Consider the following 144,179-nt stretch of genomic DNA (forward strand, 5'->3'; position numbering starts at 1 on the left):
TGTCTGGTATAACACAGCCAAGTGTAGTCAATAATATTGTAACAACTTGGTACAGTGACAGATGGTCATTAGACTTATTGTGGTGACCATCTCATAATACAAATTAAAATAGAATCACCATGTTTTATGCCTGAACCTAATACAATATTGTGTTCCAATTATTCTCTTTCAATTGAAAAAAAATGATGATACATATATTAGAAATCCAGTAGATAATTTAAATTCACATTTATTATCTATATTAAACATAAATTCAATTTTGTCCTCTACACATTAAAAAAATGGATGGGATCTGATATTAGTATAGCTTCTCCAGTTTCCTTATGGTCGCTGTTTGCATGACATATCTTTTCCTGTCCTTTTACTTTACATCTATTTGTACATTATTAAATCTAAAATGTGTCTCCTATAGACAGCATATTGTTGGATCTTATTTTTTATTTTTATTTTTTTAAAGATTTTATTTATTTATTTATTTATTTAACAGACAGAGATCACAAATAGGCAGAGAAGCAGGCAGATAGAGAGGAGGAAGCAGGCTCCCCACTGAGCAGAGAGCCCGATGCAGGGCTCGATCCCAGGACCCCAGGATCATGACCTGAGCCAAAGGCAGAGGCTTTGGCTGAGCCACCCAGGCGCCCCTGGATCTTGTTTTTTAATTTGGTCTGGTGACCTCTGCCTTTTGATTAGATTGTTTAATCCATTCATATTATTATTATAGTTGTATTTGCCATTTTACTAGTGTTCTAATTATCTCATGTCTTTTTTGTTCCTCTATTTCTCCCAGACTGCTTTCTTTTACATTGTGAATATTTTCTAGTATGAAATTTAAATACCTCCTTGAATGATTTTTTAAAATTGTTTTTTAAAAAGATTTTAATTATTTATTTTGAGAGAGAGAGAGAGAGAGACCAAGCAGGGGGAGGGGCAAAGAGAGAAAGGGAAAGGCAGGGGGATGAAGAGGGACAAACAGATTCCCCACTGAGCAGGGAGCCAGACATGAGGCTTGGTCCCAGGACCCTGAGATCTTGACCTGAGCTGAAGTCAGATACTTAACTGACTGAGCCACCTAGGCGCCCCTTACTATTTTTAAGTTATTTTCTTAGTGGTTGCTCTAGGCTAAGCCATAGACAGCTTGCCATACTGTCCTCCTGTTCTATCCAGGTAAGCTGTCCCCAGGAGAGGTCCTGGGCAGAGTGTGTGGGCAGGCAAGTTACCGAGGGAAGGATAGCCTTGGACAAGGGATGCCGCCTGCAGGACTGAGGCACTGAGATGGCCACACGGTGGCCCTAGTGAGCAATACAGAGGCTGCAGCTTTGACAGAGCACTTGGTGGGGGCTGCACAGGCCTTGGGATCAACTCGGATTTTATGAGTCAGATGTTCAGGCCCAGGAAACACGTGTCCTAGGGTCTGGGCACAGCCCATTGGTAGCCCTGTGGTCAGGCTCCCCTGGCAACTGCCCTCGCTGTTCCTTGTTGGACCTTGAATACACCCCAGTCTAACCCTTGAGCTGGTCCACATTCCCTTCTATCCCCAGGAACGAACAGGCTGTGAGGGCAGGGCTCAGTGGAAATGGTAGCTATCCTCTGCCCTTTCCCTAGAGTATCCTAAAATCCAAAGCCTGAGCAGAGCCAGGCTGGAGGGCAGACCCGGGGAGGACGCCTGGAGTGGGGGATCTGACTGCGAGGAAGTGTGAGCCGCCGACAGCTGCTGAAGGCTGCTGCCTTTCTGGTTCACCCAGCAGCCCTGCTGAGAGAGCAAAGCATGCCTGTCAGCACATCTGGAAATCTCTGGGAATAGACTTGGGATCAGAGAGCACATGGAACGCAGGACAAGGTGAAGACCAGGGTCACCCTCACACCAGGGATCGGCTCACTCACTGGGGCTAGGGCTCCCCGCCCCCACTCCCACATCTGTGGGGACCCAAACCTAGGGCTTTGGAGGTCAGAATTCAGCTCCTGTCTGGGGCAGGGCAAAGCTGAAGCATAATGAGGAGTGTTCTGCCCTTGAACCCCCATCCCAGGCCCCCCGTCCCTCATCCCAGGTGACTCCCAGTATCAGGATTCACTGCCTTTCCAGCTCCAGTCCAAGGTAGAAGTGGGGGACATAATGGCTGAGGACCCCAGGAGAGACTTATCAGAAGGGGTCCTACTGTAGGCCCCCCTGCAGTCCCCCCTAACCCTCACCCCCCACCCCAGCACTGGTTCTTGGACCCCAGAGACTGAACCCTCATGAGGTTAACCCTATGAGATTTGGGGCTCCCCACCTCTCTGCCTCTGCACCCTTGGACCCACACAATAGCCTTCACCAAATGCCCACCCCAAGTGAAAGAGGTGCAGGGTGTGTGTCTAGGACACAGAATGCACACATACAAGTGTGCGCCTGCCCAGCACAGGGCCAGGCCCCTCCAGAAGGGGAGTCTCCCTCACCCCATCAGTGGCCTCCAGCCCTACCTCCCAGGGTTCTCAGAGAACATTCGAGGTCCCAAGGCCAAGCTCGGCTCCTCCCACCAGGTTTGCACTGGGGAGCATGGTAGCTGCTGTGCAGGGGTGAATACAGCAGCATGGTAGCTGCTGTGCAGGGGTGAATAATCAGGGTGACAGGTCCTTCAGTCTCCACCCTGCAGTCCCTCCCCTCCCCTGCAGCAGCCACACCTAACTGAGCCCTGAAGCCAGCCCTGAGGGACCCAGATGGAGGTGAAATTTGGGGGTAGGGGTGGGGAGTTGAGTGGTAAGGGAGGTAAGGGGAAGGGGTTGGGAGTAGGGGCTGGGCAGCCCCATGATATGTGCTTCCAGTGAGAGGGAGGAGCCAGGCCTCACCAGCAGGACACTGTAGGGCTCCTTCGTGCCTAATGGCACCTGTGACCTTGCCATGGCCTCTGTTTCTCTAGCTCAGGGTCCTTTCTAGGCCTCGAAGTGGCTCCTTAGGAAACATTCCTTCAAGGTCTAGATGGTGAAATCCAGCTGAAATCCTGGAGAAAATGATCTACCTTCTTCTCAGTGGCCAGTAGGAACCAGCCTCTTCCCATTCTGTCATTCTTCCGTTCTCAAATTCGTCATTCATTCATTGACTCACCTGTTCATTCAGGAGCTCCCATCCCAGAGGGGAGCTGGGATGCTTGCCTTTTGCCCCGGGGGAGAAGGCTGGGTTGACTGTGGGAGCCAGGGTGTGCCCCTACTCCCCCATCAGATCCCTCTCTTCCTGGTTTCTCTCTGCTTGCCACCCCTCCCCTTCCAACCTCCGCTTTCCTCCCTGCTGCAAAGAGGCTCACTTTCTCAGCCTGCGAGCCTCCGGCTCCCTCCCTTGGCCTCTGGATTCTGGGGGAATTTGGCTAATGGGAGGCATGGACAAGAGACGGGGCAGGGATAAGGAACAGACTGTGCCCCTCACCTTGCAATGGTCACAGGTCCTGGATAATTGCTCCCCCTTGATGCTAGGCCTTGGGTGCCTGGACACTCCCCTCCTGGCTTTTGTGACGCTGTTCACGCCTCTGTGAATTTGCTTGCCTTTGATGGTGCCTGTGCCCTGCCAGGACCCTGACGTGTACACCTGTCACCTGGAGCCACTCTTTGGGGGAGGGGGGGAAGGCAGGGACAGTGGGGAAGCCTGATAGAAGTCAGAAAATGGCCAGCCTCCTGAGAGCTGAGAGGAGGTCCGGAGAAGGGCAGCAAGGCCCCCAAGGCGGTGGGCTGGAGGGAGGGAGAAACAGAGAGCATGGGGGCAGGTGCCGCCCTGCCTCTCTGTGAAGGATGTGTTCCTTCTCTTTGCTTTGCTTTTTGTAGTTACTTAGAATTTTTAAAATAATTTTTTATTTTTTTTAGATTATTTATTTATTTATTTGACAGACAGAGACCACAAGTAGGCAGAGAGGCAGGCAGAGAGAGAGGGGGAGGCAGGCTCCCTGCCGAGCAGAGAGCCCGATGCGGGGCTCGATCCCAGGACCCCTGGGATCATGACCTGAGCCAAAGGCAGAGGCTTTAACCCACTGAGCCACCCAGGCGCCCCTTTATTTTTTTTTTATTAACATATAAGTATTATTAGCTGCAGGGGTACAGGTCTGTGAATTGCCAGGTTTACACACTTCACAGCACTCACCATAGCACGTACCTTCCCCATAACCCACCACCCTTTCCCTACCCCCTGACCCCCGTTACTTAGAATTTTTGTTAGATTTATTTAACAAGTTTTCTAAGACCTATTTATCAGACATTGGTCTTTTGCTTACCTAAAAAAAAAAATTAAAAACTCAATAAATATGTTAAGCTATCACCCAAACTTCTTGACATTTAGTATTTGGCTCTTCTGAATCACTTTTTTTTTTTTTTAAGATTTTATTTATTTATTTGACAGACAGAGATCACAAGTAGGCAGAGAGGCAGGCAGAGAGAGGAGGAAGCAGGCTCCCTGCTGAGCAGAGAGCCTGATGTGGGGCTCGATCCCAGGACCCTGGGATCATGACCTGAGATGAAGGCAGACACTTAGGGACTGAGCCACCCAGGCGCCCTGATCCTACAGTTTTAAAGATTCATTTATGTATTTGAGAGAGAGAAAGAGTAGAAGCAGGGGTGCAAAGGGAGAGAGAGAACCTCAAGCAGGCTCTGTGCTGAGCGGGGAGCCCAAAGCCAGCCTCGATCTTATGACCCTGAGATCGCGACCTGAGCCGAAACCAGGAGTCTGAAAGCGCTCAACCAACTACACCACCCAAGCACCCCTGATCCTACAGTTTCTCATGGACTGTCCCTGAGGGAGAGGGTGAGGCAGCTGGAGAGCGGGCAGCCTCTCTCAGAGGCACCTTTTCTACACAGACGCCAAACAGGCTGGGGCCCGAGCACCAGGAAGGAGGCCCCCCGCTGGGACTCCTATCTTCCCCCTCACCTCGCATCTGGCAGCAGCGGAGGGAAGGACTTGGGGGAAGGTGAGGGCGTTGTGGCCTAGGATGGGGGCAGCCCGGGAGCTCTGGGCGGCCCGGGGTGCAGGGATCTGAGTGCCTCCCCTGCTCTGCCAGCCCCCACCCACCCTGGAACTCCGAGAGAACAGGTGGTTACAGTGGAACAGCCACCCGGAACTGACAAACCGAGGACTTGCTCCATGGAGTCACTGCAGGGTACACTTCCATGATGATCATTGCTTCGGCTGTGCACCAGTCTCTGGGCTAGACCTCATCTTCACCCCGAACAACAGTGTTTTGCTGCTGCCAGGTTAGTACTGACCCTGTTTTATCAGCGAGGACACAGAGTCGGAGAGGCTGCTCCCCAGGTCACACCGCCAGGACCTGGACCCAGGTCTGTCCCACTCCAGAGTGATGAGGTGTCACTCACGGTTTAGTCTAGTGGCTGTGTGCCTTCGGGTGAACTACCCAGCCTTTCTGAGTTTCAGGGTCTTCATCTATAAAACAAAGGCAACGTATACTCCTGCCTTCTAGGGCTGTCGTGAAAGTCAATAGTGACCCCGGCATTTGGCACAGAGTAGGTTACGCATTAAATATTATTAGAGGTTGAGTTGTGTTCCCTCAAATTCATATGTTGAAGTCCTAACCCCTAGTACCTCAGAGTGTTGCCTTATTTGGACATAGGATCATAGCAGATGTAATTTTTTTTTTTAAAGATTTTATTTATTTATTTGACAGAGAGAGAGAGAGGGAACACAAGCAGGGGGAGTGGGAAAAGGAGAAGCAGGTACAGGCTTCCTGCCAAGTGGGTTGCCTGATGTGGGGCTTGATCCTAGGACTCCAGGATCATAACCTGACCCAAAGGCAGACGGTTAACCAGCCAAGCCACCCAGGTGCCCCTGGGTGACTTTAAGTTAAGTCGAAGTCATTGGTGTGGGCTCTAGTCCAATATGTCCGATGTCCTCACAAAAAAGAGGAAATCTGGGCGCAGAGATACAGCGCAGGGAAAGTCCCATGTGAGGACCAAGGCAGAGATCAGGGTGGTGCTTGTATAAGCCAAGGATAACAGCAAGACTACAGAGAAGTAAGCAGAGTAACTTGTTCAAGTTCACCAAGTTAGCAAGTTCCTCAGCTTGCTTCTTTGTAAAGGGGGATACTGATAGCATCCACTTTGTGTTGCTAATCGAGGCAATTAAATACAGTAACATACGAAAAGTGCTTAGTAGTGTCTAGTAGGTGTTAAGGACTCATTAGTATTATCTGCTTGTCTTTGCTCCTCAAGTCAGCCAAGTCTGGGGCCTGCCCCCTCCCCAGCACATCCATTTCCATCATGGCCTTGAACCAGCACACCCCCTCGGCCATGAGCTGCCCCCGGGGCCTGTGGTGACCACTCCTGGCTCTTCTCCATAGCTCGGGGTAGGCCATCCTCTGCAAGGCACTGGCTGCCCTCCTCTTTCCCTCCCCTGAAACCCAGGCCCCGATTGAACACACTTGCTCTCCAGATGGCCAGTTCCGGGGGGGACTCAGGATCCCTGGGCTCACTGTCCTCTTGCCCAGTTCTAGGCACTCTGTGACCTGCTACTGCAAAGCAAAGCCTTTTTGGTGAGTTGGGGCGGGGGGTTGGCCCCCTGTGAGCCCCTTCCTGCCTAAGCAGGTACCTCTTTTGTCTTCCTGTTCTCATGATGGGCCTCAGATCAGCTGTGAAGCCATGTCAGCCTCCCTGCAGCTTTCGAAGTGCTGCCCCCAGAAAGAGGGAGGAGGACAGGCTGAGAGAAACAGGATATACATGGCCTGAGCTGGCCCAGATCTGTGGAGACACCTGGATCCCGCAAGCCCACCAGCACCCCTATAGCTCTAGTTGGCCCAGCACGGGGACTTGGGTGGCCATCGGGGTTCCCTCTGGCTCCTGGCTTGGAGGGCTGTGAACTAGTGGGGTTCTACAGCACTGGCTTGGTAAGAACCAGCCCCCAGACTCCCCTCCAGAGAGGCCTGGCAGCCAGCCTCCTCCTCTCCAGAGTAGAGTGAGCTCCCCAGGGCCCTTCAGGCACTAGAGCAATCTTGCTTTCTTGACTTTCCACCCCTGGCATCAGAAACTACCAGAGCAGTAGAGCAGACTGAGGGACACCCCACCTAGTGCCCCACAAAGGCCTGACCTCCCCATCCCCCGGAATTGTAGCCCAGGAGGACCTGGCTGGCAGGAACCCAGCACCAGTTCCCACAGCTCTGTTTGGCTTCCAAGAGCACGCACTCGTCCCTCCACCTTAAGCAGGAAATGCTCAGCCCACAACCACAACCCCCGCCCAGCCTGCCCCTGAGAAGGCCGAAGAGAAGACAGCCACCTTCCATGGTGAAGTGCTGAGAGGCCGTGTAGGGGGAAGGTCTTGCCCCTGTGCCCCTAGAGCTTCAGCCGCTCTAGGCCAGAGAGAGCCTCTCATCTGAATTCCCAGAACCACCCCTGCACCCTCTGTCATCTGCCCACCACCCTGAGGTCCTGATGTGAGCTGAGGAGTGCCCCCATGCTTTTGGGCTGACCCTGACCTCCTGGACAGAACTGACTCCTCCCTCGTGTCTCCTCCCAAAGGACATCAGTCCCGCCCCAGGCAGGATCCCAAGCCCTGGCTTCAAGGGCCAGGGGCTTCAGATGGATCTGGCTGGTAAGCCCACTGGAGCCTGACTGTCGAGCCTCCTGCACCCCAGCCAATGATAGGTGGGCCTCCTGCTCCTGGATGGGAACCCTGTCCCCAGTGGGGACACCTACAGACTCTGGGCATCAACCAGGTTTGTCTGGGACAAGAGAGGACACTGAGGTCCACAACTCAGTCCTGTGGGGCCGAGTGGCCTCTGTCCCCATAAGGCAGCTGTTCACAGTGCAGGAGCCTAGAAGGCTCGAGTTGCCTCCTCTTTCTTTTCCTTCTTACCCAGGTGCCTCATGCTCTTCAGAGAGGGGGGAAGAATGGGAGTCCTCATCCCTTCTCTGACAGGGCCCAGTTGTGGGGACGGAAGTGGTTTGAGTGAAATGCTGATTTCAGCAGATTTCCTGAGCGCTTGAATCATGGCCGGCAGGGGTGGGGGGGGTGGTATCAGGATGTCTGGGTGAGGCATCCTGGCAGTCTAGAAGGAAGATGTGAGCGAGGGAGGGGTCAGCAGAAGGACCAAGGATGAGGGCATGGAGAGGCAGGGCAGCTCTGATGGCGGGGTGGGGTGGGGGTGGGGGTAGGGGGCTGGGGAGTGGCAGGAGACAACACTAAGGCACTGAGCTGAATGAACTAGGAGAGTCGCCACCACCTTTATTTGAAGAACTGATGAGAGGGGCGTCTAGGCGGCTCAGTCGGTTAAGCGTCTGATTCCTGATCTGGGCTCAGGTCATGATCTCAGGGTAATGAGATAGAGCCCCGAGTCAGGCTGGCATGGAGCCTGCTTAAGAGTCTCTCTTGTTAGGGCGCCTGGGTGGCTCAATGGGTTAAAGCCTCTGCCTTTGGCTTGGGTTGTGATCCCAGGGTCCTGGGATGGAGCCCCGCATGGGGCTCTCTGCTCAGCAGGGAGCCTGCTTCCTCCTCTCTCTCTCTCTGCCTACCTCTCTGCCTGCTTGTGATCCCTATCTGTCAAAAAAATAAAATAAAATCTAAAAAAAAAAAGAGTCTCTTTGTCAGCTCCCTCTGCCCCTCCCCTCTCTCGCCCTCTCTTAAAATAAATAAATAATGAGTGAGCAGTTGAGAAATCCAGACACTAGGGCTACCCTGGGATCTGAGAGTTTATTCAAGAAAGAGATGTGGAAACTGGAGTTTCTGAGCTATTCCTGGGAGCTCCAGAGCCTGCTTGCACCGTTGGACCGAGGTCCAGAGCAGAGTCCATGGAAGAGGGGCAGAAGCCAGGTTGCCAGGGGTTGGGGCGAGGGAAAGTGCTGAGCACAAAGGAAAAGGGAAGTAGCCTCTGTTCTTAGAAGGGCCAAGGGAGCAGAGAGCCAGGACCTGGGATGGTGACAGCACAGCTCCTGAGACCTCAGGCCGTAGGAGGAGAAGAGACCAGCAGATTGCGGGGGTACGTGGGGACGTGAGGTCTAGGGGTGTGCGTGTGACAGTGCTAGCCCAGTGGGGGACTTGCAGGCCATGCCCTGGAAAGTTCTGAGGGGGTGACAGTTGGTAAGAAATGGGGAGGCCTTCCCAGGATGGCCTTCCTGGGAATGGCTCAGAATAAGGCTACCACATGCATGTTTACAGGAGCCAAGAGTGGCTCAGCCTGAACAGTGACCCGCAGGGACCCTTCATTTTGTGATGTAAGCACTTTCACTCTCCCTCCACAGAATGGAAGCTCCAGGAGGGCAGGGGGCTTGTCCACTGTTTTGTGCTGGCCTGTGGAAGCACTGGGCACTCACTGAATTCAGGCCTCAAAGCTGACCTGTGACAGAGATGTTATCCTCATTTCACAGCTGGGAAATGGGGGCTCCAAGAGTCTGTGGTTAGCTCCAGGTCACATAATGCCTCAGTGGCTGAACCAGGGACTGCCTCAGGCCTGTTCGACTCCAGGGCCTGATGTCTAGTCAACATGTTTCCAGAAACAGGGGGTACCCGTGAGACAGGTGAGCCTGGGGGAGTCCCAGGGCTGAGGCTGAGGGGGTGGGTCTCTTGGAGGGGAGGTAAAGGCAGCCGTCCTTCGCATAGGCCTGCACTGAAAGGGGCAGGTCCAGAGTTGGGGGGAGGGTGGTTCTTGTCCTACTGTGCCTTGCACCTCTGTCCTCTGTCCCTACCAGTCACACTAGGCTTCTTTCAGTTCCCTTTGGTAACATGGCTCCCCCCACCCACACACCCATGCTCCCTGGCCTCTACCGGAATCGGGCCTCTCACTGCACCCTCAATCCGCCACCCCATTCAGGGGAAGTGGGGGCAGGGGCTGGCTCACTGTTGGGAGTGAGGGGCCTGGACACATATCTAGGGCTGTGGAGGCAAAGTCTCCCTGTTCCCATGTGGCCAGGGCCTGCTGGGGGTGTGGGGGTGGGGCTGGGGGGCCAGGAGTGATTGCGTGGTCTTGGGGTAGCCTCACTTCTCTTTTGCTTTTGCTTCACCACAGACAGCATGGGGAGGCAAGGGGACCCTTCTGTTTTGGAAGAACCTGAAGGATGAGCTCTGCCCCTGCCCCTTCCTCCCTAGGCCAGGTCTCTGGCCCAGAGTGGTTCTTGGTTGAGGTTCCCTTGGTCCCAAGGCAAGACTCCAGGGGAGCAGAGCTCCTTCATAACCCCTGTCACTGGGGCCTCATACCAAGGCTGTGAGTTCAGTAACCTCTTCTCCCCTTCACAGACAGAGAATGAGACTCATAGGACCTGCCTGAGGTCACTTAGCACCAGAGATGGATGCCTGCTCAAGTGTGGTGAGCTTCCTCAACCACAGCCCCTGCACACTTCCTTAACGAAGTTTAGAGTCTCTAAGAGTAGGGACCTCCCCTGAGCAAAAGGGACAGTGCGTAGGGGGCAGGGGGCAGCATCCTAGAATCTCATGGTCCCTCAGACTGTGTGTAGGACATCTGACAATAAAGTAAGTCTCTTGGTGGCTATTTCTCCAGATATATTTTCTGGATCGACATAGAATATTTTTTCTATTGAGCGTAACTGATCTCCAGTGGAAAAGGGTTCCCATTTTGTGGCCACTTTCTATTTAATGGCAGTTTCATTTTTACAGAAGAAACATACAAAACAATCTACCTGTCCACGTTTTTCCCATCCACGCTTTAAATTTTCAAAAACACGAGAGAGCAAAATACTCAGCAGATACAAATAATAAAATACTTACACATAATTATATTTCCAATTTATTTTAGGGCTGGGGGTTGGGGGAGAGGGAGAGAGATGCAGAAAAGATGAAAAAAAGACACCACACAGTAAGTAATGATACAGATTTGAAGATACAGAAGATTTGAAGATACAGATTTGAAGAACAACCCAGGCATTCCTAGAGGGAAAAGGAGAGGAGGGAAAGGTCAAAGTTTTGATTCATCAGCTAATACTGGATTTGGGGAAAACATAGGAACCTCTGAACTTTAAGGGCAAATAATACTATCAAAAATGTATATATTTTGGGGCACCTGGGTGACTCAGTGGGTTAAAGCCTCTGCCTTCAGCTCAGGTCATGATCCCAGGGTCCTGGGATCGAGCCCCGCATCGGGCTCTCTGCTCCGTGGAAAGCCTGCTTCCTCCTCTCTCTCTCTCTCTGCCTGCCTCTCTGCCTACTTGTGATATCTCTCTCTGTCAAATAAATAAATAAAATCTTTAAAAAGAAATGTATATATTTTGGGGCACCTGGGTGGCTCAGTGGGTTAAAGCCTCTGCCTTGGGCTCAGGTCATGATCCCAGGGTTTTGGGATGGAGCCCACATCAGGCTCTCTGCTCGGCAGGGAGCCTGCTTCCTCCTCTCTCTGCCTGACTCTCTGCCTACTTGTAATCTCTCTCTGTCAAATAAATACATAAATAAATCTTAAAAAAAATGTATATATTTTAGTTGCTATCTAAAATTTAATCAAAAAAATAAAAAAAATAAAAATATTTTTAATAAAAATTACTATAGGGGCACCTAGGTAGGCTCAGTCAGTTAAGCATCCGCCCTTGGCTCAGGTCATGATCCCAGGGTTCTAGGATCGAGCCCCACATCGGGCTTCCTGCTCAGCGGGGAGCCCGTTTCTCCCTCTCACTGTCTACTGCTCTGCCTTCTTGTGCTCTCTGTCAAATAAATAAATAAAATCTTTTTGAAAAATAAAAATTACTATAGAAAACAATGAAAAGACAAAAAATAGTCCCTGAGTAAGCTGATTCCAATAGGGATCAGACATTAAAATAAAAATTTCATAAGTGAAGCCAGTAAGGATGAGCTTGGGAGCTCAGAAACCCGACCAAGGAGCGGAAGTCGAGGTAGGCTTTCCAAAGAGATGATGCTGAAACAAAATTCCGAGAGCAGTCATTATCAAGCAGAGAAGGCTTTCAGGAGGAAGAACAGGACATATGAAGGTTCAGTTGGTGAGACCCATTTATGGAACCGGAAAACGTTCAGGACAGCACGTAGACAGTCAAAGTAGGGCTAAGTGTGACCCTCAGGACGAGAGACCACGCACTCACCCCGAGAGGTCCCTAAGGCGACCAGAGAGGGAGAGTTGCGGCAGGCAGGTGCGAAGGTTGAGACTTAGAAATGGACAGAGTGTCTTGAGGAGCCCTGTCTGCAAGCACGTGGAGGAGGAGGTGCGCCGACCGGGAGGCCCGCGGCTTGGCCCGGGTGAGACCCCCAAAGGAGCGCGGGCGGGCGGGGCGAGGTCCCGCGAGCTGTCATTCGGCCCTGCGGCGCGCTCCTTTGCACTCTGTTGACGGTCTGTGTTTGCCGGGATCTTGAGCTCCCGAAGGGCGAAGGGCGCGGGCTGGGGAAGTTCCCGAGCCCCGCGGTGCACTTGGGCATCATGAGGAGGGGGTCTGGGGTTGGTAAATGACTGTCTCGCAGTTCCCGATTGCGGAAGGAGCCCAGTAGTCTGCCTGGCGTCTCCTTGGGGAGGCCTTGGGCTCAGGGGAGTCCGGCCGAGCCCGATGCTCAGGGGCCCTCCGTCGCTCGTCAGCCCGGTGGGGGGCGGGGGCAGGGTGGTCCCGAGGGGCAGGGCGGGGCGCTGCGGGCGCTCCCAGGCTAGGCGGCCGCGGCCCAGGGGCGGGGGCGGGTGATGCGGAAGTGCCAGGCGGGCGCAGCTGGGGAGAGCGCAGCTCGGCCCAGCTGCCGGGCCCGTGGTCCCGGGCGCAGCCACGCGGGCGCACGTAGACAGGTAGGTCCCGACCGCCAGCGCTCCTCTCCGCGCCCTCCCGGCACTTGCAGGCGGCGAGCGGGGGACTGGGGCAGGGCGGGAGCGTGGGAGGGGTCGGCGTCCGGCTCCGCCAGGTGGTGGAGCTCCGGAGGGGTGTTGGGGTGAGGGTGGGGGTTGCGCCTACTGCAGGGCGCGCCCCTCGGGTCTGGCGGCCTCCAAGGTGCTTCTTACGTCCGGATCAGCGCGGGATGAGCCGCACCCGCAGCCTCCGTCCCGCAGGCGCCGGGAGAGCCCGGAGGCCGGGGCGGCGGAGGGGTCACCAATGCAGGGGCGTCAGCTCCGCTCTTCTGTCCTTACCTCCGCAAGGATGGAGAGCGCCAGGGCGCCCCACGGCGGTCTGGCTTGGGTCTTAGAGGGGCGAGCCCCTAGTCCCCCTTTCGGCGCGCTTTGCAGCCACCCTGTCGATTAAGAGGATGAGGCTTCAGGGACGCGTCTTCCCAGGACCTCAAGGCCAATGGCAGGAACTCGGGCAGAGTGTGTAGGAAGATGGTGTCGGGTAGGGGCGCCGTCTTTTTACTCGCGACGGACAAGAGGCTCTGACTCTCCTAGCGGAGAAGCCTGGGGAGACTTCGTGGACGAGTTTCCTTACGCCCTTCCCTCGAACTTAGGAACAAAACAAGTAAGAGTCTGAAACTAGAGGGAAAGTGAGTTGGCTGGGGACGCGACGCGGGTAGAAGGTGTTCCCCACCTCCTCCCCGCAATGCGTAGGGGTCTCTAGGCGGTCGGGGGAGGGGGCACGAAAGGATGGGGAAGAGACTGGGAGAGCCATGGGCTGGAGGAGGGCTCCCGAGGCAGAACCCGACCCCGAGCCCGCGCCCAGAGCGAGGATAAGTGTCCGCGACCTGCCAGGACGCAGGCGGGACCGATGGAGGAGGCTAGAGGTGCAGCGGGGGCCAGAGGTAGAGTCCCCGCCTTCCCTGGAGCTATCCGGTCGGGCGTGGAGACTCCTGTCAAGTCTACGGTGGCACCGGGAATCCACTCTTTTGTACCTAAAGGCCTTGCTTTGGGGTTTCCCCCTGCACGTCGGCCTTCCCCTGCAGGAAGCCAAGAGAGGCATCTGCTGCCTCAGAGCCTCGGCTTGGCTCGGGATGTGTCAACCCACCCTGAGGGTGTGGGGTTAGGGTCATACCAGGTGCAGCGAACCCTTTGCCTTCTCCCGAGTTCAGTGTGGGGTCTCCGGGGAGACAGTGTGATTCAGATAAACTCCACAGGTGGCAAGGGCTTGAAACTCTTCCCATGAGGGGGCTGCCCAGCTTCCTCCTAGGTCCCAGACCCTGGTCACCACGATGTTGCAGGTTCCTCGGGTGGTTGGCTCCTGGAATTTTAGGGCTCTGTAGTGAATTGTGTGGGGCTTCCCCACCTCAGCAGGAGTTCCTGAGCTGCTCCTCTAGATGCTTCACTTTTATACAATTCACCCATAAAGGCTTCCTCAGATCCTCAAAAGCCTCAACTCTTCTCTTCATTTTTTAAAAAAGATTTTATTTATTTATCTGACACACACACACAGAGAGAGAGAGAGAGAGCGCACACATACAAGCAGGGGAGCAGCAGGCAGAGGGAGAGGGAGAAGCAGGCTCCCCACTGAGCAGAGAGCCCCATATGGGGCTCAATCCCAGGACTCCGGAATCATGACCTGAGCCACCGGCAGACGCTCAACCCAGACGCTCAGCCAACCGCTCAGCCAACCACCGACTGAACCACCCAGGCGCCCCTCCTTCCCTCATTTCCATGGAAACTGATGCCGGTTTTTCTGGCTTTCCTCACTCTCCAGGGCACAAACCCTAGGTCTGGGGGCTGCAGAAATGTCACCCCAAGTCTCCAGACCTCTGAGAAGGCAGAACTGGCCGGGCCTGCAGTCTATTGAAAAACCAAGTCCTCACAACAAGGGGAGGAGGGGGTGAAACATGGGCCTTCTGAGCTGGTGCCGTATCTTCCAAGGTCCCCTGGGAGTGCAGGTGACTGTTTTACCTGGAGGCAACGCAGGGATGGGGCGCACAAGGGTTGAAATTTAGAACTCTTGGCCTTAGGATAGTCTGAGATCTAAGTCCACCTCTAGGCAGGAGGCAGCCTGTTTGGGAAATACTGAGCCTGATCCTGGTGCACCTGAGGCTGAAGACCTTTCTTTGGCCTGTCCGACACCCTCCCTTGGCCCTGGCCAGACTTGTTACGACAGCCTCTTCTCCATACCCCGCTCCTTAGCTGCCCAGAGCGATTGTACCCTACTGACATGAGTAATTTCAAAATCTTTGTCTTGAACAGCCCCACTGGGCCAGGCTAGGCAGCAGAACTCACCCTGACTTCCTCCTTGCCCTGGCAGAGGAGGAAGCCCTCTCTGGTCTCCCAGTTCCCACCACCCCAGGCACAGCTGTGGGCCTGACCATGTGGAAGGCTGGCCGTCAGGGTAGCTTACCTTCTGCTTAGGGTCGAGAGAGCTTTCCTCTCACTTAGCCACAATTGGCAGCTACTGATGACTATCACTGGTCTGTTCTAGGACCAAGGCCTCTGGGCAGAGGGCACAGGTGGGAACTATAAATAGCACTGTGGTGGGTGAGGCTCTAACCCAGTGCTGTGAACCGCACCAAACGTATAATGACCCTCAGCAAGGCTTGGGGATTGGGGAATGAGCTACAGGGTAAGGGATTGAGAATTTGGTCTTGGGGACCCCAATGTCAATTTTTCCATGTATCTTCCCTCCCCCAGTTCACAGTGAGTCAGATTTCCGCGTTGTCTTGTCTGGCCACTTTCATTTCCCCTGGGACTGGGTGGAGGTTGGTTCAGAAAGGGGAACTGAGCCACCAGTCTTATGAGGCCTGGGGACAGGGCTGGGGGCTCTCCCACTCTCCCTGTTCTAGCCCAGAGCTGGGCACTGCTCTGAGGAGAGGTCTGCGGATGGAGACGTCTTCGCAGCGGGAAGGTAGCACTTAGCGACTCCAGCCCCAAAAGGTACTGGGCAAGGAATTTCTGGGGAACTGAGCTCCAAGCAAGCCTGGAATGATAGGGTCCACACCTGAGAAATCGTCTTGTTCCAATCTCCCACCTAAAGTGGGCCAGGAAGTCCCCCTGGGCTTGAGTACCCCCAGAAACCGGTTGCTCCCAGGCCTACCCTAGTAGTTCCATGGCTTTAGCTGTTATAAAGTTCTTTTTCAATCTGGGTGTAGTCTGCCCCGGTGGAGGCTGTCCAGATGTTGACTCAAAGCCTAGTCCTTTTGTCCCATGCTGGAACCACAAATGTTACGGAGAGCTCTGGTCCCTATCCACCAACCCAGAGGCCCCATTTCTTTCAGCCATTCCTTCCGTGACAGGCCCAACCCACTGTAGATCCCTGCCTGTGTCACAGCCCCAGCGGCCTTCCTCTGACCTCTGGTCTCACCCCACTCTGAGTCAGAGGAGGATCCCAGAGACAGCATGGCTGGTGGTGGGGAGAAACAGCTGGAGGACAGAATCTTCCGGCATCTGGGGCATATCAGTTAGCTGGTATTTCTCAAGTCCCACTTAAGGCCCCTATCCTGGTGACAGGAGGTAGACCGAGGGGGCTAATGGGATTTCTCTCAAGACGTCCAGATGTGGGGAAGCTTCAGTCCTGGGGGAAACTGAGGAGGAAAGGAAGCTCTGAGGAACAGGTGTGGGAACCCTCTCTTCATTCCCACACTATGACTTACTCTTTGGCCAGGTTTCCTAGAAGGTGTCAGAGCGAGGGAATTCTCAGGACAAAGAGAGGAAGGGCAGAAGGGAAGGGAGGGAGGCAGGGTGGGCAGGAGGAAAGCTGAGAAAAGAGGTGGAATAGGCTGCACTGGTTTGCTCCACCCGAAGCAAGGGGGCTGGCTTTTGGTCCCTGCATGTCAGTCATTCGTCAGCTGTGGGCGACCTAGCCCTGGAGCAGCTCCGTACCTTTGTGGCTTTCCAGCCTCACAGCAGCTGGGAAGTCGATGCCCCACCTGGTACAGCATGTCTGGGGTGGGGGAAGCACGCACAGCATCCCCTCTCTCTGTAACCCCCTTCTCCCCTCCCACCCTCAAACACAAAGCACAGACACAGTGACCCTATGACAAAGAGATCAATGGTTGGAAAAAGGAATTGGCTGGGAGCATCCGGGCAGATGGGAGACACTCGCCCCCAGTGCTGGGAGAAAGAGAAAAGCCATACTATCCCTGGCTTGAACCCCAGTGTACTCCAGCACCCCATCTTTCTGCTGATGGGAGCGTCTATCTGCAAGTCTTCTGATGACTAATGACCCCCTCTTTCTCCCACAGACCCCTTTGCCATGAACCAGCCTGCCTCCAGGGCCCCCCCTCCGCCCCGCCGCGTGCGACTCAAGCCGTGGCTGGTGGCTCAGGTGAACAGCTGCCAGTACCCAGGGCTGCAGTGGGTCAACGGGGAAAGGAAATTCTTCTGCATCCCGTGGCGCCACGCCACGCGGCATGGCCCCAGCCAGGACGGAGACAATACCATCTTCAAGGTAAGCTCCGGGTGGGGGTGACTGCCTGGACTTCCGGGGCACCCTCGCCCTTGAAGAGGATCCCCATACATCTCACACTGACACCTCTCCTGGCCGCCTGGCCGTAGGTGACCCCAGGCTCGGACCCGGAGATGTGTCTTTTTTAACCTACCCCCAGCTGTGTCTTTTTTAACTTCTTTCCCAGAGCAACATGGGCATGGAAAGGTCCCCCCAGGAGACCTTCCGCCTCCTCCCTTTTCTTGTCTCATTCTTACCACCCGAGAGCACGGGTGCAGTGTGCGTGTTTGGTGCGTGTTGGATCTAAATGGAAACCACAGATTGCCCCCGTGATGGGAACACGAGGAACTAACTGCATTTGCACTTTTCTGTATGTGCGTCGATGCGTGTTGGATCTAAATGGAAACCACAGATTGCCCCCGTGATGGGAACACGAGGAACTAACTGCATTTGCACTTTTCTGTATGTGCGTCGATAAAATTAAAACATGAAATCGTTGTTTTGCATCCTGCATTTTCCAGCCAACATCAGAACCAGCTTTCCTCTGCCGCGAAGGTCACGTCACTTTCAGCAACTGCTGGAGGGGTCAGCAGTTGAGTTATCCAAACCTGGCATTTGGACCCTTCCTGTTCCTTCTGGTGTCCCGGCGTCCCTGTACCCTCCTCTAAACCCTTGTCCATTGTGGATCTCACGTGATTTTCTTTGGTGGTAGTTCCTGGTATTCAACATTGCTGGGTCAAAGAGAATCCTTATTGTTTTTTTAAGATTTTGATATGCTTTCCTTTGTTTTGGCAGGCTGATATTTACCCTTTGAAGGTTCTTTTCAAATCTCTCTTATTTTTGAATAGGTACCGCAATTCAAAATTTAAAAAGTGTAATATGGTTTGCAGCAAAGAAAAATCTCCCTCCCACCCCAAAAAAGTCTCCAGCCACCCCCTCCCTCCCCAGAGGCAATTAGTATTGTCCTTTTCTAGTTCATCCTTCCTGAGAGATTTTTGTGCATACACGCAAATAGGTACCTATCTTCCCCCCTGCCACCGCTTTTCACAAAATCATAGATGTAGATGTACCTTTCTGCATCTCCTATTTCTTGAAGATTACAAGATGTCAGGATATCGAAAACATCTTCCTTTTTTTTTTTTTTTCTTGCTGCCCAGTATTCCATTCTAAGGATTGGCTGTAATTTAACCAGTTCCCATGGATGGACATTTGTTTGAGGTCTTCTGTTTTTACAAACAGTGCTGCAGTGAGAAACCTCGTAGGTGCAGAATTTTGTGTGGTTGCTTCTGTATCCCGATGATAAATTCCTAGAGGTCGAATTGCTAGGTTAAGGGGAAGAAATATTTGTAATCCTGCTATCTGCCAACTTACCCCCAAAATAATACCAACAGCTAAGGTGTATGGAGCCCATCCGAAATGCAGGCACAGTTCTGGAAGCTCTGTGGGCCCTGGAGTCTTCACTACCACCCTGTGAGGTGGGCACTGTGATGGGGATGTTATGGCAAAAAGAGGCAAAGTGACGTGCCCCTGGCACACAGCTGGTGGTTGGCTGCTTCCAGATTCAAACCCAACCCCCCTGCAGATCCCATGCTCTTATGCACCATGTGACACTGTCCTCCTTAGAGACTACCTATATCTACCCTGGCAGGAGCAGTGAAGGAAATGCCTTTCAAAGCCCTTAGGTACTTTCCTTTGTCGGAGTCCTGAGGGCGAGGAAGGACAGGAGTCCTATCTCCCACCTGGCAGAGGGAGACTCAGGTCAGGTTCCGTGTATCCCTGAAGTTCCCACCACTCAGCAGGGACTCCCATGAGCCAGGAGGGGCTGGGGCTTTGCCGAGGACAGAGGTTCTCTGTGGTTGCCTATCTTTTTTTCCTGCCTCAGGCCTGGGCCAAGGAGACAGGCAAGTACACAGAGGGCGTGGATGAGGCAGACCCGGCTAAGTGGAAGGCCAACCTGCGCTGTGCCCTTAACAAGAGCCGTGACTTCCGCCTCATCTACGACGGACCCCGGGACATGCCGCCTCAGCCCTACAAGATCTACGAGGTCTGCTCTAATGGCTCTGCTCCTGCAGGTATCAGGCCTGGCCCTGTGCGGGCTCCCTAGGAGGCGGTTAAGGAAGGCCCAGGGCCCCTCCAGGATGCAGTGGTGAGGGACATGCTTCGAAGTCGTGACACCCCAGGTTCCTGGGAGTGGCCTGTGATGGACCCTGTGGTGGGGCCCTGAATGACTTGGCACAGACAGGGCTTTGTGTCTGTCTTCCTCAGCTTGCCCCTGTTCTTGGCTCTTGGTTCCATAGCGTGTAGGTCTAGTGACCTGAGGAGTTGAGTGCCATGGGGTCAGGGAGGTCCCTAGCGATTTCTGGTGGCTGTGTGGCCTTTCACCTCACTGTCCTACGGAGCCCTGGTGGCCTTCCTTCTCCTCCCCCACTGACTCCCTTGCTTTGTGTCCTCTCCCTGCCCTGCAGAGTCACAGCCCAGTGAAGACTACACTTTTGGTGCGGGAGAGGAGGAGGAGGTGGAGGAAGAGGAAAATGCGAGCTCAGGACCGTTCTTGGCGGCATCCGCCTGTGCAGATGTGGTGGGTCTTGTTAGGGCCTTTCGACTGTCCTGCTCTGCTTTTGGGTTAAGCGGTCCCTTTCCTCTAGGGCTCTGCTGCCCTTTTTATAGCTCTTCCCTTGGGTTTGTTCTTGGGGTTTTGTTGGTACAGAGCATGCCCACATGTTGTCTGGCACACCCTCCTGGGGCTGAATAGGCACTACTACCTGTAGAAGGCGCATGAGGACACCATGGCGCTGAGAGTTCACAGAGCTGCCTGGGGCTGCAGAGCTGGGGCCAAAGGCAGGGTCAGGCCTTGCAGAGCTGAACACTGGGGAATTGCATGTGTGGTTCTTGTGGGTTATTTCCTTAGCATCTGATCAACTCATTAACCTGTCCTCCCTTCTCTCTTTCTGTGGCCTATTCCCTTCTCCTTTGCCTGGGTCTTCCCTTCAGCTCCAGAGGATGTTACCAAACCTGAGCATCACAGGTGGGGCCGGGAGAGGGGTGTGGTTGGGGGCCCAGTATAAGGAGAAGCTGCAGGTCCCCTCAGTTCCTGGGAGGGGGCTGAAGGGAGGCTGCAGGGTGGGTGCCCAGGGTTGAGAGTAGGTGGGCCTGGGAGGAACGTTCTCAGAAGTGGCATTAAAATTCTGCCTGCCCCCACCCTCTGTAGAAGCCGTGCAACCTGGCCCCCCCGTGGCACCCTATTCTTTACCCAAAGAGGAGGTCAAGTGGCCACCTGCTCTCCAGCCACCTGTGGTGCTGGGCCCTCCTGCACCGAACCCCAGCCTCCTGGGCCCCACCCCTGGCAACCCTGCTGGCTTTGGGGAACTTCTCCCTGAGGTCCTCCCAAGCCTGCAGCCTGGGCCCCTTGCTGCTGGCCTGTCCTCCACGGGTGAACAACAGCTCCTGCCTGACCTGCTGATCAGCCCCCACATGCTGCCTCGTAAGGACCCTCAGGAGGGCTGGGCCTGGTAAAGTGGGCCTGGGGGGTTTGTTTGCAAGAAGGGTAGTAAAGGGCGAAGATGCTCAAGCCAGGCCCTCCCTGGGTGGTCGGGGGGAAGGAAGTGGGAGAGCCGACTAGATGGGCTGGCTGCTGCTGAGCAGAGGACAGAGTTAAGTCAGGGGCTGCAGAACAAGGAGGCGTGGGGCTCACAGACTGGCGGGGCCTGCCCTCTGCCCCACAGTGACTGACCTGGAGATCAAGTTCCAGTACCGGGGGCGACCACCCCGGGCCCTCACCATCAGCAACCCACAGGGCTGCCGACTCTTCTACAGTCAGCTGGAGGCTACCCAGGAGCAGGTAGAGCTCTTCGGCCCCGTGAGCCTAGAGCAAGTACGCTTCCCCAGCCCTGAGGACATCCCCAGCGACAAGCAGCGCTTCTACACAAACCAGCTGCTGGACGTCCTCGACCGCGGGCTCATACTCCAGCTGCAAGGCCAAGATCTGTATGCCATCCGCCTGTGCCAGTGCAAGGTGTTCTGGAGCGGGCCCTGCGCCTCGGCCCACAGCTCACACCCCAACCCCATCCAGCGGGAGGTCAAAACCAAGCTCTTCAGCCTGGAGCGTTTTCTCAATGGTGAGAAATTGCGTCGTATTCCTCGTGGCTTTCTCTTGTGCAGGTGCATGGTTCTAGCCTCTAAGGCTCTTGATCTTGCTGTAGAGCTCATCCTGTTCCAAAAGGGCCAGACTAACACCCCGCCGCCCTTTGAGATCTTCTTCTGCTTTGGGGAGGAGTGGCCTGACCGCAAACCCCGGGAGAAGAAGCTCATCACCGTACAGGTAGACCACCATTTCCTCTCTCAAGCTTGAATATTGGGGGAATCCTGGGGCTCAGCCCTTGCCCTAGGGTGGATGGAGGCTTAGGGCTCCCTGAGCAGTGTGGACTTGGCAGCCAGAGATAATCAAAGCCTGGAACTGCCCTTTATTATGAAGTAGAAATTGGTGCCCCTTCTTCCTGGTGGATGAAGTCCACCTGCCCCTTGGTGGATGCCTTGGGAACAACTGGATTTGATAGTCCGGCCATGGTTCTCCCTATTCCTCTTTGCCCCCCAGGTGGTGCCTGTAGCAGCCCGGCTGTTGCTGGAGATGTTCTCAGGGGAGCTTTCTTGGTCAGCTGATAGTATCCGCCTACAGATCTCAAACCCAGACCTCAAAGACCACATGGTGGAGCAGTTCAAGGAGCTCCATCACATCTGGCTGTCCCAGCAGCAGCTGCAGCCAGTGGCCCAGGCCCCTCCAGGGGCAGGCCTCAGTGCTAGCCAGGGGGCCTGGCCTATGCACCCAGCTGGCATGCAACAATGAGACTGCAGACAGGGACTGGCGCAGGCTTCCCAGGTGGCTGTGTGGGCTCATGTGAAGGTATGATGGGCCCTGTGGGCACTTGACCGGCTGCAGGGCCCTCTACCTGGGTCTCTGGAAAGGGATTTGCACCAAGGAGAGGGAAGAGAGGTCCAAGCTCCAGGCTCTCTCCCATAGCACCTGAGGGAAGCTGGAAGCCAGTTTTGCTTTGAGGGCTATCTTCCTCTATGTGCCTCTCCTCTGCTCCCCCTGGAGGAACTGAGCTCTTAGCCCCAGTGAGCAGAGAAGTTAACTCCACCAACCCTGGGGGCCTAGTTGAGAGGGAATTGTCCCATAGTGGCCCACTCTTGTGGTTGCCCCCAATTCCTCAGGCAAAAAGAGACAAGTACAGTGGACCATGCCCCTTCACTAGGACATGGGTCTAACCCGATGTTGGGGTCCCCTAGGTTGAGCCTCACTTCTTCACATTTCCCTCCGAGAAAGGCACTTGGGTATCATACCAGATCCTTAAGGCCAGCAGCTACCTCCTCCTTGAGAGTCTAAGAACACAGGCAGAAGTAGAATTTTATGTATTTTTCAATTAATAAATATGAGAAACAGATTCAGGTACTTTTTCCAGTACCAGTTGTTTCCATGCTGTTTTACCAGACCTTATTTCTGGTATTTGCTGGCCCTGTTTCCCCTACCACCTACCCTCCATCTCCAGGGCCACAATAGGAGGAGGGCCTGCCTTTACAGGCTGATGAGTCAGTGGGGCTCCATAAGCAGTCCGTTGACTGGCTTTGCTTTCTAGGAGGAAGCTAGCTGAAGTAAGGGCGTGGGTCTTTAATTGTGTGCAGTCTAAAATCCTGTCTAGATCAAATTCTGAGTACAACTGATGTTATGCAGAAACGTTTGTTTCATTGATTCCAAATACTATACAGAGCTCCGCAGTCGAGCTTATTAGCTCAAAACCCAATACTGTAGCATACTGTGTGACCCTATTTATATAAAACTAAAAAGAATGCAGACTAATCTACAGTGACAGAAAGCAGATTAGTGGCTACTGGAGGATGGTAGGAGGCATGAGGAAACTTTTGGGAGTAAAGGTATGTTCACTATCTTGATTGTGTTCATGGTTTCATGGGTGTATCCTATGTCAAAGCTTATCAACTACTGAACTGAAATCCATGCACCTTATTCTATGTCAATGATACTGCAATACAGGTTTCTTTTTTTCGAAGACCAAATTCTGCACTCAGTGGGTTAGGAATCAGTCTAGTTGGGCGGCTGTTGAGAAAGAATACATGCAGCACGTTTCTGTTTCACATGCTCAGGGACCCATGGAAGCTATATGGAAGGATAAAATGTAGCATGAGGAGTTTTAGGGTGAACTAAAATAAAAGATGCAGAAAGAGCCGCTCCCCCGAAATATGAAGGGCCCGTGGCATCAAGGGCAGGGCCCACCGTCTAAACTCCATCTGCAGCTGTCTCCCGGGTAAGGGCTGAGACTGCTCGCTCACGTTGGCTAGCCACCGTTTCAGAGCTCTGAGGCAGTGAAAGGAAGGAGAAACAAACACTGATTAAATTTTAAAAATTTATTGTTTTCTTTTCTTTCCTTTTTTTTTTTTTTTTTTTTTTTGTTGTTGTTGTTGTTGCTGTTGATTTGTTCTTGAGATGGCTACAACACCAGACAGAACAGTGCCCTCAAATCTAATGCCTGTGCAGGGCTGCAACTCCATTAAAACAGTACGATCTGGTTTGGGCTTCCCTCCCCCACCTCACTCCCCCAACGAAGTCAAATAATTTCCACATTTTTTTTAGTAAAATACAGTTAGCCCTGTAAACACTTTCCCCCATAATCCCCTCTTTTTTGTCTTCTCTCATTTCTGTGGGTGAAAAATTAACTAAAAAACACAAAAATCTTTTAAAAAAACCCTAAAACTTAGAATATACATTTATATCCCACTCACCCTAATTTTGGCTCTTCTCTCCAAGGCTGATGATAACCCAATGTGGACTGGAAATGGACTGAGAGACTGGATAGGGTCAGGGCTGGAATATACATGAATTTTGGCCCTGGCAGGTCCCAGTATTACTGATGTGACCATGATATAAAACGAACAGGCTCCTCCTTGTCGGAACAACTGTAGAGGTGGGAAAAATGTTGGGAGAGTGGGAGAAATTTCTACTCACTTTTGTGAAAAGAGGAGGGGAAAGGGAAGAAGGGAGGGTGGGAGAGAAAAAGAGGAAAAAATAACAGAACACCTTAAGAGATGATCCTGACCCTTTTCTTCCAATTGCAGCTATTTCATCTGAATTCCCATTTTCTCTAAGTAAACAGTTTGTTTCACAAAAATTTGTACTTTTATTTCATGTGCACATGCGTGTTAGCATGTGTGGGTATGTGTGTGTGTGTGTGCATGTCACTGCTACCAAGTGAACGTTTCAGTTCTGGTTTTAGTTTAGTTTTCCTTTTTTTCCTTTTATTTCTTTAAAATTATTTTTCCTTTGAAACAAGTTCACCAGGAAACCAGCTCCCCTCCCACCACGTCGGATAGGCCGCAGCCATCTTTTTTTTAAACCGCGCTGATTTTCCCTCACACCCCCAAACAGGAACTCCTCAGGATGGCCTCGGAAGGCTAGAGTCTCTCCCTGTCTGGCGGGACGCCGTGGTGGCGGTGAAGGCCCCTCTGCCACAGTGGAGGTTTCTGATTGTGGGACACAGTCTGGTTTTTGTTTTCTTCCTGTCTTCTAATTAAAAAAGACATTCCTAACAAAAGAGAGAAGACAGTCAATAACTATGCTTCAGGAGATAGTAAATTTCAAAGTCAAGGTAGAAGTTTTCTTATCTGCTCAGGTACCTCATTCGGTCCTCTGCTGTAAGAACTCAGCAAAAAAAAAGTGGGAGTATTTACTTGTGAATCAAGAGCGCTACGGCTCTAACGATATTGCCTGCAGTCCTTCTCTGAGTGTGCTGAGGAAACTAGGGTAATATGCTGGGGGTTAAGAGTATGCCAGCAGGTCCCCAAACCAACCAGAAAATCTCTACTTCAGTCCGTTTAAATACTGCGGTTTCAGGCAAGTTTTCTGAAGGAAGACTTTGCCTATCATCTAAAGTTTAGAAATCACTGATTTAGTCTGTATGAAAGGGTACCACGTGAAAGTATGAAATAGAGTAGTTAAAAGGACGGACTCTAGCACCAGAATACCTGTGTGTGAATTGTGGCCTATCAATTACTGACTGTATATTAAGCAAATCGTTTAACATCCTGGAACCTCTATTGCCCTACACCATGGAACTAATAATGGTAATAATGCAGAGGACCACCTGAGGATTATCTTAGTTCATACAGGCAAGTACTTAGAACAGTACCTGACACAGTTAGGGCTCCATAAATGTTAGCTCTGAGTCTCCATAGCTGTCCACCAATAAGCCCGTGTGTACCAATGATACCTATTACCGATGCTGCAAAACTCAAGAATCCCAGGGGCGCCTGGGTGGCTCGTTAAAGCCTCTGCCTTCAGCTCGGGTCAGGATCCCAGGGTCCTGGGATCAAGCCCCATGTCGGGCTTTCTGCTCAGCGGGGAGCCTGCTTTCCTCCTCTCTCTCTGCCTGCCTCTCTGCCTACTTGTGATCTCTGTCAAATAAATAAATAAAATCTTTAAAAAAAAAAAACAAAAAACTCAAGAATCCCAAATGGTATCACTACTCACTAAAGAAGAAAATTTAGAAATAATTTCTGGTGTGAGTGACACACTGCTGAAGAGGGGCCTTCATCCACTAATACATTAAATGACAGAAGCTACCAGTGAGGAGCTACAGATTGAGAACTGCCTCGTGGGAGAATAAATTCCGCCCAAGACCTCTAAAGGGGGTGCAGGTGCTTAAGAAAGCTGCCTTTCTTCTCTCAGTCAAGAAACTGGCACCCACATCCTACTACCCAGTTCTTCCTGTCCTCAGCTAAGATTCCTGCTTTGCTGCAGAACAAGGAGTCAGGAAGCACATGGAGAAAAACTGGTGATCAGGAGCCTTTCCTCTACCTCCTGCCTTGGGCAGAACCTGGCATTTCAGTGCTCTGATAGTAAAAGTGTTCAGAATAATCATCTTTGCTCATTAAATCTGAAAGGTCAGTTTTAGAATACTGTCACTGTATGGTCTGCTTTAGGTCAGCATTGTTTTCGCCAAAGTAGCCAGGTTAAAAAATACTTGTTTATTTACATACACACTTACCATCCTAAAGTGTAAGTAAGGGGATACAAGGAGGAATTTTTTTTTTTTGAGATCTCCTACAATAACTTTTCTACAGGGGTGAAGATGGTATCTAGATGCAGCTAACAATCATCTGGCTGCCTGGGCCCAAGCAAACCAGGGTCCTGCATTTCTTAATCTGAACAGCACTGTTTAACTGTTAAGTCTTTCCCAAACAAGCTATAGTACAAGTCCCATGATGGGCATTAAAACCTATGTCATCCCCAAGCGCTCTGAACAGCCAGGGAAAAAGCCAAGAACTGTAACCACTCACCTGGGTGACAGGCACAGTGCAGGAGTGTGAGCTATCGAAACAACCTGGTGAAGTCTCTCAAGGCCCAGCAAACTTGTTTACATTCCTCAGCACTAGAAAAAAAAAGGTAGGTTGGCCCCTGATGAGAAAGATACAATACGGTGAAAACAACCACAACACTGAGATCCACTGAGAATTATCCTAGCTCTGCTTGAAGCTCTCTCCATTGTCTCGACTGTTTCTGATCTTTCTGTAACTAAAAGGCAAATATTAACTACTGCATATGAGAATAATTATAAGCTGTATGGTCTCTAAAGAGTAGCTGTGGAGAAAAGCTGCTTGGGTTTGAATCTTGGCTCTACCACTCTTGGGCAAGTTACCAACCTGCTTTTGTTGCCGCATCTGTTTACCTACCTTACAGTGTTTGGAAGATTAAGTCAGTTCAACACTTCATTGGGAGTCCCTGACACAAACACAAGAAAGCCAGAAGGCCCAAATAAAAAAAGCAAGCATATTCTACCTAAGGCTGATAACTTTAACTCTATGAGCTGAGCTAACTTAAGTACCCTGGTTCCTCATTCTCTTCCAAAGGCAGATTTTGTTGACCAAGCCCATTTCGGCAACTAAGTCTCTATCTGTCATCCATATTCTTGTTGGAAAGGCTGCTCAGGGTTTCCTCCTGTGGGAGGTGAATGGAGAGGAGGGAGGAAAGGGTTAAGGCATGTAGAAAGGAGGGAGGAAGCAGGACTTGGTCCTCAGGTAAGCACTGAAATGGGATTTAAATAGCCCAATATTCACCTGACCCTATTTTTTCAAAAGCCTCCTTTGTCCGAAACTGTCACCGAGAAGCCAGCTGATGCCCACTTCGTTCTTTTGTGTCAGTCTTCAGAGCAGGTTTTGGTAACTGAACATGAAGCTAAGCTAAAAACAGAAGAGGAAGAACTTCCGAATATGCCCATTCTTCAGTGGCCCTGTCTCTGGCTCAGAAAAATTCAGGGACCACAGCCTATTACCTAATATTCAATGTTAGAAGAAAGAGCTTTCTCCTTCTCATAATGTTAAACACCAGGGGAGGGAACTGCCAACACTGGTTCCACAGAAAAGTAGGTGAAAGGAGAGCTCTCTCTGTAGTGCCTACATCTAGATTTCCCTACCTATTACAAGGTCTGGAAAAATCATTAAGAACCTTGAATCAGACCCCAGGATTTGATTCAATAGAGAATCCCAGAAAATTTCTCCAGTCTCTCTCCATCCTAAAAATGTAATAAAAATGATAAAGTCTCCTGGTTTTATTGAAATTCTGCCACTTCTGAATTTAATGTGCTTCAATACAACCAATACCTTCCCTCAGTCTATTTCCAAATCAATACTGACTATTAAGGAGGCAGTTGAGGGGGCGAGCACAGATCACTCATGCTTCCAATGTCACAAAGGAAGAAGATATTATTATCCAAGAGAAGCCACCATGTGGCATGTTATCATAAGGAACTACAACAGTAAGAAATAGTTAAACGTGAGGTAACAATGAAGACTTAACTCCATTCTTCACCTCTCTTGTGACACAGGAGAAAAAGTGCTGAAATCAGAATGCAGGTAGAGAGAACTATGTGAGCCAGGGTGAAAGAGCAGTAGGCTGGTATCCTGAGTCAGCTCAGCTCTGTTCCAGTCCTGTCAGCAACTACTCTGGTGTCCAGAGCCTCAGCCAAATGTTTAATGTGTCCTTCACTAGGCCCAAAGAAATGGATTAAAAAAAACCCCAAAACCAAACAACTATTTTCTGTTTTCCGCCTCAGTCCTTCTGGCATTTATTTCCCATTTCATCTCACTGCATTCGCTGGGGCGCATGGGTGGCTCAGTTGGTTGGGCGTCTCTGCCTTCGCCTCAGGTCATGATTCCAGAGTCCTGGGATGGAGCCCCTCATCGGGAATCCCTGCTCAGCAGGGAGTCTGTTTCTCCCTCTCTCCCCTGCTCACACTCTATTCTCTTGCAATCTCTCTCAAATAAATAAAATCTTAAAAAAAAAAAAAAAGTTCTAAAAAGAAAGAAAAAGAAAATGGCCACTATTTTTCTAGATTCTATTTTCTGGCTTCTAGTCCCACAACCCCGATCCTTTTGCCATACTTCTGAATACATTATGGTGACCATCTCAAGCCCCATAATCCTAATGGTGTGCTGAGAAATACAGCCCTTCTCACCTGATGTTCATGGATATTGCAGAGTAACCAAGCTCTAACTAATGACATGAGCAAGAAGACACCCCAACCTGGCTTCTAACTCTAGAGTCAATGCTTCCTTTATTCAACGTCTTCTGACGTTGAGATTCTCACGCTGCTGTTAAGAATCCAAGAATAAATATCAACACAGAGAAATGGGAAATGATGGCAGGATTTCTTCCAATCATAATTAGTAGTGTTTGGAGAGCAAGAATGATGTTTCAGAATGAAAAACCTCAGCTTTCTTCAAGTTGACCAACGAAAAATGTTAGGGAATTAATTACCAGCACCATTTGAAAAACAGGCTTGGACTTGCTGAAATGAAACTGAACCAGTTTGCCCTCCCTGTTAGAATGGCAAACAAAGCAGCACGTTGAGACAGGAATTACAGGACCTTACAACCAAAAGGGAGACTGAGTCATGCATGGAACAGAAGGTTCAAGAGCAAAACTTGTACTAGAGAAAGAGAATTACTACAAGATTGAGGTGAGCAATCTCAAAGCTTTTCTCTAGTACCTCGACATTACCTCTTCTGTTCATTTCCCAGCACCATGTCATCACAGCCTACTATAGGAGGAGCTGCAAAACTTGTTCCACAGTGGGAGATCAAGTAGGCCAGGTTGCCGGTGCACCTTATTTCCCAATATCACAGGGCAAAGATCACAGGAATTTTTTTTGTAGCCTTGCGTTATTTGGGTTCCTTTCCGTGCCACTTAATTTTCCTTAAATGGGGGAATATCCATGACTTTCCATACTTATTCTACAGTTCTACCTATCATAGTCAGTTCAGATAAGGGAATACAGGTTTGGTGGATACTTATTCTAGAATGTGTGGGTGGTTGCCTTAGAGCTGGCAGGAGACATGCTCCAGCTAGCTTTGCAAATGCATTAACAACATTCCAGCAGGTTCTTTTCCAAGGAGAAAGTTAACATTCACTGATCACCTACTACATACCAAATCTTTAGATTTCCACTTGATATCTCATAATAACCCCTTATGAGTAAGACAGGTAGTACTAACCCTATTTTATAGATGAATAGGCCAAGGTTCAGCAAGTAGCAAGATTCATGCCAATATCTCTGACGCTAAACCTAGTTCTTTGAGGGTTCTCTCCAGGCTTCCATTTGCTTTAAGGAAATTACAGCCAATATGATCCTGCCCAATACTAGATGGAAAAGAACAGAACCGAAGCAGAAAGAAGCTACTACACTCTTTTCCCAGAGACTGCTTAGAGGTAGAATACTACTACTGGGAAGATTCACCGTAAAAAAAAAAGTAAAATAATTTTGTAAAGTCATCCCACTCAATATACACCTACCTAGAGAAGGGGAAATTCCCTTCTAGCAAAATATATCATGCAAGTAGTCACATGCCATTTTTTTGGTCATGCATGTCACTTGATCTATGGCCAAAAATCAGTTCCTTCTGGGACATGAAGTTAAGCCACTTTTAGTAAGCTACAAAATAACAGCACTCATAGGTTTGGAATTTTAACAAATTCTTTAGCAAAATTATTGAAGAGACTCTGGGAGATGAGAAAATAAGCCATTTTGGAAAGTAAGATTAAGAAATTAAGACTCAGAAAAGACGATCAGTTATTGAACCACCACCTACAATCTGTCCCCCCGCCTTTTGCCCTTTTACTTTTTTAAAGATTTTATTTATTTGAGAGAGAGGGCATGTGTGAGAGAGAAAAAGAGAAAGAGCACACACGTGCACAACCAGGGGGAGGGGCCGAGGACAAGGGACAAGCAGTCTCCCCACTGAGCATGAAGCTGAGGAGACTGGGAGATCATGACCTGAGCTGAAGTCAGATGCTTAATGGACTGAGCCACTCAGGCATCTCTCTCCTTTTTTTAAAAACTAGGTCTGGTTTTAATTATAAATGTATACCACACGCTTAGGAAAAAAATGAAAATACTATAGAAAGTTATGAAATAAAAACTGAAAGTCCCATCCTGGTCCCAGTTGTCTTCAGAAATTTACTATGCATATATATAACAAATATAATAAAACAGCTTTTAAAAGTGCAAGCTGGTTCATTTACAACAGCATCAAAAAGAATGTAACACTGAAAGAAATGAAAGACACCAAAAAAAAACAAAGACCTCTCCTGTTCATGGACTGAAGACTTAATTTTGTTAGGACATCAATACTACTCAATAGATACAATGTAATTGCTATCAAAAATCCTGTTATTTTTTGTGAAAATAGGAAAATATATCCTAAAATTCATATGGAATCTCAAAAGACCCCAAATATTCCAAATAACCTTAGACAAGAACAAAGCTGGGGGTCTCACATTTCCCAATTTCAAAATTATTACAAAGCCATGGTAATCAAAACAGTATGGTACTGACATAAAGACAGACATGGAGATCAATGGAATAGAACAAAGGGCCCCAAAATCAATCCCTCATATATATGGTAAAATGATTTTTTTTTTTTTAAGATTTTATTTATTTGACAGAGAGAGGTCACAAGTAAGCAGGCAGACCAAGAGGGGGAAGCAGGCTCCCTGCAGAGCAGAGAGCCCGATGTGGGCCTCGATCACAGGACCCCGAGATCATGACCTGAGCCGAAGGCAGAGGCCTAACCCACTGAGCCACCCAGGGGTCCAGTAAAATGATTTTTTTTTTTTTTAAGATTTTATTTATTTGTCAGAGAGAGAGCGGGAGAGAGAGCAAGCAGAGGCAGACAGAATGGCAGGCAGAGGCAGAGGGAGAAGCAGGCTCCCTGCCGAGCAAGGAGCCCGATGTGGGACTCGATCCCAGGACACTGGGATCATGACTTGAGCAGAAGGCAGCTGCTTAACCAATTGAGCCACCCAGGCGTCCCCCAGTAAAATGATTTTTAGTAAGGGTGCCAAGACCATTCAGTGGGGAAAAGAACACTACTGGGAATTCTTTTCAATCCAAAGGAACTGAAAACAAGGTCCTTTTTTTTTTAAAGGTGGGGAAGGGCAGAGAGGAGAATCTTAAGGAGTCTCCATGCCCAGCAGAGCCAGCCCAACGCTGGGCTTGATCTCACAACCCTGAGATCATGACCTGAGTAGAAATCAAATGCTGGGACACCTGACTGAGCCACATAGGCACCCTGAATGCAGGGTCCTGAAGAGATATTTGTATACCCATGTTCACAGCAGCATTACTTACAACAGTCAAGAGGTAGAAGCAATCCAAATGTCCACCAATAGATGAATGAATAAATAAAATGTGGTACATACATAAAGTGGAATGTTATTCAGCCTTAAAAAGGAAAGAAATTCTGACACACACTACAGCACAGATGAACCTTGAGAACATTACAGAGTCACAAAAGGTTAAACACCGTATGATTTCACTCATAAATGGAAAGTAGAGTATGACTGCTGGGGAATGGGAGAAGGGGGAGTTGCTGTTTTATGGGTATAGTTTCAGTTTTGTAAGATGAAAAAAATTCTGGAAATTCACTGCACAACAGTGTGAATATACTTAACACTACTGAACAGTATACTTGAGAATAGTTAAAAATTCTATGTGTATTTTATCACAGTAAGAAAGTTAAAAAAATTATCAGGACAAGTTGGGTTATCTGATACTGTTATTTTTTCCATTTATAATACACCTTACACATATTTCTGTATCATGACACTTATATTCTTGCTCCTTCTCTTCCAGTGCCTACTCATTTAGTTATACTCTGTTAATTATTTAACCATTTTCTATTAATGAGCAATTAGAGTATTTCCAGTGTTTTTCACTATTACCAAACTTCACTCAACATTCATTCTTGGACCTGTAAGTCATTCCACTACTATATGAATATAAGCCAATGCCTAAAATTTAGGCAAAATTCTAGAGATTCTAGATATATATAATGGTATATGAGGGCAAGGTAGCAGTTACAAAACACACTTTAACTTACTACCATTAACACTTAATAGCCATAAAAATCTCATAACCTTTGAGTCAGTGATTGCATTTTAAGGAAAACAGTCAAAAGAAGGAAAAGGCTAGAGTTTTAATATTATCCATAATACTAAAAAAATAACTGAAATGTCTACTAATAGAAGCACTGTATGGAAATTAAGCAACACCTTTTTGGTTATAAAGCAGTAATTAGGAAGACTATGTAGCTACACTTAAAATGGTAACTATGTTCACAATAAAAAATATACTAATGTATACTTAACATTTTAACTAAGCTGTGAACAAGCAGCTTCATGGACTCAATGCATCTCAGAGAGATATTTTGTTTGGCCTGCATGAAATTAAACTTCAGTATCTTTAGGCACAGTGAAAATTTTCCAATTCACTGCAGTTTACATCATCTATGTTTTACAACTAATGCTTCACCTACTCACATCTGCGTTCCTGACCCCTGAATACAGAAGAGAACAGAAGACTTCAGAAAGATAAAGACAGATCCTGTGAAGAGTAGCAGGCTGATGAATGCATTTTTCTTTTGGAAGAAATAACGCTTCCACTTACCCATTAAGACCTTATACCAGTTAATAAATTTGCACAGTAAAACTGATGTACACCTACACAGCATGGTGGTATTTCCCCTCAGATTGGTTTCTAACATCAAGTTACGCAATTCAATGCTAAACAGACAAACTGTGAATTAATGAAGGCATACAAGACACATACTCCTGGGTAAATTTGGTATTAGAAACGAAGATATATTTTTTCTGCACACCCATTTCTGTTTATATTAAAAAAAAGCAACAAAACCAGAAAAGTCCCCCATCACTCACCTAGTGACTTGTTTGTGGAAATCTGTGAGTTGTTTGTGTGTCACTGTGACTGCTCCCACGGTTGTCTCCTTTGGCAAACCTTTCAAGGAGTTCTCTAACCATCGACAGAAAGTCTGTGCAGAGAAACAGTAAGAGTTTTGAGAGGAGGCAGGACTTATTCAACTGGACCCTACAAGTAATAACAAAACCTACAGGCTTTTCTTAGCACTATCAGCTCTTCTAGACTTGGAAGTAAGTAAAGGAATTAACAAAAGCACTTCTGTCTTTAGGCCTTCCAACTCTCTGGGGTTTGGAACAGTCTACAAAGGTAAAACCTAGACTTCCCATCAAAGGTGTGGCAGGCATCATTTCAGCAAGCCCTTCTCTACCTTAGAAGTGAAGTCTCTTCTGGGTGATACTATTGCTCTGTTTCTGTCATTAAACTTCCGTAATACTTCAAAAATTAAACAGCTGCCAGAAAACTCTATAGAGTGTACAGATCAAAGGCAACCTAGAGCAAAAGTTTAGTACCACAAAGAATAAGAACAAAAAGTATAGTTAAGTAAACTTGTCAAAGAATATATATAAAAATATATAGTATGAATCGAGGATCAAAAGGATTTTAAGGTCAACTCTCAGTAGAATATTCATATCCAGTCAGCTCCTTTGTGATGCCTGCCTGTTCTCTGGGTCAGAAAATTTTGTTGCTCACTCTGGTTTGCTATTTAATAAAATACTATTGGGGCGCCTGGGTGGCTCAGTGGGTTCAGCTGCTGCCTTCGGCTGGGGTCATGATCTCACGGTCCTGGGATCAAGCCCCGAACTGGGCTCTCTGCTCACTGTTTCTCTTTCTCATGCTCCCTCTGTGCTCTTCCACTCGCTCTCAAAAAAATAAATTTTAAACATCTTTCTAAAAAAATAAATAAAAGAATACTATTGGGGTGCCTGGATGGCTCAGTGGGTTGAGCATCCCACTCTTGCTTTCGGTTCAGGTCATGATCTGATGGGTTGTAGGATCCAATGCTCAACAGGGTGTCTGCTTGGGATTCTCTTTTTCTCCCTCTGCCCCTCCCCCAACTTGCATACTCTTTCTCTCAAATAAATCCTTTTTAAAAATGTTGTAAAAGAATATTATTTACATCTAAGCATAGTCTCTCTATGCCTTTTAAATGCACAAAAACTGTCTATCCCTCCTTCCCCCTTCCTTCCTCTCCAAACTAAAAATCAAATCTAGAAACTTCCTCTGGCTTATTTTCAGTTGAACCCTTCCTTCTTTGAGCTAGCTCTAATTTTCCATGCCTTTCTTAAGTAGGGTGTACACTTTGGTTGTAGTTTTCAGCAATAAAATAACCTTTACAACTAAATTGTTTTACATTATATATTCCATTATGTTAATTTAAGTAACAAACTGGAGCAAAAGTAAATATTACATTATAAATGCTTAAGAAGTACTGCATAATTCTCCAAATGTTGCCCCCCAGGGAAGACAACACTCTACTAAGACAAACAAGGAGGGGCAAGAGATTCAGGAAGAACCCTTACTTGATACAAGTTTTGGCATCCAAAATAGCCTGTGAGTTAACTATAATGTAGCCCCAAACAAGAACATTAAGAAATGAAACTAAAAAGTAAAATTAATCAGCTAGCACACAAAGAATCTCAGAAATCTGGTTGAAAACATGAATAAATTTGCCACAGATGGGTATCCAACAAAGAAGTAAGGGTTTATTTATTTATTTACTTTTAAGATTTTATTTATTTGACAGACAGAGATCACAAGTAGGCAGAGAGGCAGGCAGAGAGAGGAGGAAGCAGGCTCCCCGCTGAGCAGAGAGCCTGATGCAGGGCTCAATCCCAGGTCCCTGGGATCATGACCTGAGCTGAAGGCAGAGGCTTTAACCCACTGAGCCAGCCAGGTGCCCCAGAAGTAAGGGTTTAAATAGTATATTCGAGTCATGTGACAAAGCTGATATGCCATCTTCTATTGAAAAAATCCCTGTGTTCACTTTTGAAAATGGCATGATTAAGAAAGTGCTCAAGAATGCAAATTTTCTTTTAGCCTTCTCTCCCTAGAATTTCAATCAGTTTACAGGGTATGGACAACCCGTATTTATTTAAGTTCCTCCACAAAAATTCAGTTGTAAGCTGATGTTCATAGAAAACAATCACTTTAAACTGCTTGACACCCATTCTGTGGGTATCTATCTATATAGTAAACAATTAGAAGCCCATGGATACCTGGTTTCCGTTCCTGCCTCAACTTGCTGTTCTAATTTTCTTCCTCTGTTACCACTTAACCTTATGTTTACAAATTAAGAATATTTTTTATTTTTTTAAAGTTTTTTTCTTTTAATCCACTTATTTGAGAAAGACAGAGAGGAAGAGAACAAGCAGAAGGAAGGTCAGAGGGAGAGAGAGAAGCAGACACCCCCTGCTGAGAAGGGAGCTCCACATGGGGCTTGATCCCAGTACCCAGAGGATCATAACCTGAGGATAGCTGCTTAACCGACTAAGTCACCCAGGTGCACCAAGAATGTTTTATAAAATTAAATTTACATAAGTTTTCTGCCACCTGGGAACCAAGTATGCTTGTAAAAAATAACAGTACAGAAATTTTATTTCTCAGGTAAAGGACTTCTTTTTTTTTTTTTTTTTTTAATTTATTTATTTGACAGACAGAGATCACAAGTAGGCAGAGAGGCAGGCAGATAGACAGATGGGGAAGCAGGCTCTCCACCGAGTAGAGAGCCCAACGCAGGGCTCGATCCCAGGACCCTGGGATCATGACCTGAGCAGAAGGCAGAGGGCTTAACCCACCAGTGCCACCCAGAAACCCCAGGTCAAGGACTTTTGTAATCAAACTTGTTGGCGCTCAGGGGTTCACTGAGTACTTTCTTTAGAAAAACACAAAAATACAGCCATATTAGACTGAAACAAGAACATGCTGAACAACTAGGGAACTGCAGGTACTATTCATTCCTGAAGCACTGAGCTTACATGGAAGAACTGCAGAGCTACCTGACGAAACCAAAGATCACACAGGAGCCTCACGAGTTTGATATAGAAGAAATAGGGGTACCTGGTGGCACAGTCAGTTAAATGTCCAACTCTTGGTTGGGCTCAGGTTGTGAGGCTGAACCATGTTGGGCTCTGCACTTGGCCCAGAGTCTCAGATTCTTTCTCCCTCTTCCTCTGCCCTTCCTATTCATGCCCCCTCTCTCTCAAATAAATAATATCTTAAAAAACAACAACAACAACAATTAAAAGTTCATGCGGCTGTTCTGGAAGATAAAACTAAAGAAAATGCAGAAATTTATCAAGCATCTGCCCTGCACGTGACCACCTTTCATTTCAGCCAAAGATCAAGTAAAAGCATATGCTCACTAAAACAATATAAACTAATCACTGAATCTTGGAGATAACACACAAATCCAAGGAAGAACTTTTGGCTCAGTACACCAGAATCTAACACTAGAAGTGTACTCTGCTTTGTGAAACTACTGAAGTTGAGGCTAACAACTGTCATCAATGATACAAAGCAAGAGACAACATTAAGATATATATGGACTTAAAATTTACAATAAACTTGTACATCTGGATTTTTCTGTGGTTCTGGAAGATAGCTTACTTTAACTAGAACCAACTGTGCACTTTTCTTAACTGCTTTTGTATTAATATTAAAAACTATAAATCCGGGACGCCTGGGTGGCTCAGTTGGTTGGACGACTGCCTTCGGCTCAGGGCGTGATCCTGGAGTCCCGGGATCGAGTCCCACATCAGGCTCCCAGCTCCATGGGGAGTCTGCTTCGCTCTCTGACCTTCTCCTCGCTCGTGCTCTCTCTCACTGTCTCTCTCTCAAATAAATAAAAAAAACAAAAAAAAACAAAACTATAAATCCTATTTAAAAAATAATGTATAAGCTATATATACTTTACCACTATGCTCAAAACTTCCACGCAGTACACATAACCTCATTTATGATCATGGCCCAGTACTGAAATTACTTGGACATTACTGGATAGCCTAAAAAAACCTTCCATGCTCAGGTGATAAATGACCTGGATCAAGAACTGAAACAAGATGCAAATTAATCCAAAGGAGAAATCCAAGTGTATATTGTGAGCCGATTTTCTGCTTCTTTATCCCCAAATGCTCTGGTGTGACTTATTACCAAGGAAAACCATACAATGTTATCTAAGGAGCTTGGAGTGAATTCCCTTCTTGAATAACCTGTACCACTATGTAACTGATATATGGGCATCTCTTACAAATGAACAACAAGTTACTCACTGGTCAGCCACACAGCTGAATTCCATGCTTAGTATTCAATAATATAAACTCTATGACAGTGACACCAACATGCTTTTAAAAACCTAATAATGCATTACCGGCCTTCTAGAGGCCCCTTCATCTAATAATTAAACTTAGCAATATGCCTAGATTAGGTACCATGGAGATACAACAGAGGTGGTTTCAAAGTTATAGTCTGCCTCCAGGAACCAAAGTTTAAGGACTGTGAGAATGGATTCTTCATGAAAACAATCTTACCGGTCTGTCAACCTGCATGATCTCCCAGAGGACTTCAGCCACATCTGGTAGGGTATAGGGAGGGAGACAAAAGCAGCATGTGTGAAGCAACTGGCTTACAAGTTGCTGTCCAAGCTGGTTCATCACCTGTCCAATAAGTTCTTTCCGTAATTCAAAGTCTTCTTCATGCTGTAAGGAAACGAGCAAAAGGTGAATTCTAATTTCAACTCTCCACTCTAGTAATTCCTCCTTCCTGGAAAAAGAAGTATATACAATACATAATAGCAAGATTTAAAGACTCCACTAAAATGTTAAGGAAGAAAATATTAAAAGTTTAGTATCAAGGAAATGGGCATGGATTTCAGCTGAGATTAACCTTAACCTTTAGAATAGAGAGCAGAAAAGAAACAATGACTAAAGGTTACAGGTAGCAGTTTTAATTATTTTTCATAGAAAAATGTGTTCCTATTTCCTTTTTTAAAACCAAGTGAATAAATAAGAACTTCTATCAGATACCTAATCTTTTCTATCAAAAAAAAAAAAAAAACCAACAAAAAACCCTTATTTTCTTCTTGGCACAGAATATACATTGATACTTCTTGAATATACACTAGAATATAAATATATTTCTAATATCTTGGAAAAAAATAACTTTTTATAAACTGCTTTTCACATCTAGTTTCCTTCTTTCTCCTTTATGACCAAACTTCTTAAATAATTAGCTCATTAACACAGTTGCTTTTTTCTTCACCATTCTCTATTAACCTTAAATAAACTCTATTCCACATTTAGCCAAATCTACCTTTGAAAACTTTGTGGGGCATCTGGGTGGCTCAGTGGGTTAACCCTCTGCCTTCCACTCAGGTCATGTTCTCAGGGTCCTGGATTGAACCCCACATCGGGCTCTCTGATCAGCAGGGAGCCTACCTCCCATCATCCCCTCACCTGCTTCTCTGCCTACCTGTGATCTCTGTCAAATAAATAAATAGAATCTTTTAAAAAAAGAAAGAAAGAGAACTTTGTGAGCCATTTTACTACTCCAGCCAACTAGGTCTCTTAATTGTCTAACATACTTAGTACTATCCTTTCTCTATGATTTATGCCCCAGTTAAGACTGTCCTCCCCTCTCTAATCCATCCAAATTCTACCTATATCGATGGGCCTGGTGAAGTCCATCTTCTTCCAGAAATTAATCCCAACCCACTTCTGACCAAGGAGCTTTCTCTCCTCTGATCTCATAGCAGCCGACTTTTATCACTCACTGGCAATCAAATACTGCCTTCTTATTGTTACTTAAATCTTTTTATCTCTGTTTATCTGTTCTACTAAATCCTGGATGATAAGGGAGCAGAAATACTTTCAGACTGTTTCATATAGCTTTTTGCACTCAGTAGAGGCTCTCTGAAATCTAATAGTTAATGTTTTGGTTAGTGAATGGTATGTACCTACCAATATAGATCAATTAAGGAGAATCTGGTTTTCCCCTAAGAAATGAGGAAGAGATATAAAAAGGTGATAAGGGGGGGCGCCTGGGTGGCTCAGGGGGTTAAGCCGCTGCCCCCTGCTCAGGTCATGATCTCAGGGTCCTGGGATCGAGTCCCACATCAGGCTCTCAGCTCAGCAGGGAGCCTGCTTCCCTCTCCATCTCTCTCTGCCTGCCTCTCTGCCTACTTGTGATCTCTGTCAAATAAATAAATAAAAGCTTAAAAAAAAAAAAAGGTGATAAGGTACAAAGTAGAAAGGTACAGTGTTTATACTTACATCATTGGCTACCCCTGTATGGATAAGGTCTCGCAGGAACCTCATGACACTGCAATTGGCATCCCGGTGGTCCAGGGTAGTAGAGGCAATGGCCCACTGCAAGATAGGGATGACCACTTGGCTCCTCAGCAAGGTGACAGGGCTGCGCTGAATAAACCTAGTGTTTTGGAAAGACAGGCTAGGTATAAATGAAAGGATTAGGCTCCAAAGCAGCCAGAGTAAAAGGCAAAACAATGGATGGAGACAAAAAGATCAGTGGTTGCTAGAGGTTAGAAGGTGAGGGACAGCTGAACAGGTGGAATACATTGATTTTTAGGGTATTAAACTATTCCGTATGATATTATAATGGTAGATACATGCATTATACATCTGTCCAAATCCACAGAAGGTACACCACCAAGAGTGAATCCCACTCTTGTGTAAACTCTAATGTAAACTATGGATTTTGGATGATAATAACATGTTAATACAGGTTCATCAATTCCAAAAACCAGACTACTCTGGTGGGGGATGTAAATAGTGAGGGAGGCCATGGGGTTGTGGGGGGTAGAGCAGGGGTATATAGGAACTCTCTAAACTTTCCACTCAATACCCTACAAGGTTACAGACCCTTTAACATACATGGAGACTCTCCACAAAAAAGACACAGCATTTTCCAAATTTACTTCATAATGCTTATCTAGCAAGAGCATCTCAGGGATGTTTTTCAAGTAACACACACTGGGTAAACAGGGACTGGAGTCTACCCAAGGTTCTCTCGTATCGACAACAACAATAACAACAACAAAGGTGTTTCTAACATGTCCAAAAATTAACCAAAAAAGCATTCAATATTCAATCCTGAAATAGTTAATACTACTTTGCATTTATAAGTGATAAAATATATAGTAAATGTGTATTTACATATAATAATCTATTTTTCATAATTTTTAAATGCTTTTATGTTCACTAACTGATTTGGTTCAAATTCCTTAGCTAGGGACTAAAGAAGGAATCCAAAGGTTTGGCAATAATATAGTCAGTGTTACTGGTAAAAGGAAATTTAAGTAAAAATTGGGGTGGAAAGCTAGGGGTAGAACCAGGAAGTACAGAACAAGATAACTTCTAAGGCATCTTAAAATCCTAAGAATTTTTTACTCTGAGATATGATTATATCTAAAGGATGCCAAGTTTCCTAAATGAAAAAGCTGAAGTGAAACATGTCATCAGAGCAGCCCAGAAACATAAAACTACAGGGGATTCTACAGATTTTCTAATCACATGTTTTTACCAAGTTGGTTTTAACGGTCTTGCGCATGTTCCCTCCTTTGTGACAGAAACCCAGCCCAGCTGCTTTACCCTGCTTCCATCAAACTCCTCTTCCTCACTGACTGGGATATTCCATTCACGATTTAACTATGGGCTATGAGAACCATTAACCTACCTATACTCCACTAGCCTCATTTTACAGAGAAACAGTCAAGCATTATAAGACAAGATGAAGCAGTGATGGGGAAAAGCAATAAAAGAAAGAGTTGCTCTTCAGAAGGACTGACCTGGTGGCCAGCCTGAACAGGTCATCCACAGTGTCGGGGTGATTCTGAAGCCCATTCTGCTGTTCCAGCAGCTGAAAGGTAGGGATGCACAGTGCCTAAAACAGAATGGTGATTTTAAATAAATACTATATACTAAATCCAACAGCATTCAGACTTGCTAAATATCACAACATATACAAAGGTACAAAATAGGGGAAGTACAGATGGGAAAATAAAAAAACTATGATGAGAATCAGATCAAGAAAAGGAAGAGAGAAATCTTTCTCAACTGATAACAGTTTTCACATATGAAGTCCACAGTTCAGAAAGGGTTGAGGGTATAAATTTTAGTTGATGAAACTGGACAGATGTTATCTCAAAGTTTCAGAAGTTCCTGCAGGGGCCTTGGTGGCTCAGTTAAGCCAACTCTTGATTTTGGCTCAGGTCATGATCTGAGGGTCATGAGAGTGAGCCCTGTGTCAGGCTCCATGCTAGGTGTGGCCCTGAATTCAGATTCTCTCTCTTTGTTTTCCCACGCTCACTACCCCCTAACCCTACCTTGCTCTCTATCTCTGTCTCTCTCTCTCTTTCTCACAAAAGTTGTAGAAGTTTCTGAAAGTAAAGACTGCTTGTGTACTAGATATGGTCAAGTCCACTGAAGGAGTAAATGAAGGATATTTTTTTGAGATTTTAAAATAATAGTATGTTGATTTTATTTTATTTCTGAGAGTGTGAAGATGGGCAAAGGGAAGAGAATCTTAATCAGACTCCATGCCCAGTGTGGGGCCTGATGTGGGACTTGATCTCACAACCCTGAGATCATGACCTGAGCCAAAATCAAGAGTTGGACACTAAACTGAGTAAGCCACTCAGGTGCCCCATGAAATGTCGGTTTTAAAGGGTAAGACATCTTGTGAAAAGGAGAATGATAAGCTCCCTAATATATTTTCTTCCTTATGACTAGAAGGGAAAAAAAGGAGTGTATCAAGGACCTTTTCCAATGCCTGCTATTTACCCTAAGACCAACCCTGCTAATAACTGAGCTAGTACACTGGTTATTCCAGGCAAGAAACAAAAAAAGAATTATCCTTGAGGTTAGAGATCTTTTGTTTTACATCCATTTGTTCCCTTCTCCACCTCTCAAAAAACCATCATCATCTCTAGAGAGCATAAATTTGGCAGTAATAGCTGTAATGATCTTTATAGTCCTATGGTCAATCTCTTTCACATACTCCCATGCATGTCTGTCCAGGGAACACCTGGCAAGTTTCTACCTCGCTGTTATTAGTAAATCAACATGCCTGGAGGACAAACATAGAGAAGAGAATTCAAGACATGGTGAAGAACAAACTGCTCAGGCCTTTAGTCCCTCCAAGAAACTTCCCAGGGAAAACAAACCTGGAGCATGTCTAGGAGTCCCTGCCGACAGCCCTCTTCCATGCCATATTCATCCACAAGGATACTGCCAAGGTACAGGAAACAGGAATGCTGATGTACGTGGTACACATTCACCATCTGCCAAGGGAGAAACCAGTTGTTCAATTCTTTACCCTCCCAAAAGTTATCAACTTAGGAAACTGTCTAGAGGAAGAAATTCAGACAGACTGATTTCTTCTCTTTAAGACAACATAGTAAAGCTTGTTGGCAACATTTTTTGAAACACAGGGCTCAATTCTTCAGTAATTTTCAAGTACTCTCTTTAGAGTCCTTTCAAGCCTTTGATCTTTTACCTTCCCAAAACAATGCTGTAATAGCTACATAATATTTCAAGCTGGAAGCCATGAGTTTGCTATCATCCAGGCTATTTGCAGATTCATAGCATAAATCCCAATACCTAAAGGTTGTTCTTATTTGCATTCAAGATTAACTCTTAAAAAAAATAAAAAGGCCTATAAAGCTACAGCAGGGCTAAAAATACCAAATACCCTTATCCTGAAAGAGGCAGTGAAAGCACTGTTTGAATTCTGAGATGCTTCTAAACTCCCCTAGTTAAACGTTTTAGTAAAAAAACAGTGTCTCTTATCAAGACACCCAGATCTACTCATGGAATAAAAATGTTAATATACATATTTGAATTAAATGATTTGTTTAGGATTTTTTTCCCTATTCTCCTCCAAAATGTGTACATTCATCTGCTTAAAATGCCATCACAACACACATATTTTTTTAATGCAGGGCTTGAACTCATGACCCTGAGAGCAAGACCTGAGCTGAAATCAAGAATTGGATGCTTAACTGAGTGTACTGGTTTTATTATATAAATTCAACTTAATGAGTGTGGGTGGGGGCTGAAAGACAAAGTGACTGACTCTTATTACTAACACCTACCATGGAATGGGCATGTGATGAGAGCTATGAATCTATTCGGTGTTGTACACTCAAAACTATATGCTCTACTTAATGCATGATTTAAGTCAGGAGCTGGTAAACATTTTCTTAAAGGGTCAGATAGTAAAAATTTTAGTCTTTGCTGGTCATATGATTTAGCTATTCAACTTTGCCACCACAGCACAAATGACCAATACAAAATATATACATGAATAAGTATGGCAACCTTTTAGTAAAACTACATTTTACAAAACCAGGTAATAGGCCCATTGGTTCTAATTTGCTGACTTCTGATTTGTGGATTTTAATAAATACTTACCATTTTTTCACATTTACTGACTTTAGAACACGTTTCCTATACAAGGTACTCGATTGGGTTGGTCACTACTTAATTAGCAGGATTAAAAAAAAATTGAAGTCATGAGTGTATCCTCGAATAGCAAAGGGACATTATATCAAATTATGTTTGACCTAGACTGTATTACACTGAAGGGGACACATAACCAAAGATGTAAACATATGCAGTACAAACATATGGTGTCCTCAGGGTACAGAAAAGGTAAACTTTATTCAAATCTATAATATAAAGGATATAGGGCTGTGCATACGCCAACTGATACTGCATTAGCAAGACTCTACTTGGGGGGTGCGTGCTTCCTTAAGAATGAGGCGCCCCGGACAGAGAGGCAGGGCAGGGTCACACCTCCGGGGGCAGTCATCACCAACTTTGCTCTCCATCCTCAGGAGTGGAATTGTAAATAAATGCTGGCCTCTGCCCGCTGCTGTCTGTTCTCACACTGGCTGTTCTGGTCTCTCTGACCACTCTGCACAGAGTGAGCCCAAGTTCTGCTTCACACACAGCTGCTGCTCTCCCCTGCTCTCCCCACTGGCTCAGCTACCCTGCCTCCCACCAGCCACCAAGGAACCAATGCCTCCAAGACCAGCCTCCGCCTGATCCTTCCCAGAGGCAGAGTTGCCAGGAAGGAGCTAAAACTGGCAAGAATAAAGGCGTCATGAAAAGATGCGCCTGATCCATAAAGAGATACTGATCCAAATCCTATATACTATGTAAATGGACACAGTTTCCAATGAGGGGACGACTTATTTTCATCATCATTTTTAATTTTTCTTTTTTTTAAATATATTTTTTAAGATTTTTATTTAATTATTTGATATATATATAGAGAGAGAGCAGGTGTAGGAGCAGAGGGAGAAGCTGGCTCCCAGGTGAGCAGGGAGCCCAATATGGGGCTCATCCCAGGACCCCAAGATCAAGACCCGAGCTGAAGGCAGACATATAATAGACTGAAACACCCAGGTGCCCCTTTATTTTCTAATGGATTTATGATTTTGAATTTTTCTTGTTTGAAAGACAGAATTTTGATTATATCAGGCTGAGTTCAGCCTGTAAAAAGGATGTTAAGATGTGGATAAAATATGCAAATGAAGAGAAATATATTATACAAATTCCATTTTTAAAAAAGTGTGTGGGGTGCCTGGGTGGCTCAGTGGGTTAAAGCCTCTGCCTTCAGCTCAGGTCATGATACCAGGGTCCTGGGATTGAGCCCCGCATCAGGCTCTCTGCTCGGCAGGGGGCATACCTCCCACCCTCTCTGCCTACTTGTGATCTCTGTCAAATAAATAAGTAACATCTTTAAAGAAAAAAAAAAAGCGTGGAGAGGGGGTTAACGCTTGGGTGGCTTAGTCGGTTAAGCATATACCTTCGGCTCAGGTCATGATTCCAGGGTCCTGGGATCAAGTCCCACATTGGGCTCCTTGCTCAGCAGAGTGTCTGCTTCTCTCTCTGTCTGCCATTCCCCACTCTCTCTCTCACAATTCAAAAAAACAAAAACAAAAATCTGTCTGGCTCAGTCAGTGGGCCATATAACTCTCAATCTCAGGTTCGTGAGCTTGAGCCCCACACTGGGTGTAGAGGTTACTTAAAAAAAAAAAAAGAAAAAGAAAAAAGAATGAGGCACCTAGGGTGCAGAATTTAAGAGGGCACTCACCATCAGGCTCAGATCCTTGGAGGGTTTGCCTCCTTAGAATCTGTACCATGGATTCACTGTTCTGGTAGACAAAGGTCATTTTAGGCTTTTGGGTGTGGCCCAGCCTGGAGCTGTGCATTTCCCTCAGTGCATGGAAGCAAAATTTTAAAAGGCACTTACAACAAGTCCTACAAATGCCAAGACTTACATTTCACCTTGCCTCAATCTAGTTCTGGCTTTGCTGTAAGGTTAACATCAAATTGCTTTAGTGATCCAAGTCACTAGTTATAGGCATCTCATATAGAATAGTTCTTGATGTGAGTATGTCCTTAGAGAACCTCATACAGTGAGTCACACCATCATAATTATGTATCAATCTTGGTGATTATAAAAGAATCAAATCAAAAATTTCTTGTCAAATAATAGACTTATGTTACCAACTGTGACTGAGATAGAAAAAAATTCCCTTGGGCCAAGCAACAGCAAAATTTGACATGACACATTTTAAAAAGAAAAATTAATATAGAAATGCTCAGCGTTGGTATATGAGAGCTGGGCATTAAAGTCATTCTCTTAATTTTACAGTGAGATATGTTACTATTTAGACTATCACAAAACAGATTATAGGCAGTTTCCTTCAGAGACAACACACCATAGGCACTACTTATCTCTTTCAAATATTTTGGAGTTTGTATTTAATAAATACAAAAGGGTTTCATTTCATCAGCAAAGTTTTTGTTCTAAAGAATCCTATTTCAGGGATGCCTGGGTGGTTTAGTAAGTCAAATGTCTGCCTTCAGCTCAGGTCATGATCTGAGTCCTGGGATCCAGCTATGAGTTGGGCGCCCTGCTCAGTGGGGAGTCTGCTTCTCCCTCTTCCTCTTCCCGCTGGTCAGGATCTCCCCCTTCCTCTCTCTCCCAAATAAATAAAATCTTAAAAAAATAAATAAAGACTCTTAACTTCAAATTCTGTACACTTCACATTTTCCCTCAAAGGAAGAACTTACCTGTGTAACCAGTGGCTGCAGCAGGGCTGCAGATCCTTTGCCTACACAGCGAACAGCAAAGCGGAGGCATCTGCAACAACGCTCCACAATCCGATTATCAGCCCGGTGTTTATTTAGAGTCTCAGATAAAACTGGCCATATCTGAATCAAAAGTCAAAGAGCACAAGAAAGAAAACAATGAACAACTAAGAGCTGAAAAAAATGCTCCCAAGTTGGTAACATCTGATTTGGTTTTCAAATACTTTGGAAAAAGCTTTCTTTAGAGAAAAACATGTAACGTGAACCTGGTGTGCATAAATGCACGCATGCGTGAGCATGTGAGTGTGTAGAGTTTCAATACGCTATTCAATTCTAAAACACAACCACTTCTTAAGAAAAGTACAGTGACAGGGCACCTGGGTGGCTCAGTGGGTTAAAGCCTCTGCCTTCGGCTCAGGTCATGATCCCAGGGTCCTGGAATCGAGCCCCATATCAGGCTCTCTGCTTGGCAGAGAGCCTGATTCCTCCTCTCTCTGCCTGCTTCTCTGCCTACTTGTGATCTCTCTCGGTCAAATAAATAAATAAAATCTTAAAAAAAAAAAAATGCAGTGACTCTTTAGAACTGGAAGAAGAGCATGTCTAACTTCACTAAAAAATAAACTCTGCAATTCCTGATTTAGGATGAAAATAATTAGTATGATTTATAGAGGAATAGATATTTAAAGACAGTTCTGAGCTGGAATACTCTGAACAAAAGGGCATAGCTAATGAAATGGCATTATTTCTGTCAAACACTTAAGGTACTTGGTGTTTTCCCCCCCGAAGTCTGAAAAGCACTTCTCAAAACATGCCTTTTGATCCTCATATTACCCTCAGTGAAAAAAGGAGAAGTGTGTTTCCAACGGGGAAACAAAAGCCATGAGGGATAAATAGCTTTGTCAAAAAAAATTTTGCTTGCAATGTCCGCAACAGCCAAACTAAGGAAAGAACCTAGTTGTCCATCAATAGATAAATGGATAAGGATGTGGTGTGTATATATACAATGGAATACTATGCAGCCATCAAAAGAAATGAAATCTTGCCATTTCCAATGAAGTGGATGGAACTAGAGGGTATTATGCTGAGCGACATAAGTCAATCAGAGAAAGACAATTATCATATGATCTCCCTGATATGAGGAATTTGAGAGGCAAAGTGGGGAGTTTGAGGGGCAGGGAAGGAAAAACTGAAACAAGATGGGATAGGGAGGGAGACAAACCATAAAAGGCTCTTAATCTCACAAAACAAACAGAGGGTTGCCGGGGGAAGGGGGGTATGGAGAGGGTGGTTGGGTTATATGGACACTGGGGACGGTATGTGCTTGGTGAGTGCTGTGAAGTGTGTAAGCCCAACAATTCACAGACCTGTACCCCTGGGGCAAATAATACATTACATGTTAATTAAAAAAAAGATATGCATAAAAAAATTTTGCTAGTATTAATCAGGCCTCCTAACAACTCCACATTGTTGTGGAGAGTAACACATAGTTAATTGTTGGAGTTAACACATAGTTAATTGTGATTAACACATAGTTAATCACTCTCTACTTCTCTGGACTTTGAGTGCATTTCCCCACAGGATGTTTTCTTATCCAATCTGAGGTTAAAAAATATTTATTTGAATGGTTCTATTCTAGTCACTGAAATTTAAACTGTATCAAGGAACTGAATCTTCCTATAAACCTAGAAGACAATACCTTCACACTTTAGTTACCCACAGCCTTGTAAGGAAACAAGGAAGCCTTGTTCCACAGGCATCCATTAAGCACTTACTTCCTGTATGACTTTTTGGCACGGATGAGTTTGTCCATTTTCCACAATGGGATTGGTGTGTCTGGGAAAGGCAACAACCAAAAACAGTAAAAGAGCAATTTAAATGAAGAGCCATAGCCCCAAATCCTGCTAGCTTACATATTAACATTGTCACCACATAAAGAGTACCAAAATAATAAAGTTATTTACAACTCAACACTTTTCCTTCTATTCCAGTCAAACAAACAAAAGCACATAATTTAAAACATCCCCTTCACAGGCGCCTGGGTGGCTCAGTGGGTTGAGCCTCTGCCTTGGGCTCAGGTCATGATCTCAGGGTCCTAGGATCCAGTGGCAGACTCTGCTCAACAGGGGGCCTGCTTCCTCCATCCCCCTCTGCCTGCCTCTCTGCCTACTTGTGATCTCTTTGTCAAATAAATAAATAAAATCTTAAGAAAAAAAAAAAAAACCCTCACCCTTTTTTTGCCACCTTTAAGCCACTTCCACCAGAGCATGAGAACTCAATCTAACTCTGGCTTACATAGGCTGTGGAGCACTATAATTATTTTTTTCATTTCCTTCTCTTTAAAAACCAGAATATGGGGGCGCCTGGGTGGCTCAGTGGGTTAAGCCGCTGCCTTCAGCTCAGGTCATGATCCCAGGGTCCTGGGCTAAAGCCCCACATTGGGCTCTCTGCTCAGCGGGGAACCTGCTTCCTACTTCCTCTCTCTCTGCCTGCCTCTCTGCCTACCTGTGATCTCTGTCAAATAAATAAATAAAATCTTTAAAAAAAATAAAAAATAAAAACCAGAATATGTAAACTCTTCCAAATTAATAAAAAAAATTAATTAAAAACCAGGTTATCTAAATCCACTATAATAAACTAAATACTGCTCTACTCTCAGCATTAAAAGGCAAAAGTTTCAGGAATTCTACTTTACCCAAGATGTTTCTCATGGTTCTAGTCTGAATCCAATGATATATAATATGGGCCCACTCACAATATATCAAATCCAATTAGCTGCCTTGTTCTAGAATCTGCTAATTTGAAAGAAAGCAGGAAAAAAAATCCTGTATGATTACCAACCTTTTTAAAGGAAATAATTCTTTAATTTCAATAAGCTCAACAGCAATTTAATAAAAATCTCATTTTCTTTTACACAACTACTCTGATAATCCAGTTCCATCTCTGGGTCTGACAAATTATAAATGATATAATTCAGTAAGGATTCACTCTTTCAACATTGTCATACAAATGCTTTTTTAATCATGAGGCTCCCCTTGATTTCAAAGAAGGGTTAATTTCACTTGATCTTCATTATTTTTTTGCATCCTTATAAGACACAGCAATAGTTCTGAAAGTGTGAGCCTTGGAATAGCAAGCAGCAGCAATAGCAACACCTGGGAACTTACTAGGAATGTAAATTCTTGGGTCCTACCCAAAATCCAATTGAATCCAAGCCCTCCAGGTAGCTGTGGTGCATGTTAAATTTAGTCTGATAATCACCAATCTAGATACCAAAAAACTTAATTACATTTTAGAAAATCTTTTGACAAAGGTCTACCAAGAACATATTCTTAGAATTTGTCTTTGCTCCAAAATTTCAAGTAATGGGCTTACCAGTCTCCTAACAGAAGAGATTATAGGAGGTACCTGGAAGTTTTGTGAAAAACACTTGCTTTCTTTAATACATAATGGTCTTATTTGAGCTGTTAACCCAAGGCAGGCAAGCAGTCTCCCTTCTTACCTAAATATTACTGCAAGGCGATCTAAGAACACAGTGGGATCTGAGGATATACCATTGCTGGGCTCCTGAGACAACAGCTGATGAGACAGAGAGGTGTCAATACTGTGTTGTTACACATACATACCTACAGCAAACACTGCAGATATGCACCCTTATACATCAACCTCCCTCCCAATCTCTGCTTATTTCCCTATAAGAGATTCCCAATAGTTACTCAAATGGTGCAAACTTTTAAATTCATATTGTCATATTACTTTCCTTCATCTTACTGCATCATGGCTAAGACTACATAATAAAACACTTTTATTACATTATCACTGTGGAGTGGAAAACAGTATTATTTAATGTTTTCCCATTTACGTTCATAATGACCAAGACATTATATACATTGTATGTTACAGTACAGACAATAGGTAACATTATTATATAATCTGTATCTTTATTTCACTTTCTATTAGGACACTTTTTTCCTTTCTTTTTTTATTACACTTTAAAATGACTAAGGCTTCACAATGTATTTTAAGAGAGATAGCAAGTTGCTTCTTATTCTTTCCTAAAATTTCTTAAATGCTCCTACCAGCATATGATTAGAGATAAACTTTAGAATCATTATGTTGAGTTCTCCTATTACTGCACTATAAATTTAACTTGAGAAGAGCTGACATCTTTACAATATTCTTGAAAGAAATATGGTAGATTATGGTTTTGATTCTTAACTTGAATGCTATTTTCCCCATTATATCTTCTAAATTCTATTACTGATAGTGAAAATCTACTGATTTTAGAATACTTATTCCTTGTATGCAGCTCCTTTGATAGACTGATTAATTTTAATAACTTTTTAGTTCATTCTCTTGGCTTTTGTAAGTAGATAAAGGATCACTTGTATATTCTGTCCTTTCCTTTCTAACATGTAAACATCATAAATATGTACTAAAACCTCTTCTGTAACTGGACTCACCTTCTTCAATGCCATAACCTGAACAGAACATAGTTCACTAAGGCATTCAGTAATCTTATCCAAAGGTAACCTGGCTAGGACAAGCGCTGTCCCTGCAAGACAAAGAAAAATACAAGTAAAATAAACGCTAAACTGAGGTAATTCATTGGTCTCCATCATTTGACTAACAGAAAAGGTTGGCTGGTTTCATTCTTTTAAAAAGCTCAACACTGCTTCTTTAGTTAAAGTATTTTGTTATTTAGGCTGGTTTCTCTTTATTTGGCTTAGACAACAAAGTGACCTTCACACTAACATTTATAACTGAAGTTAATATTAAATTCTCTCTCCTCAGCATCTATGGGTTTCAAGATGTTTAAATAAAACTCTTTTAATTCTTCAAGTACTTAAGAAAAAAAAATCTCCTTTACAAAGCCAATGCCAAAGCTATTTTTATATAGCATAGCATAATCGTTCTCAAACTTCCCAGAGGTTTAAGAAGAGCCTTTACTTTTGATAAGTACCACAGGCAATTCTTACCATCAAAGAGGTTTGAGAAATAGACACATTATTATTATTATTATTATTATTATTTTTTGTAAGAATGGGCTGAAATTGGGGCACCTGGGGGGCTCAGTGGGTTAAGCCTCTGCCTTCAGCTCAGGTCACGATCCCAGGGTCCTGGGATGGAGCCCTGCATTGGGCTCTCTGCTTGGCAGGGGGCCTGCTTCTCCCTACCCCTCTGCTGCTTCTCTGCCTATTTGTGATCTCTCTCTGTCAAATAAATAAATAAAACCTGTTTTTTAAAAAGGTAGACAAAAAAAGAAAGAGAGAAAGAAAGAGAGAAATGGGCTGAAATTAGAGATCGGATTCTAGTTATACCATAACAGAATCTATCAGCCAGGCAAGGTATTATCTCTGGGCCTCAGTTTCTTTATCTGTAAAATGAGGGCTTTGAACAGAAGAATAAGTTAAGTTTGCCTTTTATTTTTTAAATAGTTGCAAAAGCCTCCACCACCTCTTTTTTTTATTAAATAAAAACCTTGGAACTCCAATAAAATAGGTAAAAAAAAAATGTAGCTAGTTTAAAGTGGGAATAGAAGGTCCAGACCCTTCTCATTCAGCCTTCCTCTTGTCATAATTCCCACTGAAGTCTGAAGCATCTCCCCCAGATCCAAAGGATTACATATTAGCCTAGGTCCTTCCCAAGGTAAAGAAAAAAAATTCCATGACTGGTTTTTCTCATCTTCCATATTTCATTCAACAGAATGGTAATCAATCCATAAGTCTTCAAATATGAATTAAAAAACTAAATGATTTCGGGGCACCTGGGTGGCTCAGTGGGTTAAAGCCTCTGCCTTCGGCTCAGGTCATGATCCCAGGATCCTGGGATCGAGCCCCGCGTCAAACTCTCCGCTCGGCAGAGAGCCTGCTTCCTTCTCTCTCTCTCTCTCTGCCTGCCTCTCTGCCTACTTGTGATCTCTGTCTGTCAAATAAATAAAATCTTTAAAAAAAAATTTAAAAAAACAAAACAAAACAAAAAAAACCTAAATGATTTCTCCTGGTAGTCTATAAGCCATGGATGAGTTAGACTTATTTAAAACTATAGGGGAGAATCTAACTTAAATACGCTTTTTCTTTTTTTTAAGATTTTATTTATTTATTTGACAGAGATCACAAGTAGGCAGAGAGGCAGGCAGAGAAAGAGGGGGAAGCAGGCTCTCCACCGAGCAGAGAACCTGATGTGGGCTCAATCCCAGGACCCTGGGATCACGACCTGAGCGGAAGGCAGAGGCTTTAACCCACTGAGCCACCCAAGCGCCCCACGCTTTTTCTTTTTAATTTATTTCTACAGAAAAGAATGTTACTGAACTTTTTTTTTTTTTTTTTAAGTTGTATATATGGGGCACCTGGGTGGCTCAGTCAGTTAAGAGGCTTACCCTAGATTTTGGCTCAGGTCACGCTCTCAGGGCTGTGGGATGGGGCTCCAAGTCAGGCTCCCCACTCAGTGAGCAGTCTGCTTGGAATTCTCTTTCCCTCTCCCTGTTCACGTGCACTCTCGTTCTCTCAAAATACATTTTTTTAAAGATTTTATTTATTTATTCGACACATACAGAGAGAGGTGTGAAAGAGAGAGCACAAGCAGGGGACAGAGGAAAGGGGTGAAGAAGGTTCCCTGCTGAGTAGGGAGCCCACTGTGGGGTTCAATCCCAGGACCCTGGGATCATGACCCGAGCCAAAGGCAGATGCTTAACCAACTAAGCCACTCAGGCACCCCATAGTTGTATCTTTTTTTACCCCATAGTTGTATCTTTAAAAAAATTTTTTTTTTAAATAAAAAGTTTTCTTTATTGAGAAGGTATCACTGATAAATGAGATGCCATCTAACTACAGGTTAGATGTCACTTTAGTATCAAGGTTAAATTTCACTAGAAAATTACAAGATAGCAGAAAAAGCACTAGCAGTAGCTCTATAGTAGGAATATTTGACTCTGATTCAATGTCTTATTATCTATGCCTATGAATGGAAACAATAAAAACCCATGCTACAAAAAGAAAATCTGTCTTGGAAAATGCAAATACACTAGCTGGAAAGGAACTTCATCATAGATATAGGAAAGAACAGTTCCCACACGAGAGGTCATTCAATCTAGCCAAGACTAACTTGTTTGCTACTCACAGAGGCTTAAATGATGCCACAAGGGTTGTATTACCCAGTCTTTTATTTGATATATCCTCAAACCCCTCTAACTGCCAGCTGTAAAGATTTCACTACCTCACAGGGCACCTCAATCTATTTTCAGAGTTTAGTAAGAAAGTGTTTTCTTTCTAAAGCCCATACATGTGAACAACTGACTACTACTCCTAAATCTATTCCTTCTTTTATAGCATAATCTTTCAAATATTTAAAAATAGCCATCATGCTTAAAGTCTCTTCTTTTTCCTAGTCCTAGTATCTCTAGTTCTTTGAACTTCATCACCACTCTCGCTACTTGCCTCTGAATAGGCAATCACTGAGCGTAAAGCTGATTCATAATGGTTAAATAAGACTAAGACACCAAGTTTCTATGGACAGGACTGATCCACACGAACTACCTTTAAATTTCCACCTACTGCTTTGGTATGGCAATACTATTTAGTCTCCTTTTTTATTCTTCCCCCAACTCTAAAAGAACTGTATTTAGTTCAAATGTGTCCTCACCACCCCAAAATTTAGGTCTATGCTATACACACTGTAAGCAGGTTGAAGTAGTTATACAGCCTTAAAGTATTCTAAGAAAAGAGTACATGTATATATCAACACCCTCCCCTGAGTGGAACGGTCAACTTTCTCCATCACTAAGTATACTGCAACTGAAAAACTGGGATCTGATTAGTATAAGATAACCCCCCAGAAGGGCTTAGAGATGTTCTTGGTTAATATCTGAAGTAAATACCTTTTAGCAAGCCCACAGCAGCTTCTGGAGACAACATGAAGGAATCAAGGGAACGGGCAATCTCCAGGAGTCCATTAAAGTGCTGAGCCATGTGGTCTCGGCAGACAGAGCAAATGTTATGAATGGCTTTGGCTGCAGCAGAAGCCAGAGGCTTTTCACACAGGCCCTTCATCAAATAGCCCAACACAGGGTCTAAGGAGAGACACCACACAGTAGAGATTACAGGTCTAAAACTCAAGGAAAACTTGTAGTTCCGTATAACAGAGGTTTATATTCCTGCCCCCACCCCGCTTTTAAGCAAAAGAACCATTTAAAAAAACGAAATGTGTTCAAACCCCAATACATAAAACATAAAAAAGGAGCTGATCTCACTGACATAGTGTCAGGGAGCCCTGAGTCCTATCTATTCACCTTCTATTTCTTTCCTCATGGCTAGGCCTTCACACAGCACAGTTTGAAAACCATGGGTGGATAAGGCCATCCATGTATTAAGAGTAAGGTAATATTAAGAAAGAATATAAAGCTCAGAGAGCTACCATTATTTATACTCAGAGATGAGTCACTATGTAAAAAACAGCCTATGTTAATCAGGACGACAGTTATCTAAGTGGACACTTTTATACTTGCTTCTTTATAGTTAGAAAAGGCCTTAAAAACATGCAGATTGAGCTTTAGTACTTCTGGAAAAACTATGCTTTACTTTTGTAGCAAGAATAACTGTTCCAAAGAAAATGATCTTAAAGGTGAATTTCTATAAAGTACATTCTTCTTATCTTTTACCTTACTTTATAAAAATCAGAATAATTTTCTATGGAAAAATCACATATGATTAAGGAACACTTTGAAAGTACATCAGAATAATCTCATACCAAACCAGAAAAGAAGGAATCAAAAGAATAATGTTGTAACATTAAAACGTTATCTCCATTTCCCATCTAATGACGAATATAATGCCCCAATCAGCATGAACCTCTGGTCCCCTCCACAAAAAGCAGTCTAAAACTTTAAAGCTTAGGAATCAGAAAAACTAAGTATAGAGTATAGGGAACTATAATGCTGTAAGCTTCTGTGATTCTCAAATGGGATATCCATTGTTTTAACTATTCTAAAGTAAGTACAAACATGGAGCAATTTGTCTTACTGCTGACGCACGTATTTAAATGAGATACTGCACGGTGGTACTGAGTGATAAGGTTTAACAAACAAACCCACTTTAGTTTCTTGTAGAAGAAACATTCAGAAAATAAAGTCAAATGCCGAGACAGATCACAGAAGTGAAGAATCTAAGAATTAGGAAACAGGTATTCTGAGAAAAATTTTCAATGGTATGTTGAACTTGAAAGTGTCTCAGCTATAATGTGAACATGTCTATCATACGCTCTATACACAGAAATAAGAAAAAAGAAACATCACTTTTTAAGCAACAGTTTTAAAACAATAAAAAAGATCATATGTAAGATAAAATCAAGCTGAAAATGGGTAATAGATGTATAATCCAGTAATTTCACTATTGGGTATTTAATCAAAAGAATACAAAAACACAAATTCAAAAAGATATATGTACCCCTATGTTTAATGCAGCATTATTTACAATAGCCAAATTACAGAAGCAACCCAACTGTCCACTGAAAGATGCATGGATAAAGAAGAGATATAAACACACGTTCATATACATGTGTGTGTGACACACAGATATATTAGTCATAAAAAAGAATGAAATCTTGCCATCTGCAACAACATGGATGGATCTAGAGAATATAATACTAAGTGAAGTAAGTCAGAGAAAGAGAAATACCATATGATTTCCAAAACAAAGGAAAAAAAAATTCTTAACTACAGATGATGATAACTGATGGTTATCAGAGGTGGGGTGGATGGAGGGGATGGGTGAGATAGGTGAAGGGGATTAAGAATACACTTATCTTGATGAGCACCAAGTAATGCACAGAACTGTTTAATCACTATATTGTACACCTGAAACTAATACAGCACTTGCGCTAACTATACTGGAATTAAAAAAAAAAAAAAAGATGGTAACATAAGCATAGAAATACATCAAACAATATGACAGACACAAGTTTGGGGGGTTTCTTAAAATTCTTAGAACCTATCAGTCCTGAGTATCAGGGAGGCTTAATACCTTAGATAAATTATTATTATTATTATTATTAATACCTTAGTTATTAGTTATTAATACCTTAGTACCTTAGATAAATTATTTACTCTCTTTGCATTTATCTGCAAAATGAGAGAGATAAAAGAAATGATTTCTACCCTTACTTTTGATTCTAAAGTTACTTTGTATAATCTTTAGTTATTTTTTCAAGCCAATAAGGGCATCTAGAGTTGAGACAATTCAACATTCCTTTCATTTTAATTTGTACTTATTTTGTCTCAAATGATAATCTTGGTTTTTAAAAGAGTATTTAATGCTGAAAAATACTTTGCTTTAGCCTATTAATAGCATCTAAGTTAGAACTACAGGGAGTCTGATTAGTTCAAGCATGTGCCAAAGACTAACAGAAAAATTCATCCCGAAGCAGACTACTAGAAGCAAACTGTTTCCCTTTCTAGAGATCTAATCTTTAAAGATCCTTCTTTCAAGAGATGACCAGTTTACAAATGTGTCAACTAAGCAACAGCTCATAATACAGTATTTACTCTGTCTAGAAACATTCTACCTATCAATAAAAATAAAGAACAAAAGAACAAGAGCGAAAGTAAGAAAGAAGAAGAAAATCAGAAAAATCACTCTCAGTAGCTGCGAAGAGTGAGTTCACACATACCAAGGAACTGAGGATTTCGATCAACCACTTCGCTCATCTCTCCAACCAATTCAATGCTGGTGTATCGCACTGCTGTATGTACAGTCTCTGGAAGGCGGACGACTCCTTCTAGGACCTCCACCAGTGTTGGATTATTCTCCCTAAGTACAAAGGTAAGTACTCACAGTTACTGATTTCAGAGGTTAGATTCTGGCCTAATAACAGGCTGTAAAAAGACAAATCATTGCTAAAGGGCTTTTTTCTAAACACATAACCATTTGGATGAAAGTGCTTAACACTTGGTATGAAAGTTTTTTAAATCCTCAAAAAAAGGCAAAAAGATAGAAACAGCAGATACTGTTTCACGAGAAGCATACTGCTCCTTAATCTTCTAAATGCCAATAAAGTATCTAAAGAAACATCCTGCTATCAGATTATGTTCTTCAAATTGGAGAGGCAGGCATTTACTGTGGATGCATGTCTTCTTTTAAAGAATCCATTTTAGTTATTCTTATATCTGCAGTACCTAGAACAGTGCCTGGCACATAGTGGGCACTCAATAAATATTGCTGCATGGCTAAATGAATGAATGAATAATTCTCACAGACCACTTGCTATTAGTTCTTCTCCAAAATATTTCTTATAGCTGGATACTGGAAATTTTAAGCACAGGTAAGTACGGGTGGGCCAGCTCCCTAACTAAAGGAACAAGAATACAAGCTGCAAGAACAGGAAAAGGTGACCTGACTTGGAACATGAGGGAAAATTAAAGTTAACCAAATACTCTCCATGGCTCCAAGAATTTCTTTTTCCCCTTTTCTTGTCTTTTTTCCACTCCCCAAGAATATTGGCTGAAATTCTTTATGCCCCCATAGTGGTAGGCTATAATACAGAAACAAAAGATGTTTAAAATCCAAATAATGTCCTGGATTAGAGCAAAAGCACTCCATGCTGATGAACTAAGTCTAAGTCCTTCATATACACTAAAAAAATTGTAATCATGCAGTTGGCTTCAAATGTGGATTAAAAAAAAAAACACAATGTAAAATCTTCTCTCATTTATGTATTATGTTTCCTGAGAGCACTAAGCTAATTTTTGAGACTCTCTACCCATCCTTTTTCACACCAACACATATCAGAATAGAAGTGATTTCAATAATCCTCAGACTATCACTGAAGGTTCCAAAAGATACCAAAATGAATGTAATAGCAAATAATATGGTATGTAATTCAGGATCAATACATCTTTTTTTTTTTTTAATTTATTTTTTAAAGATTTTTTTTCTAAAGATTTATTTATATGAGAGAGAGAGAGAGAATGAGAGAGCAAGAGAGAAGGGGAGGGTTAGAAGGAGAAGTAGACTCCCCACTGAGCAGGAAGCCTGATGCAGACTCGGTCCCCGGACTCCAGGATGATGACGTGGGCCAAAGGCAGTTGCTTAACCAACTAAGCCACCCAGGCATCCCACCCAGGACCAGTACATCTTAATAGAGAAAAGCAAACTTAGTCTATTCTCCTTGAACATTTACTGGATTAGAAACAATGTAAGATTTCACTGACTCAAGTCTAAAAGGCAGCTAAGTAAGAACCTCTATACTTTTCATAAATATATGCCTTAACCATCTCTCTAACCAAGGCTTGGAATAGGGCGCAGTTGCAGGTGTCTGATCACAATACAAGAAAACCTGATAGATACTATCATCAATTTATAAACTCACAGCACAAAGTAAATTCTGTTTTTAGGAATTCATATTAAAATCATAAATAAAATTTCTATGCTACTCAATTAGAAATCAAATTCTGGTAAAAAAAAAAAAATCAAATTCTAGTAACTTAAAGATTTCCATGGCAATAACAAAAATAGTAATTGCTCCTTAGATTTTGCTACACTTTTAAGGTGAAATGGTACCTATCTTGCCTTTCTAAAACTCACAAATGATTCTCTAAGGCAGACAAAATGGAGAACAATATGATGAAATATTTGTGAGGATAACTTACCCAAGGTCCAAAAGCAGATGAGAGCTACTCAGTGCCTATTCAACTGCTTTTAAGCAAGCACCAACAATTTAACAGCCTAACAATTTTTTTATTATATCAACTTTCACAAGGGAGCCTCAGCTGGAAAAATAAATCAGCATTATCTTCCTAACATCAAGAACAAAATAATTTTAACTCTAGGATATGTGATTATGAGTATCAGCAATGCATGCTACTCTGGAATACACTCTACAAGTCAGACGACTAGGCAGTATTATAGAAGTTCTAAGTGTTTCCAAACATATAGCACAGGAGAAAAATGGTGTAATTTTCCTTCCTTTGATATTCAGAGTTCCCACAAAAGACTTATTAGACACTCACGGATCAACACTCTTTGCTATAGCAGCCATGATAAAGAGAACCGCTTCTGTCACCTCCCAGGGTGGGTTGCCTTCTTTCAGAGTAGAATATAACTAGAGAAGAAGAGGTGGATTATGGATCCATTAAAAGGAAAACAGAATAGAATTCCAAAACAAACAAAACAAAAAATCCTTTTAGTTAAAATAAATCCAGCCCCTCATTTCTAAATCTAAGTATCTCTCAGAGCCAGGGGAGAAAATTAACTCCTTTTTCACATCTTCACTAACTAAAAGTAACTGCTATTTTAATATCTGAAATAAAACCAGTTAGATTCCCCAAGAATGTATCAAAATTATCATCTGCCCCAACAAAATGAGTATTATGGAAACGCAAACATATTACATGAGTGTCTTCTTATGATCCCTACAATAACTGATAAATACATAAATACACTTAAAATGAAATACAATATAAATTTATTATATATGTATTGATTTTAACACTTCTACTGTTTTAAAGACTTATCCGCATCAACACTAATAGTACAGATTAAATTCTTAAAAAGCAGCTATTTAGAATACCATATCCAAGCAAGGAGAGGAAAAAAAGGAGACCAAGCAGAATACTCAAAGATGTTCTAGTCCAGAAATTTCCCAGGATATATCCATCTGATTGGGTGTTAGTCTAAGTAAGATTTCTGTAGTCAAATAACAAACACTGCTAAGTAAGATAAAATTAAGTAATTCTCTTGTAGGACTTTACCGAGCCTTTAACACTGTTTAAGTCATTTCCCAATGTTAATTGAGGATTCTACCCTGATGAATATCTCCTATGACTGGTGTTCCACAGAATACATCTTACACAACACCGACAATTTAAGTAAATTTGTAAACTGAGATTTGAAGAACAAGTAACTTGCTCAAAGCCACATAGCGAATGACAAAGAGCTGAAATGTGAACACAGGTCATCTGCCTGTGATCTGGTGATCTCACTGAATCTGCTTTCTAAGAATCTCCGACCCCTGGTAATTAGATCAATAAACACACTTTGTTTAATATAAAGAAAAACAGATATAATTTAATGAAGACTTTCCAAATCAAATTATACCCCCAAATATACAAAATGGCTGGGTTACCAAAAAAATAAAATAAAGGTTAGTTCGATATTGCTGATAAAGTATCAAAACTACTATATTTCAGAGCTTAGAGTGTGATCCAGGAATATGAGAACTGCCTAAAATTATGCTAACGTTAAGTGATGTGGAATGGTGATGATTGCAACCTTATGAGGTAAAATATTACTCACTGTCAGGAAAATCACAGGACTATGAATCTTCTACTCTAGTATAGTCACCTCTGGGATGAAACTGCACAGGAATCTAACCATAAGTGTGGGCAAAGGAAATGCCAAATAACTAAGAGAGTTGCCAGGATTCGGTACATAATTAATAAAGCAGAAAAACTTGCCTATTTTTCCTGGCTAGGTCCAAGTTCCCTATAAATACCTTGGGGTCTTAAGGTTTATCTATGATTTTCCACTCTGACTGGACAAGCAGAACAGCTTTCAACAGCAAGAATCATAGGAGTAAACCATAACTGAACCATCCAGAGACTGCATTTGGCTTGCTTGTTAAGATAATAAATAAACCAAACTACTATATGCCAGGCAGTGTGCTAGGCACCTGCATATCTACTCTCCCACTAAGCCATTAAAATTTAAGAAAAAGATGGAATATTTATAGGAGACACCAAAGTGAACAAAACTCAAGTGATAAGTAAAACTGGTAAAAATCTCCAAATGGACTTACCTGAGCAAAACACTCCATAGACCCAATCAAGAAAATCAAGTCTTTCACCAGATCTGAGACCCTCATCCGAAACTCTCCGAAGTCATCAGTCTCCTCAGGAACCCCCTCCTGAAATTTCAAGTCAAATAACATTTCTTTTAAACTTATCATAAGGCTTTAACAGACCTCTATAAAAACAAGAATAAAGAAAAAGCCATTAAACAGTTCAGTCCCAATGAACAAGAGATAAGTTGCCTAAACAAAGGTTATTTTAATATACAAGGTCTCTTAAACTTTTAGGTAAGTCAAGTCAATACAACCTAACCTCTATCTTTACTATGAGAAACTGTTCTTCCTTTTCCCCCATATTTCCAAGCCACACATTGCTCTGTTGTTGAAAAATTTGAGTGGTCAGAGTGGGAAATAACCTGGAAGAGGTGATAATTTAAGAGTATGTAAGTTTATCTTATTTTCAGTACTGAATATGTCCTTGAAGCTTCATGGTTCAACATTTACCAGAATCAGTCATTTCCACAACAACTAGATACAGAATAGAATTTTAGACTTTTAAAAAGAATATTATATGGGTAGACAGATATATCAAAAACACATAAGTATAGAAAAATATTAACAGTACAACGTAGGTATAGGGATACAGACAGTCAATATAAAATTTCACCTTTGTCAAATATTTGAAATTTTTCATTAAAAAAATACAGAGGTTGGGGTGCCTGGGTGGCTCAGTGGGTTAAGCCTCTGCCTCGGGCACAGGTCATGATCTCAGGGTCCTGGTATCAAGCCCTCCATCAGGCTCTCTGCTCAGCAGGGAGACTGCTTCCCCTTCTCTCTCTCTGTCTCTCTGCCTACTTGTGATCTCTGTCAAATAAATAAATAAATAAAATCTTAAAAAAAAAAAAAAGGAAATAGATCATTTACATTTCACGCTTTCAATTGGGAGATGGTTAAGGGCATGTATAAAAAACTTTATCCATGACTATCTGGAAAACAGCCCTAATACTACTGAGAACTGCTGATCTAGTCCAAACTCCTTGTTTTAAGATGAAGATATTAAAAGTCAAAGAATGAGAAGGAAATGATGGCTATCCTGAGATAGGGAATTATAAAGTACCCCATAAGGACACCTGGGTGGCTCAGTCATCAAGTATCTACCTCCAGCTCAGGATCCTAGGGTCAGGATCAGGATCCTGGGATGGATCCTGGGATCGAGCCCTGCACTGGGCTCCCTGCCCAGTGGGAAGCCTGCTTCTCCCTCTCCCACTCCCCATGTTTGTGTTCCCTCTCTCACTCTCTTTATGTCAAATAAATAAAATCTTTAAAAAAACATACAAAAATAAAGCACCCCACATATTACAAAGCACTCATATATCCACAAGTATAAGGAACTGCCACAAGGGAAAGGGTGCCAGGGAACTAGCAAAAGAAGAATGGGATCCAGCCAAGTACAGCCAACTGAAACCAGAGACCCTGCTTTTATTTACCTATCAGGCTTCCATGTAAGATGTAGATGAAGATAGAACTCCTCAGTTAAATAACAAAAAAATAAAGGATGAAAACCCCTACACTAGACCATCACTAAGATTCTTTGAAGATGCAAAATACCATGACTCAACAATGTTAACGTTAAACTGAAGAGAACAGAAACAGTTATATAGTTTTCACATCAGATCTAATTGTGAGCAATGAGAAAAAACTCCAAGTCTTGAGTTAGAAGAATTAGAACTAACCAACCAATCAAAAGGATGCTGTAAGATTTAAGAGACTAAGCAAAGTACGAAAGTTAAAGAGTTTTCTAATCGACTATTTTATGGTATTTCTAGTATGTATTCTTCCAAGCTAGTAGATGATTTCTCTATATTCTTTTTTAAAGTTGGTTCTTTTTTTTTTTTTTAAAGATTTTATTTATTTATTTATTTGACACAGAGAGAGAAAAAAATTGCTAAATTTTTTTCATTTAGCAAATAGCTAAATGCTATTTCAACAGTCATCATTTTGCATAATGGTCCATCAAGCTGCAACATCCTAATTTATGTAACTCTTCTTATATTGTTGTACATGAGTTTACCCTTTTTTTACTTTACAGATAATGCTTTATACCTAAAAGAACTATTTTTTTCTCTTCAGCAGAATTACTTAAGGTGAATTTCAAGGAAAGAACTTACTTCTTTCTATATAAGCCTTATACTCACTCTTCATTACACTGGTGTTGATTTCTTTAGTGTACGCTACAGAGTGACAGAAAACCTGCAAATTCCATTAGCTTTATTTTCTTATCTTTTTAGTTCATTTTTAAATTGGGACTGAAAAGAGAAGGAAATTAAGATCTGAAGAAGTGGAGAAAGGAACTTACATGGTCTGGTTCTAGCTGGCAGTGCCGAGCCAAGGCGTGAAGCAGCCTCTGAATGTAAGCTTTGAAGATTCCATGAATAACTTCATCATTAGTTTTGTACAAATGCTCCCCGAGTCGGTACCAAAAGTTAAAGGAAATTTCGACTACCTGTCAAATTGAAAAAGAGAAAAGGAAAAGAAAGTTGATTTTTGATTCAAAAAAGGAATGACATATGAAGACAGTTTTATTAGTAGAACCATACAGGAAAGAAGATATAATCTAAAATAATACAAGGAGAACCAGTTAAGAAGCCACCTGTTCTCTAGCAGATTTATTACTATCCTACCCAACTATCTTCCCATGATAGGCCCCAAACTCCATTTACGATAACTGGGAGTACAGTCTTTAGCTGATAACTTCTCCAGCAGCAGAAAGGATTCTGAATTTAGAGAAAGAGATACAGAAATGGGAAGTCTCTTTTAAATATTTTTTTCTCAAATCAAAAATCATTTCAGGGGCGCCTGGATGGCTCAGTGGGTTAAGCCTCTGCCTTCAGCTCAGGTCATGATCTCAGGGTCCTGGGATTGAGCCCGGCATCAGGCTCTCTGCTCGGCAGGGAGCCTGCTTCCCCCTCTCTCTCTGCCTGCTTCTCTGCCTACTCGTGATCTCTCTCTGTGTCAAATAAATAAATAAAATCTTAAAAAAAAAATCATATTCATGTTTGAGATTAAAACACCTCTTGACAGGGGCGCCTGGGTGGCTGAGTCAGTTAAGGGGCTGCCTTCGGCTCAGGTCCTAATCCCAGGGTCCTAAGATAGAGCCCCACATGGGGCTCCCTGCTCAGCTGAATGTCCACTTGTTCCTTTGCCCAACTCCATGCTTGTGTTTGAGCTCTGAGATAAATCTTTCTTAAAAAAAGAAGAAAAAGAAAAAATACCTCACTTCTTGACAGACAAACCATCTGCAAATCCCTGAACATACCAACCTTGTGTCATTTTTACTCACCTGCTTTCCTGAGTGGGACTGAAAAGGTACAAAAAGTCTGGAACTTTATCCACAGCTTATCTTACTTATTGCACTATTTAAAGGAGTGATAATCATTACACAGTGAACACTGGGAATGCTACTCCCAGAAATGTTTTGTGTTTCATCCAAATTTAGATACCCTCATGAGATCAAGTCAAACAAATAAACATTATTTGAATGTTTATTATTTGAATAAGAGCAAAAGAGGTACAGGGCTGTGCTCCTCCCTAATAAGAGAGGCCCTATCATCCTTTTCCCATCAAAGATCCAAAACAGACCTATTTAAAATAATACCCAATTTGGGAGTTCTTTCTCACTTCTTATACTATTAAGAGGAGGTAAAACTTCTTGAATACACAAGAGTTTAAAAAATCTAGCCAACTTTTTAAAGAGGTAGGGTATTGTAGAGATTTTGGAAAAGAGTAGACTTTTAAATCCTTTCAATCCCTTTCTCATTCCCACTCACAATTTGGAGAAAAAATTCTGGGTATTAGGACTGGTACAGTTAAGATTTTATTGGTTTTGTTTTGTTTTTAGCTACAACTACAAAGTTCTAAAAAGAATAACTGGACCTAGAGAGGGGGCTCAGTTAAAAGGTAGAAAGCTTTCTTCCTAATAGGTTCCCTGAGGTGCCTATAGCAGTCAGCCCAGCTAACTAGGTAAGAAAATAGAGAATAGAAATTTTTTTTAGAATTAGAATATTTAGAAAATAGAAAAGATTCTATGGAATAGAAAAACCCAAACATAATTTAGAAAGAAAAAACTCTAATACAGAGGAAACCATCACGTCACACTAATTAAATATAAGACTACAGTCTCCCACAAATAAAAAGCTATGACACAAGGTGTCAAAGGGATGTAGGTAATACGCAACATACAACTTAGAGAAAAATGGGTTTAGCATAATATAAACACTACCTCGTATTGAGGATGTCCTGCACAAATAAGCAGCAGTTCCAGAGTTCGTAGGTCGCCAAGACCTTGGCCTGGAGTACAAACAATTTTTTCAAGAAAAGTTTCACACAGTTCAGTGAAAATACGGCAGTAATTCAGAACTCTGCAGATGAAAGAGTAATGAGAGTACCGAGTCAGAAATCTGTATATGTACATACTCACAGACATACTTAAATAAATAAAAGGATCCTCAGCCTAAGGGACATGTAGTGATTACTAGCTCTGCTGTATCAGAATCTCCCTAACAGCCACTTTTTCTTATCATATATTTTTATACATATAAGCAAATGACTCATAAGTCAGTTCAAATTCTCAATTACTAAAACATATGAATAAAATCCTTATCAAATTACACTTGATACTCCGAAGTTCATCCCTAATTCTTAGAGCCTTTTTCTTTGTGAGTGGAAAAAATTACTACTTTCTATGATTTCAACCTCTCCCGCATCCATTTTCCACTTCAGGTTCAGTCAAGAACAGAGCATCTTTAGGATATGGTGTCTGTATTTACCCAGAGTCATTAAAAAATCATGAAGGATGGAATCCAGGGCTACTGCCTTAAATAATCACTCACTTGTCTAAATCTTCACGTGCCACAGCCATGTGATAAGCAGTCTCCAATGTTAGGACTCCTTGAAAAAGCTGCATGGCTAATGGCAAGTTAGTCTCCACATTCTCAATGGCATAGAGAGCTGAGCACACACAATCTGAAGCAGCTTCGTGTAGGTTGGATGAGGTCTTATCCTGTTGCTGGGAAATGGCAGGAACAGGGAAATAAGATGAATGGTCATTAAGCTGTAAACCAAGTGCTAGCAAAACAATTATAGCCTGTTTCTGAACATGTACTTTAAATGCATGAAGCCTGAAAGGTCATGTCCTTCACCAAGATAATATTCATCAGTCTTCCTGTCTATTTCCCTATATGCCAAAAAAAAAATCAGCCTTTTTGTACCCCATTCAGTCACATGACTTCTAAAATTCCATGGTGGGTCCCCCCACACACACCAGCCCCTCCAAATGTAATGCAATGTGTTCCCTACCCTGTTTTGGTCTGTGAAAATCTTTCCCATCCTTTTTTGATATTCAAGTACTATTTAAAATGAAAGGGTCTGGGCTGTTTGGGTGGCTCAGTTGGTTAGGCGCCCGACTCTTGGTTTCACCTCATGTCATGATCTCATGGCTTGTGGGACTGAGCCCCACGTTTGCTTCCAAACTCAGCGCCAAGTCTCCCTGGGATTCTTTCCCACTCCCTCCCCCTCTGATTCCCCCCTCCCTGGCACACATCCTCGTTCCCTGAAATAAATTAATAAATATTTTTTTAAAAAATAAAATAAAATCAAAGGGTCCTACAAGTCTCAAATACCCACACCTACCTAACATATCATCATATTTCAGAATACCAAGGTTCAAAAGAGATTCTTAAAGCTTCTGGGAATGAGAGAAGGTAACTTTGAAAGGAGCAAATCAGTTATTTAGATTCTCATTAGCAATGATGCCTGCCAGTATATGAGAGAGAAAGACCTTGGAAATCTTGATTGAACCTAGAACTCTATACCTAGTTAAACCGCCAGTTAAGAATAAAAGCAAAATATAAATATTTCTCAGGAATACAAAAACTCGAAGTTTATTTCCCACATATCTTCCTGAGGAAGGTATCTGAGGACACTCAAAAAACAGTTAATCCAATCCAGAAGCACAGTAAAGAGAAGTTTCAGAACGACAGCTGGAAAGTAGATCTCAAGAACAATTGGGACAAATCGGAGTAGAGTTCAAACAGTGAGACCTTCAGGGTTTCTATTTAGAAGAGTACAGTTGAGAGAATGGATAAATTTAGTGAAGGCATTTTAGTCTTCTATGAATAATAAAAAACAAGGATATTTAGAATCGTGGGGAAGGAGCGATACAAGCAATACAAGGATAAATGCAAATTATTCATTAGATTATTCTTAGGTTGACAGCTGGATTCAAAAATACTTATTATTATTACTCTGTTTTAAAAGTTAAGTAAATGTCCATATTTATTTTTTCTTTTTTTTTTTTAAGATTTTATTTATTTATTTGACAGACAGAGATCACAAGTAGGCAGAGACGCAGGCAGAGAGACAGGAGGAAGCAGGCTCCCCGCTGAGCAGAGAGCCTGATGTGGGGCTCCATCCCAGAAGCCTGGGATCATGACCTGAGCCAAAGGCAGAGGCTTTAACCCACTGAGCCACCCAGGCGCCCCTCCATATTTATTCTTTTGTATATATATCCAGCATTACATTTGTAAAAGCTTTAAAAAAAAAAACAAACTATGGGAGAAAAGGCTATATATCTGTAATTGAGATGTGGTCCAAATATAAAGCAAGCTAAAATATGGCATGATTTTGAATCACTGAATGCATGTAAGAATGAGAATATATTTGACTCTGACTCTAAAACCACACTTCTATTAGTGGCAGAGGAGTCCTGACACTGGATCAGTGGAGAAAATAATATAATCCTGTCGCACTAGTTTGCTTGTTCCTTATCCTTATCCTTAATTCCCAGAAGTAACCACTGCATTGAGTTTGACGTGTATTCTAAGCTGCCCTCCCTTCATATGTAATCAATCATATTCATAAATTTTTAAAAAGTTTTTAAAAAGATTTATTTAGAGAGAGAGAGTGCACATGCACAAGCAGGAGGGGCAGAGGGGGAAGGAGAGGGAGCGGGAGAGAGAGAATCTCAAGCAGATACCCCATGGAGCACAGAGCCCGAAGCAGGGGTCAGTCTCATGACCCTGAGATCACGACCTGAGCTGAAACCAAGAGCTGGCTGCTCAGCTGACTGCACCATCCAGGTGCCCCTCATATTCATAAATTTTTAAACAAAAGTGGGATATTATTTATACTGACTACTCTTCCAAAGACATGAGACAAAGTGAACAGCAAAACAATTCTTCCAAAGACATGAGACAAAGTGAACAGCAAAACAATTATCAGAGTCCTAACTTCCCTGTCTTAGCTCCTGATGCAAGAAAGCAACATAAATATACTAACAACAATGAAACACCAAAATGCCTCCTAGAAGAATGTGCTTTCCTTTTCTTTAATTCACAGCAAAATCAACCCATTATCCATTATCATGCTACTATCTTCTAAATAACAGTGCACCAGCATATAACCAGTACACACAGAGCTTCTATATTAACACGACTTCATGGAAGGAGACTATCCAGGAAAATGAGACAATGTCACTCTCATCTCCAAACACCTGATCAATATGTACTTGAGACATTGCTGTTTCTTGTTCTAAAAACTAGTCTTAAAAAAAAAACAAAAAAAAAACTAGTCTTATTCTATGCACTCACTCACTCCTATCTACCAAGACAAAAGAATACAAAAAGAATGTATTACTAGATACTATTATTTTCAAAGCTTATGGAAAACATGCCCAAATATATAAAAAGATACTACTTTTTATCTCATTTATCTCAAAAGCCTCAAATCCAACCTGTACATACCCTGATGCTTAAGTAAACTATCACATCTACAAAGATAATATTCTGATCTGTAACTGTCTCAAAGACCCAATGACTATTATTCTATTTTTAAAACAAGAAAAAAACCCAATGGTTTTTTACTTGTTTAATATGTAAATCATTGGGGCGCCTGGGTGGCTCAGTGGGTTAAAGCCTCTGCCTTCGGCTCAGGTCATGATCCCAGGGTCCTGGGATCGAGCCCCGCATCGGGCTCTCTGCTCCGTGGAGAGCCTGCTTCCGCCTGTCCCTCTGCCTGCCTCTCTGCCTACTTGTCACCTCTGTCTATCAAATAAATAAATAAAATCTTAAAAAAAAAAAAAAAATTCTAATATGTAAATCATTGATCTACATGTAAAACTGCTTTCTTATTAAACTTAAATATATTCTATTCTGAGTATTAATACTCATACCTTCATTTGATACTTGGTAGTAAGGAAGAGACACGGCCACTTTCTTATTATACACCTTTCAATCACTATACAGAAATCTGAAAACACTACTATGTCCCAGAAGGTTAGTTACTACTGTGATTACATGGTAAAAATACTTTCAAAAACAAAGCCATTACTTACCAAAACCTCAAAAAGGAGTGCTAGTAACTTATTGTTAGCCATGAAGTTACTGTCCAAAACTCCTAGGTTAAACCAACTTCCTAAACAGCGAAAGACCTTCATAAGCATTTTCTCATCTGTTCCTGCTTTTTCTACACAGGTCATCTGAAAAGAAGGAAAAAAAAAGTTAAAATAATGCCAAACTTTGTATTTAAGCCATTATTACAATCACCTCTCAGGTACAATGATGAGAAGGAAAATAATACTAACGGTTAAGTGCTATTTTTTTTTTAAAGATTTTATTTATTTATTCGTCAGAGAGAGTTTAGAAGCATGAACAGCTGCAGGAAAAACAGGCAGAGCAGGCAGAGGGAGAAGCAGGCTCCCTGCTGAGCAAGGAGTCCAATGGGAGACTCAATCCCAGGACCCTAGGATCATGACCTGAGCCAAAGGCAGACCCTCAATGGACTGAGCCACCCAGGCATCCCAAAAGTGCTCTGAAAGTACCAGATGGTGCTCTCAATACTCTTAATTCATTAATCCCCACTAAAACTACAGTCAGGTACTATCTCCACTTACTCAACTGGGAAGCGGAGTACACAGAGACTGTAAATGTGTTTCAGAAATAAGGGTTTCTTGGATCCGTCTTCTGCATTAATGTAATCTCACCAAAGAAGTACCTTAAAGTAATATTCACCTACACAGTTGATTTTATAGAAAAACAAGATAGTCCTACTATTGTATGTCCCCATATGAAAAGCTGATGTTTCAGCTTCTGCGCTTGAATACACCAGCAAATACACCATTCTACAGAAAGTGACACTACTATAAATATGGTAGGTTGCTAAAAGAGATAAAATGAAAAGTCAGATGAAAACTCACTGTTTCTCTTTGCAAATTGTTTATGTGATGTATATTTTTTCCAAAGTAAAGTGTAATCCACCTTTTTTGGGTTTAAAAAAATGTCTAAAAATAATTTCTACAAGCAATGGGTCAGAAACATCATAACTGCTGTGGGGTTTGGGAAGCCTGTGGTGGAGGCATGGGATTATAGAATCCCACAGTGATCTAAATGTTGACTCTTATACTTCTAGGTAGCCATGCTCCTCCTATATTTACTGTATCAGGCAATTATGATTACGTTCTTCTCAATTAGTTTGAATTGTACTGAACTGAATTGAAATGAAAGAAGAAAAACAAGAATGCTTCAAGTACATTCATGGCAATCACACACATACTTGAATCCTTGAAGCTCTGGATGTGAAACTACACAACTGTTTTGGCCTTTATACTTCCTGAATGACATTTCAGTTTACTAAGATATGATGTTTACAAATGGAAGGACCAGACCATATATTCTAACTTCTGACTCAAACTTAAGGAACAGAATTTTGGAAAAAGCCTACATCTAAATCTAATTGCTTTGAAGAGAAAAAAATTCTGCTAATTAAATCAAACACATACCATAAAGCTTCAGAACTAAGAGTATGTTACCTTGAGTTCCTCTTTAAAAACTGTATTATTAAGAACTCTGTCTCTTAAAACAAGGCCTCAAAGCTGAAACATAAATGCCAGAAGAGTTTCCCAGTAAAAATACAGCAGAGGAAAATGGATTAACAAAATTAAGAATAAATGAAGGGAGAAAAACATATTAGAGTTCAGGCTCAGTTAAACTATAAGGACAAGAAGAAGAATATTTAAAACTTTTAAAAGTTTAGGGCGCCTGGGTGGCTCAGTGGGTTAAGCCGCTGCCTTTGGCTCAGGTCATGATCTCAGGGTCCTGGGATCGGGTCCCACATCGGGCTCTCTGCTCCGCAGGGAGCCTGCTTCCTCCTCTCTCTCTGTCTGCCTCTCTGCCTACTTGTGATCTCTGCCTGTCAAATAAATAAAATCTTAAAAAAAAAAAAAAAAAAAAAGTTTAACACAATGTTTGGGAATGGCTCCATTCTAATAGACCACAAAAGTATAATACTGACAAAATGGGATGGAATAGAATGAATAAGAGGAATGAGGGGGAAACAGCCAGCCTATTTTTCGTGGCAATTCTGGACTATTTCATTTTCTGGGTTCTGTAACATGACAAGCTATATGACAGAATTACAGACCTTTTTAAGTACCACCGGGACAAATTTTTCAGATTTCATTACAACAAATCAAGCTATTGTCTGTTGTCAATTATGAGGAAGTGTTAAGTCAAGCATATGCCTTGGAAGTCCAAGTGGCTGCTGCACTTGACCACTGATGCCTATGAGGACTGCAGTGTTGACTGGATTCTTTTGGCTTCACTTCAGTCCTTACAAAAAGAAAATAACAAGCTCAGGTCCCTTAACTCAAGTCATAGTCTGAGAACCAATGCTTCCACAACTGCTCTAAATGAGGTTCTTATTTTGTATAGCGCCAGGGCTGATATTCATATGCATAATTTGTGTGGCTTGCTAAATTATAAATAGCTGCATTCACAATCTCAACAAATTTCTCATGTGAAACTTAAGAAACTGTAAAACACGGAATTCTGAAACTTGAAAAAGAGACAACTGCTGTCTGGACCCTAAAGGAACAGATAATCTTGAACTCCCAAATTACTGAGTCTCCCTTACCAGTAGATGTAGTGTGCCTTCCAGTGTCCGAGAAGAATAGGCTTCTTCAGTTTGAAAGCCCTGTAATAACCTCCTCTGAGACAGGTGCCTTCACAGGGGATGGGATGCCCAATTTCTTCAAGACTTACCACACCATTTCCTGTGCCACCACAACTATGGCCAAATCTTAGCATCTTCTGGGGGGGGACAGGTATATACAAGAGGAAATAACTTATCAAGAAAACTATAACTTTGCTAACATGTATTTGAAGAAACCTGGGGAAGAGACATGGGAATTGATTTTAAGGGTATCGGACCATGGGAGACTGGAATATACCACTAACTTGAGCCAATCTCATTGACATGAATGTACTTCCTAGAGATTCTGGATTTAATGAGTACAAGGCACCTCTGGGAAGTACCCAGGAAAATGAAGAGTACAAATATCTAGGACCTGGGAGCAAATCTGCACCTTCTTTTGCAGGTGATTATTCTTTTGAGAAACACCTTCTGGCTTGCTACTAAACCTTGGTAGAAACTGAACATCTATCCACAGGACATCAGGTGATCACAAGGCCTGAGCTTCTCATCATGAACTGAGTATTGTCTGAACTACCTAAATATGGGCATGCATAACAGCAACCTATCATCAAACACAAACGGAATACAAGAAACTGAGTTCAAAAAGGTATAAGAAAGCTGCATGTGCAGGTAGGTCAGATTCCTTTGACAAAAACTCTTCTTGCATTGATTCATTTCCCTCAATCCGTGCCTACTGCCTCCTGTATCCTGGATGTTTCTTACAACCTAGATAACTAAAGAAGAAAACTCAAGCCCAAATTACAGAATGATGTACACAACATGCTGGTACCACCTGAAGGTGGACAGCTGCAGAATTACAGACCCATAAGGGCAGTGAAGGACAGTGAGAGACAGTGGTTGTAGTGAAAGGACAGTGGTTGAAGGAAAATCCTAAAGGGCAGAACTTCAAGCAATATAATTGGTTGTGCACCACATATGGAAGGAGAGGTGACCAAAAACATGGATCTATACTTATTTATGGACAATTTCAATGATTTGGACGACCAGATATTTGGAAGAAGCGTGATTAAAAGTTTGGTGACAAGGAATTCTGAGGCAGAAGTATGTATGAATGGTATATAAATAGGCACAGACTGTGAAGAAATTTCTGTCCTGTGCGAATACCCACCAAAAGATATCCACTACAGAGGAATCTTTCAACGACAGATGGACAAAATGAGAAACTATAATGTCTGCCTCTTTCCCCAGCCACCTTGCTCAAGAGGCTCATAAACAAAATGGCCATAGTAGCTGGGATAGAGGTTACAAAAGGATTAACAAGGACTTCCACTAAGTAAGTTAAAAACTACTGATGAGTGGGAGTGTCAATCTACCAACAGCAGAGACCAATACTGAGTCCCTAAAATGGCACCATCTACCAAAGGACCAGGCTGATTGATTACATTGAACTTCTATCACAAAGGAAGCAGAGATTTGTCTGGAAGAACAAGACTCACAGGAAGAAAGAGACATACGTTGGATATGGATTTGCCTTCCCTGCTTGCAGTGCTTCTATCAGCACGGTATTAATCAAGGCTCACAGAATGCTATATCCAGTCATGATATCATCATGTGTAATCCAGGAACTCATATCAGAATAAGGGAAATACAGTAATAAGCAACTCTGACCTCTGTTGGGAGATTTTGGTCCCCAACGAAGGAAAGCTTCTACCAGGAAATACAAGCATGATGCAAGTGAACTGGAAGATAAGTCAACTATCTGGACAATATGGGCTTTTAATGCCACTGAACCAATAGGAAAAAAAGGGAGGGGGGTGTTAATCTGTAAGATGGGAGTTACTGATCCCAATAATCAAGGAAAAACTGAGTTCCAGGGTGCCTCATTTGATTAAGCATCTGTCTTTGGCTCAGGTCATGATCCCAGGGTCCTAGGATGGAGCCACGCGTTAGGCTTCCTGCTGTTTCTCCCTCTCCCGCTTCCCCTGCTTGTTGTGTTCCCTCTCTGTCTCTCTGTGTCAAATAAATAAATAAAATCCAAAAGAAAAAAGAAAAACTGAGTTCCTTCTACACAATCGAAGCAAAGAGTTCTCAGTGTGGAACCCACAGAATTTTCTAGAGAGCTTCTTAGTACTTCCGTGCTTAATAATAAATGTTAATAGAAACCTACAGAAGCAACAACCTGAAAAGGCAGGATTATTGAGGGCTCATACTCTTTGGGAATGAAAGTTAGGGTCACTTCAAAGAGTAAAGAACATCAACCAGCCAAGGTTCTGACCAACGCAGGTGTCTTAGTCTATTCAGGCTGCTATAACAGAGTACAATAGGATGGGCGGCTTAAAAACAACAGATATTTGTTTTTTTACAGATTTAGAGGCTGGAGAAGTTCAAGACCAATGTAACCCCTAGATCCAGTGTCTGGTGAGGACTGGCTTCTTGTTTGATAATCAAGGACCTTTCCTCTATGCTTACACATGACATAAGAAGGAAGGGAGCTTTCTGGGGTTGGGGTCTCTTTTATAAGGACACTAATCCCATTCATGAGGGTCCCATATTCATGACCTAATCACCTTCCAAAAGCCCCTTCTAACACTACAACGTCAGGCACTAGGTTTCAACATATAAATATATAAATTGGGGCTGGGCACACACACAAATATTCAGTTTACAGTAACATATAAATTTTGGTGGGGGGAAAGGGGAGACACACAGATATTCAGTCTATAGCATCAGGGGAAAGATGAAATGAGTTGTGCAAGAAAGCCATTCATATGAATTATAGAACTCCTGTGATAAATACATACATGAGGGTTGTAGTAGCTTTGCATATTTCCTCTTTGCTTGTTATGCCATTGCATACGAGTTTTTTTTTTCTTTTTTTAAATTTTTATTTTTTTGAGAGAGAGCATGAGAGAGAGAGAAAGAGTGGGAGTGCACACAAGCAGGGGAGAGGAAGCAGCAGACTCCCTACTGAGCAAGAAGCCCACTGCAAGCTTCAATCCCAGGACCATGAGATCATGAACTGAGCCAGGCAGATGCTTCACCAACTGATCCACCCAGGGGCCCTTGCACACGAGTTTAAATGTATGTAAAAGAGTTAACCAAACAGAAAGCTAAGCGAGTCGAACAGGAAGACTAAGGCTGGCTATAGATATACTGCGTCCCAGCACCAAATTCACCCTTTTAGACTACTCTGTAAAAATGAATCTGGGCCCTTTAAATATTTTTTCCTATGCCAAGCAGCACTGACTTTTTGTCAGAAGGCCACAGGAGAGAAACAAGAGGAAAGGAGTTCTGCTTCCGAGTGTTAGCGTGCTCACTTGGTAGCCTTCTACAGAACATGTAGCTCCTCCAGCCCCAGACTCGTATTTCCTCTGGTGCCTGCCTTCTGCAGGGCACTGGCCACCAGGTTTCCTGGCATTTCCCCCACTCTTTCCAATGAATTTACAGCAAAGTGCTTCTGGCTCCTAAAGAATGTATTTCTCCTCTCTCTCTGCCTGCCTCTCTGCCTGCTTGTGATCTCTCTCTGTCAAATAAATAAATAAAATCTTTTAAAAAAAAAAAAAAAGAATGTATTTCTCCAGCACCAGATTCAGTGTGCTCAGTTTCTCCAGTGTCTGCAGTACATAGTGGCCAGCAGCTTCCTCTGGTACTGCCACACCAAGGTGATTTTGTGGCAAAGAGACACCTTCCCTGAATAGCTTTCTGGCTTCTTAGAAGGCAGATTTCTAGCAAGTTCAAAAAGACTAATTTTCAGCAGCACAGAGTGCCAAAACAACTTTTCCAAAATACTGTGCCTTCTCTAAATAGGGTCTGGATCTCAGCCCTGAGAGGGGGTAACCTCCTCCTCCCTTGGGAACCCTTTCTCAGCCTTGGGGTTAATGTCTGCTCCTTCTATCTGTTTTATGCCTATATTCTTTAGAGCTCTCTTTACTTCTTACTAGACAATCCCTCATCACTGTAACCTCCTGTTAGGATTAATCACTCTTTATATTAAACACTCCTACATACTACTATGTGGTTTCCCACTTCTGACTAGATTCAGACTGATACTAAAAGAAACCAAGGATTATAGACCTGGGGCAAGGAGGTAACAAGGTGAGCATTAGTCATTTTTTTTGTTAGGAAGGAGAGAAATGCTCTAGTGGTCAAAGTTATAATATTTTAAGCATCAAAAGAATTATTTTAGTTGAGACCCTAAATCAATGAAAATCCATGAGTCCTAACACTCCATAAAGAGGCGCCTGGGTGGCTCAATGGGTTAAGCCGCTGCCTTCGGCTCAGGTCATGATCTCAGGGTCCTGGGATCGAGTCCCACATCGGGCTCTCTGCTCAGCAGGGAGCCTGCTTCCTCCTCTCTCTCTCTCTCTGCCTGCCTCTCTGCCTACTTATGATCTCTCTCTGTCAAATAAATAAATAAAATCTTTAAAAAAAAAAAAAAGAGATGTCAGAAAAAAACAGTGACACTTGAGGCGGGTTTAAATCAAAACCTTATTTTGCAAACAGGAAATTACAAAAGAATTTAAGATTTATAGTGCCTTTCTAGTAGAAGAATGCCAGACTACTCATAAGAATGCCGACTAATATATACACAGAAAAAATGACAAAATTATTAAAATATTATTTTGCAAACCATAATGAAATTATTGAGACAATGACTACCAACTAGAATTTAAAATCCTTAGGCAGGGATGCCTGGGTGGATCAGTGGATTAAAGCCTCTGCCTTCGGCTCAGGTCATGATCCCAGGGTCCTGGGATTGAGTCCCGCATTGGGCTCTCAGCTCAGCAGGGAGCCTGCTTCCTCCTCTCTCTCTCTCTACCTGCCTCTCTGCCTACTTGTGATCTCTGTCAAATAAATAAATTAAATTTTTAAAAAAAGAAAAAGAAAAGGATTTGGGTGACTGTTTTCTCCATCATCCTAAGGATAGTATACTCGTATCATTATTAACACATAGGAGAGTATCTGTTCATACCATGGATGCCTTAGGGCATTAAGGCTTAATTCTCTAAAGGAATTCCTACTGAGAAGAGTTGTTTTAGATACAACTTCCAATTAAAGGAAATACAGAGAACAGAAAAACAAACTAAATGAAACAAAGACAAGGCAACCAGAAAATCCAAAAGGCAAGACAGTCTATAAAATAACTAGTCCAATCTCAACTCAAATCAGTGTTATTTTGAAAAGAGGTGGAAGAGGAGCTGTGATTAGAAATCATAATAAACTGATACAAGGCATGGTGCTAGAATGAATACTGATTTGGAAAAATGCTGTTAAGGATATTTTAGGATGACCTTGGGAAATGTGAAGATGATCTGGGTACTTAATAGGGGATATAAAAATTTACTGAAATGAAAGGATGAAGCTGGATGACTGAAAAAGAAACTGCAGGAGGATAGGTAAAATATAATCTCATTTGTATTTAAAAAATTTGTCGGGGCACCTGGGTGGCTCAGTGGGTTGGGTCTCTGCCTTTGGCTCAGGTCATGATCTCAGGGTCCTGGGATCGAGCCATGCATCGGGCTCTCTGCTCAGCAAGCAGCCTGCTTCCCGCCCCCCTCTGCCTGCTGCTCTGCCTACCTGTGATCTCTCTCTCTCTCTGCCAAATCAATAAATAAAATCTTTTTCTAAAAAAAAATAAATAAAAATAAGAAATAAAAATAAAAACTTTGTCATATGTTCATAGAGGATATGTACTAAAAGGTTAATAGTGTGATCTCCAAATGGTTTGAATATACTCTGTATTTTCTAATTCTCAATAATACTATTTCTTTAAAATATATGGTAAGTTGAAAAACACATTTAAAAGAATAATTTTCCAGTGAATTTCTAACACCAATCTGAACACAATTTTAAGTAAAAATGTCTTTTCAATAAAAAGTTCTATGATGTGGCAAAAGTACTGAAGCAAATCCCTGAGAAATACTCTATAACCACATTATTGAAAAAACTGACCTGGGCTATTTAATACAATCAAGTTCAAGAAGTAGCAAATATTTTCTTTCTTTCTTTCTTTCTTATTTACTTATTTACTTATTTATTTATTCATTCATTCATTCATTCATTTATTTATTTGACAGAGAGAGAGATCACAAGTAGGCAGAGAGGCAAGCAGAGAGAGAGAGGAGGAAGCAGGCTCCCTGCTGAGCAGAGAGCCCGATGTGGGACTCGATCCCAGGACCCTGAGATCATGACCTTCATTCATTCATTCATTCATTCATTCATTTATTTGACAGAGAGAGAGATCACAAGTAGGCAGAGAGGCAAGCAGAGAGAGAGAGGAGGAAGCAGGCTCCCTGCTGAGCAGAGAGCCCGATGTGGGACGCGATCCCAGGACCCTGAGATCATGACCTGAGCCGAAGGCAGCGGCTTAACCCACTGAGCCACCCAGGCGCCCAGCAAATATTTTCTTTAAAGGGCCAAAGAGTAAACACTTTAAATTTTATAGACTATATGTGGTCTCTGTGAAAATTATTCAACTCTGCCACTTCAGCTCAAAATTACAGATGTACACAATATGTAACTGTATGAACATGACTATGTTTCAGTAAAACTCTATTTACAGAAATGCGTGACTAGCTCATAGACCATAAATTTACCCATCACTGGTCTATAGCATTAAAATGTCTACCTAGTTAAAAAGGACCTAATCACATTTAACTTTTTTTATTTTTATTTTTAAGTTTTTATTTATTTATTTGACAGACAGAAATCACAAGTAGGCAGAGAGGCAGGCAGAGAGAGAGGAGGAAGCAGGCTCCCTGCTGAGAAGAGAGCCTGATGCAGGACTCGATCCCAGAACCCCGGGATCATGACGTGAGCCAAAGGCAGAAGCTTTAACCGACTAAGCCACCCAGGCGCCCCACATTTAACTCTTTTTTTAAAAAAATGGTGTAGTATTATCTCATTTATAATTGTGATTTTGCTCAAAGGTCAACTAAAGACCTGAACCACCTCCCTATCAAAATCTCAACTGATCCTTGAGAGGATCCTTTCCTTAAGTAAATTTACACATTAGCATGGTCCTTTGTCAAGAGCCAACAGTTTGTAGCATGAAGTAGTAGAAAAGCAAGGAAGTGTAATCAGAAAGTCTGAGTTTAAATTCTGAATTAGCAGTTGTGTATGTCTAAAGCCTATATATCTAATTCATAAAATGGAAATAACATCACCCTCACAGTGTTACTTACAAGTTTCTGGGGCACCTGGGTGGCTCAGTTGGTTGGGCTGCTGCCTTTGGCTCAGGTCATGATCCCAAGGTCGTGAGATCAAGTCCCGCATCAGGCTCCTTGCTCAGTGGGGAGCCTGCTTCCCTCTCTGCCTCTGCCTGCCTCTCTGCCTGCTTGTGCTCTCTCTCTCTCATAAATAAATAAATAAAATCTTAAAAAAAAAAAAAAAGTACAGTTTCTGAATCTGAAAAGTATTTAATTGTAGTGTTCTACAAATGTCACAGTATTATCATTGCCAATTTTTGCAAAGAAATCTGTATTTCACAATGCAATTGAATTAGAAAATAACCACCATGGCTTTTTGCCCCTACAGAGCAACTTGTAATTTCATACTTACTCACCAATAGAGATACCACTGTACTAGAGTAGAAGGCCAAATCTTCTATAATTTCTGTGCGCCGGTTAGCCCCAATTCGTAAGGAACGACTATGTACTTCTTCAGGTAACACTGTAAGGATCTCCAGTAGAAAAGGCAGAGAAGTTACATCATTGCTATATCTGGAAAAGGAAAGGAAGAGATCGAAGTTATTTAGAGTCAGAAAATACACAATCACATAAGGTCACAACAAGCTTCAGAACAACCTGTAACAACAAAAGCAGCATTCTCACTATGGGTAAAGTAGAGGACAAAAACAAAACTTTTTGGAAAGGTATCTGGAAATCAAAATTTCAACTTGCATCATCTGTGACCCAGCAACTCCACTTACAGAAATTTCTCTCTCAGAAAAATCTCACAGGGGTGCCTGGGTGGCTCAGTGGGTTAAAGCCTCTGCCTTTGGCTCAGGTCAGATCCCAGGGTTCTGGGATCGAGCCCCATGTCCGGCTCTCTGCTCAGAAGGGAGCCTGCTTCCCCCGCTCTCTCTCTCTCTGCCTGCCTCTCTGCCTACTTGTGATCGGTCTGTGAAACAGATGAATAAAGCCTTTTAAAAAAAAAAGAAAAATCTCACATACATATGCAAAGTATACAAAAAGAAGCACTGCAATACTTTTTTATAGTATCAAAAATATTGGAAAATATAAAGGTCTTCCATAATTAGGATACAAAAGGTTACAAACAGTTATACAAGGGAACATACGTAGCCATTATAGTGAAAGAAGCAGCTATGCCCTAACACGAGAAAATGTCCACAATGTACTAAGTACAAAAAGTGTATGAAATACGTTACATATGAGTGAACAAATACATAGGTATATTAAAATCTATATGCACTGATTTATTTTAAAATGCTTAAAGTCTAAAGGACTACATAGTTAACCATTAATAGTGGTTACCTAATGAAATACAGAAATAGGTAGAGAAAAAGGCTTTACTTTGAAAGCTTCCACACTATTAGAATTCTTTCAAGGAACATGTATTAATTTTCTTAATGAAAATTTTCTAAAAAAACCCACAAAACTATCTATATAAAGGCTTTAATAACACATTATAGTTGGAGGTAAAAAGGTCATCCACTTTGTTAAAAAATAATATCCTAACCAAATGCCAAAATGCAAGCAAATGTCAAGATTATTTGGCCAAGACCATGAGGAAATGGTTTTATTCAAAGTAGCAGGCTATGTGTATCTAAAAATCATGTTGTCCCTTTGACAGATATGAAACAAACCCCAATTAGTAAGAACGTTTACTCAGAATGACTTCTAATTTAATATAATCTTACACATTCTGATGTTTTGTTTTTTGTTTTTAAAGATTTTATTTATTTATTTGACAGAGATCACAAGTAGGCAGAGAGGCAGGCAGAGAGAGAGGAGGAAGCAGGCTCCCTGCTGAGCAGAGAGCCCGACGTGGGGCTCGATTCCAGGACCCCGGGATCATGACCTGAGCCGAAGGCAGAGGCTTTAACCCACTAAGCCACCCAGGTGCCCCATTCTGACAATGTTTTTATAGAACTGCTGACATGTCAGTTAGTGGGAGTGATCCACAAGATAATGAAAGACTTTGCTGGAGTTAATTCAAAAAACGTGTGTATAGGGCGCCTGGATGGCTCCGTGGGTTAAGCCTCTGCCTTTCGTTCAGATCATGATCCCAGGGTCCTGGGATCAAGCCCTGCATCGGGCTCTCTACTCGGCGGGGAGCCTGCTTCCTCCTCTCTCTCTGCCTGCCTCTCTGCCTGCTTGTGATCTCTGTCAAATAAATAAATAAAATCTTTAAAAAAAAAAAAAAGTGTGTATAAATTATGAGGGTCTTTTATGTTCCACACAACACACTTCTGTAATATTTAAATTTTCAATTATTTTCTTTTTATCTAACAGAAGTTGATAATAAATAATTCTTCATTAAAAGTTTGGGGAAATATTCCAAATATCTAGCTAATGCTAACAAATTTCTCCTTGTAGGTTAATAGCAATTCCAAATGCTAGAATATAATTAATACAAGTTACTTACTTTTCCACCAATGTTTGTACACAACCCTTCCAGGAAGGCATCTGTAGGGCAAGGTCTGCTATTGCTAAAGCCAGCTGAGTAAGAAGAGAGATTAAATAAATGAATAGAACGCATGAAGAGAAATAGGGTTACCATCAATACTGACTGGAAAGCAAAGAAACTAAGCTTTATCCAAACAATATGACAACAAAGACTAACAACCACCCTACCTCTCCTTACCTCCACAATTACTTATAGAATGTAAACTCTTCTGGGCTAGCTACAAATTGTTAGTATTTAAAAGTTAACCTCTAAAAATGAAAATCAGAACCAAAAACAACAAAAAGAAGTCAGAAAGAACAGACTATATAACTTCCTCAGAATATATCAATACTTACTTTTATTTGGCAATACCACAGAACTTCATGGACAGATAAATTACACTTTGCCAAAAGGCCAAAGCTACTGACAAAGTCAGCCCTTTGATTCACTCCTCAATTAATGGAATGCCATTTCCCTTCTCTCTCCATTTCTCATCTTGAAGCCTTATGCAAAAGCCTCCTTCCTCTTCAAGGGCACTTCTATGCCAGGCAGAGAACACACATTGAGTATGTATTCACGGAAGCGTCCAGTTTTCCTTTTTAATGTATTTACCAGTCTAAAGGGGGAAGGGCCAGATGCTATACTATTTCATTCATGAGACTTTAACTAGCCAACTGATCCAGAAATGATTTTTTCAAAGGCAAGAAGGCAGACATCTGACCCAGGACAGTACAGTATACAGTGTTTTTACCATCTGCAATTTAATGGGGGGTGGGCCCACATATGGCTGCCTGTGAAATCTATACTCACCTCCCCCACTTCTGGTATTTAAATTAGTGTGAAACCAAATAAACTCTAATATTAACACAGACGATTTTCACTTTCTATCCACTTAAGAATATAGCAGGAAGTCCATAATAAAGTTGTTAACAATACTTCACATAGCCTAGTAATGTCAATCAAAATTAATTTGATAAATCCAAATGGCCTTATAAACTTTCCTGATGAGAAGCACAGGATTTACCTGCGTTACAATGACAGGTGACAAGTCTTTCAAGTTCTGGATATGGGTTAGTAATGAGTCCCGTAAAGAGGCATGAGAGTCTGTGGGGAGCTCATAAAATGAGGTTTGAATCTTCATTTTCATGGTCTGTGCAGCAAAGTAGCATGATTCCACATCCTGTCGGATCTGTAACAACTGGTCTGAAATCTCCCACGCATGAACCTAAAAGAAAACCAGGAAAATGTCTTAAAGACTATTGTACTAAGTAATTTTAATGTTACACCTCAACATATATAAAGACGTATGTAGACCAAAGTCAAAAACCTGACAAGCTAAATTACCCACTAATTTAGCTAATACCTCAAACTATATATTTAAAGGCCCTGTTCAACGAAAGTATTACCTAAATCCTTCTAACTCATTTTAGGAAGACCTGCAAGTTATCAATCAGATCAACAGATCTAATCTTGCTGATTAGAATCATTAACTGTATAGCGGGGAGAGTATGAAGAAAAAAGTCCCAAAAGCTCCTACTAAAAAACTAAAACGTCACTGTGTAACTTCCAACCCCATCTATAGGTTGGATATTCTTTTCCACTTAAAATAAATAAGCTTTTGTTCACTTTGAGAATTGAATCTGAGAACCATTTTAATGTATCTATAAATAGGTCTCAGTAGGCCTACATTTCAATCTTCAGTTCGTTTTAGCAGAAAAACCATCTCACCCCAAATGAATATTTCATATACTTCTATCATTTTCTAATGTATTTGTCTGGCAAAGTGCTTTATATACATAATACTAAAATCATTTTCATAGGATTAAGTAAATGTATCTCTGGAAATAATAATGGAACGAAAGCATAGGATTTGGTCTCTAACAGCTAGTCACAGTTACAAAAAAGTTCTATTTTGAAAGTTAAGTTTGGGAACAAAGTTGTGCAGTACACAGTAGGCAACAAATTAAAACTGATTAATTCTAATCCAATTCTACCAAACTGCCTCTTCTTGGGACAGGCTAAAAAAAGGTTGGCAATAATGAACTGAAAAAAAAATTTTCAATCTCAATTCAGGAGCAGAGGCAATTGTAGGAGATCACAAAGAGTTATCCAGTCAATTTCTTATGAAGCCAGAGCACTTCATGAGTAATACAAAATGATGCAAGATCTTTCCACAGATAAACAGGAGTCAATAAAGAGAAACAGGTGAAATAAACAGCCTGTACAAGTTCCCAAAGTAAACTGAAAATAAAGACCCTGAAGGTTATTAGAGGTTTATTAACATAAAACTTAGCTTTCAATCAGGTAAGATGGTGGAAAATAACCTAAAACATTATGTCACACAAAAAAATCTTCTAGCCACATTAGTTTTTAGCTATTTAGTATCTAACCAGTAACTCAAGCACACCTGTAGTTTAATATGCCATCAAAATCTATTTTGTGCAAATTGGTATTTTACAATCTAGTTTTTTTGTTTTTGCTTTTAAGTAAGCTCTATACCCAACATGGGGTTGAACTCATGACCTTGAGATCACAAGTCACATGTTCTACCAACTGAGCCAGCCAGGCGCCCCTGTAACTGCTATTTAAAAAAAATAATATCAAAAAGATTCTATGAAACCTTGGAATCTCCATAAATGCCCTCATAAAAACACAGCAGTCAAAGAGCAAAACTAAAGCACTATGGGCATTTACAACAAAACCAGGTATTATCTAGTTATGTCTAAGAACCCCAAAATATAAGTGATTGGGAAAAAAACAGTGACATCTGTAAGACCTGTGTGGTTTTAGCTTCAGTAAAAGCAGAAGCAGAGGGAAACAACAGGGTATCTAATGGATGTAAGGGCAGAGGAACACCCAAAGAGCCAAAAAGTATTCAATGGGAAGAACACAGAGACAATTTCAGGACTGAAAATAGAAGAGGTTTTGTCAGATCTGAAAGCAGGTGAGTAGAAGAGGTGAGTGGAAGAGGCCTACATAAAATCTAAGGAGATGGTACAGTCTAGCTTCTATAAATTCTTGAAGTGGAAGGACATGACTCCAAACTGAGGATAAAATGCTGTCGAGAGAATCAATATTATACAGGATAAGTAAAACAGAGACAAAGGAGAAAAGAAGGTAACAAAACCAGGAAATCTTAGAAATCAAACCACATTTGTAAATACTATCAGACGATAGAAAAAGAAGTTATTTGAGATGAATATACTACCCTTAGCCATGCCTCCTAAAGTTCAGAAAGACTAATTTCACACAAAAATAAGCAACTGAGGCCAAATGCTATATACAGATATAGGAGGAAAAAGAAAATAATGAACCGAATATCTCTACAAACGCAAGCAGGCCAGAAAACACATTTTTTAAAACGTAGTCTACCAGAAAAATATAGAGATACTAGACATCCATCTAAATAAATGGGACATGATAACATTAAACAACAGCAGTATCTAAAACAACAACAAAGGGGCACCTGGGTGGCTCAGTGGGTTAAGCCGCTGCCTTCAGCTCGGGTCATGATCTCAGGGTTCCGGGATCGAGTCCCACATCGGGCTCTCTGCTCGGCGGGGAGCCTGCTTCCTCCTCTCTCTCTCTGCCTGCCTCTCTGCCTACTTGTGATTTCTGTCTGTCAAATAAATAAATAAAATCTTTAAAAAAATAAAACAACAAAATACAGTCTAAAGTCCAAAGGAACAGAAGCCAACCTGAAAGAACTCAATGGACGAAGATAAAAAACCTGGTGTAAGAAAATGGACTATACATAGTACTGGATTACAAACTCAAAAATAAAGCAAATGCCCATGAGTCCATACTGATGTGAACAATGATCAAACAACTAACTGCGGGGGTGCCTGGGTGGCTCAGTGGGTTAAAGCCTTTGCCTTGGGCTCCGGTCATGATCCCAGGGTCCTGGGATCCCGTGTCGGGCTCTCTGCTCAGCAGGGAGCCTGCTTCCCCCTCTCTCTGCCTGCCTCTCTGCCTATTTGTGATCTCTCTCTGTCAAATAAATAAATAAAATATTAAAAAAAAAAACTAACTGCGAAGTTATTTGTAAGATGTAATACGTCATTTTTACAGAAGAATGCTTAGTTAATAAAGGTAAGAAGAAATGAGAAAAACAGACGATTACTATTTCAACACCACAGTAATAACTGCTACAGGCGATATTCATAGATAGGAGATAAAGTGAGTGGTGAACTTTAAAAAGAAACAGGATATATCAAAGCGTCTCCCTCAAATATTTATTGGTCTTAATACATGTCCACAAATTCTTGGACAGTTACTATTTAAGAGCTCCGATTTTTCTTCGGAGAGACAATGTAAAGAAACCTAAGACTACATGGAAAGCAAGAGGGGCCCAAATAAGTTCAGCCTTCCAGCCATGTCTGTCAGTGTCAGGCATGTAAATGAAGCCATCTTAGCATCTCCAGACCAGCCCACCCACCAAGCTTCATGGAGCAGAATTATCAGCCACAGAGGCCCGCTCAAATCTACGACCTACAAAATTGTGAGATACAATGAAATGATTTTTATTTTTTTTAAGTTTTTTAAAATTAAGTTCCACGCCCAATGTGGGGCTTGAGCTCACAACCTTGAGATCAAGAGTTGCATGCTCGGGCGCCTGGGTGGCTCAGTGGGTTAAGCTGCTGCCTTCAGCTCAGGTCATGATCTCAGGGTCCTGGGATCGAGTCCCGCATCGGGCTCTCTGCTCAGCGGGGAGCCTGCTTCCTCTCTCTGCCTGCCTCTCCGTCTACTTGTGATTTCTCTCTGTCAAATGAATAAATAAAATCTTAAAAAAAAAAAAAAAAAGTTGCATGCTCTACTGACTGAGCCAGTTGGGTGCCCTTGAAACAATTTTTAAGTCACTAAGTTCTAAGGTAACTTGTTTCACAATGGATCATGAGAACAACCAACCAAATAACCAAATATTATGTGCATCCTGACAAAAGAACAATGACAGGATCAAACTTGTGTCTCATCAAACCTCTGGATGTAGCCAGCAATTTACAGGATATACAGAGGAGACTAGAGCTGCATCATAACTACACATATGGCAAAATCCACAATGATGAATAACTCAACAGGTCAAATGGCCCAGATTCCTCAACAGTTAAAAAATCGAGAGAGAGAGAAAGAGAGAGAGAGAGAACTTACAGGTTAAAAGACACTCAAAAGGCATATTTTTCAAAACAACAAGACTAAAAACTACAAAGGAACACAAAGAAAGGATTACTATGAAAGGACAGTGGTTACTTTCAGGGAGGGGAAGCAGTATGTCAAACAGAGCAACGAAGACTTCTGGAATGCCGAGAAAAGTTCTATTTCTTGATTTGGGTGGGTAGCTATAAGGACACCCATATACAGTAATTTACCAAGTTATAAATTATACATTTGCACCATCCCATTTTCTGAATCAGTGTTTAAGAAACAAAATAGAACAAAACAAACAAAAACTGCAATATTGCTGCTTGTTAAAACTGAACCGTAGGATGTCTTTCTCCCAAGTGAAATCTGTCAACTTACCAGATCAGGACTCTGGTAAAAAAGTTCATTGACTGCACCGTGTCAAGTTGTGCTTTAATCTGAATGACAGAAACTAGTAAAAAATCTTTATTACCGGGGCACCTGGGTGGCTCAGTGGATTCAGCCACTGCCTTCGACTCAGGTCATGATCTCAGTGTCCTGGGATTGAGGCCCACATCAGGCTCTCTGCTCAGTGGGGAGCCTGCTTCTCCCTCTGTCTCTGCCTGTCTCTCTGCCTACTTGTGATCTCTCTCTCTCTGTCAAATAAAATAAATAAAATCTTAAAAAAAAAAAAAAAACTTTATTACTGATTTATATGTTTCCACCTCCTTAAAAGTAGAAATGTAGAGGTGTGCCTGGGTGGCTCAGTCGGTTAAGAGTCTGCCTTTAGGGACACTTGGGTGGCTCAGTCAGCTGGGTATCTGCCTTCCCCTCAGGGCATGATCCCAGAGTTCTGGGATCGAATCCTGCATTGGGCTCCTTGCTCAGCAGGGTGCCTGCTTCTCCCTTTGCTTGTGTGCATGCGCATGTGTGCACCCACGCACACTCTCTCTCTCTCTCTGACAAACAAACAAATAAATAAATAAAATATTTTTTGTGGCTCAGTGGGTTAAGCCGCTGCCTTCGGCTCAGGTCATGATCTCAGGGTCCTGGGATAGAGTCCCACATCGGGCTCTCTGCTCAGCAGGGGGCCTGCTTCCCTTCCTCTCTGTCTGCCTGCTTCTCTGCCTACTTGTGATCTCTGTCTGTCAAATAAATAAATAAAATCTTTAAAAAAAAAAAAAAAAGTCTGCCTTCAGCTCAGGTCATGATACCAGGGCCCTGGGATTGAGCCCCACACTGGGCTCCCTTCAGCTTCTCCCTCACCCTCTCCCTCTGTGTGCACCTCCTCCACTCTCTCAAATAAATAAATAAATAAACAAATCTTTTAAAAAAATAATAAAAATAAAATAGAGGTCTCAAAAAGGAAGCGTAGAACCAAAAGTCAAAACAAAACAAAAAGCCCATTTCCCTCTGAACTGTTAAATGTAGGGAGGGGGGACACCTGGGTGGCTCACTCAGTTAGGAGTTTGCCTTTGGCTTGGGTCGTGACCCCAGAGTCCTGAGACTGAGACCCACATCAGGATCCTTGTTCAGCAGGGACCCTGCTTCTACCTCTGCCTGCCACTCCCCCTGCCCTGCACTTGTGCTGGGTCTCTCTCTGACAAATAAATAAATAAAATCTTTAAAAAACAAAACAAAAAAAGTAGGGGTAGGGATGCAAGAAGTTATTTTTCAAGCATCTTTTTTACTTGAGATTTCTCTTTAAGATTTTATTTATTCATTTGACAGAGAGAGAGAGAGAGTGAGAGAGGGAACACAAGCAAGGTAGTAGAAGGGGAAGCAGGGTTCCCACTTAGCGGGGAGCCCAATGCGGGGCTCGATCCCAGACCCCCAGGATCACGACTTGAGCCGAAGGCAGCCACTTAACTGACTGAGCCACCCAGGCACCCCTACTTTTTAAGAAGTAATCTCTACACCCAGTATGGGGCTTAAACTCACAAGCCTGAGATCAAGAGTTACATGCTTTTCCAACTGAGCCAATCAGGTGCCCCAAAAGTAACACAGTCTTAAAACAAACAATAAGACAAGAAGGGAAACTGAAAATATCTTAACATAAATGAAAATGGAAACACAATATACCGAAGTTTATGAGATCCAGCAAAAATAGCACTTAGAGGGAAATTCATAGCCATACATATTTATGTTATTAAAAAAAAGAAGAATCTGGGGCGCCTGGGTGGCTCAGTGGGTTAAGCCGCTGCCTTCGGCTCAGGTCATGATCCCGGGGTCCTGGGATCGAGTCCCACATCGGGCTCTCGGCTGAGCGGAGAGCCTGCTTTCCTCTCTCTCTCTCTCTGCCTGCCTCTCTGCCTACTTGTGATCTCTCTCTGTCAAATAAATAAATAAAATCTTTAAAAAAAAAAGTTTGGGGCGCCTGGGTGGCTCAGTGGGTTAAGCCGCTGCCTTCGGCTCAGGTCATGATCTCAGGGTCCTGGGATCGAGTCCCGCATCAGGCTCTCTGCTCGGCAGGGAGCCTGCTTCCTCCTCTCTCTCTCTGCCTGCCTCTCTGCCTACTTGTGATCTCTCTCTGTCAAATAAATAAATAAAATCTTTAAAAAAAAAAAAAAGTTTTAAAAAAAAAAAGTTTGGGGCGCCTGGGTGGCTCAGTGGGTTAAGCCGCTGCCTTCGGCTCAGGTCATGATCTCCGGGTCCTGGGATCGAGTTCCGCATCAGGCTCTCTGCTCGGCAGGGAGCCTGCTTCCTCCTCTCTCTCTCTGCCTGCCTCTCTGCCTACTTGTGACCTCTCTCTGTCAAATAAATAAATAAAATCTTTAAAAAAAAAAAAAAAAAAAGAAGAAGAATCTTGGGACACCTGGGTAGCTCAGTCAGTTAAGCCACTGCCTTAAGCTCAGATCATGATCCCAGGATCCTGGGATCGAGTCCTACACTGGGCTCCTCACTCAGCGGGGAGCCTCCTTCTTTCTCTGCCTCTGCCTGCCACTCTGCCTGCTTGTGTGCACACGCATGCGCGCGCTCTCTCTCTCTCTCTGTCTCTCTCTCTCTGACAAATAAAATAAATAAAATCTTAAAAAAAAAAAATCTCAGATCAACAACCTAACCTTACACCTTAAGGAAAAAGGAAAAGAACAAACTAAACCCAAAACTAGCACAAGGACAAAAACAGTAAAATCAGAGCAAAGATAAATAAAATTGAGAACAGAAAAATGAAGATTTGATTCTTTGAAAAGATAAAAAAGAAACTGTCACACCTTTAGCTATCTTAACTAAGAAAAAAGGGGGGACTTACTATCAATTTTACAGAAATAAAAAAAAAGATTATAAGAAATACTATGAACTACACCAACCAACCATACACTCTAGATGAAGTGGACCAAGACTGAATTGAGAAGAGAAAAATTAAATAGACTATACTGCTATAACTAGTAAAAATATTTAATCAAAACCTCCCAGTAAAGACATGCTCAGGACCAGATGGCTTTACCAGTGTTTTCTACCAAACATTTAAAGACCAATTTTTCTCAAACTCTTCCAAAAAACTGAAGAGGAAAGAATGCATCCTAATTTATTCTATGAAACCCCAGTACTACTCTAATACCAAAGCTGAAGATATTACATGAAAACTAGAAATCAATTTAAATATTGATGGAAAATAGCCTCAACAACATGCTAGCAAACCAAACTCAACAGTACATTAAAGGATTATACACCAGGACCAACTGAGATTTATTCATGGTATGCGAGGGTGGTTCAACATCATTTAAAATTGTAATATACCACACATTAAAAGAATGAAGGGGGAAAAAGACAAACATCTCAACTGATGCAGAAAAAGTATGTGACAAAATGTAACACTCTTCTATGACAAAGACACTCAACAAACTAGGAAAAGAAGAATACTATCTTAACATAAAAAAGACCATGCATGGAAAACCCACAATGAACATCCTACTTAATTGTCACTGACAGCTTTTCAAAACTCTAAGACCAAGAGTAAGATAAGGATGACCACTTTTGCCACCTGAATTCAACACAGCACTGGAAGTTCTAACTGGAAGTTTCAGCCAAAGCAATTAAGCAAGAAAAAGAAATAAAAGGCATTCAAATCAGACAGGAAGGGACAAAATGACAGTTAGTTACATGTGGCATGATCTTACACATAGAAAACCCTAAAAATTCCCAAAAAAACCTGTTAGAACTATTAGATGAATTCAGAAAGTTGCAAAATACAAAATCAACACCTCAAAATCAGTTTCTACACATTAACAATGAACAATTTGAAAAGGCAATTAAGAAAACAATTGCATTTACAACAGCATCAAAAAAAGAACAGAATACTCAGGAATAAAGGAGGCAAAAAAACTTGTACATTGAAAACTACACAACAGGGGCACTTCGGTGGCTCAGTCATTAAGCGTCTGCCTTCAGCTGGGGTCCTGATCCCAAGGTCCTGGGGTTGAGCCCCGCATCAGGCTCCCTGATTGGCAGGAAGCCTGCTTCTCCCTCTCCGACTCCCCCTGCTTGTGTTCCCTCTCTTGCTGTGTCTCTGTCAAATACACAAATAAAATCTTTAAAAAAAAAAAAAGAAGAAGAAGAAGAAAGGAAAGAAAACAACACAACACAGGGCACCTGCATGGCTCAGATAGTTAAGCATCCACCTTTGGCTCAGGTTGTGATCCCAGGATCCTGGGATCCAGCACCGTGTCAGGCTCCCTACTCAGTGGGGACCCTGCCTCGCCCTCTCCTCCCCACCTGTGCTCTCTTTCACTAACGCATGTGCGCTCTCTCTCTCTCAAACAAATAAATAATATCTTTTTTTTAAACTATAAAACATGCTGAAAGAAATTAAAGATGACATCTATAAATGGGAAGATATCCTGTGTTAAAAAACTGGAAGACTAACTTTTGTTGTCAATACTATGCAAAGTGATCTACAGACTCAATGCAAGCTCTAACAAAATCCCAATTACGTTTCTTGCAGAAATAAAAAAATCCATCAATGAAATTCATATGGAGGGGGGTGCCTGGGTGGTTCAGTCAGTTGAGTGTCTGACTCTTGATTTCATTTTGGAGTAAGTTCCATGTCAGGCTCCCCAGTCAGCAGGGAGTCTGCTTGAAATTCTCTCTCTCCCTCTGCCTCTACCCCCCCAGTCTCTCTCTCCAAAAAAAAGAAAGAAAGAAAGAAAAGAAAATTCATATGGAGGGGCATCTGGGTGGCACAGTCAGTTAAGCACCTGACTCTCGACCTCAGCTCAGGTCTTAATCTCAGGGTCAAGAGTTCAAGCCCTGTGTTTCACTACTCAAAATAAAATGAAACAATATAAAATGAATATAACTGAGCATACTTTATAATGAACATATTCTATAATAAAATAAAACAAAACAAAGAAAAAGGACAAAAAAGAAAATCCATATGGAATCCCAAGGACCCCCAAATAGCCAAAACAGTGTTCAAAAAGAACAAAGTTGGGTGACCTGGGTGGCTCAGTGGGTTAAGCTGCTGCCTTCGGCTCAGGTCATGATCTCAGGGTCCTGAGATCGAGTCCCGCATCTCGCTCTCTGCTCAGCAGGGAGCCTGCTTCCTCTTCTCTCTCTCTCTCTCTGCCTGCCTCTCTGCCTACTTGTGATCTCTCTCTGTCAAATAAATAAATAAATCTTAAAAAAAAAAAAAAGGAACAAAGTTGAAGGTCTTCCATTTCCCCATTTCAAAATTTATTACAAAACCAGAATAATCAAAACAGTACAGTAATGCCACAAAGACAGATATATAGACCAATGTAACAGAAAGAGAGACTAGATATACACCCTCACAAATACAGTCAAATGATACTCGACAAGGTTGCCAAAACTGCACAATGGGAATAGGAAAATCTCTTCAAACAGTGTTGGGAAAAATAGATACTTCTATACAAAAGAAAGGTGGCCCTATGCGCAGAATTAATTCAAAATACATGAAGACCTAAATATAAGACTTGAAAACTGTAACTTTCAAAAGAAAACATGGGGCGGGGGGGGGGTGATAGCACAACACTGAACTTGATGGGGAATTCGTGGATGTGACACTAAAAGCACAGAAAACAAAGGCAAAAATAGACAAAAGGGACTACATCAAACTCTGAAACTTTTACACAGCAAAAGAAATAATCAACAGAGTGGAAAAGCAACCTATGGAATGGGACAGACTATCTGCAAAGCATATTTCTGATAAGGGGTTAACATCTGGAATATATAAAGAACTCCTACAAGTCATCAAAAAACCAAATAACCCAATTTTAAAATGGACAAAGGATTTTAAAAAATATTTCTCTAAAGAGGACATAAAAATGGCCAACATGCTTATGAAAAGATGGTCAACATCACTAGTTATTAGGGAAATGTAAAATCAAAGTCACAATTAGCTAACGCAGTATGGAAGTTCTTCAAAAAACCTAGAAACAGAATTAGCATACAATCCAGCATTTCACTTCTGGGTATATATCCAAAAGAATTAAAAACAGAATCTTTAAAAGGTTACACACCCATATACACTGCAGCTTTACTCACAAAAATAGGCAAAGTTAAAAACAACTCAAATGTCACCTGACAGATGAATGGATAAACAAAATGTGTGTGTGTGTGTGTGTATACATATAGATAAAAAACAATGGAATATTACTCAGTCCTAAAAAATAAATGTTACATACTATAACATGGATAAACCTTGAAGACATTATGTTTTGTTTTGGTTTGGTTTTTTGAGGACATTGTTAAATGAAAAAAGTCAGTCAGTCACAAGAAGGCAAATGCTACATTATTCCACTTACATGAAGTACCTCAAGTGGTCAAACTCAGGGCTGGGATGAGGGTTAAGTTGGATGTTTTTCAGTAGGTACAGAATTTCAGCTATGTAGAATGGGGGGTTGTTTTCAAGGGATCTATTACTCAACAATGTACACATGGTTAACAATATTATACTGTTCTCCTAGAAACTGTTGAGAAGATAAATTCATGTTATGTGTTTTTTGCCACAATAAAAAAGTGTGGGGGGAAAAAAAAGTGTGGTACTAGCATAGAGAGAAACACAAGACCAATAGAATAGAAAAGAGAATCCAGAAATCCAGAAATAAATCCTTGCATATATGGTCAAATGATTTTCAACAAAGACAATAGGATCCTTATTTTACATCCTATACAAAAATTAACCCCAAAAGGATCACAAACTAAATTTAGGATCTAAAATTATAAAACTCTTAGAAGAAAACATTGAGGGAAAAGTTTCATGAATATCAGATTTGGAAGTGATTCTAGGATCAAAAGCACAAGCAACAAAGGTAAAAACAGATAAACTGGGCTATATCAAAATTTAAAACTTCACTTATCATCGATAAGTATGAAAAGGCCACCCACAGAATGTGAAAAATATTTGCAAATGATAAATCTGTTAAGAGATTCATACCAGAATATTTAAAAGAACTAAACAACAAAAAACATCAAACAACCCAACTAAAAATCAGGCAAAGGCCTGAATAGACATTTCTCCAAGAAGATATACAAATGGCCAATAAACACATGAAAAGATGCTCAACATCATTAATCATTAGGGAAATGTGAATCAAAAACCACAATGAGAGAGCACTTCACTCTCTTTAGGATAGCTACTATCAAGATCAGAAAGTATGTTGGTGAGGATGCAGAAAAACTGGAAAACTGCACTGCTGACAAAAATTGAAAATCGTACAGTCACTATGGAAAACAGCATGGCAGTTGCTCAAAAATTTAGAAATGAAATTACCGTGTGATCCAACAATTCTGCTTCTGAGTATATGCCCAAAACAACGGAAAGTAGGGACTCAGATATCTATACACCAATGTTCACAGCAGCATATTTCAAAAGAGCCAGAAGTTAAAAACTCAAATGCTAACTGAAAGATGAATAAACAAAATGTGGTAGACACATATAATGATTTTTTAAAAGATTTTTATTTATTTATTTTTTAGAGATCACAAGTAGGCAGAGAGGCAGGCAGAGAGAGAGGAGGAAGCAGGTTCCCTGCTGAGCAGAGAGCCTGACGCAGGGCTTGATCCCAGGACCCTAAGACCATGACCTGAGCAGGAGGCAGACACTTTAACCCACTGAGCCACCCAGGTGCCCCACATACAATGATTATTATTCAGCCTTAAGAAGGAAGTACCATTACAGGCTGTAACATGGATAAACCTTAAGGACATTGTCCTTAATGAAATATACCAGACACAAAAGGTCAAATACTGTATGATTCCACTAATATGAAGAACCAAGAGTAGTCAAATTCATAGACACAAAGTCAGAATTTTGATTACCAGACATTAAAAAGAGAGGATAATGGAGAGAGTTACTGTTTGATAGATAGAGTTTCACTTGAAGAAGATGAAAAGGTCTGGACATGGACCGTGGTTATGGTGGCACATTAACGTGAATATATTTAATGTCTCTAAATGTACACTTTAAAATAGTTAAAATGGATGCCCCTGGGTGGTGCAGTTAGTTGAGCAACTGATTCTGGCTTTTCGGCTCAGGTCATTTAAAGGTCCTGGGATCAAGCCCCACATCAAGCTCTGAGCTCAGCGAGGAATCTGCTTAAAGTTTCTCTCCCCCCTCATACCCCTTCCCATGCACACGTGTACATACTCTCTCCCTCTCAAGTAAATATTTAAAAATAAATAAATAATATAGTTAAAATGGTAAATTTTATGTTATGTATATTTTATCACCAAACAAAAGAAAGAAACACAGTTTAGAATCTGCTCAATCTCTTCTTGGATTAAACAGATTTGGTCCAATTCTAAAGACCTGCCAGAAGCAAAAGATATCATGTCAGTAGGAAAACATCATTTATTATCCCCACAACTTTTCATAAACAATATATTCATTATCAAACAAAAGCAAGATAAAATAACAAGGGAAAAGAGACAACAGAAAATAATGTACTTACATAAGGGAATAAGGGCTAAAACAACTATGATGTCTTAACTCAAGTGACAAAACTTAACATCACCAATAAGGGAACAAATTTTTATACTACTCCTGACATCTTTCACTGAAAAAGAATTATCAACCAAGTAGTATTCTTCCAAAAAATGTTTCACCTGAATGAAATCATGAGAAAATGATGAGATAAACCCAAATAGTGGGGCATTTTAAAACAGACAAAATGGGCCCAGATTTGTTTTTTAATGTCACTATTATAAAAGAAAAAAAAATACCCTGAAGAATTAAAAAGACCAACTATAAGTAATGTATTTTCCTTAAAAGGTTCCTGGGTTAGGAAAAATTTAAAAAGTAAAAGCTATTGAGAAATCTGAATATAGGCTGTGTATTGAGAATACCATTATGCCAAAGTTAAATTTCTAGAGAGTAGCAATGGTTTTAGTTTAGCAAAATGTCCTTGTTCTGAAATGACTTGTGTCAGTGTTCAGGGGTACAGGTACGTCTTCACTGCACTTCCAAGGTTAAAAAAAATACACTCAGAGAAGGACAGAAAGAGAAAGAGAAGCAAATGGAACACTGTCAAATTGAGGAGAAGGGTTATCAGTATTCACCCTACAGTTTTTTCAAGTTATGAACCTTTCAAAATACATAGTTGGGGAAAAATTAAGTAGGTGACTAATTTATTTGAGGAATTAGAAAACAAACTGGAGAACATCCATTAAGAAACGTAATCTACAGGGACGCCTGGGTGGCGCAGTTGGTTGGACGACTGCCTTCGGCTCAGGGCGTGATCCTGGAGTCCGGGGATCGAGTCCCACATCAGGCTCCCAGCTCCATGGGGAGTCTGCTTCGCTCTCTGACCTTCTCCTCGCTCATTCTCTCTCTCACACTCTCTCTCTCAAATAAATAAATAAAATCTTTAAAAAAAAAAAAAAAAAAGAAAGAAACGTAATCTACAGGCGCCTGTGTGGCTGCCTTTGGCTCCGGGTCGTGACCTCAGGGTCCTGGGATCTAGCCATGTATCAGGCTCTCTACTCAGTGAGGAGCCTGCTTCCCCCTCTCCCTCTCTGCCTGCCTCTGCCTACTTGTGATCTCTCGCTCTCTCTGTCAAATAAATAAAATCTTAAAAAAAAAAAAAAAGAAAGAAAAGTAATCTATAAAAAAGAATCAAACTGAAATTCTAAAACTGAAAAATTAGTAACCAAAATTAAGAACCAAATGGAAGGGCTAAAACTACAAATTAGACAACTGAAGAATAGATTACTATGTTAGAAAGAGATCAAAAGAAAGTAACAAGACCAAGGCACAAAATCAAAAAAGGAGAAGGGAAAGAATGGAAAGAATCAGAGCAACATGTGGGAAACAATGAAAAACTTTAACATATGTATAATTGAAATCCTAGAAGGAAAAGAAAAAATGGGGCAGAAGCACTACAGATAATGGCTGAGAAATAGCCAAAGTGGTAAAAGACACCAACCCATAGACTTAAGAAGCTCTGTAAACCCTAAGGACTGAAAAACCAGACCTAGGCACATCAAAACAACACTGTTAAGAAGCCAAAGAGGAGGGGTGCTTGGGTGGTGCAGCTGGTTAAATGTCCAACTCTTGGTTTTGGCTCAGGTCACGACCCTTGGTCATGAGATCTCAGCCCTGCACTGGACTCAGCCTTCAGGGCAGAATCTAGTTAAGACTCTCTCTGCACCCTCACCACTATGCACACACACGCGGGCATGCTCTATCAAATAAATTAATAAATCTTAAAAAAAAAAAAAAAAAAAAAGCCAAAGAGGAAAATCTAAAGGACCAAGAATAGAGAAAAAACTATATATTACCTTTAAAAGAACAACAATTAGACTGAGAGCTGGCTTGTCAACATTAACAATGGGAACCAGTATCTTCAAAGTATTGAAAGAAAATAACTACCAATCAGTTATTTTATACCAACAAAAAACTCTTCCAAAACACAACAAAATTAAGACATTTCCGACCATGAAGAAAGGGGTGCCTGGCTGAATCAGCTGGTAGACCATCTGATTCTTGATCCTAGGGTCATGAGTTCAAGTCACACATTGGGTCTAGTGCTTGTTTGCTTATTTGCTTGTTTGGTTGCTTTGCTTACTTACTAGCTAACTAAAATAAATAAATAAATAAATAAATGGATGAAAAGTTTTTAAAGAGAATAAGACAGCTTATGACCAACATACCCAAAAGGAAGAAAATACTAAAGGATGTTCTTCATGGAACAGGAAAGTAATTCTGGATGGAAACATGTTAAGAGGAAGAAATGAAGAGTCAAGGAAAGATTAAGTACACGAGTAAATCTTTATGGACACTGACTATATAAAGTAATATCATCTTGTGGCATTTAAAACATGTGAATAAAAATACCTGAGAGTAGGTACACCTGGGTGGCTCTGTCAATTAAGCATCTGCCTTTGGCTCAGGTCATGATCCCAAGGTTCTGAAATCGAGTCCCACATCAGGATCCTTGCTCAGTGGGGAACCTGCTTCTCACTCTGCCTGCTGCTTCCCCTGCTTGTGTATGTGCCCCTGTGCTCTCCCTCTCTGACAATAAATAAATAAAATCTTAAAAACCTGAGAGAAGTTCCATATCTAAGATGTAGCAAGTCAGAAAATACAGCCTTTGAGTTAATAATAAACAAAAGCAAATCAACTACAAAATAACTTCTTTTTCTTTAAGATTCTATTTATTCATTTGACAGAGAGAGAGACAGTGAGAGAGGGAACACAAGCAGGGGGAGTGGGAGAGGGAGAAACAGGCTTCCCACCAAGAAGGGAGCCCGATATGGACTCCATCCCAGGACCCTGGGATCATGACCCAAGCCGAAGTCAGATGCTTAAAGACTGAGCCACCCAGGCTCCCACAAAACGCATTAGAAACGCATCTTAAAATGCATTAGAAAACTCGGGTCCCAGGGCAACCAAGCAGGCTGAAATCTAAAGACAGACCTCCCAAGGAGACAGGAGGCATGCACTGGCTCATCTGTAACATGACAAATAAGACAAGACGACAAGACACAGGGCACCACATAACCAAGTAATAAAAATTCTGCTAAAATTATCAACAAATTGATAAAGGCTGCCTATGGATAGCATGAACATATAAAACCTCTGGGACTCAGAGACACAAAGGGAGTTCACAACCACTTACAGGCTCTTCTCCAGAGACCTCCCCCAAACATTCAGAACAAAGATTGGAGATAGGGCAAAAAAGACCAGAGAAAACCTCCTTTGGTTGGATGCTCCTGGACAGAAACCCTCAAACGTATAGAAAGCACAAAAAGATCCTCTCCCTTACTGAACAAAAGCCTCAACCTGTGTGGGGGCATTAAATCCCGTCACCCTCAAGGCACAGGTTAAGACCTATTGCCGTTACAGAACAATGCTAAGTCTCCTAACGCTGAGGGAAGGGCAAAATGCAAGTATCCTGCACGAGACCTGTCAGATGTAAGGTAAAGCAAGAATCCCATAGTATCCCAAGTGATCCCATGATCACTGAGAACGCAAACCTCACCACTGAGAACAGCAGCACTGGAAGTAAGACTATGGTAGACCAGGGAACAGAGAACATTCTTGTCGCCCACCCCCCACACACAAATAACCACTAAACACATATTTAAACTACTGAAATACAGAGATAACAAGAAAATACTGGAGGCAGGAATCTTTTTACATGGGCTCCATAACAGCTCAACCGCAGAACTTTGTACTTGGGCCTTTGTTCAATTTTTCTAATAGACTGTGAGCTGTTCAAAGGTGAAGAACTGTAACTATCTCTACATCTCACAAAATCCTTTAGCTGTAAGAGGTAAAGTATGTGTTAAATTATAATATGAAGCAAAATGACAATATATTATACTCTCCTAAGTCTCTAACACCCCTTTGCTTTCCCAATCATGAAAAAGCCCATCCTTCTACTACATAGCTAAATACTTACGGATTGGGAATCAGCTCTAAGAACAGAATCCAAAACATTTAGCAAGAGGAAGGGCAACAGAGAATAAGCAAATCAGTTCTTTACAGATAAAGAAAACAAAGGCCCTAGAGGATGAGACATTTTTCATTCAGAATCCTCATTTGTAGAACTTTGCATGCCTTGCACAGATGGGAGCCTTCGTTTTGTTTTATTTCAAATATAGATTTTGTTTTAGCAATGAGAAGAAGCTCAATAATTTCCTAGCTAAAATCCGAAGATTTAGACTTTTCAGAAAAATTTCAGTGAAGAGAACCTTAAAATTTCCCTAAAACGGGAATCTTCTGGAATAAGCTGAATTTAAAATATTAGCAGTATTTCTGAAATAGGAAAAAAGAGAACAGCACTTCACTCCAAGCAACTAAATCACATAAAACTTTTATCTTTTAATGCTCATTATGTAATTATCCAGGGTTTTGGTTTTTTTTTTCACTAAACTAAAATACAGATGGCAGCTATATGAATTTCACACGACCCTTCTATGAGAAACTATGTGAGAAGGATCACAGGATCCTTCTATGAGGACCCTTCAGAAAATTCCCAAATTGTTCTTTGTGCGAAAATATCAGGGACAACCAAAGTAAAGAGCCATCCTCTCATTTTAACCATCCTTATTTATCCTGATGCTGCCTCACCCAATGGTCAAATGTGCCTCTCTTTTCAAATACTTATCTTTCAGAGTAAGAATAAAATATAAGAGCGATTGCTAAAGAAACCTAGCAAACTTAAATATCACAGCTACTAAGCAGACTGTCAATGAAAAATTACTTGGGATGATACTGCCAGTACTATATATTAAGGGGTCATAACTTATCACTTTACTTTAAATTCTAAGAGGGTTTAAGAATTGTTGACATCCTTGGGACGCCTGGGTGGCTCAGTTGGTTGGGCAGCTGCCTTCAGCTCAGGTCATGATCCCAGCGTCCTGGGATTGAGTCCCACATCGGGCTCCTTGCTCGGCGGGGAGCCTGCTTCTCCCTCTGTCTCTGCCTGCCATTCTGTCTGCCTGTGCTTGCTCTCTCTCTCTCTGACAAATAAATAAAATCTTTTTTAAAAAAAAAAGAATTGTTGACATCCAAAAACAAGTAATCTTATTTTGGTCACTGAATCATAAAGAAAATGCAACCAAATCCTGATACCCTAGACACTACAGTACATTGCTCATTGTACTTCCCCTCTGCTGAGCTGCAGACAGAAGGAAGATAAGGAAGGAAGGAAAAGGGATTCTTGACAAGGAGAGAATAAAGCACTTACACTTCATAGGACTTTCTAGCCACAGATGCCAGGTGCTACCCACTGAAATCCAGGCTTGGACTAAGCTCCACATTTCTGAAAGGACCATCTCAACCGAAGCCTGGGGCTCAGAGTCAGCAGGAGGAAGCTGCAGCTCCCACCAGCAGCACATTTCAAAGAGGCTGCAACAAGAGAACATTTTCCATTTAAGCATCTAATTCCAATCTCCCATTTCACAAAGCAGTAGCAGAACAAGCCTTTATATCAGTCTTTTCAAAAGATATTTCCATGACTATGTGATGAATATGAAACAGGCTATGGCCCAGCAGTCCTTTCACTAACATGCTCTAAGTCTTTCATTACACTTCACAGCAGATCCTGAAAGTACTTGCCCTTTCCTTTTCTTTAATGGTGCTCTGTTGCTCCAAGACTCCCTTCTACACCAACAGTTCTAAAACTGCTGAATCAACCTAAATCACTGAGCAGGCAGGCTGTCAACAATGCAAGCACATACCCAGACAGGAGCCTAAGGATTCATTAGCTGCTAAGAACTGGAAACGGATTAAGGCTGCTAGTTAATCCTACAAAAAAAAACTCCTCAAATTAAGCAGAATTACTTAAAATACTTCACTGAGGACAGAAGAGCTCTGGCAAATAGAAAATGAAGTTCTAGAAATATAAATATTCCAGTGAAATTTGAAAAGTAACACAAAAGTGTCAGGTTGCTGTACTTTCTTAAGCATTTCAATTAGTGAATAATATATTTACTACATAAAGACTTTTAAAGATTTACAGTACATTGGGGGAAGAGACTAAGAGTAAAAAGACAAAACCCCCCAAAAAACTACCAGTCCAAGAACACAAAGCTTTAGACATATACCCTACAACAATGTGGTCAAGAGCTAGAAAACCAGAATTTCCCAAATCAAGAAAAAAAAAATCATTCCCATGAGACAGATTAAAAAAAAAAAAAAAAAGAGTAAGTCTAATTTACCTGAAAACAGAGAAAGGAACTTTTTAAGTTGGCCAACTATCTTGAGTCTTTTTATCTAATGTTTTATGAGGACTTTACAAATACAGGACAAGCTGCTAGGTCTGTCACAAGTTACTTTCTGATGGTTTTCTTAGCAGGGAAAGAAAATTATTTGAAGGAGTATTAAGAAAAACTATGGTGCCTAAAAGATAACTAACTAAAAATTGGGGGGGCCTGGGTGGCTCAGTGGGTTGGGCCGCTGCCTTCAGCTCAGGTCGTGATCTCGGGGTCCTGGGATCGAGTCCCGCATCGGGCTCTCTGCTCGGCAGGGAGCCTGCTTCCCTCTCTCTCTGCCTGCCTCTCTGTCTACTGTGATCTCTCTCTGTCAAATAAATAAATAAAATCTTAAAAAAAAAAAAAGATAACTAACTAAAAATTGTATTTTTCAAAATAACGTGTTTTGTAAGATGGCCTGAAATGCAGAAACCAAATGAAATGAACTTAGCTAAAATCTTTACCACAGCAGTGATAAAACAACTCCTATCTTTAAAACCAGAGTGTAAATGAAATACAGTCACATAAAGCCACTAGTCAGCTCCCATACCCACAGAATACCCTTGTGTGCATTAAATAACTTTTCTAGAAGCAAAAAGGCTTATGTATAGAGACAAATTCAGTCAATTTAAACATTTTCAAAGCCATCTCCACAATAATTGAATAAATAATTAATAGGGAGATACTGCTTCCCTTAGGGGAGGGAAGAGATTCCTAGCTAAAAATACTTCTTTAAAAAATCATAAGCTATTGGGGCACCTGGGTGGCTCAGTGGGTTAAGGCCTCTGCCTTTGGCTCAGGTCGTGATCCCAGGGTCCTCAGATAGAGCCCCGCGTTGGGCTCTCGCTCAGTGGGGAGCCTGCTTCCCTTCCTCTCTCTCTGCCTACTTGTGATTTCTGTCAGATAAATAAATAAAATCTTTAAAAAAAAAATCATAAGCTATTTAAAGTCCACAAGAAACTTCCAAACACTCTTCAAGTCAACTTTCGGAAGACTGTAGCACTCATATGCACTGTTCTATCTTGATTTCAATGAAGGGAATCAGTAAGACCAAATGACAGCACTGAATCCTGTGGCCTCCTCAGTTTCTGACAAGATCCCCCATGTTTCTGGAACAAGCATTTTCGAATAATTCTGAGCCCTAATGAACGCTGTCAAATGAAATCTGGCTCAAATTTGTGACTGTCAGTCACGCATAATATGGTACTGAGAAATCTTGCCAAAATATTTTCCTGACAAGTGTAAGAAAATCCCTATCCAGGATTTAAAATCCTCAATAACCTAAGTACATGAACATTAACCTCAAGAATGGCCCTGAAAAGAGATAAACTGGATCCATAAAATCAACTTTGCGAGTGACGAAAGCATGCATTCCTTAGTAATCATTTTACTTGCCTGCTTGCCGTGGGCCTTACTAATTATACTAGGCAGTCCTATTTTAAAAGTAGGAAATGCCAAGGTTAAAACCATGTGAAACAAAGCTGAGGTAAGTACTTCCTAAAAGCCAAAAATATAGAAAACGTATTTCCTTTCATCACTGGTCTCTATTCCTGCCCATGTGAGCCAAGTTTTATAACAACTCGTATAAACCAGAAGAATGAGGACATTATCAGACATGTTAAGCATATATTAACACTACACTGAAGATTCAAGTTTTTCAATCTTATATGAATGTGAAATGTCTAGCTTAAAGTATTCTTTACAAAAAAAAAAAACCACTGAAGTTAGAAAACTCTGAATCCTTACATAAAAAACATGTATATTTTCCAGTCTAATTCCAAATACATTCTTCTATTCTAGGGCTATTTAAATATTAGAATACTATGGCTGAAACAAAATACAAGAAAACAATGAATACAGAGGAAAAACTGAAAAGAATTGTGGTATGGGCTTGAGAAAAAAATAAGTAAATACATAATGTAAACTCCATTAACAGAAAATTTCTTACCAGAAGAATAAAAAACAATGTTTCATAATATTGTCATTTTGGAAACTCGACCAAAAAGGAAAATTAAGTCAGTATTTTTAAGGAGTTCTGCATGCCAAACACTGCAAAATTTTCTCCTTTAGCAACACTATGAACTTCCAAAAAAGAGAAATAAAGCTTCTATTTGAGACTTCACCTGTACAGCAGTAAAACTCTCAGGCAGTTATTTCAGTACCAGGGTGCACGCTAGAAAAATACAGGAGAGGTAATCTGAGCAATCTCGACTTCCTATGAATTAAATTTGTTTTTAAGTTCAACAGAGCTTAGAATTCTGTTAGCATCTGGAAAACAGTATGGCAGTTCCTCAAAAAAAAAAAACGAGAAAACAAGCAGAATTACTGTATGACCAGCAATTCCCTTTCTGGATACATAACTGAAAAGAACTGAAAGCAGGACTCCAAAAAGGTCTTTGTATCCACAGGCTCATAAGAGCATTATTTGCAATAGCCAAAAGGTAGCAGCAACCCAAGTGTTCATTGCCAGATGAGTGGATAAACAAAATGTGGTACATACATTATTATTCAGCCTTAAAAGAGGATGAAATTCTGACAAATGATATACCATGGATGAACCCTGAGGACATTATGCTACATAAATAATCCAGTCACAAAAGTTCAAATACTGTATGACTCCATTTATATGAGGTACCTAGAGTAATGAAATTCAGAGAGATAGAAAGCAGGTTGCTAGGGGCTGGGGGACGGGAAGGGAAAAATGGGGAGTTAACTATTTAATAAGTAGAGTTTTATTTTTACAAGATAAAAAAGTTTGGAGATGGATGGTGGTGATGTATGCACAACAATAATGTACTTAAACCCATTAATCTGTACACTTTAAAGTGGTTACATGGTGAATTTTATGTTATGTAGATTTTAACGCTATTTTTAAAAAGAAATGATCATGAATGAACCTTAAAGACATAAATGAACCTAAATGAAATAAACAAGACACAAAAGTACAAACAGCCTAAGATTGTACTTATGTAAGGTCCCTGGGATAGTCAAATTCATAGAGACAAAAAGTAGAATGGTGCTGCCAAGGGCTGGAGAGAAGAGGGAATGGACAGTTATTATTTAATAGGTACAGAGTTTTAGTGTGGGAAGATGAAAAAGTTCTAGAGACCAGTGGTGGTGATGGCCGCACAACAACATGAATGTACTAATGCCACTACACTGTATACCTAAAAATGGTTACTTATGTCATGAATGTTTTACCACAGTCTAAAAAATATATATGCAATCTATTTTCCATCTTCCTTACAGACATCAGTGCAATCAACATGAAAAAAAAAAAAAAAAAGAACTATCTGGAAAGCTTTGGAAGAAAACTGTGTTATAATTAGAAAATGCAGCACTACCCTGATAATTTTATATCCTGAATCGCACTACCAACTCTGGTCCAAAGCCTGGGGAGACAAGAAATAAACTAATCCAAACATGGATGAATGCCACCGGCTAACAGACTACCATGCCAACATAAATACCATCACAAATTCTCACTCACAGTCTCCAATACACCAAAGATATGCAATATCTGTATCTGCACTAAGACTTGGAATGTGGAAAATAAGGAGCTGATTTTAACTTTGATTTAATTTTAATTCATTTAAGTAACCACAATAGCCATCTGGCTAAGGGCTACCATAGTAGATGACCCAGCCAGACTGTTAAACTCTGGAATAAAGGTCTCTGGTTTTCATCATTTATGTGTTTCCAGTTTTCAGCAATGCAAGGCATATAGTATTCTTGTTCATTGAATTAAATGACCCACAGAATCTGTAGATAAACATTTTGTCTTTTCTAGAAGGCTTTCCTTTCAAAAGCATGCCATGTTTTAAGAGTTACTTAACTGGAGGATGAAAGTATAAGCATAAAAAAGCCCAGATTTTCAGGTAAGTCAAGTCAATAACTGCAATTGCTGAAAGAAAAACCAAAGACCCTAGGTTTTTTGAACTAGGCTAAGGAATCAAATTCTAGAGAGGAAAATTATTACGAAAGAAATGTGAAGCTGACATTCCACGACCCATGACTTTCCCGACAGGATATTTAGAAGAAAATTCCCAAGGATATGTGACAAACCAAACATACATGACGATGTCAACTTAGTCCATCAGAGCCATTTCATTTGATTGATGCTTTTTATGATTTCATCATTCCTTTTCAGTTTCCAGGCTGAATATAAAATTTTTGAGCTAGGGGCACCCAGGTGGCTCAGTGGGTTGAGCCTCTGCCTTTGGCTCAGGTCATGATCTCAGGGTCCTGGGATAGAGTCTCGCATTGGGCTCTCTGCTCAGCGGGAGCCTGCATCCCCCTCCCTCTCTGCCTGCCTCTCTGCCTACTTGTGATCTCTCTCTCTGTGTCAAATAAACAAATACACAAATCTTCAAAAAAATTTTTTTGAGCTAACCTCTGACCAACAGATTATCTCTATAATAGTCTCCTTATAATCTAAATTACAAAATTAGAACAAATGCACAGCATAATTCATTAGCTGTATAAAGAGATAGTCTTACCTTCTATTGCTTGCTTTCTACATGGTCTCCTCTCTTGGGTTACCAGAGTAGACAAAGTGTTCAGAACGGTTCCCTGTTAGATAGGCTTCCTTTAAGATCTGCCTCAAAATAACTTGCTTTATTTTAAAATACTCTGGATATCAGTGATACCTGCCTATCTCACACATTGAAACAATGGCTTTAGGCTGTTTCCAAGAATTTTTTCAGAAAAAAAAAAATTAGAGTAATGAATATATATTTTTGGCAAATGGTTATTTTATATAAATACCAGAAAAAGAGAAAAGATGCTAACTTATATAACATGGACTAAACCACATCTAAATTATATCCTTAAACCAAATCTATTGTCACCAGGTCATTAGAATGTTACTAAATGGCTTTAAGATTAGTGAAGTGAGAGTTAGAGGGAAGTGATAGGTCTTTCCAAAATGTGTATTCTTCAGAACGGTTTTCCAACAAAACAGGCAAATCATTCCTTAACAACAAACTTAAAATTAAAACACTATGCCTTTTACTACACTAGACCAGACTTTTAATCTGTATTTAGTGACTACTTTGAGAAAGCTTTATTGAGTCAAAAAGTTCCTCCCACTTTCTGTATCCAAATCTTTTAAAGAATATTTATTCATGGGGCGCCTGGGTGGCTCAGTGGGTTAAAGCCTCTGCCTTCATGGGGCGCCTGGGTGGCTCAGTGGGTTAAGCCGTTGCCTTCGGCTCGGGTCATGATCTCAGGGTCCTGGGATTGAGTCCCGCATCGGGCTCTCTGCTCAGCAGGGAGCCTGCTTCCCCCTCTCTCTCTCTCTGCCTGCCTCTCCATCTACTTGTGATTTCTCTCTGTCAAATAAATACATAAAATCTTTAAAAAAAAAAAAAAAACTGCTTAAAGCCTCTGCCTTCAGCTCAGGTCATGATCTCAGGGTCCTGGGATCAGGCCCCGCATCGGGCTCTCTGCTCAGCAGGGAACCTGCTTCCCCTCCCCCCTCTGCCTGCTTCTCTGCCTACTTGTGATCTCTGTCTGTCAAATGAATGGATGAAATCTTTAAAGAAATAAAAAAAAAAAAAAAAAAGAAAAAGAAAATATTAAAAAAAAAAAAAGGAATATTTATTCATTTGAGAAAGAGCAAGAGAGAGCGTAAGTGGGAGGGAGAGGGAGGAATAGACTCCCTGCTGGGTTTGATCCCAGGACCCTAAGATCATGACCTGAGCTGAAGGCAGATGCTTAATCGACTGAGCCACCCAGCTACCCCTCACAAAGGTTTTTTGGTTTTGTTTTGAAAAAAAAAAAAAAAAAAAAAAGGCTGGAAAGACTGAACACAACCTCATAGGAGGCTGAATAATATTATTTATTTTCAACTACTCATGGGTATAGTAGAGAGAAGCAGTAAAAATAAATGAAATCCATAAAGACACATTTGAGATACCAACTAATCCCTTCAGAGATGCCTACAAGCAGCTATTCTTTAACACACTTTTTTTTTTTTCTTAAAGATTTTATTTATTTCTGAGAGAGCAATCACAAGCAGGGGAAGGAGCAGAGGGAGAGGCACAAGGCAGACTTCACACTGAGCATGTGCGGCCCTGAGATCATGACCTGAGAAGAAACCAAGAGTCCAATGTTCAACCTACCATCCAGGTGCCCAACAACACACTTTTTTTTTTTTTTTTAAAGATTTTATTTATTTATTTGAGAGAGAGAGACAGTGAGAGAGAGCATGAGCGAGGAGAAGGTCAGAGAGCGAAGCAGACTCCCCATGGAGCTGGGAGCCCGATGTGGGACTCGATCCCGGGACTCCAGGATCACGCCCTTTTTTATTTTTAAGATTTTATTTATTTATCTGACAGAGAGACAGAGATCACAAGTAGCAGAGAGGCAGACAGAGATAGAGGGGGAAGCAGGCTCCCCCCTGAGCAGAGAGCCCAATGTAGGGCTCATCCCAGGACCCTGAGATCATGACCTGAGCAGAAGGCAGAGGCTTAACCTCCTGAGCCATCCAGGGGCCCCTCAGGGGCCCCTCAACACACATTTTTAAGAACCTTTGTGTCAGGCATCTTGATCATGCTTTCTTAATAACCATTAAAGTATTCCCTCAACTGTATCATATAAACAAAATGATTCTACAATCTAGTAGGGGGAACAAAATAGATTTTCAAAAAGGTAAAAAAAAAATTACAAATGCACTTATATAAAGTGCTCTAGGTGTTCAACGGAGGCAGAAATGACCTTTATTTGAAAAGAATCAGTTGGGGCGCCTGGGTGGCTCAGTGGGTTAAAGCCTCTGCCTTCTGCTCAGGTCATGATCTCAGGGTCCTGGGATCGAGCCCCACATTGGGCTCTCTGCTCAGCAGGGCGCCTGCTTCCTCCTCTCTCTCTGCCTGATTCTCTGCCTACTTGTGATCTCTGTCTGTCAAATAAATAAATAAAATCTTGAAAAGAATCAGGTAAGGCTTCAAAGAGAAAGAATTCAGGCTGGGCTTTGAAAAGATGGATTAGTTTCTTCATTAGAAGACAAGATTAGTAAAGAGTAAAACTAAAGAGGTACGAAAGAATTAAAGAAATAACAAGAATCAAGAGTTTTATTTTATTTCTTCTCTTCAGTCATAAGAGACAAATAAAACACTTCCATTCCTTTGTTCTTTTAGTTACCCACAAAAAAGAAAAAGAAGTAACAAAATTGGACAGAGGAAGCATTCTCTACCACCTCCCTTCTCCTCCCCACTCAAACCATTTGCTTATTATGGGAAATACTACAGTTGTATGAATCCTGATAGGAAGGACCCAGTCAAGAGGGAGTCTGAAGATGCAAGTGACAGAATAACCAAGAGATCAAGGTTCCTAAGAATTCAGAAAATGAGATGCAGAGCACCTAGACCTGACAGGAGAAGGGAGAAGCAGTTGGCTATACCTATGCTGAAGTTTTACCAAACCAGAGGTGAAGGGTTGATGGTATAGTATATACAAGAAAATTACTAAATGACAGACCTTGTAATCCAAATCAGATATAAGTAAAGACAAGACCTAATGAAGAAATAATAGGAGTCAGTCAACTGAATAAGGTTTTCATGAAATTCAAGAACTAATTCAGGGATTTGTTTAACATGATTGAACTGACTGAACACCTTTGTTTGCCCACAATCTCTTCCAAAAAATCCACTAAGATCAGAGTAAAGAGATTTTTTAAAATGTGGGGGAGAAGGGACACCTGGGTGGCTCAGTTGGTTGAGCAGCTGCCTTGGGCTCAGGTCATGATTCCGGGATCCTGGGATTGAGTCCAGAATCAGGCTCCTTGCTCGGCAGGGAGCCTGCTTCTCTCTCTGCCTCTGCCTGCCACTCTGCCTGCTTGTGCTCACGCATACTCCCGCTCGCGTGCGCGCTCTCTCTCTCTCTCTCTGACAAATAAATAAAATCTTAAAAAAAAAAAAAAATGGGGGGCGGTGCCACAAGGACAGAAAGAATGGAAATATGACTGATATTAACAAAACTGTGAAAACCAGAATGCTAATGGAAGAGTTAACCATCTTAGGTCTGAAAAAGTTTAGGTCTGAAAAAGTTGAAATTTTTCAGAGGAAGGACAGGATGAGAAAGGGGAAGCCAAGAGGGCGAAATGATTCATGTAGCAAATTCCGGTTATGCTCAGGAATTAAAAGTACCAGGTACATCTGAAGGCAGATGCATAGGTGGAACAAAAAACAAAGGAGTGAGTCCAAAATCTGTATGAGCAGTTAGACGGAGATTTTCCCCCATGACTGAGTGGCCAGGCTACCATCCTCCCACCATCACTGAAGACTCAAGATTTACTTTGGAAAGATTGACGCAGAGGGACTCTGGACTCTTAGCCAACAGACTCACCTAAGGACAAGAATATCATATTGAAAATAGATTAAATTAAAGCCTACATAGTTAGTGGTAAGATCCATACCCTGATTCATTCTCCCACCTGCCACTGGCAGCCCCAGTTATATCCAGAGAATAGCTCTCAGGACAAAAGTGATTCAAGGGGACGCCTGGGTGGCTCAGTTGGTTGGACGACTGCCTTCGGCTCAGGTCATGATCCTGGAGTCCCAGGATCGAGTCCCACATCGGGCTCCCAGCTCCATGGGGAGTCTGCTTCTCCCTCTGATCTTCTCCTCGCTCATGCTCTCTCTCACTGTCTCTCTCTCTCAAATAAATAGATAAAATCTTAAAAAAAAAAAAAAAAGTGATTCAAGAAAAAAAGACCAACAGAAATACAAGAGAGAAGGAGTAAAAGTTCCCTTCTCAATTAGCCATCAAATGAGGGAGCAATCCAAGAAAAGATCATGAGATCCAGGATTCAATGCATCTGACACAAGAAAGAGAAAATAATTCCCAAGAGCATTAAACAGAGATCCCAAGACAACAATTACACAACAGACCGGGAGAATAACAAGGTCAGACTGGAGCAGGAAGATAGAGACCTCTAGGGAGAGGTTTCCTTCTACCAAAAAAGGAAGCAGATTACCAACGTGAACACACTAAGAGGATATTTACATACTCAGAGAGTTTTGAACAAATTATTATATAGAAGATGAAGCATATATGAAAGAAAATGGTAATGACTACCACCAGGAAAAGAAAACTTGCACAAAAAAAGAAAAATTACCATGTTATATATGCTATGTGGCTCACAATGCATGTTGTGTGTATTTAACCAAAACTGATACATAGAGCTATGTTAGAGAGATGCAACAGAAGAGAAGGTAGAGGGAGCCCAAATCCTCATCTTTCATAGAAGAAAGTCTAAACATAACTGCCCTTTTACATCCTAGGCCTCTTTCTTGTAAAGTTACCATTTTGTAACTTTTGAAAGTTTTAGAAGTTTATATTTTAAGTTTTAGGGGCACCTGGGTGGCTCAGCTGTTAAGCATCTGCCTTTGGCTCGGGTTGTGAACCTAGGGTCCTAGAACTGAGCCCCATGTCGGGCTCCCTGCTCCGTGGGAAAGCCTGCTTCTCCCTCTCCCACTACCCATTTGTGTTCCCTCTCTCACTGCCTCTCTGTAAAATAAATAAAATCTTTAAAAATAAAGTAAAATAAAATATTTTAAGTTTTAAAATATAACTATTTGGGGGGGGGCGTTCTGTTTGTTTGTTTTTAATTGACGGAACATGTGAGTGAGGGGTCAGGGTGCGAGGAGAGAGAATCTTAAGCAGGTTCCCTGCCCAGTGCAGAGCCCCATGCAGGGGCTGGATCTCACAGCCCTGAGATCATGACCTGAGCCAAAATCAAGAGTGGGAAGCTTAACTGACTGGGCCACCCAAGTGCCCCATAACTTTTTAATTTTGATAGAAATTAAAATTATAGATTTCAAAAAATTTCAAAAATTATAGATCTCAAAAAATGCCTAGAGGTTACTTGAATTCTTAAGCCAACAAATTGGAAGAGTGGGTTGTGATCAGAGCAGATACATGAGTTAGTGATGTAGGGGGCTGGTGACTTTTTTTTTTAAGTAGGTTCCACACCCAGCATGGAGCCCAATGTGGAGCCCAACTTGAGTTTTAAACTCAAGACCCTGAAATAAAGACCTGAGCTTAACCAACTTAGCCAGCCTGGCAACCCCCTCCTTTATTTTAAGTAAGCTCTACACCAACATGGGTCTTGAACTCATGACTGCAAGAACAAGGACTGCATACTCTACCAACTGAGCCAGCCAGGCACCCCAGGTTGGTGACTTTCCAAAAATGACAAGATTCAGGGTACCACTGTGTGATCATGTGACTGAGTTAGTGACTTGAGAGGTTGGTGACTTTTTACTAATGAAAAGATCCAAGATGTGACACTGTAACCCTGAGGCTGAGAAAAGGAAGTAAAGGAATTAAGGGGCTGAAATGTCAGCTGAGTTGTGAACCCGGATGCTGAAGCTGCCTAAAAATGATGTGGGAATGCACTAGATGTTTTCCAGGTCCACTTTTCCACTTTTCCCTACTGCTTTTCACCCCAGTATGTTGACCTATATGGACTGTATCAACAGGTTCTGGTGTCCCCAAGCTTTTGGTTGGGTTTACTCAAAGAAGAATCCCAGAAGTGTAGGGGAATAAGGTCAATATATTTATCCCTCCAGCCCCCTCCTTGAAAAATCATCTCCTGAGGACTGTGTCCCTTCAAATGAAAACTGCCACTCCTCTCAAGGCAGCCAACTCTGCTCAGCGGGAAGCCTGCTTCCCCTCCCCTCTCTCTGCCTACTTGTGATCTCTGTCAAATAAATAAATAAAAATCTTAAAAAAAAAAAAAAAAAAAGCTTGGGAATATAAAATGCAAAAATAAGAAAGGTAAAGTCAGCAAGATCACCAAGTATACACACACACAGAAATAAAGCACAAAAAACGTAGGTATGAAATTTAGAAGAAAGTGGGGCACCTGGGTGGCTCAGTGGGTTAAGCCTCTGCCTTCGGCTGGGGTCGTGATTTCAGGGTCCTGGGATCAAGCCCCACAACCGGCTCCCCCTATTCTGCTGGGAGCCTGCTTTCCCCTCTCTCTCTGCCTGCCTACTTGTGACTTGTCAAATAAATAGATAAAATCCTTTTTTAAAAATTAGAGGAAAGTAAGGCACGTGAATCAAAGAATGCCGAGATACAACAGGTTTACCAGGGTGAAATTAAACCCCTAAGCCCCTCACTGGATGTTCACACAGTCATAGGGAATAATCAGGATCTTACGAAGAATCTAAAAGGGGGAAAAAAGCAAGGTTAGAGAACAAACGTGCTGCAAGATGTGAACTGCAAGGATTTTCTGAAACCAGGACTGGTATTTTTTTCTTTACGTCACGTTGTACTCCAAAACACGGGGGAAATTCACGTGTAAAAGAATCCGAAACCCGAGAAGTTTCGAGAATAAAAGACCCAAACTATCACTGTTACTTAGTGAAAAATCAGTTAAGGCACAATGAAGTGCAAGGCTACGACTAGGATGGAATTGCCAGACCCCAACACTGGGACACCAAGAGGAGACGGATAAAGCATCTGTTAAGTGGAAGATGGAGAAAGATCGGGACTGGATTTGACTGAAGGAGGACTACACGGGAAAGCAGGGCCTAAGAAGAAAGCAGCAAGCGTAAAACTTAAAGAGAACCAGAGCGTTGCCACAAGCGAGTACGGGACCTACAAATCAGATTGTACGGGGTGGGGAAAGGGCCAGTTCGCGACCGTCCAGCTGCGACTCGCTCCCGAAAAGCGGCGTAAATGTAGCCTCGCAGCCCCACCCCGCGGCGGCAGCTCCTCCCTAAGGAGCATCTCACGAGGCCAACCGCCGGGTTCAAGCTCCAGCTCCAGCGTAGGTCCCAGCCCGCCCTTGCCCCGCGGCGCAGAACGGCCTCGCAGGGCCCCTCACCGAACGCTGCAGCTCCCCAAGCCAAAACGAGGCGCGCTCCTTTCCGCTGGGATCTGGGTCGTGGTAAAGCGCCTGCACTGCCTGATATACGAGCTGCAAAGTCGGCTTTGCCCCTTCCATGGTGGTGGCAGTGGTAGCGGCAGCGACGGCTTGGGCTGTTCTCCCGAGGCTTCTCCAGTTGCTCCGCCTTCAAGCTTCCTCACTGTGTCGGCCACGGCCGCTCCCTGACTGGCGCCATCTCCTCTTTGGCCGTTACCAGGGCAGAGGGGTTCCCGTGCAAGTTGCCCCCTCGGAAACAGAGGTTAGATTGTATTCGGGTTCCTGGCTCTTTTTCCTATCCTCCCACTAGACTCCACACTTCTGAGTTCAGACGCCAATACTCGCCTCCTCACCCACTGAATTGCCCTCAGAAGTCTGTCCCCGCGCCACACAAACCACGCACTATACCCAAGCCGTGTTAACCCGGACCGGAAGCTGCAGCACCAATACCTTTGGCACACTTCCGCCGGGTGCAGCTCAAACGCCCTCCTTCCCGGCACGCCTCCTCCTGTCTCCCCGCCCCCTCCCGGAAGTGTCCCTGTAGGGCCAGGAGCCGGGAAGAGGCAGTCGCTTGTGCTTCTCTGGCGACGTGCAGACGGCTGGAGCGGTATGACCCACGTGTGTTCCATACCTGTGCCGCTCTTCCGTCCTTGGCAGTGGGTCCGAGGTCTATCCAGGGATCTTTTCTGATGCCCTTAGACAAGGCGGCTCAACTAAACCATCCGTGCAGTGTCCACAGTACTGGAAATGCAAAGATAACTGAAGACAGGTTGTCTGTGCGGACTCTGGTGGATGAGACAGACACGTAATCAAGCAATGTGCAAAACTGAAAATATGTGCTGCACTGAGATGAACCCAAAACGCCTACAACCCCTGCTCAGCCCCTTGTCTACTAAGTTCTTAACCCAAAAAAAGTAGTTTATTCTATTGCTCAGGACACTGAACTCCATAGTATTTACATACATCTTTAGGGTCATTTACACATTGAATTGAATTTTTGTGTATGTCTTTCCGAATCAAAAACCAATGCTCTAACAGTGCTCAGTTCACAAAAGAAATAAGAATCCTGGAATCTGCATGCTGAAGAAATTTTGGACAAAAGTATGTTACTGGATTTCGGAACATTGCTGCTAGTCCTTTGCAATAATAAATGCACTATTTGATGAATGCTTAAAATGTGTAAAGCAGGGCGCCTGGGTGGCTCAGTGGGTTAAGCCGCTGCCTTCGGCTCAGGTCATGATCTCAGGGCCCTGGGATGAGCCCTACATTGGGCTCTCTGCTCAGGGGGGGAAGCCTGCTTCCTCCTCTCTCTCTCTGCCTGCCTCTCTGCCTGCTTGTGATCTCTCTTTGTCAAATAAATAAATAAAATTTAACAAAAAAAAAAAAAAAAAGAAAAGCTATTTTAAAAAAATGTGTAAAGCACTGTAGTTAAAAGATCTGATATAATCCTTTTGATAGGTGCACCAACTAAATCCCCATTTTATTTATTTATTTTTGAAGATTTTATTTATTTATTTGACAGAGGGACAGGGAGAGAGAACACAAGCAGGGGAAGCAGGAGAGGGAGAAGCAAGCTTCCTGCTGAGCAGGGAGCCAAATGTGGGGCTGGATCCCAGGACCCTGGGATCATGAACTGAGCCCAAGGCAGACACTTACCCAATTGAGCCACCCAGGTGCCTCTAATCTCCACTTTATAGAATAAGAAGTAGGTAATGTACTTTGCCCAAGGTTACACAGTTCTTAAAGTCAGAATTTGACTGCAAATCAGTTTCACTACCACAAAGCCTGTTAAATAATACAATTCCTATCAGCCTGTGTATTCGTTTCTGAATTGTTATTGTCAACATATCTGAATCGCCAACATCATAATGAAAACAGTATTACTGCACAGAATTGATACAATTTCAGACAAAAGAAAAGAAACTTGATACTCTGGCAACCTAATTCATCTATTCATTCAGAAAAAATTTGGATCATTTTGGTCTCTGTCCTCATGGAGTTTATAGTCTAATTGCAATTCAATTCAAAACAACTTAGGGTGCCTGGGTGGCTCAGTGGGTTAAGCCTCTACCTTCGGCTCAGGTCTTGATCTCAGGGTCCTGGGATCGGGTCCCGCATTGGGCTCTCTGCTCGGCAGGGAGCCTGCATCCCTCTTTCTCTCTCTGCCTGCCTCTCTGTCTGCTTGTGATCTCTGTCTGTCAAATAAACAAATAAAATCTTAAAAAAAAATTTTAAAGTTCTGTGAATATTCACAAGCTAAAGAATGATGTTGAACCTACCTTGCACATAAATGAAAAAATAAATCCATCTAAATGTAAGAGCTAAAACTATAAGACCCTTGGAAGAAAATAGGACTGTATCTTCATGATCTTGGATTAGGTAATAGTTTCTTAGATATGGCACCAAAAGTGCAACAACAAAAAGAAAAATAGATAAATTGTACTTCATCAAAACTAAAAACTTTTGTGTGTCAAAGGACACAATTAAGAAAGTGAAATAAGGGGCCTCTGGGTGGCTCAGTGGGTTAAAGCCTCTGCCTGGGGCTCAGGTCATGATCCCAGGGTCCTGGGATCAACACCCACATCGGGCTCTCTGCTCAGTAGGGAGCCTGCTTCCCCCTTCTCTGCCTACTTGTGCTCTCTCTGTCAAATGAGTACATAAAATCTTTTAAAAAAAAAAAAAAAGTGAAACGACAATCCACAAAATGCAAGAAAATTTCTGCAAATCATGTAACTAAAGGATTACTATCCAGAATGTATAAGGAACTCTTTCAATTCAACAATGAAAAGACAATTCAATTTTTTAAATAGGCAAAGGATTTGAATAGATATTTCTCCAAGGAAGGTACACAAAACTATAATGAGATCCCACTTCATAGTCCCTAAAATGGCTTTAAAAAAAAAAAAAAAAAGACATTAGTGTTGGTAAGAATGTGGAAAGACCAGAACCCTCACACACTGCTAGTAGGATTATAAATCGGTAACACTGCTTTGAAAAACAGTCTGGCAATTCTTCAAAAGGTTAAATTTACCATATGACCCAGAAGTTCCACTCCTAGGTGTATACATACATACACTTGTACATGAATGTTTACAGCATTATTTATAATAGCCAAAAAGTGAAATCAACCCTAAGCCCACCAACTGATAAATGAATGAACAAAATGTGATATATCCATATGACAGAATATTAAATATTAAGGGAATGAAGTACCCATCTGCAAGCCAAGGAGAAAGGCCTCAGGAAAATTTGGTCTCATCAATACGCTGACCCAGGCCTTCCAGCCTTCCAACTATGAGAAAATAAGTCTATGTTATTTTAATTTAAAAAATAAAGGAATGAAAATAAACAAAATCTTTAAAAATAAATAAATAAAGGAATGAAATACTGATACAAGCTACAGTGTGGATGAACCTTGAAAACATACTAAGTGAGGGGCACCTGGGTGGCTCAGTGGGTTAAGCCTCTGCCTGAGGCTCAAATCATCATCTCAGGATGCTCGGATCAAGCCCCACATAGCACTCCCTGCTCAGCAGGGAGCCTGCTTCCCTCTCTCTCTCTGACTGCCTTTCTGCTTACTTATGATTTCTCCCTCTGTCAAATAAATAAAAATAAAATCTTAAAACACTAAGTGAAAGCAGCCAGACCCTCCCCCAAAAAAGGCCACATATGATATGATTTCATTAATTTGAAATACTAGAGTAGGCCAATCTCTAGAAACAGAAAATAGATTAGTGGTTGCCAGGGGGCAGGCACATGAGGAGAGACAGAATATTCTGGAGTTAGAGAGTGGTGATGGTTGCACAACTTTGTGAATATAAAAACCATTTTTTAAAAAAAGATTTTATTTATTGATTTGACAGAGAGAGAGAGAGTGAGAGAGGGAATACAAGCAGGGGGAGTGGGAGAGGGAGAAGTTCCTGCTGAGCAGGGACCTTGATGCAGGGCTTGATGTGGGGCTCAATCCCAGAACCCTGGGATCACGACCTGAACATAAGGCAGATGCTTAATGACTGAGCCACCCAGGCACCCCTAAAAATCATTTTATACATCTTTAGGATGAATGTTATGGTATGTGAATCATATGCCAATAAAACCATTATTTTACAAAGTCTTGTGATTAGAATTCGTAAAATACCAGGTAGATATTTGGCCAACATTTGCCAAAACAAACAAACAACCCCACCCATAGTGTCCTACTCCTCTTCATGTCCTCAAATCATTGTCTAATATACAGAGGGTGTACAGTAAATGGTGTTTTAAATGACTTGTCTCCTTACTCTTTAATCAGAAAAATCAATCTAGTTGCAACACTAAGTGGCTGGGCGAGAGGGCAAAAACAGAAGTAAGAAACTTGTAGGGGCACCTGGGTGGCTCAGTCAATTAAGTATCTGCCTTCAGCTCAGGTCATGATCCTGGGGTCCTAGGATCAAGCCCCCACAGAGGGCTCTGCACTCAGCAGGGAGTCTGCTTCTTTTTTTTTTTTAATTTATTTTATTTGACAGAGAGACAGAGATCACAAGTAGGCAGAGAGACAGGCAGAGAGAAAGGAGGAAGCAGGCTCCCCGCTGAGCAGAGAGCTGATGTGGGGCTCGATCTCAGGACCCTGAGATCATCACCTGAGCCGAAGGCAGAGGCTCTGCTTCTTGATCTCCCTCTACACTCCCCCTGCTTGTGCTTTCTCTCTCTCTCTCTGTCAAATAAATAAAATGTCAAATAAATAAGATGGTTTAAAAAAAACAACTTGTAGTAATCCTGGTGAGATGTGGTGGCAGAGAGTGACACAGCAGTGCTGACAGAGGGAGACATGGATATTTAAGGTGAATTTAGGAAGAACTTTGATATGGTGATTGAGCTTTCAGTTGTGATGACAAGAAAGAGAAACCAGGCTTCTGAGTATGGAACCCAGAAGAAAAAACAGCTTTTGTAGTAGTGGGGAGGGGTGCAAGGGTGGACATGATGAGTTTCATCTTAGCTATGTTGAGCCCTGAGGCATTTATGAATGAGACAGTAGCATATGTGAGACTGAAGGAAGGGACTGGGGTGAAGATACAGATTTGAGAGTCATTATTATATATAGGTGGTGGGTGAACACAAGGAAATGGTTGAAATGAGCCAGGGAGAAGAGGGACTAAGGCAGAGCCCTACAGATAATCCCTATAGGATTGGCAAGGAAGTAGAGGTTACAAAGGAGTAGCCAGAGAGGAAAGTGGAGAACCAGGAGAATGTACAGCAAAGGGGTCATCTCTGAAGCAGCATCGAATGCTCCAAAGAGGTCAAATACTGTTCGAATAATACATCTGAAATAAAAGTTTAGAAATATTTGAAATACCTGGGGCACCTGGCTGACTCAGTTGGTAGAGCATGTGACTCTTGATTTCAGGGTTGTTAAGTTTGAGCCTCATTTTGGGTATAGAGATTACTTAAAATCTTAAAGAGAGAGAGAGAGAAATATATAAAATACAGAAAACTCTACAACTTCTGTCCTAAGGCACAATGGCCACCCTAGGAACACTGAACTCTAATGCAAAGTTCCATGGGCCTGACCCCACTTCCAACAAAAAGGTCCTCTTCTTCCTCCCAGCAAAGAAATGTGTTTTTCTGAAGGGAAGCAGGAAAGAGAGGGTGTTTCTTTTACTCACTCGTGTTGAGCTTACCCAAAGGTGGAATATCATAGGTCAATAAACTTGTTCCTCTCTACTCCCAGCCAGTTGCTGCCATGGGGACATCCATGAAAACTTAGATCTGCCATGAGATGATGCTTGTGACGTGGGTGAACTTCAGTGATACCAAGCATAGATCATGGCCCATCCAGTTCTCCTTAGTTCTCTTCTCTCATCCCCTGACCCCTACTCCAAACTCCGAGGTGAGCCACTGAACTCTGGGGATAAGCTGTAAATGAAGCCTGGCAGAGGCCAGTGGTTTCCCTCAGTACCTATTCTTCTCTTGTTTGGGTTGTTCAACCTTTCCTAGGGTTCCCTGAATGAATACTTTTTTTTCCTCGCTGATTCAAACTGAGTTTCTGTCACCTGTCATCACAAGAGTTTTGATTAAACACTCTGCTGTCTTACTTCATTCAGGCTGCTATAACGCAACACCACAGCCTGGGTAGCTTACATGACATAAATTTATTTTCTTGCAGTTCTGGAAGCTTTCTGGAAGTTCAAGGTTAGGGTGCCACCATGGTCAGGTTCTGGTGAGAGCTCTCTCTCTGGCTTGCAGATGACCAGATTCTCTCTACGTACTCCATACAGAGGGAAAGACCTTGTGATCGTTCTCTCTTCCTTTTTTTTTTTTTTTAAGATTCTATTTAGTTATTTGGCAGAGATAGAGAGCACAAGCAGGCAGAGAGGCAGGCAGAGGGAGAGGGAGAAGTAGGCTCTACACTGAGCAGAGAGCCCAATGTGGGGCTGATCCCAGGATCCAGGGATCATAACCTGAGCCAAAAAAGTTACTGACTGGACCACCCGGGCTCCCAGCTCTTCCTCTTCTTTTAAGGTCAAAGACCTATTGGAATAAAGCACCACCCTTATGACCTCATTTAATCTTAATTACCTCCTAAAAATCCTATCTGCAGGTGCAGTCACAGCCGAGTGAGGGCTTTAACAAATGAATTTGGCGGGAAGGCAATTCAATCCACATCATCTGCCTCTGCTGGACCTGGAGAGCCAGGAGAACACCCTCCTATTCATCCAAAAGAACCAGATAACATCAGACTTCTTTGACACACGGATGATAGTAAAATCTCAAGCTGTGCTGACGCTCCAGGACAGAGATATGCTATGCTTAGCTAGAAGACAAAGGCCTCAGATTGGATTTCATAGCTTCCTGCTAGGAACAGGCCGCCACAATTTTCTCAGGTACATAAAGAGCACTTTTGGGGTAAAAAGGGGCATGCCTAAGAATGTTTATCCCCGTGTGGTTTGCCCTCGTCAAAAATGAAAATATCCTAAATTTCCATTAATAAGGAACTGACCATTAGGGTATATGCATACCTTAGATCCCAAGGCAGCCACTGAAAATTGAGTCAGAACTATTGTTAATTTTATTACGTATCGATGAGGGACAGGAGCAGAAAAATATTCACCTTTAGCCTAAAAGGCTGTCCTTTAGCCTGCAGAGTTCTGATAAGGATAAAACGTGTGTTGGTTGATACATTATAAAAAAAACGACACGACTGCCTGTGCATCTCACCAACAGTTAATATGAGGCTGAATGAAAAGCACCAGAGAAATCTTGCAAAAGTAGTTTTACGAGTAGGAACTCAAAGACATTTATGATCAAATATTCCTTGCCTGTCCCCTCCTCCTTGAGCACTACGTATATAACCACCAGCTACACACAGCAAAAGTGCAGCTTTTTCTGCCCACGGGTCTCGTCCCCATGCCATAATAAAAAGCACCTTCTTGCACCGAAAACATCTCAAGAATTCTTTCTTTGTTCACTTCTGGTCCCGCATCACATATGATAGTGGTATTTTGGTTAAACAGAAAAATGTCCTTATACATTTAGAAATACAGACTAAATTATTTAAAGGTGATATGGTACCAAAAAAAAAGCATATATCTGGTCTTTGTCCCAGTTCTTCCTGTTATGCTACTTAAAAAAGTCTTGGAATTTCCCAAGTGATAAGACTATCTTTGTTATTATAATGAAGAGACTTAGGGTGGCCCTCGGGATGTGGGTTGGTCACCACAGAGACCAATTCAAGTTTTGTAACTATGGGCCCAACTGACCTCCTAAAAGGAAAAAGAAGCTAGAAACTGAGTTCAGTGATATGACCACTGATTTAATCAATCGTGCCTAGTAATGAAACCCTGATCAAAATTCTGGACATTGAGGGGTCCCTGGGTGGATACCCCAAGGATCTGACTCTTGATTTCACCTCAGGGTCCTGAGATCAAGCCCTGGCTTGGGCTCTATGCTGGGTGTGGAGCCTGCTTTAGATTCTCTTTCGCCCTCTGCCCCTCCCCCACCGCCCTTTATGAAAAAATAAAAAAACCAAAAACCAAAAAAACTCTGGATATTGACTCTCAGGGGAACTTCTGACAACATTGATGTGCCTGACTCCATGGAGAGCGGGACGTGGCAGCTCAGTCTTCTTCTCATGCTTCACCCCATGAAGAATATAATAGAACTTGAATCATGAATGTTGCACTTTCCTGAGTTCTGTGAGTTGTTCTAGCAAATTACTAAACCTGTGGGGATTATGGGAACCCCTAAATTTGTAGCCAGTTGGTCAGGAGTGCAGATGGCCTGGACTGCAGGGAGGCTGACATCTGAAGTAAAGGCCATCTTGTGGGAGACTGAGCTTCAGCCCCTGGAGTCGGATAGTAACTCCCGGTGCTTAATGTCAGAATTGAATTCTGCATCCTGTCCCCCCCACCACACACACACAGATGAAGGAAATACAGCAACACATGTTAACAGTTGTGGGGCGCCTGGGTGGCTCAGTCAGTGAAGCGTCTGCCTTCAGCTCAGGTCATGATCCCACCAGGATCATGGGATCCAGCCCCATGTTCGGCTTCCTGCCCAGTGGGAAAGTTGCTTCTCCCTCACCCTCAGCTCCCCTGACTTGTGTGTGCTCTCTAACTCGCTCACTAGCTCTAGCTTAAATAAATAAATGAAATCTTTTTTTAAAATGTTAACAATTGGGGACGCCTGGGTGGCGCAGTTGGTTGGACGACTGCCTTCGGCTCAGGGCGTGATCCTGGAGTCCCGGGATCGAGTCCCACATCAGGCTCCCAGCTCCATGGGGAGTCTGCTTCGCTCTCTGACCTTCTCCTCGCTCATGCTCTCTCTCACACTCTCTCTCTCTCAAATAAATAAATAAATAAAATATTTAAAAAAAAAAAAATAGGGACGCCTGGGTGGCTCAGTTGGTTAAGCAGCTGCCTTCGGCTCAGGTCATGATCCCAGCGTTCTGGGATCGAGTCCCACATCGGGCTCCTTGCTCGGCAGGGAGCCTGCTTCTCCCTCTGCCTCTGCCTGCCTCTCTGTCTGCCTGTGCTCCCTCTCTCTCTGACAAATAAATAAATAAAATCTTTAAAAAAAAAAAAAATCTTATAAAAAAAATAAAATAAAATAAAATAAAATAAAAAAATAAAAATAAAAATAAAAATAAAAAAAATGTTAACAATTGTTAAATGGGGACTGGTAAAAGTGTCACTCTGTCATTCTCTCTACTTTCTATATGTTTGAAATTTTCCAAATTAAAAAAAGAAAGTCAAAATTGGGGGGAAAAAAATCAAAGATGTCAGAAAATCTTCCTAGAGCCTCTGCCTTCAGCTCTGGTCATGATCCCAGGGTCCTGGCATCAAGCCCTGCATTGGGCTCCCTGCTCAGCGAGGAGCCTGCTTCCTCCTCTTTCTCTCTGCCTGCCTCTCTGCCTACCTATGATCTCCGTCTGTCAAATAAATAAATAAATAAAATCTTGGGGAAAAAAAAAAAAAGGAAAGAAAATCTTACTAGAAACAGAAGCAGGGATGCCCACGTGGTTCAGTTGGTTAAGTGTCTGCCTTTGGCTCAGGTCACGATTCCTGGGTGCTGGGATCAAATCCCGAAATGGGCTTCTTGCTCAGCAGGGAGCCTGCCGCTTCCTCTGGTGCTCCCCCTGCTTGTGCTCTCTTTCTCTCTGACAAATAAATAAATAAAACATATTTTTTAGAAGTTAAAAAACAAAACAGAAGCAGGTTGTGCTCAGCATGTGAAAATACCCGTTGATATGAAATTATATCTCTATTTGTGCACAGGCAAGAAGACGGGTCTGCGAGGATATTCACCAAAATGTTAACAATGTTTTTTTTCTAGTGATGGGATTTTGAGTGGTTTATACTTTCTTATCACTGCTTGATATATTCCAAATGTCTTCATTTTTTTGGCTACTCCTTCCATTAACATGTAGGCTCTGTGCAAATAGGGACTCTGTTTTGATAACTGTCATACCCTCTGTGCTTTAAATGCTAGCAAATGGCACATTCACAACAATTATTTGTTGAATGCATTAATAATGATTATATAAATTGAATTTTCTTTATATGATTATTTACATTTTTAACCAACATATTTTATCAAAAACAACACAGCTGGGGTGCCTGGCTGGCTCAGTTGGTAAAGACCCTTCATCTCAGGGTCATGAGTTCAAGCCCCAAGTCCGGCAGGGAAACTACTTAAAAAAATAAAATAAAATAAAGTAAAATAAAATAAATAAAAATACGGGGGCACCTGGGTGGCTCAGTCAGCTCAGTATCCGACTCCTGATTTCAGCTCAGGTCATGATCTCAGGGTCCTGAGACCCGCACATGGGGCTCCACTCCCTGCTGGGAGTCTGCTTGAGATTCTTTCCCTCTCCCTCTGCCCCTCCCTACCCCTCTAAAATAAATAAATAAATATTTTTAAAAATAATAAGAAATGTAAAAATTTTAAAAATTAAAAAATAACAACACAGCTGCCTTTCTCCCTTCCCCCCAAATGATGACAGTATATAAACTCAAAGAAGTCATAACCATCAGGGACCAGTGTAGATTAAATCTTGGTGGCTATTTGCCAAGAAAAAGCTGCACCTCATGAGCCTCTCCTGACCCTTCTCCTGACTACTCAACCCTTAGGACACATGTTCTAGACCAAACGCCTTCAGCTTCACAACCTGAGATAGCCACAAACCCAGCATTGGACAAATCTCTTTTCCCTCAGTTAAACCCACATTAAGGGCTTGCGTGCTGAGGACAGCATCTGCCTTTGGCTGGCTCTCCACTCAAAGTACCTTCAGCCCTGGCCAGCTTTTTACCTGATTTCACTTGCCAAGCAAATTCAAGCTGGTGGAAGAGGCTGGGAGAGGGGGTTGTGAACAGACATCATGAATTTCTTTTCTTTCTTTTCTTTTTTTTTTTTTGAGATCATGAATTTCTATGGAAAGGTGAGAGCACAAATAAAGTGTTCACAGTCTGAAGGAACCTTGTTTAAAGATGTTCTGAAGCGAGGTTCTGATATAATGGGGTGGGAAAGCACCGAGCAGGTTTGAATTTTTCTTAACATTAACAAAGTGAGATTAGTTTTATTTAATTTATTGTTGCTGTTGTTGTTATTTTGTGCCTGGTATCCTGCAGTTCAGATACCAAAAAAGGGAGATTTGTTTCAGCAAAGCACATCCACTACTGCTCAGAGAACCCAGGGGCAATGGAGAAAAAACATACACAGTTCCAGAAGGTTCCACCAAACTCCCCCAGCATCTGCTCTTCTATCTCTTACAAAGTCTTCCTTCCTCTGTTGAGCTCTTCTCTTTGGAACCCAGCTTGGGGTAGGGGAGTAGCTTCCTCCCGACAAGATTAATTTTTTTTTTAAAGATTTTATTTATTTATTTGACAGAGAGAGATCACAAGTAGGCAGAGAGGCAGGCAGAGAGTAGAGGAGGAAGCAGGCTCCCTGCTGAGCAGAGAGCCCGATGCGGGACTCGATTCCAGGACCCGGAGATCATGACCTGAGCTGAAGGCAGCGGCTTAACCCACTGAGCCACCCAGGCGCCCCCCGATGAGATTAATTTTTAGAAGACATATTATATCCACATTTATTGACACTTAGCCCAGTTTTCCTTCAGGTTTTTAAGCAATGCATTGGGACTGGAGTGATCTAAATTGTGCCCAACCAGGCTGAAAGGAAAATGCGCTTTCCTTACAAATGCAGAAGGCCCCCCAGCTGGCTATAGGAAAAGAAAAAGAACTTTCTCTTGTGTGGCGGTGGAAAGAGGCTTGTCCTAAAATCAGACCCGGTGCCAATACCAGCACCACTTTTTTCTAGCCAGGTGACTCTAACCAAGTTAACTGCTGTCCTAAGTTGGACTCTCCTGCCAAAAGGGGTCCTGAGAGTTACGCATCATGCTCAAGCAGGACCCAGGAAGATCAGGTGAAAGTGCTTTAGAAAGGCTTAGTGTAAACAACTGTTAAAGTTACTAACTACCATTTTACAAATATGTGAAGTCATGCAGTCTCTTCTGGTTCTATGGAGAAACTTAGAAACCACAGGTTTTTACCCCAAACCAACAGACTTTGAAAATACTGGAGGAACCGTGAGTTTAATGAGCCGCCCAGGCAATAAGTAAGCCAGAGGCTTGGCTACCTCACCAGCTCAGCCCCTGTAACCACTGTAACATGGGCCATGCTGCCTGTCTCCCCCTACCCCCACTTCCTTGGGCTCTTGCTTCCTGAAGAACTTGGGTGTTTAATTTTTTTTAAAGATCTTATTTATTTGACGGAAAGAGAGAGATCAGAAGTAGGCAGAGAGGCAGGCAGAGAGCAAGGAGGAAGCAGGCTCCCCACTGAGCAGAGAGCCTGATGCGGGGCTCAATCCCAGGACACTGAGATCATGACCTGAGCTGAAGGCAGAACCTTAACCCAATGAGCCACCCATGTGGCCCAGAACTTGGGTATTTAGATCCACCTCTGACTCTCACCTTCCGGGCCACTCTGCTTAGCAGGCGCTGAGAACATACCTGTTCTGATTCCAAGCAGGTGCTTCTAGGCTGCAGGGCCTCTTTCCAAATGAGGAAGCCTTAAGTCTTCATTCTTGTCCTCCAGCCTTCTAGATTGCTCTACAGCCTCAGACATTCCGACTTCCCTCTTTCCCCAAGGCCTAAATAATTCACCTTCCAGGACTCCAACTTCCGTGGTTGATCCCTCTCTAATTGTCACGGTCCTGTCAACCCAGATGCACTTTAATTTTGGCCTGGGGTACCTCCTTAGACCAATGAAGTCAGAAACCCTGGGGCTAGGTCTGAAGGTCCAATTGAGGCACTTTGAGGTTCCCAGGTGATTTTAATATGCAACTCTGTTAGTAGTCACACCTTCATTTTACTACACAAGTTTCTCAGCAGGGGAGCTACTGACATTTGGGGATGGACAATTCTTTGTGTAGTTCTGACCCAACTATTGTAGAATGTAGCATACTCATCACAGTGACAACGGAACCTGCATCAAATACCCCCATTTGCTCGTCTCGTCTCCTTATTGCACACCCCCCCCCCAAAAGTGAAAGCCCTTCCCTTCCTGCCCCAGGCCTCAGGTGACCAATTATTGTAGTTGGCTCAGGACCTAGGGGTTTCCTGGGACATGAGACTTTCAGTGCTGAAACTAGGAAAGTCCCAGCTAAACCATGATGCTTAGTCACCCTAGATTTTCTTCTGTCACCACCCGTAAAGGTCATTGCTTTTTCTTCCATCTCAACCCCACATCCCTCCATTCAAAGATTGTTGACACAAACCAGGCTGCCTGAGTATCTCCCCCAGAATCTTCAACTGGCACTGGATGCTGGTCTCCATTTGGCTAGTGTTTAATAATAATAATAATAATAATAATAGTAATAATAATTGGGGAATTCTTGGTGGCCATTTTCTACCTTGACAACTACTGTGGGCTGCAGGGAGGATGGACAGTGCAAAGAGTCTTGCTGTAGTGACAGAGCAAACACACACCCAGAAAGAGCAGAGGGGAGTAGAATCTTCCTGGCTTTCCTGGCCGTGCTCGAGTGACAATCAACCTTGAGACGCATCACCAGAGAGTTCCTGAGGACACAGACTGCTGGGCCCCACGGCCAGAGTTTTGATTCAGTAGGTCTGGGTGTGGCCCCGTAGATCTGCTTATCTAAGGAGTTCCCAGGGGCTATTGATGCTGCGAGTTAGGGGCTCCTAGGAGGGGGACCCCTGCTCTGGGTCAGGGTCCTCTAAGAGTCCTTTGAGGGCCCAGTGGGCATGGCCTAGAGTTACAGGAGTCCGATCTTTCCAATAACTTTTTTCCTAAATAGCTTTATGGAGATATAATTCACCTACCACACAATTCACCCCCTTAAAGTGTACGAGTCAATGATTTTTCAGTAGATTCATTGATATGTACAACCATCACCAATTTTAGACCATTTCATCACCTCAAAAGGAATCCCAGGCCCTTTAGCAGTCACTCCTCTTGCCCCTGGGCTTCTCTCCCCACCCCAGCTGTAAGCAACTACTCATCTAAAGATTTTTTTTTTTTTCTTTAACAGAGAGAGGGATCACAAGTAGGCAGAGAGGCAGGCAGAGAGAGAGGAGATGCAGGCTTCCTGTTGAGCAGAGAGCCCGATGCGGGGCTTGATCCCAGGACTCCGGGATCATGACCTGAGCCGAAGGCAGAGGCTTTAACCCACTGAGGCACCCAGGCGCCCCAACCACTAAGCTACTTTCTCTATTTGGTTGTCCCTTGAACAGCACAGGTGAGAGGCACTGATTCCGTGCACTGTTGAAAATCTGCATTTAGGGACGCCTGGGTGGCTCAGTCGGTTAAGCAGCTGCCTTCAGCTGAGGTCATGATCCTGGGTTCCTGGGATGGAGTCCTACATCAGGCTCCTTGCTCAGCAGGGAGCCTGCTTCTCTCTCTGCCTCTGCCTGCCACTTTGCCTACTTGTGCTCTCTCTCTGATGAAAATCTGTATTTAACTTTGATTCCCAGACTACTAATTGTTGGGTTGGTGGCTCCTGGGAACACAGGAAGAACAACAGAAATGACCCCTGGGTCCCACCCTCTTCCAGCCTCCTCCCTCACCCCCCTTCCTTAACCCTTGACTCTCCCGCCAAAAGGATGTATGCCCAGGTCACATCTCCAGAGGTAACCCGATACCTATGCAGGAAACAGAAGTATCAGGACCCCCCACCCCATACCCTCTGATCACCAAATACCCTGCCATATATGGATGTGAGCCTATGCCCTACCTTGGCCGGATAAAAGACCCCGCCAACTCCCTCCCAGCGTGACTTCCCCCACTCCCCTTTCTGGAGTTGAGGAACTGAGGAACCTGGCCCGAGGGTGCCCACCTCCTCCCTGTACGACTTTCCTGGCTCCCCTTCTCCTGAGCCCTGAAACTTCACTGGAGAGTGCCTTTAATAAATCTTGCCTTGCGCCCACCTTGCCTGGTGTTATGTTTACCTCGCCTGCGAAACTTTACACTAATAACCTACTGTTGATTGGAAGCCTTACCAATAACATAAACAGTCGATTAACACATATTTTGTATGTTATGTATGTTATACATACTCTCTTTTAAAAATATTTTATTTATTTATTTGAGAGTGAGAAAGAGAGAGAGAGCAGGGGGAGTGGGAGGAGAAGCAGACTCCCCGCTGAGCAGGGAGCCCAATGCAGAGCTCCATCCTAGGACTCTGGGATTATGATCTGAGCCAAAGTTAGATGCTTAACTGATTGAGCCACCCAGGCACCAGTATACACTCTCTTTTTATGATAAATAAGCCAGAGAAAAGAAAACGTTGATAAAAACATAAGGAAGAGAAAATACATTTGCTGTACTGTAATGCACCTTGGAAAAAAAAAATCCATGTATAAGTGGACCTACACAGTGCAAACCTGTGTTGTTCAAGGGTGTACTGTACATAGATCTTCCTGTTTTGGACATTCCATATGAATGGAATTACATCATATGGAGCTTTTTGTGACTGGAGCCTTTCACTTAGCATGTTTTCCAGATTCATCCAAACTGTAGCATGATTGATCAGTTCTTCATTTCCTTTTTTTTAAAGATTTATTTCAGGGGTACCTGGGTGGCTCAGTGGGTTAAAGCCTCTGCCTTGGGCTCAGGTCATGGTCCCAGGGTCCTGGGATCGAGCCCCACATCGGGCTCTCTGCTCAGCAGGGAGCTTCCCTTCCTCTCTCTCTGCCTGCCTCTCTGCCTACCTGTGATCTCTGTCTGGCAAATAAAATAAAATAAAGGATTTATTTCAGAGAGAGAGAGAGAGAGTAAAGCACGAGCAGGGGAAGAGGCAGAGGAAGAAGCAGACTCCCTGCTTAGCAGAAAGCCCCACATCCAGCTCCATTCCAGGACCTGAGCCAAAGGCAGCCTCTGAACTGACAGAGTCACCCCAGTGCCCCTATCTTTTAATTATTTTGTTGTAACCGTTCTTTGTATATTCCGGAAGCAACTCCCTTAGCAAATACATGATTTGCAAATATTTTCTCCTATGAGCTATCTTTTCACTTTCTTAATGGTGTCTGCTGAATGTTTGTGTCCTCTCAAAATGTATATAATGAAACCCTGGCACCCAATGATCTGGTAGTAGGATGTGGGACCCTTGTGAGATGCTTAGGTCGTGAGAGTGGAACCCACATGAGTGGGGTTATGCTCTTATGAAAGAGACCACAGAGCTCCCTAGTCTTTTGTGGCATGGGAGGACACAATGAGAAGTCTGTGACCCAGAAGAGGGCCCTCACCTGACCACGCTGGTATTCTGATTGCAGACTTCCTGCCTCCAGAACTATGAGAAAGAAAATTCTGTTGTCTGTAAGCTGCCCAGTCTGTAGTATTTGTTAGAGCAGCTCAGACAGACTGAGATGGTGGCTTCTGAAGCACAAACATTTTTAGTTTTGATGAAGTCCAATTTATCTATCTGTTTTGTTGCTCATGCTTTTGGTGTCACATCTAGGAATCCTTTGACAAATCCAAGGTCATGGAGATTTACCCTTACATTTTCTTCTAAGAGTTTTTTTTTTTTAAATATTTTGTTTATTTATTTGACAGAGATCACAAGTAGGCAGAGAGGCAGGCAGAGAGAGAGAAGGAAGCAGGCTCCCTGCTGAGCTGGGACTCGGTCCCAGGACCCTGAGATCATGACCCAAGCCGAAGGCAGAGACTTAAACCACAGAGCCACCCAGGTGCCACCTCCTAAGAGTTTTATAGTTTTATATTTTACAACCATTTTGAGTAAGTTTTTATTTTTTATTTTTTTAAAAGATTTTATTTATTTATTTGTCAGAAAGAGAGCACAAGTGGAGGAAGAAGCAGGCAGAGGGAGAAACAGGCTCCCAGCTAAGCAGAGAGCCCGACATGGGTCTCCATCACAGAACTCTGGGATCACGACCTGAGCCGAAAGTAAATGCTCAACCTACTGAGCCACCCAGGCGCCCTTGAGTAAGTTTTTATATATGGGGTGAGAACTTCATTCCTTTGCTTGTGGATAATTAGTTTTCCTAGCACCATTTGTTGAAAAGATTAGTCTTCCCCATTAGGTACCTGGTCTTGCACCTTGTTGAAAATCAGTGGGCCATAGGTGGATGGGTTTATTTCTGGACTCTCAAGTCTATTCTATGAGTCTGTATCTCTATTCTTATGCCAATGCCACAATGTGTTGATTGCCATTGCTTTATTTAAGTTTGAAACCAAGAAGTGTGATCCTTCTGCTATTTCTCTTTTCAAGACAGTTTTGGCTATTCTGTGTCCCTTACTGCTCACTATAAATTTTAGAATCAGCTTACCAACTTCTACAAAGAAATCAGCTGGGACTTTCGTAGAAACTACACTGAATCAGTAGATCACTTTGGGAATATTCTCATCTTAAAACTTCATGTATATAATATCTTCTATACCACAATAGAATTATATTTATTTTATCGTTAAGATAATGATTTTTTTTTTCAAGCTAAGCTTTTACTGTATGATCCAGCAATTTTTTTTCTGGATATACATCCAAAAGAACTGAAAGCAGGAAACTGAAAAGTTCTCTGTTCATAGAAGCATTATTCATAAGAGCCAAGAGGTGAAAGCAATCCAAATGTCCATCAGCAGATGAATGGATGGGGCGCCTGGGTAGCTTATTAAGACTTGTGATCTCTGGACGCCTGGGTGGCTCAGTTGGTTAGGCAGTTGCCTTCGGCTCAGGTCATGATCCCAGCGTCCTGGGATCGAGTCCCACATCAGGCTCCTTGCTCGGCGGGGAGCCTGCTTCTCCCTCTGCCTCTGCCTGCTTCTCTGTCTGCCTGTGCTTGCTCTCTCCACCCCCCCGCTCTCTGATAAATAAATAAAAATAAAATCTTTAAAAAAAAAAAAAGACTTGTGATCTCTCTCTCTGTCAAACAAAAAAAATAAGTAAATAAATCTTAAAAAAAGAAAAAACCCGGGACGCCTGGGTGGCGCAGTTGGTTGGACGACTGCCTTCGGCTCAGGGCGTGATCCTGGAGTCCCGGGATCGAGTCCCACATCGGGCTCCCAGCTCCATGGGGAGTCTGCTTCGCTCTCTGACCTTCTCCTCGCTCATGCTCTCTCTCACTGTCTCTCTCTCTCAAATAAATAAATAAAATCTTTAAAAAAAAAAAAAAAAAGAAAAAACCCAGATGAATGGATAAACAAAATGTGACATATATATACATGTATATATATATATGAATGAATGTAATGGAATACTATTCTGCCTTAAAGAGAAATGACATTCTGACATATACTACAACATGGATGAAACTTGAAGACATTAAGCTAAGTGAATTAATCCAGTTGCAAAAGATGAATATTATATGATTCACTTATATGTCTAGGGTATTCAAATTCATAAAAGGAAAAAGAATGGTGTTTGCTTGGAGCTGGGCAGAATGGGAGGCTGTTCTTTTTTTTTTTTTTTTTAAGACTTTATATAGTTATTTGACAGATACAGACACAGCAAGAGAGGAAACACAAGCTGCGGGAGTGGGGGAGAAGAAGCAGGCTCCCCACCAAGCAAGGAGCCTGATGTGGGCTCCATCCCAGGACCCTGGGTCAGGACCCAGGCTGAAGATAGACACTTAACGACTGAGCCACCCAAGCGCCCTGGGAAGCTATTGTTCAATGGACACAGGGTTTCAACTCTGCAAGATGAAAAGATTCTGGAAAGTGGTTGCACAATAGTGTGAACATCCTTAAAAGAACTGTTCAGTACAGTTCTATTGGTTAAAATGATTAAGATGGTAAATTTTATGTAATGCCTCTTTTTACAACAATGAAAAGATAATTCAGAAATTTTTTTAAAAATTGAAAGAAGGCCTTATGATTTGATCAAAGGTAGCAATTAATGATTAGATTCGGCTAAAACTAAATACACTTCTTTGGTTTAATTTATGGAAATGTTTATATAGTCAACTTGCAATTATCCTGTAGGGACTTCTCTGCCCCAAGAATCATCCTAGTCCCCAAGCCGATAATAAACAGAAGCAAAGACAGAGGAATAAACTACCAGACTCTCAGTGTGTTTCTCTTATGCCAGGTGGGCCTTTCTGGGTCACCTCCTATTGTGTCTTGGGATTTAAGATGCATTCGAATAAACATACTTTAAGGATTAGGCTTTATTAGGAAAGGGGAATTCTTACAAGGCTGGGTCAACAAGCAAAGAGAAAGCAGGAGTCCCCCATCCTTCTAGTACCCCACAGAGAAATATTCCGGGGTCAGGGTCCTCTGCTGGGTCCACAGAATAAGTCTATCTCCTGCTGAAAAGACGTTGCCACTCTGTTCTATCTTGTTCTCACAGCACTGATGAATCACAAAGGAGTGAGCTCACAAATGTCTGACCCAACAAATGGCTGGATATACCAGCCTTTGGAGCACTCCGTACACCATTCCTTTCCCTGCATTCATATAACAAATGTTGAAAGGCTCAGCCCCATAATCTTGCCCCTCATACCTTTGTATCTCTCCTTGATAAGAGGTTCACCATGCTCTCAATGTCTAGATCTGTCCGCGCAGAAGTACAGGACAAAGGAAGGTCAATCAGAATTTTTAACAAAAGAAGGGCCAGCAGCAACAGATCTCCCGCAGAGAAGAAACCATGATGAAGCTATTTCCCAAACAGCCTGAAATTCTTTGTCCCCCAGAAACAGCAGCCCACCCAATTTTTGGCAAATCTCCATCCTCTTCCCAAATATAAGTAAGTGCAAACACTTATCTAGGCTTACTACATGCCGGGAACTGTTCCAAACCTCTTATATATATTAACTCATTTAATCATCACACCAAACCTATGACATGAACACTGTTTTTTTTTTTTTTTTAAAGATTTTATTTATTTATTTGTCAGAGAGAGAGCGAGCACAGGCAGACAGAGAGGCAGGCAGAGGCAGAGGGAGAAGCAGGCTCCCTGCTGAGCAAGGAGCCCGATGTGGGACTCGATCCCAGGACGCTGAGATCATGACCTGAGCCGAAGGCAGCTGCTTAACCAACTGAGCCACCCAGGCGTCCCATGAACACTGTTTTTATGCCCATTTTGTTTGTTTATTAAATTTTTTGAAAAATGTGAGTGTAGTTGATGTCCAATGTTCCATCAGTTTCAGGTGGACAACATGATGATTTGACAAGTTCATGCGTTATGCTAGGCTCACCACAAAGGTAGCCACCATCTGTCACCATACAATGCTACGACAATTTCACTGACTATATTCCTAATGCTTTGCCTTTATGCCCAGTTTTATATGTGAGGAAAGTAAGGCAGATACAGGTAAATGAACTCGCTTATTATCTCAGAGTCTGTGCTTTTTTTTTTCTTTTTAAAGATTTTATTTATTTATTTGAGAGAGAGCGCATGAAAGGGTCGTGAAGGTGAGAGGGAGAAGCAGACTCCGCGCGGAGCTGGGAGCCCGATGCGGAACTTGATCCAGGATCCAGCCCGAAGCGGAACTTGACTCCGGGATCATAACCTGAGCTGAAGCTAGTTGCTTAACCAACTGAGTCACCCAGGCACCCTCAGAGTCTGTGCTTTCAATCGCCAAACTAAACCAGAGTTAAGACATGGGACTAAGTTCTGCCGGAGTCTTAAGCATGCATCATCCTGGGATCTGGGCAGCCTTTAGCGAGAGAAGTACCAATGAATGTGGTGGGAAATGGGGCATATCCTGGACTAGAGCATTGTGGGATGGGAGAACTTGGAGAACATTGGCAAGTGTAGAAGAGCAAAATAGATTTTAGGGAGGACAGCTGGGAGGGAGCTTTCAGGTGAAAAAGCACTGACATGACAAAGGTGAAACAGTGGGGTACTTAAAAGTTCTTTGGACTCTTTTGAACTAGCTTTCTTGAGGCATAACTGACATACGATACACTGCACATGTTTGAAGTGTGGAACTTGACAATTTTTGATGTATGCATACACCTGTGAAACCACACTATAGTCAAGATAATGAAAATAAGCATCATGAACAACAGTTTCCTTGTGCCCTTTAATAAACCCTACCTCTCTGCACCTCCCTCCAAACTCTCCCTCTGGTAGCCCAGGATCTGCTTCTGCAACTTTATATTATTTTACATTTTCTAGAATTTTATATAAATCGATTGTACCACATTGACTTTTTTTGGGTGGCGGTCTGGTTCCTTTCACTTTGTGTAATTACTTGAAATGCATCATGTTGTTGTGTACCAATGGTATATTCCTCTGATAGGGGACTTGTGTCTGCAATAGGTAAAGAATTCTTATAACTCACTCATAAAAGACAATTAAGCCAATTTATTATATTTTTTATAGAACAGGTTTTTTTTTAAGATTTTATTTATTTTATTTGACAGATAGAGATCACAAGTAGGCAGAGAGGCAGGCAGAGAGAGAGAAAGGAGGAAGCAGGCTCCCTGCCGAGCAGAGAGCCGGATGTGGGGCTCGATTCCAGGACCCTGTGATCAAGGGCAGAGGCTTTAACCCACTGAGCCACCCAGGTGCCCCAATTAAGACAATTTAAATACGTGTGCAAAGAGGGGCACCTGGGTGACTCAGTCGCTAAGCGTCTTAGGCTCAGGTCATGATCCTAGGGTCCCGGGATCAGGACCCACTTTGGGCTCCCTGCTCCATGGGAAGCCTGCTTCTCTCTCTCCCACTTCCCCTGCTTGTATTTCCTCTCTCACTGTCTCTCTCTCTCTCTGTGTCAAATAAATAAATAAAATCTTAAAAAAAACAACTGAGCAAAGGATCTGAGCAGACATTTCTCCGAAGAAGATATACCAATGCACATGGAAAGATACTTCATAACATTAGTTATTAGGGAAATGCAAATCAAAACCATAAGGGTGGTTTTGATTAATCCACTCATTAGGATGGCTATAATAAAAAAATCAAGGGTGCCTGGGTGACTCAGTGCATTGTCAGACTCTTGATCAGCTCAGGTCTCAGTGGAGAGTTCAAACCCCAAGTTGGGCTCCACACTAGGCAAGGAACCTACTTTAAAAAAGAAAAAGAAGGGGCGCCTGGGTGGCTCAGTGGGTTAAAGCCTCTGCCTTCGGCTCGGGTCGTGATCCCAGGGTCCTGGGATCGAGCCCCGCATGGGGCTCTCTGCTCTGCGGGGAGCCTGCTAACTCCTCTCTCTCTCTCTCTCTGCCTGCCTCTCTGCCTACTTGTGATCTCTGTCTGTCAAATGAATAAATAAAATCTTAAAAAAAAAAAAAGAAAAAGAAAAAGTCAGGTAATAACAAGTGATAGAGAGGATAGAGAAATTAACAATCAACTACTGATAGGAATGTAAAATGGTGCAACCACTTTGGAAAACAGCCTTTGGGATTCCTCAAAAAGTCATGCCATTTGACCCAACAATTTCATTCCTAGGTATATGCTCAGGAGAAATGAAAACAAATGGGCTCACAACTTACTTGTGAATGTTTATAGCAGCTGTATTCCCATAGCCAATAGGTGGAAACAACCCAGATACCTTCCATCTGATGAATGGTTAAACAAAATATGGTATGACCCATATGGCTGAATATTATTCAGCCATAAAAAGAAATGAAGTACTGATACAGGGTACGGAGAGGGTGAATTTTAACAACGTTATGCTAAGTGAAAGAAGCCAGACACACACACAAACAACACATACTGCGTGATTCCATTTTAACATGAAATCTTCAGAATTGGCAAATGTATAGAGACAGGAAGTAGATTAGTGGTTGCCTCAGGCTGGGGGTGAGAGCTGGGGAAGGCAATTGCTAAAGAGAACAGGGCCTCTTTGTGGAGTGATGTAAATGTTTTCAAGTTGACTGTGGTAATGGTATACAACACGGAATATATAAAAAACCATTGACTCCCACACTTTACATGGGTGAACTTTATTGTATGTGCAATATAGATCACTAAGGCTGTCATAAAAAATAATTTATTTCTTTTTATTGACGAATAGTACTCCACTGTGTGAATATACTTCACTTTGTTTATCCATTTAGCTGTTGATGGACATTTGGTTTGTTTACCATTTTTTGGCTATTAACCATAAAGTTGCCATGAACACTCTTATGCGGAGGAAAAATAAAGGGGGGGGACTGCGTGGGTGGGGGGAAAAAAAACAAAAAAACCCACATTCCGCGGCGCCTGGGTGGCTCAGTGGTTAAGCCGCTGCCTTCGGCTCAGGTCATGATCTCGGGGTCCTGGGATCAAGCCCCGCATCAGGCTCTCTGCTCAGCAGGGAGCCTACTTCCTCCTCTCTCTCTTCCTGCCTCTCTGCCTGCTTGTGATCTCTCTCTGTCAAATAAATAAATAAAATCTTTAAAAAAAAAAAAACCACATTCCTATACAAGTCTTTGTATGGGAAATGCTTTCTCTTCCCCTAGGTAAATGCACAGATGTGGAATGGTTGAATCGTATGGTAGGTGTATGTAATTTTTTAAGAAACTACCAAACAGTTTTTTACAGTGGTTATACTCTTCTTTTACCACCCACAGTTTATGAGTTCTCATTCTTCCATATCCTTGTCCACTCTTGGTATGATGGGTCTTTTTTTTTTTTTTTTAAGATTTTTATGTATTTATTTCAGAGAGAGAGTGAGAATGAGTGGGGAGGAGCAGACAGAGAGAATCCCATGCAGGTTCCACACCCAGGGTGAAGCCCAACACAGGGGCTCAAACTCAGGACCCTGAGATCACAAGTTGAGCTGAAGAGTCAAACACTCAACAGACTGAGCCACCCAGGCACCCCATGTGATCTTTTTCCCACCTGTCTCACCTTATAACCTCTCTTTTCAGTCAGACATCCTAATAGGTATGTAACAATAGCTCATTGTGATTTTAATTTGCATTTCCTTAATGACTAAGGATGTTGTGGCATCGTCTCTGTGCTTATTTGTCATTCATATATTTTCTTCTTTTTTTAAAGATTTATTTTTATTTTTATTAAAAAAATTTTTTTTTATTTGACAGAGATCACAAATAGGCAGAGAGGCAGGCAAAGAGAGAGAGAGACAGAGAGAGAGAGAAAGGGAAGCAGGCTCCCTGCTGAGCAGAGAACCCGATGCGGGGCTCAATCCCAGGACCCTGGGATCATGACCTGAGCTGAAGGCAGAGGCTTTAACCCACTGAGCCACCCAGGAGCCACCCAGGAGCCCCAGATTTTTTTTTTTTTTTTAAATTTTAAGTAATCTCTAATCCAACATGGGGCTTGACCTCACAACCCAGAGAAGAGTCACATGCTCTACCTACTGAACCAGCCATACACCCCTCATCCATATATTCTCTTTGGTAAAATGTCTGTTCATCTCTTTTGTCCATTTCAAAAAAGTGGAATCATCTGTTTCATTATTGAGTTTTCAAAGTTTTTCATGTACTCTGGGCACAAGTTCTCTATTAGATACGTGTTTTGCAAATATTTTTTCCCAGTCTGTGATTTGTGTTTTCATTCTTCTCACAGTGTCCTTTCAAGAACAGAAGGGTTTCTCTGGTGTGGGTTTTTTTGTTGTTGTTTGTTTGTTTGTAGTTTATTTTTAGAACAGAAGTTTTAATTTTGATGAAGTCTAATTTTTTGGACTTTAAAGACCAAATTTTTCTTTTATAGATTGTGCCATATCTACAAAATCTTCATTTAACCAGAGGTCACAAAGATTTTCCTCTATGTTTTCTTCTATAATCTAGTTTGACTTAATTTTTGTGTATGGTATGAAGTATGGATTGAAGCTCATTTCTTGCATATGAATATCCAAATGTTCCAAACTCATTCATTAAAACAATTATCTTTTCTCTATTGAACTGTCTTTAAATCTTTTTCAAAAATTAATTTTTGTCATTATACACTTTTTTTTTGTTTTTTAAATTTGTTTTTGTGGTTTTTTTTTAATTATACACATTTTTTTTCTCTATTCACTTCCATGATTTATCTTGAGGTCAATTGCACATGCTCTTAATTACTATCATTTTATAAGAAGTCTTGTTACATTAGCTCTCCAGGAAATGGTAGCTCTCCAACTTTGTTACTCTCTTTCAAAGTTGTTTTGCCTACTCTAGATCTTTTTCATTTTCAAATGAATTTTAGTTTGTCAATTTCTACCTGTTTTTTCATGTGGAGAAGAGACAGAAATATAGCTGTCATATACATATTGCACATACATATACATCTATATACATATACATACATATATACAATATATATTACTATATGTGCAATATAGATCACTAAGGCTGTCATAAAAAATAATTTATTTCTTTTTATTGACGAATAGTACTCCATTGTATGTATGTATATGTATACATATATGTATACAAGTATGTATATATATGTATACATGTATATATGTATATGTATATATAAAAAATACAGTTCAGTGAAAAAAATGCAGTGATCTGAGGTCAGTCGGCTTAGGATCCAACTTCCTCTCTTCAAAGGGGACTGACTTTGGGCAAGTTACCTAAGTTCTCTGCAACTCCATTTCTCATTCATAGGGCTGAGATAATAACATTAACAGTCTCAGTCTCAGTCTCAGGGGGCTGTAATGGGGCTTAAGTAAAACAAAGCATATAGGGCTGAGGGTCTGGAAAAACAGACAAGGGGCAGACCGAATAGGACAACAGAACTCTAACCCATTAGTCTAGGAAGTCAAGTCACAACCTTCGTGGCCAGTGGCCTAGAATAGTCAGGACTTGACCAAGTCAGTGAGTATCAGCTTCCCTAATTTTTGTCCTGGCTTCCAGCTCAGACCAAGCAGAGAGAGCCAAACATGCTCCCCAAACCAATCACATAAGATGCCCCCTTTCTAGTCAACCCACCTCCAGCTTTCCCATGCTAAGAACCTCCCATCAGGACACACCTGAAGCCTTCTCCTTTGTCAAGATAAAGCTTGTCCACTCCCCACCCCCTCTTCAAACTCTACCAAATGCAAATGATGGTGGCTGCCTCCGGGCTATGGGAAAGCTTTCAATAAATAGCTTCAGGTTCTTCTCATTTGGGTGATCTTCATTTATTTCCACAATGCTTAACGCTATGTTTTCGGAGTTTAATGGGTGCCCCCAAATTTGATTCAGAGTGGCGGAATGGTTTTGTCAAATGAAATTTTACAGGATCCCAATACATATATAACAGATAAAAACGGCTTTCAATAATTTATCTAAGTAAGTCAATGAGATTTTCATGGTGATCTCAGTAATATTAAAAGGGGATAATGAGGGCGCCTGGGTGGCTCAGTGGGTTAAGCCGCTGCCTTCGGCTCAGGTCATGATCCCGGGGTTCTGGGATCGAGTCCCGCATGGGGCTCTCTGCTGAGTGGAGAGCCTGCTTTCCTCTCTCTCTCTCTCTCTGCCTGCCTCTCTGCCTACTTGTGATCTCTCTCTGTCAAATAAATAAATAAAATCTTTAAAAAAAAAAAGGGGGATAATGAGTCATAATGTAGACACATTATTTTTAAAAAATCATGATTCAGGACACCTGGGTGGCTCAGCCCTTAAGCCTCTGCCTTCAGCTCAGGTCACACACAATTCCAGCCAGAGTCCTAGGAGGAATCTCACATCCCGCTCCTGCTCAGTGAGAACCCCGCTTCTCCCTCTGCCTGCTGCTCCCCCTGCTTGTGCTCTCTCTCTCTGTCTAACAAATAAAATCTTAAAAAAAAAAAAAAAAAAAATCCTGATTCACGGGTGCCTGGATGGCCCAGCCTGACTTTGGCTGAGATAATGATCCCAAGACATTGGGACTGCTTCTCCCTTTCCCTCTGTCCCTCCCCCTTGCTCACAAGAGCGAGAGCACGCTCTCTTTTCTCTCAAATAAATAAAATCTTTTAAAAAATGTTATTCGCACCATAAACATGGCAAATGCTAACTTTTTTTTTTCTTGTAAGCAGATAGATTTACCATCAGATATTTGCAGAACCCCCAAAACACGTCTTTAAAACGCTGGGGCTCTCAAGAATGCGGAGAAAAACTGCAGGTGTGAAGTCAGGGTTCAGGGTCTTGATTTAAGTGGTAGGGATGCTTTCAACCGTCTGGATAATATAGGGCAAGTCACTCGACATGGCTTCTTCCCCTGCAAACTGAGGAGGCTGAACTAAGCCAGAACTCAAAAGTTAGCGTGCATCACCCCCAGGGTGCAGTGAAAAGGGGCTACAGTGTGTGCGCCCGTTTAAAAATGCAAGTTCTGGGTGGCTCAGTGGGTTAAGCCTCTGCCTTTGGCTCAGGTCATGATCTCAGGCTCCTGAGAATCCTTGCTTCGGGCTCTCTGCTCAGCGAGGATCTGCTTCTCCCTCTCTCTGCCTGCCTTGTGTCTATTTATGATTTCTGTCAAATAAATAAATTAAAAAGAAAAGAAAAATGCAAGTTTTTGGTCCACCTAGTGGCGGTGATGCTGTAAGCCTGGATGGCGCCCGGGGAATCCACGTGTTAAAGAAGCAGCCAGAGGGTTGGGGATCGCACCTCGAGACCAGGGGAGTAAGTGGACTTTTAGGTGCCCTTTGGCTCCACCCTGTGCTGTTCAGGTGGAGCTGGTGAAGTCTCAGGGATGAAACGAGGGGAGAGGAAAAGCGGAGAAGAAAATCACTCAACAGTCAGAGGAAATGTTGATGGGGAGTGTTTTAAAAAGCCCATTGTATCAATATTCCCTTTTGGAAAGCCCCCACGACTCTGGTCCAGAGTGAGTTGGATTCCCAGCGTTGGTCGGGGAGCCCTTGCGAAGACAATGCGTATTTTATTCTCCGCTAGCCCACAGAACAAAGCTCTCCCACTAACTTCCCAGCCCTCTGCCCCAGATTTGAATACACCCGAGATGAAAGGCAACATGCAAAATGCTTCCTGCCCTCCTGCTCCACGGCTTCCCCATGAGTTCCTTGGGGTAGGAGAAGACAAAGGAGGATTTGGACAGTCTGGGGTCTGGTTCTTCGAATCAGATTAAACTCTAGGCCACTCCTCAGCAACACGCCCCCGATCATCCCTGCAATCCCACAGTTGACACACCAGCTCAGCGTGGCCATACCGCCCTCTTGCGGCAGAAAGCGGGACTCCGTCCGGGGAGGAGTACAAACGCCAGCGGAGGAAACAGTCCCCGAAGACACTATGTTCCAAGATTGGGTAAGAGGAGAAAAGTAAGATACCGCCAGAGAGACACTCTCCATTGTCTCTTTCTACTTTACCTTTCCTTTCTGCATCCCCACACCAGTCCTCCCACTTGTCTTTGCCCTCTGTTCATAACTTTTTGGATGCCTTGCAGTTTACAGAGTTTTCACAAATATCTTCTGTGATCCATTCTCTCTCCCTTTTCACATCACCTCTCATCCCCTTAGAGAATGAGAAGGAAAAACTGAAAAATAACAACCTATGTAAATGCCTTTCTTGTATTTTGCATAAGGGTAGTAGCCCTGACCACACCCTTATTTTTGGGTTGCAGGACCTCAGAGCTATGTTCCTGACCTTGACCCTTGTAGGAGCCCATTAACTTTGTTCTGCTTTGTGGTCACAGACTGAGCCTTAAACTTTCCAGGGCTTGATCACTGGGGGAAAAAGAAAGCCGATCATGGGACTAAAGCAGCACAGGCCTAGATAAACAATTTTTTAAAAAGATTTTATTTATTTGACAGACAGAGATCATAAGTAGGCAGAGAGGCTGGCCAGGGGTGGCAGGGAAGCAGGCTCCCCACTGAGCAGGGAGCCTGATGTGGGGCTTGATCCCAGGACCCTGAGATCATGACCAGAGCCGAAGGCAGAGGCTTTAACCCACTGAGCCACCCAGGCGCCCCTAAATAAATAAAATATTAAAAAAAAAAAAAGACCTCTCCTTCTGCCCCTCCCCACCAAAAGAAAGAAAGAAAGAAATATGCACAAGTCATGAATGTGCAGTTCAATTCATTTTAATGAATTGAGTGTACTTTGTAACCTGCATCAAGATCAAGAACAGACATGACCAACATTCCCTTAATGCCCTTCTCGTAACCCCATCCAGTCCCAACTCACCCTCAAGGTAACTGCTATTCTGCTTTTAACACCAAAGATTAATGTGGTCTGCTTTTGGATTTCATATATGTGGGATCCAACAATAAGTACTCATGGAGATGACCTTTGCTGAGCATTGTGAAATTAATCTACGTAGTTGCTCATAGCTCGTCCTCATTAGTGTGGTATATCATAGAAATATACCACAATTTGTCCCTTTTATTGATGGTAGACATTTGGGGTATTTCCAGTTCGGGGCTATTATAAGAATGCTCCCATGAACATTCTTGTCCATAGCTTTTAGGAAATGTATGTACACATTTGGGTTTTGTAACTGGGAGTAGAATTGCTGGGTCCTAAGATTGCTTTAACTGATACTGCCAAACAGATTTCCATAGAGTTAAACTAATTTACACTCCCATGAGCAGCGTGTGAGTTTCCATTGTTTTGTATTATTGACAATGTTGGGATATTGTTTTCCTTTTTAGTCATCCTGGTGGGTGGGTAATGATATTATTACCTTGTAGTTTTCATTTCCATTTCCATGATGACTAATGAAGTTGAGCACTTTTCAAGAACTTTGGGGCCCTTTGGTTTGGGTATCTTCTTTTGTCAAGTACCCAGTTAAATCTTTAAAGCAAACAACTTAAAGCCTACCTTACCCCACCAGGAATGTTAAAAGCATTGTTAAGTATTCAGTGTAATCCCAAGTAATCATGTTCTATTCATGACTACACTGAGCAATAGTCCTTATACTTGTATTTACACGGTGTCATTTGGTTAATACAAGTACTCTGAGAAGTAGAAGGCAGACATTATGTTTGTTTGACAGAAGGAGAAACCACCTCTGGGAAATTGTAATATGCCCCAAATCAGTAGTAAAACCAAGCTCTCCTAGCAAGATTTTGCTGTTTCCTGGCTAAGTGTTCTTTTCGTTTCGGTGGTTCTCAAACCCATTTGATGTCCCCATCTTTTATAACCAATATTTTGTATCACCCACTCTTTACTACAATGAAATTAAATCTATAGATAGTTTCCAAAGATAATATACCTACAGTATAAAGGAAAAATAAAAGAACTATCATTTGGGCACCTGGGTGGCTCAGTCAGTTCAGTGTCTGCCTTCGGCTCAGGTCATGATCCTGGAGTCCCAGGATCGAGTCCTTTTCCCTCTGAC

The 144,179-nt window shown here is 42.3% G+C and overlaps 2 protein-coding genes across 6 annotated transcripts; one reads left to right on the top strand and one right to left on the bottom strand.

Annotated features, from left to right (window-relative positions):
• Positions 1-8,852: 8,852 nt before the first annotated feature.
• On the top strand, positions 8,853-22,598 carry IRF5 (interferon regulatory factor 5). 5 transcript variants are annotated; one of them, XM_044246537.1, is made up of 9 exons: positions 8,853-8,927; positions 16,958-17,163; positions 19,043-19,232; positions 19,626-19,738; positions 20,152-20,185; positions 20,369-20,641; positions 20,883-21,275; positions 21,360-21,478; positions 21,752-22,598. In XM_044246537.1, exons 2-9 carry the CDS (start codon positions 16,969-16,971, stop codon positions 21,998-22,000), a joined length of 1,566 nt encoding a protein of 521 aa, XP_044102472.1. In that variant the 5' UTR covers positions 8,853-8,927; positions 16,958-16,968; the 3' UTR covers positions 22,001-22,598. The 5 variants fall into 5 exon arrangements, with proteins under 5 accessions (XP_044102472.1, XP_044102470.1, XP_044102474.1 ...); XM_044246535.1 differs by lacking the exon at positions 8,853-8,927 and adding an exon at positions 11,772-11,886; XM_044246539.1 differs by lacking the exon at positions 8,853-8,927 and adding an exon at positions 12,004-12,139.
• Positions 22,599-23,619: 1,021 nt separating this feature from the next.
• TNPO3 (transportin 3) lies at positions 23,620-114,540 on the bottom strand. Its single transcript, XM_044246534.1, has 23 exons — positions 114,069-114,540; positions 82,974-83,174; positions 81,929-82,002; positions 79,884-80,040; positions 69,723-69,866; positions 66,223-66,398; positions 65,613-65,751; positions 63,690-63,836; positions 61,343-61,450; positions 59,556-59,647; positions 57,218-57,357; positions 54,432-54,623; positions 51,019-51,110; positions 50,058-50,134; positions 48,331-48,391; positions 46,541-46,681; positions 42,616-42,732; positions 41,239-41,333; positions 39,704-39,860; positions 37,964-38,131; positions 33,437-33,549; positions 26,503-26,594; positions 23,620-24,749 (listed from the first exon to the last, which is right to left on the bottom strand). The coding sequence occupies exons 1-22, from the start codon at positions 114,186-114,188 to the stop codon at positions 26,534-26,536; spliced, it is 2,772 nt and encodes a 923-aa protein (XP_044102469.1). The 5' UTR covers positions 114,189-114,540; the 3' UTR covers positions 23,620-24,749; positions 26,503-26,533.
• Between the last annotated feature and the right edge of the window lie 29,639 nt (positions 114,541-144,179).

The sequence above is a fragment of the Neovison vison genome, chromosome 4 (assembly GCF_020171115.1).
Source record: "Neovison vison isolate M4711 chromosome 4, ASM_NN_V1, whole genome shotgun sequence".
In the NCBI taxonomy this organism is placed as follows: domain Eukaryota; kingdom Metazoa; phylum Chordata; class Mammalia; order Carnivora; family Mustelidae; genus Neogale; species Neogale vison.

What these genes read in the sequence shown, in the direction of transcription:
- IRF5 (XM_044246535.1), top strand. Translation starts at nt 11,799, where the DNA reads ATGATGCTGAAACAAAATTCCGAGAGCAGTCATTATCAAGCAGAGAAG. An exon ending in TAATGGCTCTGCTCCTGCAG is followed by an intron (nt 19,233 to 19,625) that starts GTATCAGGCCTG and finishes CCTGCCCTGCAG; the next exon opens with AGTCACAGCCCAGTGAAGAC. An exon ending in ACCAAACCTGAGCATCACAG is followed by an intron (nt 20,186 to 20,368) that starts GTGGGGCCGGGA and finishes CACCCTCTGTAG; the next exon opens with AAGCCGTGCAACCTGGCCCC.
- TNPO3 (XM_044246534.1), bottom strand. Translation starts at nt 114,188, where the DNA reads ATGGAAGGGGCAAAGCCGACTTTGCAGCTCGTATATCAGGCAGTGCAG. An exon ending in CAGGACATCCTCAATACGAG is followed by an intron (nt 63,837 to 65,612) that starts GTAGTGTTTATA and finishes TCAATTTGACAG; the next exon opens with GTAGTCGAAATTTCCTTTAA. An exon ending in TCGAAATCCTCAGTTCCTTG is followed by an intron (nt 54,624 to 57,217) that starts GTATGTGTGAAC and finishes GTCTCTCCTTAG; the next exon opens with ACCCTGTGTTGGGCTATTTG.